General features: G+C 37.0%; 3 protein-coding genes across 7 annotated transcripts in view; 1 reads left to right on the forward strand and 2 right to left on the reverse strand.

Annotated features, from left to right (window-relative positions):
* Positions 1-6423: 6423 nt before the first annotated feature.
* Positions 6424-87783, reverse strand: APLF (aprataxin and PNKP like factor). 3 transcript variants are annotated; one of them, XM_081068412.1, is made up of 10 exons: positions 87489-87783; positions 73471-73542; positions 63889-64061; positions 59097-59244; positions 58654-58786; positions 49898-50082; positions 40293-40645; positions 33592-33717; positions 18629-18675; positions 6424-8631 (listed from the first exon to the last, which is right to left on the reverse strand). In XM_081068412.1, exons 1-10 carry the CDS (start codon positions 87582-87584, stop codon positions 8426-8428), a joined length of 1539 nt encoding a protein of 512 aa, XP_080924538.1. In that variant the 5' UTR covers positions 87585-87783; the 3' UTR covers positions 6424-8425. The 3 variants fall into 3 exon arrangements, with proteins under 3 accessions (XP_080924538.1, XP_080924539.1, XP_080924540.1); XM_081068414.1 differs by lacking the exon at positions 6424-8631 and adding an exon at positions 12260-12388 and having other exon boundaries at positions 87489-87730; XM_081068413.1 differs by lacking the exon at positions 73471-73542 and having other exon boundaries at positions 87489-87777.
* A 219-nt stretch (positions 87784-88002) lies between these two features.
* On the forward strand, positions 88003-93470 carry FBXO48 (F-box protein 48). 2 transcript variants are annotated; one of them, XM_081068030.1, is made up of 4 exons: positions 88003-88123; positions 88823-89092; positions 90727-91068; positions 91512-93470. In XM_081068030.1, the coding sequence occupies exons 3-4, from the start codon at positions 90763-90765 to the stop codon at positions 91713-91715; spliced, it is 510 nt and encodes a 169-aa protein (XP_080924156.1). In that variant the 5' UTR covers positions 88003-88123; positions 88823-89092; positions 90727-90762; the 3' UTR covers positions 91716-93470. The 2 variants fall into 2 exon arrangements, with proteins under 2 accessions (XP_080924156.1, XP_080924157.1); XM_081068031.1 differs by lacking the exon at positions 88003-88123 and having other exon boundaries at positions 88974-89096.
* Positions 93471-125986: 32516 nt separating this feature from the next.
* Positions 125987-144179, reverse strand: part of PLEK (pleckstrin) — a 25447-nt gene continuing 7254 nt past the window's right edge. For both annotated transcript variants that reach the window (XM_081068084.1, XM_081068085.1), the window contains 8 exons: positions 141362-141517; positions 140933-141114; positions 139220-139311; positions 136167-136351; positions 134726-134830; positions 130086-130169; positions 129145-129214; positions 125987-127860 (listed from right to left, as the gene is read on the reverse strand). In XM_081068084.1, coding sequence (XP_080924210.1) covers positions 127724-127860; positions 129145-129214; positions 130086-130169; positions 134726-134830; positions 136167-136351; positions 139220-139311; positions 140933-141114; positions 141362-141517 — 1011 coding nt within the window. In that variant the 3' untranslated portion in view covers positions 125987-127723. The remainder of the gene's footprint in view (positions 127861-129144; positions 129215-130085; positions 130170-134725; positions 134831-136166; positions 136352-139219; positions 139312-140932; positions 141115-141361; positions 141518-144179) is intronic.

Genomic DNA, 144179 nt, shown 5'->3' on the forward strand with positions numbered 1-144179 from the left:
TCTTGAAGGAGGTGAGGATCCATGCAAATGTGAGAAAGAACATTCCAGGCAGAATGGATGGCCAGGGCACAAGCCATAGACAAGAATGTATATGAGGAACAATAAGGCTGCCAGTATGGCTGGAGCAGAGAAAGTGAGAGGAAGAGTAACAGACGAGAGAACCTGCTCCTGGAGGGCCTGGGCAGAACTTAATGAAGACTGTGATTCCTCTGAGCAACACTGGAGGATTGGGGGCAAGGATGTGGCATAACGACTTAAAGTTTTACAGGATTACTCTGACTGCTGTGTTCTGAATAAACTGTAGGGACCAAAGACAGAAGCAGAGAGCCCAAGTTGATAGTATTCTAGATATATTTTAAAAGTAGAACCATAAAGATTTTGCTGAATGTGGGAGAAAGTGGGAAGTCAAGAATACTATCAAGTTTTTTATGCTGATTGGGAGAGGAAGGATTTGGGGGCGGGGGAGAAGAGGGTAATTAAAACTCGGTATTGAACACGTAAAATTTGAGATGTCTGTCGTACATTCATATGGAGATGTTGAGTAAGCAGTTGGGATATATAAGCTGGAACTTAGGGAAAATGTCTGGGCTTGAGATACAAATTTAGGCATTATCCGAATATAGAAAAAAGCCACAAGATGCACAAAGTCATCAAAATGCATGTAAATAAGAAAATGAAGACCAAGGACTCTACTGCAGGCATTATAACATTAAGAGCTCCTGGGCAAAAGAAATATCCAGCAATGGACAGTGGGAGTAGGTGGAGAAAACTCAAGATATTCCAATTTCCTAGAAGTAAAATGAAGGAAGTGTTTCAAGGAGGTAGGAGTGACCGATTGTTTCCAATGTTGCAGAAAGGTCAAGAAGAATGAGAGCTGAGAATTGACCATAGGATTTAGCAGAGTGATCATCGATGGTCTTGACCAAAGCAGTTTTGATGGAGAGGTGTTGAGAAAAGGTTGATCTGAAAGAGTTTAAGGAAGGGGCATCGGTGACCACAAGCATAGCTAATACTTTTCGGGAATTTTGCCATTAAGGGGAGAACAGATATGGGGTAGTAAAGTTGTAGGGGGGGAGTGAAGTTCAGAGAAGTTTTTCATTTGTTTTTAGGATGGAAGAAATACTAAGCTTACATAGTGATTTGAATGATTCAGTATATCAGAAAAAACTGATGAGATGAGGGAGCAAGGGAGAAATTACCAGTGTTCTATTTTTGAGAATGTAAGAGGTGATTAGATTTGGGGAATTGGCTTTAAATAAGAAGATAGACAATATATCTATAATACCAGGGGAGAAGATAGAGAATAGCTGGTAGGTGGGTATATGCATGTGAGAGTTTGTGGAAATTTTCATCTAACAGCTTCAATTATTTCCACGAAGTAGGAAGTGAAATCTCATCTCAGTAATTAGGCTTGAAACCATTCTGTAACAACTATGTTGGCCACCTCCTCTTTTAACACTCACTGTTAGCTTCTGCAACACAGCCAGTTCCTGACATCCCTCTCCTCCTTTTAATTCCTGATGAATGTTATCTTCGCACCCCTTAAATGGTGACACCCAAGATCTGGTCGTCAACTCTCTTTTCTCTATATATCACTCATTCCTTTATAATCATGGTAGACATTACTAGTGTTCACTCTGTCTGGTTCTCATCTTTTCTGGGCACCTAAAACTGTACTTCCCAGGCCCCTTTTAGTAGGCAAGGCCATGTGACTACGTCTGGCCAATGGGCTGTGAGCAGGAGTGATGAGTGCCACTCCCAGTCAGAACCCTCCATTTGATCTATTACCTTTGCAATCAGGATTAAGGTCTCATATTCTAGACAGTGCAGCTACAGGATGATGGAAACTCTGAAAGCCTGGAAGGCTGAGTTGCCACATGAAAGACAGTGCCCTAGAGAGTCATCTAACACAGGAAATCTTGGCATGAGAAAATTTCCCCTGTGTTAAGGCACTGAGATTTTGGGGTTATCCCACCATAACTAGCCTGAGTGGTACAGTGATCTAATTGAGTGGTTCTCAAAACTTTGAGCCTTAGGACTCCTTTCACTCTTAAAAAATATTGAGGACCCTAAAGAGCTTTTGTTTATGATGGTCATATTTATAGATTTTTACTGGTTTGGAAATTATTATTGAAAATTTTAAAGTATTTATTTGCTAATTCATTTAAAAATAACAATAAATCCATTATACATTAAAACAAATAATATATTTTATGAAAAATTATTTTAATTTAGTGAGAAGGTTGGCATTGTTTTACATTTTTGTTAATCTCTTTAATGGCTGGTTTAGTAGAAGACAGCTGGATTCTCATGTCTGCTCTCATATGCTGTTATGCTTGAAGTACATGGAGAAAATTAGGACTTACACAGATATATAGATGGAAAAAGAAGGTGTATTTTAATAGGCTTTTCAGATAATTATGGATATTATTTTTGTTATGTCACCAAAATTAGACACGCGGCAGCTTCTGAAAGGTTAGTTGCGATGCGTAATCTGAAACCATGTTAATAAACTTAGAGACTCTGTTACATTAAGTTCCATTGATTTACCTTAAGCTTTGAATGGATATTTTACCTATGCCTAATTTTGTAATATATGCTGGTCATTTGGAAATTGTTGGCTTGCTGAGTTTTGCAGATCTTCTAAATGTTGACACATTGCATTATATCACCAGCAATATCATCAGAATAGTTTTTAAAGTTTTGGGAAGCTATTCAGCCCACAGAGACTGATATATGTTTTTCAAAATTCTAATTTTTGCTTCAAAGCTCAACTTTTACAATTACTGCAAATACTGTTGATTGTCTTCCTCGAGAAAAATAGGCTCACTTAATTCATTTTTCAAAAAATGTCTGACAAACACTCAAGTTTGAATAACTATACTAGGTCTGCCAGTCATTCTTTCAAGTAAAAATTGTGTTCCATGGAAAAATCTACCAGTTCAGCTTGCAACTCAATCACACAAAGGCTTTTCCACAAGATCGAGACTGTATTTAAATATGCAGCAAGACAGGAGTAGAGATCCAAGATGGCAGAGTAAATAAACATTGCACCTGCATCCTTCCGTGAACACATTAAAATTACAACTACATTATAGAACAATAAACCTACAGAACCATCTGAAGTCTAGCTGAGCAGAAGTCCTATGACTGAAAATATAAAGAAACCATGTTGAGACTGGCAAGAGGGGTAGAGACATGGAACGGAGGTTCCCAAACCTCCATGTGGCAGTTGAGAATCAGGAGGGATATCTTGGCAGCAGATGCCCCCCCGCGACCCCCCCCCCCCCGGAGGAGCAGGACTCCTCAGCCCAGAGTACTGGCACTGGGAAGAGGAACAAGCACAACACTTAACTGTGAAAAACAGTGGGGATTCTGACTGTCCCAGATGGAAGGCTATGGGAAACCCAGACATCCTCTTAAATGGCCTGTGCACAGACTCTCTCCCAGGTACTCACCTTGGGCTCTAGCGAAGGGACAGTAACTCTGGGAGTGTCAGAGACATATGAGGAGTGCAGATTGAGTTATGTGGCTGCGGAAGGAGGGCCGGAGGACAGTCAGCATTTTCCCTGTGTGTGGTCCTTCTCCCATGCAGCTGGCAGGCAGGTGCCATCTTCCTTGTGTTGAGCCCTCCCCCACACAGCCAAATCTGAATCTGATTGGCCTAGTGAGTTCTGGGGCTCCACCCTGCTGACTCACTGGGACCATGCCCCACCCAACTACCCTAGCTGAAGGCACTTTCTCCTCAAGCAGCCAGCCCTACCCACATTGCACTCTTTCTTGGAAAACTATCAGAGTCTGGCAGGCCTCCATTGGCGGCAACTGGCCTTAGTGTGCTTTGAGACTTTTGCTGAGTAGCTCCAGGCTCAGCACTGGCACCAAACCAGAATTTACATTAACCTGGTGACCACAACTCTTCCCACTCTAATGATTCCCCAAACCTACCTCACCCAATTTGCATATCGCACGAGACTATCAGCAGCTGAACCTTAAAGGAACCAGCAGGTGGCAGCAGGCCTCAGGGTGTCCTGGCTTTTTGCAGAGTTACCACAGACCTGGTACTGGTGACAAACGTCCTTGGTTCATAATGTGTCTTCTCCCATGCACCTCTGGGTTTAGCACAGGTAGCCAACAACGACAAATCGCTTTGTAGCTCCCACCAGGTGGTCCCCAAACAGTCACAGTCAGTGGGTGACCTGGGCCTGCATCAGAGCCCCTCCCAAAAGGCCCCAAAACCAACATACTTGGAGGTTGGCTTCAGATCACAGCAAAGCCCTGCCCAATTAGCCCCACAAGTGTCACACACAAAGGGTGGTCTCAGCGGGCACCAGAGAGTGCTAGGGCAAATCCCACTCAGTGGAGTAAGCCCCCTGAATAGCAGCATGTAAGCTGTGGACTTAGCCAAACCCCACAGCCAGTCAGCTTAAGGGGTAATTCCACCCACTGATATGCCAATAGCAACCAAGGCTCAATATAACAGGAGGGCACATGAAACCCACATAAGGGACACTCCTGGAGCACCCAGAGCAGGTGACAGGGAGACTGTGCCACTGGGCCCAACAGGACACCTACTACATAAGGCCACCTGGCCAAGACTGGGAGACATAGCAGATCTACTTAATACATAGAAACAAACACAGAGAGGCAGCCAAAATGAGGAAACACAGAAATGAGTCCCAAGTGAAAGAACAGGACAAAACACCAGAAAAAGAACTAAACAAAATGGAGGCAACCTACCAGATACAGAGTTGAAAACAGTGTTTATAAGCATGCTCAGGGAACTTAGTGAGAACTTCAACAAAGAGACAGCAAGCATAAAAAAGGACATAGAGACCATAAAAAAGAACCGGTCAGAAGTGAAGAATACAGTAACTGAAATGAAGAATGCAATAGAAGGAATCACCAGCAGACTAGATAAAGCAGAGGACTGAATCAGTGATTTGGAAGACAAGGTAGCAGAAAACACCCAATCAGAACAGCAAAAAGAAAAAAGAATTTAAAAAAAAAATGAGGGTAATTTAAGAGACCCCTGGAACAACAATAAGCATAACAACATTCACATCATAGGGATCCCAGAAGGAGAAGAGAGCAAGCAGGAGATTGAGAACGTATTTGAAGAAATAATGACTGAAAACTTTCCTAACCCGGTAAAGGAAATAGACATACAAGCCCAGGAAGCACAGAGTCCCAAATAAGATGAGCCCAAACACGCCCACACCAAGACACATTATAATTAAAATGGCAAAGGTTAAAGACAAAGAGAGAATCCTAAAGGCAGCAAGGGAAAGGCAACTAGTAATTTATAAGGGAGCTCCCATGAATTTGTCAGCTGACTTCTCAACAGAAACTTTGCAGGCCAGAAGGAATTGGCAGGAAATATTCAAAGTGATGAAAAGCAAGGATCTACAACCAAGATTACTCTACCCAGCAGGCTATCATTTAGAATTGAAGGACAGATAAAGAGCTTCCCAGACCAGAAAAAGCTAAAGGAGTTCACCACCACCAAACAAGTATTACAAGGAATGTTACAGGGACTTCTTTAAGATGGGGAAAAAAATCAAAATTATGAATAATAAAATGGCAATAGCTCCATATCTATCAACAATTAGTTTCAATGGAAATGGATTAAATGTTCTAATCAAAAGACATAGAGCAGATGAATGGATAAGAAAACAAGACCCTTACGAATGCTGTCTACAAGAGATTCACTTCAGATCAAAAGACACATAGAGACTAAAAGTAAAGGGATGAAAAAACACATTTCATGGAAACGGAAACAACAAAAAGCTGAGATAGCAATATTTATACCAGACAAAATGGACTTTAAAACAAAGGCTATAACAAAAGACAAAGAAGGACTCAGTAATCCCACTTCTGGGTATTTATCTGAAAAAACCTAAAACACTATTGCATCCATATATTCATTGCAGCGTTGTTTATAATAGCCAAGATGTGGAGGCAGCCTGGGTGTCCATCAATGGATGAACGGATAAAGAAGAGTTGGTACATATATACAGTGGAATATTAGTCAGCTATACAAAAGAATGAAATCTTGCCATCTGCAACAACATGGATGGATCTAGAGGGTATTTATGCTGATTGGAATAAGTCAGAGAAAGATAAATGTGATATGATTTCACTTATATGTGGAAGCCAAAGGACAAAATAAACGAAACAAACAAACTCATAGATACAGAGAACATTTTGGAGGGAATAAGTGAAAAGGGGAAAGGGATTAAGAAGTATCAATTGGTAGTTAAAAAATAGTCACAGGGATATAAAGTATAGGATAGGAAATATAGTCAATAATATTGTAAAACTATGTATGGTGCCAGATGGGTACTAGACTTATCAGGGTGATCATTTCATAAGTTATATAAACATCTAATCACTATGTTGTACCACTGAAACTAATACAATATTGTATGTCAACTGTAATTAAAAAATTAAAAAATATTAAAATAAATATAGTCCAATTACAAGGGGCAAATTTTCATTACACTTTAGTTAATTAGGTTATATATTTATACATTACTTAAACATGTCTACAGGATGATTACAAAAGGCACATCAAGGTATCCTTACAAAAACAACTACCATGAGCTATCACATTACTACCAAGAATATATTCTGAAATGAAATACTTTTTTTCTTTCTAAAAGATTATTGTCACGTTTTACATTCTATTTTTAAAATAGCTTTATTGAGATATTTAATTCCTATACCATAAAATTTACCCTTTGAAAGTGTACAATTCAGTGGGTTTTTAGTCTAGTTTACAGAGTTGTTCAACTATTACCATTAATTTTAGAAAATTTATATCACTTCATAAAGAAACCTTATATCCATAAGCAGTCACTCCATATCTCCTCCTACTTTACCCCCCTGCAACCTGTAATCTACTTTCTGTCTCTATGGATTTGTCTAGTTTAGATATGTCATATACATGAATTTATACAATATGTGGCTTTTTTGTCTGGCTTCTTTTCTTTAGCATAATGTTTTCAAGGTTTACCCACATTGCAGCATGTTTCAATCCTTCAGTATTCGTTTCTGGCCAAAAATATTCCATCATAGAGATGTACATTTTTTTTAAATCCTTCTATCAGTTGATGGGACATTTAGATGTTTCTACTTTTTGACTGTTATAAATAATTCTTCTATGGACATTGTGTACAACTTTTTTTATGTGGCACATGTTTCCAATTCCTTTGGGATACATGTATAAGTCGTTAGGGAACACTTTATGGATTAAGTCAGTGCAAAGATGAGAGTAAATTCAAAGATTTTTTTCACAGGTTTGTCAAGCCCCCGAGACTAAAGGAACATTAGAAGAGGAAAATGAGTTCCCAAATAACAGAGGCAAAGTAAGAATAATACGCAATAATAGTCTAGAGAACTATTTCTCTTATCCTGCCTCAGGTTAAGTAAATTTGAATATGCAATTACTTGGAAAGATATTGAAAAACACTAAGGAAACAATTATAAATCTGTGTTGCCCTTTTAAGATATAAAATTTTTGGTTCTCTTATAATAGAAAATATTAATGTTTAACGGACACTTTTGGTTTCATGATTTATTATTTTAATACTATACCTACTGCACTGTGTATATACACTGAACTATTATTAAAGATTCTAAACTATATTTCAAAAATTCTAAGTCACCTAAATCAAGAGTATAACAGGATCTAAAGTAGTTTAAGAACAGAGCTACAAAGATATACTTCATAAAATTGAAGAATAAGGAGTTTCTTTTGAAATAAAAGGCCAGAATCTTGAACATTGGCCGACAACTTGCCACTTTCATCTGAAGACAAAAGAACTAAGGTCGTTTGAGAAAAATTATGGTTAAAAATCATTTTTATATTCTTAATGTAAACACAGCACGTTGAGAGTTAATATAATCAGGCAGGACTTATGTTTGAAAAAGAAACTGTCAAATTCTTTAAGGTTTCCCACCTTTAAACTCAGACATAAATTACAGATGTGGGTCACAAAATAATAGTCCCTGTGTGTTGAGCATTTCTCTTCTATAGTCTTATTGAATCTATTTTCATTATCCATTTGGTACTAAATTCCCCAAGTTTCAAAGAACAAAAGTAGTAAATGAAATTGTCAAGTTTGCATCAAGGGTACTAGAAAAATAATAGCTATTATATGATGGCTGTCATTTTTTAAATCCTGGTTCTGCTGAAGAACTATTTCAATAGCTATGAAAAGAGGCATGCTTTTTCATCCATGATGTTGTTTGCCAGGTTATACTTGCATAGTATTCTATAAATACAGAATCTTTGGAAAAAAGGAGAAAAAAAAAAAAGACCAAAGTTTTGTGCAACCTATAGCTTTTTACTTTTTTATAACTAACACAATTTTTTTCCATAAAGAACAAGTACATGTGAGTCATATATTATTGCAGAAAATAGTTACTTTTTTCTTTTCATAAACTTTTTTGCTTCTTTCAAAAGCTCTTCTATATCTTCCTTCTCTTGGTCCTCCTTGCCCGGCTCCCAGTCAGAATCTTCATCTGTTGGCTCATATCCTTCCTCCTCATCATCTAGAAAGCTGTCATTCATGTCATACTTACTGGGTTCTGCAGCATTATCACTGTCTTCATCTAAAATGCTTCTCACTGAAAAACAGAAGTTTGGTACACAGTACATCAATTGCCACTCAACCTGGGAGTAAAACTGCATAATGTCTTTCCAGGGGTGGCTGGATGGCTCAGTTGGTTCGAGTGTGAGCTCTGAACAACAGCGTTGCCAGTTCGAGTCCCACATGGGTCAGTGCGCTGCGCTCTCCACAACTAGATTAAAGGACGATCACTTGGAGCTGATGGGCCCTGGAGAAACACACTGTTCCCCAATATTCCCCAATAAAATTAAAAAAAAATACTTCTTTAAAAAAAGTCTTTCTCTATCAAGAAGAATTAATTTCACTTAATACCGTGTTTCTCCAAAAATGAGACGTAGCAGACAATCAGCTCTAATGCGTCTTTTGGAGCAAAAATTAATACAAGACTCAGTCTTAATTTACTACAAGACCAGGCCTTATAAAATATAAGACCAGGTATAATATAACATAATATAATATAATATAATACCGGATGTAATATAATATAATACAATATAATACCCAGTCTTATTTACTATAAGACTGGGTCTTATATTAATTTTTGCTCCAAAAGACTCATTAGAGCTGATTGTCTGGCAAGGTCTTATTTTCAGGGAAACATGGTACATAGTTAACCACTATAAATTTCTAGAAAGGGGACTATAATGACCATTTGTTAGTTATTATTCTAACATTTCCTATCATGAGGCTCCTAAGACTAAAATGTCCTGTGAGATTAATAATAATGGTCCCTTCATAATATCATAATCATATTCAGGCTACCTTCCGGGATGGCAGAATGTACTTTTGTCCCAGTTATTCACTGCCCCTTCTTGTGATGATTATATTTCCCCATCCCAACAGTCTTGGCCAAAAAAACTGTGGAAGTGTTGTGTGCCCCTTCCAATGAGAAGCTTTCGGAGCCTTTCTGTGGTTCTGCTATTGTTATTTCCCCTCTGCTGTGAGAACAATGTGTTCTAGATGTGGGCTGATCCTTCAGCCTGGATTCCAAGATGAGACTAACACATGGGACAGGAGCACAGCCAACACGCAGCTGTAACATGAAGGACAAATACATCTCATTTCTGTTGTAAGGCACTGAAATTTGAAGATTGTTTATTATTACAGCAAACCTAGTACAATGTAATTGACATTCTAGGATTGTGATCAAATGAGATGACACAAGTTTACATACTTTGGAAAGTTTAGTTTTTAGATCTGTTATATTCTACAGTTCATGTTTCAATAAAAGTAGGATTACTATGGTAACAGTTGTTAGAATTTATAATTTCCAATTAATATTATAATACAAAAATTCTTCAGTCTCCAAATCCATTTCTCCCCTCATTCCACTCTGTTTTATATTCTTTCCACAGTGAGCAACAGAGTTGGTTTAAAATAAGGCAGTGAGAGACGCTGAGATTATGTGGAACACTTAAGAAACAAGTAGGAAGATTCTATCTGAAAATCTTGTGAAAGGCAGAGGACAATCCCTGTGATAAAGAGCAAATGTATGGGTTAAAAATATTAATGTCCATACTTTTGTATGTGCTTTAATTAACTTCTTCCTAAAATGTACACATGTAAAAGACAGATATAACTTAAAAGAAAGTCAAGGAATTTGATGGGGAAAAAATGAAAATGATGACAAAGGAAGTAATTTATCTGTCCTCTTAACTCCCATAGTGCAGATATTTATATTTTTCTTAATATCACTGCTCATTCCAGAGAGGATTTGAGACACCTTATAGTAATAACAGAGGTAATTTTAAAAAACAATACAAATAAAAGTAGAAAAACTAAGAACATAAAAAGCAAAATATAAATATGTCAATTTCAAATTTTTAAACATAATTGTTATAAATTGAGCATCAAATTTCTCCCAAAGTTTCTTGGTAGCCAAGGCTAAAAAGGGGCTACCTAATAATTTGCATAATTCTCATTAGTGCAAGAAGCCTATCAGTTCCTTAAGAGAAATCTTGCACTATATTTATTGGTATACATTTCTTATCTCTGTCAAGTATCTTGAGGGCATGTTTTATGCATGATGTCTAGCTAATCTTAATTCCTCATATAACTTTTATGATGAAATACATTTTAAAAACATTTAGAGGGTAATTTGCAGATGGGGAGGGGAGTGAAGAGGAAAAAATATCAGTATCTCTGTTCTTGCCCATTTTGCTCTTGGAAGTATCTAACATATATAACTAATGACATCTCAAAAAATTTCCTTTCAGATTCAGAAATTATTATCAGATTTACAAGAAAAATATATATAAAACTGACACAATTTCAGGTTCTTCTCCTACTTTATTGGCTGTCCCTTCTCAGTCTTCTTTGCTGGATATCTCCATCTTCCCAACCTCTAAATTTTGAAGTGCCCAAGTTTCAGCCTGGGACGTCTTCTCTAACACATTTCTTAGGTGAGTCCATTCAGTCTTATACCCTAAATCCCCAAATTTAACCTTAAGCCCTGACCATTGCCTGAATTCCAGACTCTCATTTATCTGACGGCCTATGTATTATCTCTACTTGGATGATTAACAGGCATCTGAAACCTAACATTTCCAGAACACAACTCTTGAGGTGCTTCACCAAAATCTAATCATTCTCTTAGCGGTCTTGAGTATATGACTTCTCCAACATTTCTACCTACTAGTTGTTTTGGCAAGAAACCTTGGAGTCATCCTTGAACATCCCCCAGTGTCATGCGGGGCGTCCGGCGGGGTCTCAGCTCCCGCTCCCCACATAAGAACGCAGGACATGGTGAGGCCAAAAAGGAACACCCACGGAGCCATAGATGGGGGAGTCACATCACTATATTCTCGCTGGCGGCATCCGCCTCTCTGCAATCTGCTCTTGCTAGCTCAGCCACCATCTTCTTGCTAGCCCCCATTTGCTGCTAGCGTAGCTACAGCAGTTATATTAGTGGCCAATGGCTCACTGGTTACAGCTGACGGCCAACTAGCCACAGCTGATGGCCAGCCAATCACAGTTGATGGCCATTTACTACCTGAGCCAGCACCTTTCCACATGAGGCCAAGAGCCTGGAAACTGCCTTCTGGGGCTTTGTCCCCACACCCAGTGAAAACCCAATATCCAATATGTCACAGATCCTATTGGCTCTACCATCCAAATATGTCCACCACATCCATTCCAATATCTCGGTCCCAATACCATCGTCATCTTCCTGGCCCTTTCTCATATGCTCTTAACTAGTTTCTCTGTTTCCACTCTTGCCTATTCCCCACAAAGCAGCCAGAAAACCTTCCAATAGCTTTCCACACCACTCTGAGTAAGAACTGAAGTCCCTACTTGGAGAATGTGGCCTCCAGGAGCCTTCACAACTGGCCCACCGCTCGCTTTGCTGCCCCCATCTGCGGCTCTTTCCTTCCTCTTTGCGCTCCTTGAGTAGTCCACACGTGATCATCCCAAGGACTTGAACGTCACCACCCCCATCGCCCGGCATGCCCTTCCCTCAGACAATCACCTGGCTTGCTCCCTCCTTCAGGCCTCTGCTCTGATGGCAAGTTATTACACAGTCCTTCTTTTACTAGTGTTTCTGAAGTGACACACCACCGCCACCACACACACACACATACACACACACACACACACACACACACACACACACACCCTTGCCGTCTGTTCTCTTACACAGCTTTATGTTTCTTCTTAGCAATTATCACTACAGGACATATAATTGTTTACATGTGCACTGCCCACCTTTGTAAAATTCTGCAAGAGTAGGGCTTTGTCTCTTGTATCCGCAGCTCCTACAACAGCACCAAATGTAGAAGGCACTTTTTGATGTAGAAGACACTTTATGTATAATATATAGTTGAATATGTATGAATACATGAACAAATGAACCATTTGCAAATCAACTGATGAACACCTTTAGTTTTATAAAAACCCTTCTTATTATAATCTACACTTTTAATTGCTAGTCTGCCAATATAATGAATTACATGAAAAACTTTTATTTAAATCTTGCTAAATTGAGGGGGCTTGAAGCCTCAATGAGCCCTGGAAATCTTTACAGCAACTTACTAGACAGGCTTTGCTTTGTTGAAACAAAAAGGCTGTGTGAGTCAGAAGAATACCATTGCTTTCCCCCCAAAATTGTTTATGTCTATCAAATCATCATTTACATTTGATGTTTACATTGACACATTTTAACAGGAGATTCAGGATTTAACAAAACCATCCATAGTAAAACTTGATATAGCTTATAGTCAAATTCCATCCACTGTATTTCACATGAACAGGTAATTTAACTGTGCTTCAAGTAAAAACACTTAAAGAGTCAATGTCATAACAAGGTCAAAGTCAGCTCTAGAATTCAGCTTTACGTCCTTTGTTAGTGGTACAACATTGACGCTTCTTAACAGTGTTTTAAATGCTGATGTATGATTACCTTTGTGGAATCAATTAATTAATGGGCCCTCTTGCAACAAATTCAATTTAGTGATTTTAAGTATTCCACAATACAAATGCCATCTAGGTGGGAGTTTCCTTTTTTTTTAATTGCTGAAGGTGTTTTCAGACAAATAACAGTTTCTGCCTTTCAGTGTAACTGGGCCATAGAGATAATGAAACTTTCCTTATTTGGAAATGCTCTGAATCAGTGCACTTGTTGATCGAAATTAATTATTACATAATTTCCTGAATCATGGGGCAATCTCTGGAAGGAGGGTTCTGAAATAAATATGACTAGCACCTAACGTAGGAATAAAATGCCTATCTTTACCATAACACTCAATATTTTTTATGCAAAGGGGATACTAAGAACACAAAGCAAAAAATATCCCACGTATATATTCTCTGAGAAAGCTGAAGCACACAGCATGGTATCTGAATACCTGGATTCAAAGTGATGAAACTAGTAAAGTTCACATAAACCTTGCTATAATGACACTGTTTGCTATACAAAAATTTCACAGGAAGCTTCTCATACAAGGAAGCTTGTTGGTTAGAATGCCAGGCAACTCAGTCATAGGGAGTCCTATCACAGGAGATTCCAAGCCAAGACCCCAGTATTGTACAGAGAATGTCATGGTTGGTAAAAAGCTTATTAAAGCACAAATGTAATAAAAGGAGACATAGACGTGGCTGCTTAATTTTTCTAATCAAAAGGAAAAAATAGGGGTGGCCGGTTAGCTCAGTTGGTTAGAGCGTGGTGCTCTTAACATCAAGGTTGTCAGTTCGATCCCCACATGGGCCACTGTGACCTGCGCCCTCCACAACTGGATTGAAACAACTACTTGACTTGGAACTGATGAGTCCTGGAAAAACACACTTAAATAAATAAATAAAAGATTTTTCAAAGAAAAACAAAAAATAATTTTTTTGTAGTTTTATTTTTTGTAGTTATGGCTTCCAATAGATTTCCATAGAATTAAATAGCGTAATTAAAAAATTACCATTAAATTGCCATTAAATTGCCATTAAAAAAAGATAAGAGCCTATATGTAGCATTTTCTTATATCACCACTAGCTTGTTTGAAATATAATTCTAGAGTGTGTCCGAGAAATCAAAAATAAGCTTGCTTTTTCCAAATCAAGATGGGCTTGGAAAAAATCATTTTTTTCCTCTCTCTTCACCTGAAATGCTTATATGTTTCTTGCTGCTAGTTATTGCTGTTTTTACGTGGTTGTCCATCCCCCTCACCCAACAAAAAGTCTTTAAAGAAAACAACTGTATGGTTTAAAAGAAGAGGTTAAATTCAAGGGGAAGAAGTCCAAAGATCTGTGTCATAAACAAGCCCATGATTGTGAACAAGTCACTTAATGGAATTTTTCTTTTTATCTATGAATCAAAGGATCATGGAATGATTAAATGACCTCACAGATCCTTTCTGACTCCAAAGTTCTACTTTTAAGGCCAAAGTAGGAATTTTCATTTTCTCTGCAAATCGGTGAAGTCGTATGAAATGTGGGGAGATGTTGACAGCTTGACTACTTGAAAGTAGCACAGGAGAAATAAGCTGTGAGTGATTTTTTTAAATTGATGGATAGCAATGGACAACCACAATAATGAAAAATAACCTTTAGAAAGAAGAGCAAACTCTTTATTTAACGTGTTTAAAACAACATGTTATTAACTATTTGGTGTTAGGATGTGGTAATTTCTGACTTTTCTATTTATGCAAAGGAATTTGAAATATCAGAATGACAATTCTGAAATCTGTATCTAACACTTCCTTTACAATTCATATTCCAGGAACAAAGCCTGCAGAACTACTAATGTGTACACTGTGTTACATGCATGTGGAAAGAAATGCTGATTTTTACCTGAAGAAAAGATCATTCTAAATTGCTGGTTTTTCCAAATAGTTGTCTGATGTTAAGATCTAAGACGGCAGAGGCCTCATGGCAGATTTATAGCTTAACATCAATAATTCCTCAGGTTTTACTTTCTTTTCTAGTAAATCTTAGGTAGGACTAATTAGGGTGTTAAGTTTCATTATGCAAGAAAGAAATTTAGCCCAATATCTCTAAAGATAAAAATTTACTACATACTACAAAAATAAACATTTTTTAAATGCTTCATTTTACTACTAAATACTCATCTTTCTAATGTACCAAGCTACTAGATGGATATTCATATTTTAGCTTGGGGAAAGTAGTTTGTGTAATACTGATCTACTGTATTATACATGAAGTTTATTTCTTTATAAAAATACCATTGACTAGCCTGTTTCATGTTCTAAAATCTCTCAGTTTTCCCCACACTGAGCAGCAGTTTAACGAATTTCATTTATGTTCCACTAACCTTCCTTAATAGCTTGGTTTCTAGAGCTTTTGGTTTCTACTTCTGTAGGAAAAAAATATATATATATATATTTATATATTTGCATAAATATTTTTATATTTATATATTTATATAAAAATTATATATTATTTATATATTTATATATACATATTTTTTATGTATGCACATGTGTGCATACAATTCCAAAACTAGAGAAATATTAAAATAGCTATCAGTATAACATCCTAAATTTCCAGTCATGAATGGTACTCATCACTGAGAATAAAAGCTAGAAAGAATGACTCCAACAATCAGGTGATAAAATACTGGTGATAATTTCTTTTAACTGCTGTCAACAAGTAAAGTACAACTAAGAAAGTATAAAATAAAATTTTCCTGGCTCTCATTACTCTTGTTTTCAATATCTTGTGCCAAAACCACGGCACTCAGAAAAAGTGTAGAAAGTTAGTGAATTTTTAAACTAATTAGATATACAAAAAGCTTAACGGATGACAGCAGTGAAACCTACAAAAGCACAACACACTACATAAATTGTTACATATGTAGAAGAACCTTATAGACTGACATGTTTTAGGAATGTTACAAATTAGAAATTAAAGAGTAAGAGTTTAATGCAGTTACTTTATACTACAAAATACTATAGTATTTGGTATATGGTATATAGTACTATATTAAATTGTATTGTCTCATGTAGTTATGATACCCCACTTCAAATTCAACATTTAAATTAAAAAAACAAAAAACCCTACGTAGTCCTTCCTCTGATCTCTATTATGTGTAAATGTCATCCCCAGTCTCCTGATAATTTGTACTATAATCCTGAGTCATCCCTCCTTCCCGGACCTCATCCCAGTCCCCACATCATAACCAGTTGGTAAATCATTGATTCTTGCTTCAAAATTCACTGGTATCCAATCCTACCTTTCCACTCTCATGGTGGCCTACCTCTCTGGCCATTTATTCAACTACATAACTAATCTCTACAAGGTTCCCCCCACTCTAATTCAGCTCATCATCACCAGCTCATTTTGGTAAAATACTAGCTCACCATTATTGGCCCATGCATCCACACCTTCGGTCTAGCTTTCCAGAGCTCCTATAATCTGGCCTCAATACATCTTTTAGTATCACCCAAAGTCACTACAGAGACTCCATGTCAGTTAAACCTATCCACTTGCTAACTCCAAACCCAACTTACTATTTTCTACCTTGAGGTCCTTGATTGATCTATTATTCACTTGGTCTGGATGCCCTGGCTAGTTTGTATACCCACCCACCACAAGCTAAGAAACAAAGACGATTGAAATCCTACCACAGTAAAGACCAATTTAACTTAAAATTCCCATATTGAGCCTACCCTGCTAACCCCCAGAATAAGGTACTCCTTCTCTTTCCTCCAGGGTTTGAGAGCATCTCACCAAACCTTGGAGGGCCAGAGCTGGTTTTCATGTCTCTCTGCAACTCTGCTCACATGTTAGACATATAATAAATAAACAATGAATGTGTGTGTGAGTAAATAAACCATTAATTATATAAGTGAGATCAAGAGCTTGGGTAATGTTAAACTAAGGATTTGAAAATAAGAAAAACAAGGAGGTTAGAATTCTGTCAGCTATTGCTAAATTGAAAACAATGAGACTTCAACACTTAATATTTTAAATACTCCATATACCTTAACTTATAGGTTTTAGAATAGAAAGAGACGTTCTGATTATATTGCCACACAACAATCCCTTGAAAGTACATTAAAAATATAAAGCCAAACTGTTACTTAAAAATATCTATACTTTTTTAAAAGCTGTCTTTCCAATAAAATAAAAAAGCTAATTGTTCTAAAATATGTTCTTCATTCAGAAGATACTGCAATGATAATTCAAAGAGACTTTTCAAAGAAAATTCAGATTATTTTTAAGTATACCATAGGATGCCTATTGATAGTGTTTAGGAAAATGGCTCCCAATCTGTAAAGATATACAATGTGTCAATGCTCTTTCACGGAACAATGCTGACCTTTGTCAACAAAATATAGTTTTAATCAATATTATTACATTATTGCTGGAAAGGAAGTTAATTTAAGCACTGTGTCTAATGCTACATTTTTAGACACAGTCCCAGTAAAGAAAGTATAGCGTGTAACATAACCTCCATACCACATTAGCTCAGACAAAATGAGTACATTAGTGCCTGGAGTACTAAAGCACTAACGTGTATTTCAATCAGAACTATGACCTAGAACTCCCAGTGGTAAAATTAATTCTTTTTATCACTTGGTTACAAGTTGGTTGTGTTTATACACATGCAAATGTATGTGGGCAGAGCCAGGGTAGTGTACCTTTTATCCTCTTACTCTGTGGGCAGAATATTGTGTGTTGAATTGGCCTCTGCATTATATAAATGGTACAAAGGAGCCAGAATCTGTTAAGATGGGAAAATGGTAGAGTCTGTAAACAAGAGAAAGTAAAACAGACAAATGTAATAGAACCAATGGACATTTGCATCTCTGGTGTCTATATCGCCTCCCTCTCCTTCTCCTACAACTTCAGTTTCTATTGGGAATCCTCGTGGTTCTGAAGGAGGTGACTCCACCCTGGTTCCAGTGCTGGTACAAACTAACCAGTGGCCATAGTGACTGGCTCAAGAGAAAGACTGTGATTTAAGCCAGTAAAAGAAGTGAATGTCATGATTTTTCCTAGGAATAGTGAGAGTCAAAGTTTTTCATTCTCTCTCTCTCTCTCTCCTTCAATGTAAACATGGGTGCTTATCGTGCCAGCTGAATAAGGATACACACAGTCCCTCAGTGGGGAGGTAAGCCAGTCTCTCTGTTACAGATAGAGTGATGGAGGAAAACTGGATCACTGGTGACATTATTGACAATAGTAATGTGCCAAAGCATAAACCTGGCCTAAATCCAGCTGTACTTCTGGACTTTTTAGTTATAGAAATCAATAAATTCCCTTTACCATTTAGACCAATTTGAAATTTTGTTTTCAGGTACCTACAAAGAAAAGAACTGTAACAGATACGAGAACAAACATATATTGTTAGACAATGATTGTAGAGAACATTTGCTATACAAAATTTTACATTTTTTTAATCTAAGAAAAATCATTAACATCAGAATTCAACAAATTCACAAGAGATTTAAAAAAAATTCACAGTAACTGCAAACTGTATCAAGGTTTAACAGGAGATTCATTGGAAAGTTTCATTTTAAGTTTTCTAAAGTAAAATTACTTACCTGGAAGTGTACTATGTTTATATTCTATCTTATGCTGAGGATTCTTCCTAAAAAAAAAAAAGAATAAAATCTAGTTTTCCAATCACTAAAAAATTAATGACTTTTTAATTAAACTAGAAAATTCATTAACCTACACATAAAATTAGCCTCTTATTAGAAAACATTTGATTTTATTTGTTTGCTACTTCTAGTAACCATGCTGTACAAAGAATTCACTTTATAATTTCAACATTTACTTATTGTCTACTCCATGCCAGGCATATTTCTAGATAAAAAGAGTGGTGAACCAAAGTTCTTCCCTCATGAATTATCTCTAGTGAAAAACAGTATAAAACAAATAAAATATATTCCAAACTGAAATGTATTTTTTCTAAAATGTCAATGTTATGTATTACATATATGAAATTACAATGTAAAATAGTATATATAATATGTAACACAAAATATCAAGTATGTATGCGTGTTGCGTGTTGTGTGTAATGTTTAAAATGATACTTTAAGCCTCTTCTTGAATCCAAAGATAAAAGCATCATGCCTCTTCAAAGAACACCAATTATTATGGAAAAACAGTTTGCGTTGAAAATTTTATATAACAAATTACAAAGTCAAACAGAAACTACCCATTGAATATCTTTTGATTTTACGTACGTATGATTCCTTCTATTATTTTATTATAATAGTTACACAAATATTCGGGTACACCATACATACAAGACATTCTCTGGATAATGCAAAGCTGCGTAAGCAGCAAAAATCCAGAGCAGTGACTGGTTGATCATGGTTCTCTCTCTTAGGGGACTGACAAAGGAGAGCTGGGGTACACCGACAATACGTAGGTACTGAGGTGTATAATTCATGTAAAGCTGTTGTGAGGACGCATGAGGAACACACAATAAGTTCTTAGTCTGAGGGCATGGAAGGTGATAAGTAATTAATTTTAGCCATTGATTCATTCATCAGTTGTTCCAGAAATAGTCATGGGGAACTTCTTACATGCCAGGCCCTGTGTCAGGTATCAGTGACAATTTTTATTGCCAGTATCTCTTCTTTATTCGTAACTTTTTCTACAATATGAACATTAAACACAGTACAAGAGCGTAACTACACAGTTAATTAGGCTCATAACTCAACAGTTTTGAAAAGTGGAAAACAGATTCTACAAAAGATTATGTGTTTGGGGTAATCAACCCAAATTTGACCTTTTGATGGAAAAGAAATTTCAAAGTTGAGAGAAACAAACTGGACAACTTAAATGTGATGGAGAGAGGTGCAAATAAACAAAGCTGCAGTGATGATTTATGGAACAGCATTTCCTTAATGAATTTGCTGGTGCAGGTCAGTGGCCTGTTTAATTCATTCCGAAGGTGGCACAGAAAAGCGAGGCACATTAATACCAAAGGTATTCTTCATCAGTGACGTACAAAAAGACTGCTGGTCATTTGAGATTGTTCTGGGAACTTTTTAAAAATCTTTTTTTTTAAAATTGTGATAAAGTACACTGTTCACCTTTTATTTTGAGAACAATTCAAACCTACTGAAAAATGGTAAGGTAAGTACACTGAAATGCCATATACCTTCCCTGAGATTCTTCAAGTGTTAACATTCTACACAGATGTCTCATAATTATTATTATTATATATCTAAAGTCATTTGAGATTTAAAGGCTTTTCACCTTCTTTTTAATATATGTTTGCTTCAGGCACCAAGCAGTCCTATCTTTTCCTGCCTTGCCCTTAACAGAACAGGATTACTGAAAAGTTAAATATGGTCTTAAATTGTTTGATACTGGAATCTCCTTCAAAAACCGCTTCAGAAACTCTCAAAGTAACTAAATGCCACGCTTTAAAAACAAGTACAGAAATGGAATAATGGCACTTAACAGAGAAAAGTACAGTTTATGTGCACAATAACAGGTAAAAGACTGCTGACATCAGGTCAATTGTCAGGCTAGAGAGATTGAAAGGGCGAGTAACTTTTTAAAAAGGCCAAGTTAAGACGAGGTATCAGAAAATAGGCTGGTGGCTGTGGGCATACCGGTTGAATCCTAAGTTGCAGAAGGTTGTCTCCCCGTTCTCTCTCATCTTGAAACGCATCCACAACCGCACTCACATACCCCAGTGACACCCTCTAAACACATACTACAGAGGGAGAGGCAAACCATTTCAGAACAAAGGAATAGGACAACAGTTTTACATTTGTATATTCTGTAAAGGAAGAGCACAAAAATATTATGAAAATTTTATACTAAGGAAAAGGTTTTCACTCCATGTGCACATTTTCCTCCGCCTTAGAAGAAAAAAATTTATTTATTTGAGGCTCTGCCATTTTCATAAAAAGACAGGTGTGAGACTGCAATGTAGACCTGAAGAAACTAGTTGAATTGATGCTTTTCAACATTTAACTTAGAGACCCAACTTCCATTTTGAAATAAAAATATTAATATCAACAAGTTTTCATATTTCATTGAAAATAAAGAAAAAAATAATCTATGTGACAGATTCAGAAGTTTCCTATTAGGGATATTTTCAAATATATTTTATTCTGTGTTGTTGGTGATAAATATAACTCACAGAACAATAACTGAACTTTTAATAAGAAAATGAGCTGAAACAGAAAAGGTAACGTATCCCATGCAAAAGCACGCACTCAAAAAGAAATCGTAGACATGTTTTGCTTACACAGCGATTTAAATGTGAAAAAAAAATAAGTATTCTGAATGTTAATTTCTTAAATTATCCTCTCCTTCCAGGTCCACCATAATCGCAGTCCCAACCTTGATCTTCAGCCCAACCCTTATTTCTGCTCTCCGGGGAGTAGTGTTTGTTCTTTCCCATTGATAGGCACTTGCTCACAGCCTTCATGTTAAGAATATTATGCTCCTTCAGGAAGGCAACTCTGATAATCCTGGGGAAGTAGCTCTAGAACCTATTGTCTATATCCACATTTGGTGCTTACCCCATATTTCTTGTATCGTCACCTACATTTTCAACACAGATGTGTGTGTGTGTGTGTGTGTGTGTGTGTGTGTGCTTTATCACCTGTCAGATGAGCTGCTGGAGGGCATGGGGTTTTTCTTACACTTGTTAATATCTTTTCTATCACCTTTAAGAGTACATTTCACAAGGTGACATTCAACTATATTTTTCATAAATTTATCTATTTTGTAATCACCCTTTTCCTTCAAAAAACTTTTCTAAATTAAACTTTTATGTGAGTTTCCCAATGATGAAATATTTTACATTTTTCTATTTAATATAAAAAAGATATTTGTTTTTACTACCTATTATTTCTTAAGAAAACGATTGTTGAAAAGAACTTGGCAAGAATCCTTTGCAATACAAACAAAAGTTTAAAATTCTCATTGGTTGGAATACAGAAAACAGGTTTTTCCTAATTTCCAGACTGATAATGAGTTTTCTTGAGTTAATGTTAATACTTATTTTTTTTTTTTTTGCCTATTCTTATTAGGTTAAAAAGAATGTCACGTGCTGAGATTAATAATCAAAGTACTCACTGAATCTTTTTTACACAAACATAAGACTAAAATAAGTTAGAATTTCCTGCCATTAACAATTCATATTACTTCCCCAGGAAACAATGAAAACCTGACGATCATATTTAAGCAGACTCCACTGCAGTCAGGTTCCTGAGATACTGTCTGCCCAGCATCATAAGACACTTAGCTCTCTAGGCAAGCAATCACTCAGGTGGAAAAGGAACAGAGTCCTTCACAAATGCGAAAGAGACGATGCAACTGTGTCTTGGACCTGTTCTCATCAGGCTTTTCGAACTTTAGATCACCAGCATCATGCTGTGGAAGGGGCTCTTGTTTGGGGATCAGAAGAGCTATGTCTGAATTCAAACAATACTGTTTACTGCTTAAGTGATTCCGGGCAAGTCCTGTGAACCAAGTCTCCATTTCCTCATTAGAAAGATCCTACTTCACCCAGGGTTGTTCCAAGGGTTGAGTGAAGTAATGTATACAAACATTTGTGGGCTATTACGCATTTTACAAGTGTCAGCTATTTTTATAGAAATAGAAATCAATCTTATTTCAAGATAGCCAACAATGTCTGTAAACTGTGCCAGTAAAAGTAATTGCCAATTAATACTAAATAGCTGAATTTTTGCCTTCAATAATACATGCAATTATTATGGTTGAATATTTCCCCAATCATACTTTACACATTTATAGAATATTTTTTAACATTTGCCTATGCATATACCATTTTCAAAAATCAGTTATTTCATAACAAGGCAAATGTCTTTTTCATATAACCCTGGGTTAAGGCTAAGTGGCAATACTGTACGGTTCTTTGGGGGCATATGAACATTTGAAATAATTTTCAAGGACAATGCCAAATTCCACCCAGGCCTTTTTCCTAATAATGAATGGAAATACTTACTCAGAGTTAATTCATAAAAGATTTACATCAACCTTTGGCACAACTCACAAATGGCATTTTCTGTAACTCAGCAGGCTTCAAAATCCTTTCTGGGTTTTGGGCTGTTTTTGCATGGTTGTGAATTATTAATAGTAATCTTTGGGTTCTAGACATAGAGTTATACATCCATAACCACACCAGGCTTTTGAGAGCTGTTATATTTTAAAACATACATTTTCCAAAACATTTCTGATTTTAATAATAGAGATATATGAATAACAATACATATTTGAAGGAAGAACACTTGAGGAAATAAAAAATGTCTCTAAATTTGCTAAGGCTGAGTAGAAACAAGCTAGAGCATTTGGAAAAACACAGCAAGATTTGTATAACTTGAGGGGAATGAGTGAAAAGGAATATAGGAGGAAATCAAGTCAGAGAAGAACTTGTAAGACATGGCAAAGAGTTTGGTGGGAAGCTACAGAAAACAACATTATATGACATGTGTTTAGAGAATTACTCTGATTGCTGTGTAGAAAATAAACTACAGAAGAGCAAGAGAAAAAGACGGGATATCAGTTAAGAAGCCACTGCAGTGCTCCAGGAAAGAAATGATAGTGGTTATAACTCAGATGATAGAGGTAGAGGAAGTAAGAAGTGGTTAGGTTCCTAACATATTTTAAAGGTTGAAATGGCAAGAACTGAATGGGTGATGTGAAGAAAAGAGAAGGAAGAATCAAGGGTGCTTTGGGGTTTGGTGCCTAAACACTACGTGTAAAGTGAAGTCATTGACAAAGGCAGAGAACACTTGGGAAAAGAGTTGTTTTCCCGGTGAAAAAAAAAACAAACGGGGTTTGTTTCAGATGTGATTAATTTTGAACTACCTATTTTACAACCAAGTGGAGGCATTTGAACATGTGAATCTGGAGCCTCTAAATTGAATTAGCTCAACTAGGGAATAAGAATAGAGAAGGGAAGAAGTCTGAGAACTGAGCCCTGCAGCTCTGCAGTATTACATGTAGAGAAAAAGAAAAGGAGGCAGAACAGAAAGCTAAGGAAGAGTAGCCAGGAATGTAAACTCATCTGACTTTATGAGTATGAATAGATTACACTCTGCTCTGGATTTCTCCATTGGTGGAGCCCCCTGAGCACAAATGATTGTTTTCCATGTTTTCATGAGGAACTATAAAGCTCAGGAAAATCAAATGACATTCAAAATAATGCCACAGAATTAACATAACTAGAACTAGAACTTAAGTCTGCTAATTTAAACACTCACTATCTCTCCATCACAAAGAGCCTACTAAAGATTAAGTAAGCAACAGCAAGAACAGACTAATAATTTCTATTTTTACTTCCAAAGATTTGGTAACTTAATACCGAAACTTAACACTCAAAATACTAAATGAGCCTGAAATACTGTTTTACACTAGCTTCTAAAATAGTGACTAGCATGTTAAATATTCAATATTTACTCAGTGAATAGGTGATCATACTATAGCTTTGTTTTCATTCCAAAATAATTTACCTTGCATTTTTGAAATTCAACACTTATTTTAAAACCTAAAGCAAAAACATGAGTCCTATGTTATCAAATATCTAAGTCTCAAAATTTAGGAGAAATAAAGAATTAACAAATATGGTCTTTATTAAACAATGAAAGAGTAAACCAGCATAAAATAATAAGTAGACAAGTTGTTCATTGAAAAATCATTATTATTTACTATCTATGCCAAAAGAAATGTGAAAATTCTTATGTGTGTGAAATTAACACTAAATATAACAAAGAAAACAAATTTATTATTAAAATGAAGGCATACGCATCAAATAAAGGAGAAAAAAAAACACAGAAGGCATCCCAGTACATTGTCAAGGCTACATGAATATAACTGAGGTTGTTACTACTATTTCTAAATGAAGTTTTAAAAACTTTATAGCCAATGAATGAAAAAGGTAAAGGAATTAAGAAGTACAAATTGGTAGTTACAAAATATACATGGGGTTGTAAAATACAGCATAGGGAATATAGTCAATAATATCGTAATAACTGTATAGTGCCAGGTGTGTACTAGACTAATTGGGGGGATCAATTTGTAAATTATATAAATGTCTAACCACTAAGCTGTACACCTGAAACTAATATAAATTAGTATTGAATGTTAACTGTAATTGATAAATAAATAAAATTATAGCCAACTCTTACGTGAAACTATGTAGCAAGTGATCAACATATGCAGTTTTTGCAATTATTTGTAACCTTTTAAACCACAATTACTTTTGCACAAACCTAATACTTTCTTTTAAGACCATATTCTTACACATGATTAAATAACTGTAAGCATGGCAAATGATGACCGGTTAATTCTTCTATATCCAGATCCTATAAAATGCATTAAGATATTATCAATTTTGATTATTCTTAATTACAAATAAAATGATTGATAGCCTCATATAACTTGACCTGGGAATCTCAACTACTAGGCAACTAGAGTTTCCCTATTAAAACCTATTTATTTTGCCTCAAATAATATAATACGGATTTGCACTAAATACATGTTTCTATTTTTTTTATTAAGTGGCTTCTAAAAATCAGGATCTTGTAGTTTTAAGGGTACACCTGCATATGTTACCAACTAATAATATTGCAATAACTTGGAATGCTATACAAAAATAAAAGTGAAAACAGCAGAAACTTTTAGATTATAGCTATAAATCTGAATCAGCACATAACAAAAGATAATGAATTTACTTACTAGTAAAAATACACAGTTTAGAAAAATGAATTATGCTTGTGGCAAAACACTGATCTTTCACACTATACAGATCATGCTGCAGATACATTACGATGAAAGCACTTATAGTTGATGACTGACATACTTCCTTAACTCATCCCTCTTAGAAGGTCTTACAATTAAAAAATAAAACTAGAGCACTGGCTTCTGAAAAACATAAAGGCACTAACGTTTTCATTAGCATAATACATGCCTGCCTAAGGTTTTGTAAATCCAAGGCAATGTATGTGAATTTGACTTTACATTTTTACACTAAACTGGTGGAAAATAGATTCCATTCATTGTATTGTATATGTATTCTAAGTTTAGTGCTTAATTTAACAAGCAAGAACAGAAATAATGTACCGCATAAAATCCTATTACCCACCACAGGAAGCAAATGAGTCAGAGGCAGGCACAGTCATCACTAGATTATACTGGAAATTAAGTATCTAATGTTCTAGTTCAGACAAGTACCTTAAGCTAATGCATTAAACTGAGCTGGTCTTCTGACAAACTGCAGCATACAGGGCATAGAGAATAAATTAGTTAAATGGACAAGCTACTTAAAACGACAACATCAACTAGTGCGTTTATCATTTTTTCAAGTTGATTTAATTTTGTTAAATTTGAAAATGTATAATGTCAGAGAAAATATTAATAATGCCTGCAGCCTAGAAAAAAATAAAATTTAATAATTAAATGTCCTTTTCTAAATATCAACCTCTTATATTACATAGGCTACGGAAATCTTTAATTTTACTATAGCATGTATTTAATATGTAATTCATATCTGTTTTTTGCTTTGTTACTCATGTTTTACTCTGTTTTATTCATAGGATGGAATGGCTGAAAATGAAATATACCCAGATATATACAGTTTTGTGTTTTCATAGTTGCTCTATAGTAACAAAATTTTGATCATAGATGACAATTCTTGGAAATACAATATAATACGTATAAAGTTAGATAGATGACATAGTATAAGACGAATATTACTTAATGTGTCATACAACATTTGAGATTACCTAGACACATCAAAAAGAGAAAGTGATTTGTACACAATCACAGGATTATAAGGTAAAACTGGGTAGCAAACCAATTAAAAATGGACAAAGTATTTCACCTGAGAGAATAATTTTTTAATTGAAAATAATTCTTACCCTGTGCCTTTTGTGAAGGCACAATTTTGAGGATAAAAAGCAAACCAAGATGCTTTAGCTCATAAATTTTATCTCCCTTCTAAATGTGTCAACCACCATGGAAAACAGGCTTATCACAACCCTACTTCTGGAATGTATGTACATATATTTTTATTTTTCTGAATATAACAATTTCTGGCTGATTTTTGTGAGTTATTTTATGATCTCTGAGACTTCAATGTTTTTCTTCAGCGGCTATAGGGAAAAAATCTGGTATGAACTTACATAAAAACTTCCTTTTAAGCAAACTAAATTAGAGCACTTTATTATTCTGATACAATAGGCTCCTATTCTAGCAATGTTGAAATAAATATCTAGGCCCAAAATGGAGCCACTCTTGTGTGGGGTGCCATGTCAGCAACGACAAAAATACCTTTCACAACCCTGTAAATCCACTGCTTGACCTGAAACACAGTGTATCTAGTCAGCCAATCCCCAAATGTCAAATGTACTCTGGGCTCTACTTACTTCCTTGTTCCTTCTCACTTCAAACAAGGTTGACTATATGGCCACTGCTAGCCAGATGTCTTCTATATTTCTCTTCCCTGTTTGTTATTCCTTATTGTATAAAAGCTTCCTGTCTTCTGTCTCATTTTGCACTTCTCTGAACGGGGACTGTCTGCTTTACGAATGTTAGGTCTCTGAATGTTAGAGACCTTGACTTAATGGTAGGTCTCTGAACGTTAGGTCTCAGAGGCCTTGGCATACAGACAGAGCCGTGTCTGCAAGAAAACAACAAAATGTCAGTGGGCCTGCACCTGCAGACAGAGCCGAACTTGCGATAACAGAAAATGCCACAAAACAGCTACTGGCTTACAGGCAGTCAGCATTTTCTGTTCAAACATTGCTACCCTGCCAGCACAGCCTCTATAAAACCCTCCTCACCCCCTCCTTCGGGGCTGCAAGTCTCCTTTAGTCATGCAGCCCAGACTGTAGCGATCTTTGCTCAGTCCGATATACTTTTATTATCTCTTACAATAAATACTTTCTTAACTTGCCCAACCATGCGCGTTCCTTTACCGGCCGACCTCTCAATGAAGTGTTAAATAAAGTTTGTATCACTTAAATTGTCTTCTTTAATTAACTTTAACAGCACAAAACAATACATAACTAAAAATATGTTCTTACAAATCAAGATTGCTAGAAGTGAGTTGATCATAATATAACATCAGTTTTTGGCAATGATACCCAAAAAATCTACTACATCATGTTTTTTGCCTAACTAATAATGATAATGTGACAAGAAAGGGCATATAAATATATCGCATGCTTCTGCAACTGGAGCTCCTATTACCTTGTTGATCTGAAAAATTCACAAGTCGTTCAATCAAAGTACATTATCTAGAATTTTTTTAAATTCCAAAATATTATTTTGCCATTTGGCTAAAAAGACGACCACTATCAATACTTTAGAAAACCATAACTAACAGTGGTGGAGTAGGGCCATGCCACAGATGAATGCTGGGCTAGAGTTAGGAGAAGATTTGGTTTTGATCTTGCCAGCTTTGGAGTCCTAGGAAACTGATTTAACCTTTCTTAGTTTCCATTCCCTTATTTGTAAAACAGTAGTAAGAGTAAGCAATCATAGCTAACATTCTCCAAGAATCTCTCTGAACTATAATTAAAATTAACAATGAAAAAAATCTTAATATTTTATCGTTAAGTAGAACCAGAACACCAAGCAGCTCAAGAGATAAAAAAGAAAAATACACTATCGGTATATATAAATATATTCAGATATAGATATGAAAGTTTCTATTACTACATGTGAGTCACCTACCTTGGAGTAATTTCTCTTGACTACCCCCTACTCTGTTCTCTTTTAAAGAGATTGATGAAATGAAGGCAGCAATTTTTGACAACATTATTCTTAGCGAGGCTTTATATTTTGTTTTTATTCTTCTCAAGATTAGGTATATTTGGATTTTGCTTCTGGGAAAAATGTAGGACATCATGGCAGACCAATACCCATTTTAATAACTAGAAAAAAACTTGAACAAATATAAAAATTATTTCTATGAGAGAATTATGGGAGCATGAAAATTTTAGATTATCTAAAATTCCATGGAGGTAAAAGCCCTTCTTAGGTGAGCTGAAAATCACTGGCTCTTTTCTTCCTTGGAGGTCTTTGCCAATTCTTGGTGTGGGTCTAGGATAAGACCTGAACCAAGTAAAGAAACACTATTTAAAAAAGAGAAACTGGTAGGGCTTTTCATGGTCTCATGGGATTGTCACAACAGTTTAGAAACTAAAGGAACCCCAAAGACAACACTGATTTTTCCCTAGAAATATTTGCTGAGTTCCTGGGAGCTCAGAGAGGCTTAAGGTTCTGGGTCTGAAACTTCAAAATGGCAGAGTGAAACCTCCAACTCATGCAGTGTTTCAGCGACAAAAGTCCCATTACCGGGAAAAGATCTGTAACAAACACATAATTGGTCTCCCTCAAGAAATGTGCCAGAATTTAAGATGCATGGGTGATAGGCCATGCTCAAAATATCCAGAGCGAATATTCAGAACTAAGAACACAGAGACCTTCCTTTCTATCAGAAGTCTAGAAATGCCATGTCAAAGGAACAGAGGCAAACCAAAGGTAGACCAAGTTTTATTGAAACATCAACCTATCCATTATCTACCTAAATATCTATTTGGACAGAGATGACTCGCTCCTGTCTGCCAAACAAAGGGGGTACCCTCACTGGGAAGTTAACATCTATAATACGTACAGTTCTTTTTGTAAACAATGTTAGTATTGCAAGAAAAAAATTATTTAGACATGAAGAGACAGAAAAAATGTTATCAGTAAGCAAAACAAAAGAAACTGATTCAGAAATATTGGTTAGCAAATACAAATTTTAAAATACCTAACACAAATACATTTTTAAAAAGTAAGAAAATGGGAAATGTGAATGAAAAAATGGATAATTTCACCAAAATTAGAAACTATAAAAAAGAATTATGGATATTCTGGAATTGAAAAATGCAGTTTCTACATTTTCTACAATGTAAACTCACCTAAACTCTTTAGGTGAGTTTAACAGCAGTCTAGACTCAAGAGAAGAGAGGATTAATAAACTCTAAGACAAGTCAATAGCAAATACCCATTCTGAAGCACAGAAGAAAAAAAGAATGGAAAGAACAAAACAATGCAAAAGATATATGTAGGACATGGTAAAAATTTTAATGTGTGTTTAACTAAAGTAAAAGAAGAGAAGAGACAGAACAGGGAAGAAGCAATATCTGATGAGATAATAACCAAGCAATTTTCCCAAACCAAGATATCAACCTCCAAAAAAGCCCAGTGAACCCAAAATAGGATGAATATAAAGAAAAAAAAAAACACCTAGGCACAGGTTAAACTGCTGAAAGTAAAAGCAATTATGATAAAAATCTTAAAAGTGGCCAGAGAAAAGGCACATTAATTACAAAAGAGCAACATTAAAACAGGTAATGTATTTTCTACATAAACTATGAATGAAGGAGTCAGTTGAATGACATCTTTAAAGGGATGAAAGGAAACAAAATTTGCCAAGCTTGCCAAGAATTCTATACCAAGTAAAAACATTTTTTTAAAAAAAAATCTAACTAACGTCATTTTCAGACACACAAAAGGTGAAAGAATTCTTTTCCAGGAGATTTTTAATACATGAAATACCAAAAGAAGTTAAAACTAAAAAAAAATAATTCTAGATGAAAGGACAAAATTTCAGGAAAAAAATGAAGTATACCAAAAATGATAAATATGCCAGTAAACATTAAAAAATGCTGATGCTTAATATTTAAGAAATTAATAATAATGCCTTATAAGTTAACATGTGTAGAGGTAAAAATATATGATGACAACAGTTTTTTTAAAAAGGCAGAAGAGGAAGTCAATGGAGTTACACTGATGTAAGATTGGGAAATGGTAAAAGTAGCAACTGTAAGGTAGAATGTAATAAGTCAGTGATTAAATGTAATAAGTCATTAAATGTGATTAAATGTAATAAGTCAGTCTATTAAAATCTAATATAACTAATGAAAAAAATATATAACTAAAATGTTGATGCAGGAGGAAAAAATGGACTAAAAAACACTTGACTAATCCAAAAGAAGTTGGGAAAAGAAGAATAAAGAAACAAAGAATGTGTGGGACAAATAGAAAACAACAAAAGGCAAAATCAAACTCAAATGTATCAGTAATTCTATTGAATGTAATTAGACTAAGCATTCTACCTAAAAGGCAGAGATTATCAGAGTGGATCAAAAATAAGAGCAAGGAACAAATTATATGCTATTTGTAAGAGACATTCTTTAAATATAAGGACAAAGGTTGAAACTAAAAGGCTGAAAAATATCACACAAACACTAACCAACAAAAGCTGAAGCAGCAATATTATATCACATAAAGTAAAAGCTCCACTTCTGGTAATGACACAAGAGATCTTATCAGACCACACCTCCCACAGGAAAGAATTATACCCTGTAAAAAAATATTAAAAGCAGTAATCTTAAGGCAATGGATTACTACCAAAAGCAGAAACCAGAGGGGAGTCAAGACATGGAAAAAGGGAACATCTCTAAGTGAGTTTTCAATTTCTAAGTAAAACTGACAGAATTAAGGGAAGAAATATTATTTCATTTCTGATATCAGAAAGAAATATTTTAGTATCTCACTTCTAAGTATGATGTTTGCTATAAGCTTTTTGTAGATATTAAAGAAGTTTATGATATTAAAAAATTTCCTTCTATTCCTACTTTGAAATGAGTTTTTATCATAAATGAATGAATTTTATCAGTTTTTAAAATCATTTACTGAAATGATTATATGCTTTTCTACTTATTCTGATATGTGGTAAATCACATAATTTTTTTATATTAAACAAAACATGCATTCCTTGAACAAGCCCATTTTGGTCATGTTATATTTTCCTTTTTTTAAATTGCTTAATTCACTTAACTAACTTTTTTTGATATTTTAAAGGATATTTATATCTAAGTTCAAAAGTAGTTTTTCCTGTAATTTTTCATTCACACATTATTCCTGCTGGGTTTTACTATCAAGATTATTCTGGTCTCATAAAATGAGTTGGCAAATATATCCTCTTGTAATTTTTCTGAAATACTTTGTTTAAAAATTGAGTATTTCTTCTTTAAATGTTTGGTAGAATTAGCCATTAAAACCTAACAGGCTTAGAATTTCTTTAGTAGAAGGCTTTTAATTATGTATTCAATATCTCTAATGTTAAACAATTCTTCTGTTTTCTTTTTTTCTTGTATTTGTTTCTAAAAATTGTATTTTCTAGGAATTTGTTCATTTCTCCTAAATTTTCAAGTTTATTGACATAGCTGATGAAAACGTCTTATTATTATCTGCATGATGTTCTGCTGGAATGGAACACTTATTTTTCAAATGATATGGCGTAAGCTTTTCCATTTTTATTCTAGCCTAGAAGCTTATTCTGCCGCTTTATTAAAAACCACAATTATAGAAATAGCAACAACTTCAAATAGTCCAGGAGATTCAGTAACCTGCATTCCAAAATTATTTCAGAAAGATGGCTGTCTGGAATTAAAGCTCTCTGAGAGTAGAATCATTACTTCTTTCTTTCGTAGTTTGATTTATTTCAAATTCATTCATGCATTAAACAAAGTTGCAGATATTATACAAGAATGAAAGAGTTCTTGCAGTCAAGAAATTTACTGTCTAGAGGAGATGTTCCATTTCAGAAACAAACACAATCTCATGAGATAAATTTTACTCTCCATGGCACAAATGGGCACAAGATGCTACAGAAACAGAGAAATACTCTTACTTTTCTTTTAGGGTTCAGTTTCATGTGTTGGCAAGAAGAAAAACTGAGAGTTGTTGGATGGGCGGGGGGGTGGGGATAAGGGGGAAGGAGAAGGGATTAGGAAACAGTTGGTAACTACAAGATGGCCTCAGGGTTTTTGAAAATTAATTTGGGGAACGTAATCAATAATGTTATAAAGATTTCGTAGGGTATCCGATGGACACGTGTCCCATTTGGGAGACCACCTCAGGGATACTGCGGATGCCTGATCAGGGCATTGTACACCAGAAGCTAAACAATAATGAATGCCAACTATAATTTTGTATATATAATGTGATGTCTCCGTGCGAGGTCGGAGGGATAGTGGATGGGGGGAGGAGGGTCCACAGTGTGAGGGATATAAATGATGAACGTCTAAGTATTACCTTGTCTTGTACACCTGAAACTAATAAAAAAAAAAAAAAAAAGAATGGTGGAATGGTAGGAGTTGCAGGAGGTAGAGATAACATCCTGAATTGAAATCTGTCACTGTAAGGAGTCTGGATAGAATGCATGATGCGGTAGCATCGACAGCTTTTAAATTATATGATTTGCATTTTAGAAAGTTAGAAATGAGGAACAATTTCAGGCATTTATAAGCTTAATAACCTCAACAATTTAGAATTATCTTTAAAAAAAATTAGAATCCTACCTACTAACAAACTTAAAACCTATTAGCTATACAAGTTTAAAAACTAGACATTAAAGACAATATGAGAAACTGCATGCATAAATGAATAAATTACAAAGATTAAAGAGAAAGGGAGCACAATGAAATTTTTCTGGTTTACATACCTATAACAAGATGATCCATAAGGACATTCAGGCCTGTCATCAGCCTCATCTTGACACATGTCTTGTGAACCTCCATAATCACTATCACCAGGGTGACTGAAGTGTTGAAAATGGACAGGATTCTTCCTATGAGGGTGATAAATGTACTGTCAGAAAAAATAATTAATAGAACCTACAAGATTTCTAGATATACTAAAAAAAATTAATAAGATATGGCAGGAAATCAAGCAATACATCTGATTATTCCAGAATGTGAACTAGTGTGCTACATTGTTAAAAATAAGGCTCATGACATAGTCAGTAAAGAACTTCCATAGTAACAAAATAAATTTCTAATCACATATGGTAGGTCATGAATGTCAATAATTAATTTGCAACTAGTATTTTATATATTTGTGTGACACACACACATATCCATACACAGCTTTTAAAGACTTTGAATAACATGAACACACCTATGTGCCTCCTGCTAAGACAAAAAGCAATCCATCACCAACATTCTAGAAGCCTCCACAGGTCTCCCTCCAATCACTAAACCCAAAGGTAACCACTATACTATCGTAGGAAATAATGTTTCTGAAACATTTTGGTCTTAAAAAAAAGAATTACTAAAACTCCAGAAGGCTTTTATTTATGTGGGTTATTTAACCAGTTAGAAATAAAAAATGAGAAAAATTTTTAAATATTCAAAAATAATAAACCCTTTACATATTATCATAAGTAACATATCTTAACATAAATAATTCTATCTCTCAAAAAATTGTGATGACGCTGTTTTAAACTTTGGAAATATCTTTAATGTCTGGTTTAATGGAGGACATATGGATTCTCATATCTGTTTTTACATTCAGTCCTGAACAATAACACAGATCAGGTAGCGTCTGGGAAATTATGCTGTACACTTGTGAGAGGATGAGAGTGGAATAGGCACACACACACAAAGTCTTAATATTATATGAAAATGGTTTTGACCTAATAGATTTCCTAAAAGCTTCGTGGAGACCAGAACTTCTCAGGGGTCTCTAGACCATACTTTGAGAAGCAACTTTATAAAACAACATATTAGTTTTGCCTGGAAATATATAATATATACTTCGAATGACTTTTAATGTTTGTATGATCACTCCATGTTGTTGCATGTAGCAGTACTATATTTTTGTTATTGTGTAATATTCCATGGCATGAAGCTGCTACAATTTATTTGTCCATTCTACTATTCATAGACCGTTGGGTGCATTCAAGTTAATTGGCTTTTATAAATAATACTGCTATGAACATTCTACTTTTGGTGTACATATCTATTCATTTTCTACATATGCATAAAATGCTAAAGATTCCACAAAAAGTAGTTAGAAGTAATACACCAACTCAGCAAAGTTGCAGTACACAAAATTAAAACACAAAAATCAGTTCTGTTTCTATACTCTCATAATAAACAATCCCAGAAGAAAAATTTAAAAACAACACCATTTATAATAACATTTAAAAATAAAATATTTAGGGATAAACTTAATCAAGGAGGTGAAAGACATGTACACTGGTTTAACTTCTATTGAAAAAGATACAAACAAATGGAAAGATATCCCATGTTCATGGAACGGAAGACTTAATATTGTTAAGATGTCAATACTACCCAAAGCAATCTACAGATTTGATGAAATTCCTATCAAAATCCCAATGGCATTTTTTGCAGACACAGAAAAATACATCCTAAAATTCATATGGACTCTCAAGGGACCCAAATAGGCAAACAATCTTGAAAATGAAGAACAAAGCTGGAGGTCTCACACTTCCTTATTTCAAAACTTATAAAGCTACAGTTATCAAAACAGTGTGGTATTGCATGAAGACAGGCATATAAACACATGGAAGAGAAGAGAGAGCCCAGATATAAACCCTCGCATACATGGTCAAATGATTTTCAACAATGATGCCAAGACCATTCATTGGGAGAAAGGACAGTTTTTTTAACAAAGATGGTTGAGAAAATTAGGCGTTCACATGTCTAAGAATGAAGTTGGAGCCTTCTCTTTTACTATATAAAAAATTAACTCAAAATGGATGAAAACCTAAATGTCCGACCTCAAATATAAAACTCTAAGAAATAAATGGTTTCTGTGTGGGGGAGGAGCTTTATGACATTGCATTTGGCACAGATTTCTTGCCAAATGCAAAAGCAGCAAAAGTAAAACTAGATAAATTGGAGTACATCAGAATTAAATGGTAGCCAAGACCTGGAAACAGACAATTGGATAAAGAAGATGTGATACATATATACAATAGAATATTACTCAGTCATAAGGAAAGATGAAATACGGCCATTTGTGACAGCATGGATGGATCTTGGGAATATCATGCTAAGTGAAATAAGTCAGACAGAAAAAGTCAAGAACCATATGATTTCACTCACATGTAGAATATAAAACTGAAAGCAACAAATGAACAAACAAGACAAATAAAAAAACAAAAACTCATAGACACAGACAACAGCATGGTGGTTATCAGAAGGAGATGGAAGGGATGTAGAATAAGGTAAAGGGGATCAGATATATGGTGACAGACTTGGCTTTGGGGTGTGAACACACAATGCAATATACATTGTATACATTGTATAGAATTGTACACTTGGAACCTCTATAATCTTATTAACCAATGTCACCCCAATAAATTTAATAAAATTTGTGAAGATTAAAGAAATGAAGGTCTTTTCAATTCCATTCTTAAATTCTGTTTAAATGTCCTCATATTTAAATAAGTAGCCCAAATGTCCCATGAATTAAAAGGTAATAATTCTTTAAAACAATTATTTTTTTAAAAAAGAAATAAAAAATATCTGTGTATCTAGGACGCAATTAACAGAGTGAAAAGGCAATCTACAGAATGGGAGAACATGTTTGCAAATCATTTAATAAGGGGTTAATATTCAGAACTCCTCCAATTCAATGACCAAACAATAAATAACCAATTCTAAAATGGAAATAGAACTTTAAAAGAAAGTTCTCCAAAGAAAAGATACAAATGGCCAACAATCCTATGAAAGAAGCTCAACATAACTAATTATTAGAGAAATGCAAATAAAAAACATAATAGTATATCATACTTCACACCATTAGGATGGCTACCACTAAAAAAACAAAACAAAACAAAAAGCAGAAACTAACAAGTGTTGGTGAGGATATGGAGCAACTGGAACCTTTGTGCATGTTGGAGGGAATGTAAAATGGTACAGTCTCTATGGAAAAGAGTGGTTCCTCAAAAAATTAAAAATAGAATTATTATATTATCCAGCAATTCAACTTCTGTGTATATCCACAAGAATTGAAAGCACAGTCTCAGAGTTAGTTACACAACCACATTCACAGCAGCATCATTCACAACAGCAAAGAGATGGAAGAAACCCAAGTGTCCACTGACAGATGAATGGATGAACAAAACGTTGTATAATATACACACAATGGAATATTATTCAGCCTTAAAAAAGGAAGGAAATTCTGACACATGCTACAATATGGATGAACCTTAAAGACATTATACTAAGTGAAATAAGCCATCATAAAATGACAAATGCTGTATGATTCCACTTATATAATGTAGTCAAATTTTATTTGCTTTAATCCCCAAACACTTCTGTTATTTTCATATATTTTATTTTCACATATATTTTACACAAAACAAAAATTATTACTGCTTTATGTAGTCAATACTCATTTATACGTATGCTCATGTTTTCCATCCTGAATGTCTATGTTTCCATACAGGGGTTCTCCTGCTTGGCAAATACTGTATTCCATTTTTGTTGCCTAAGTCCCATGAGACTGCCCAAAGCTCTGTTTGGCCTCTTAGCCCTCAGCCTGAAACACTAAAATAATTGACAAATATCACAAGAAGAAAAGAAGCCTCAAAGTCCTGGCTGCCTTGGCTGTTTTCAAACAGGAGTATTCACCTTTCCTAGCTGTTTTCAGTGGGAAGTTTGGTCTTCAACAAGATACTTCACCTGTACCAGAAGTGAAAACCTTATTTTATACACTATTAACTCTTAGATAATTTATATGACCTTAGGTAGATAAAAAGCCACAAGTTTAAATTAAAGTATAAATTTCTTACATGCTAGTAAAAGACATTTCAACTTCTGCCCAATTTTTAAAACCAATTTACTAATGGGACTCTATGCTATTAAACAGAAAAATGAAATGACCCCCAAAAGAGTAGACTTTTCAAAGGCTGTATTTTGAAAGCAACAGTTCTAACAAAGTTAAATATGATTTTGCCGTTATTTCATTTCACAAAGGATTGAAATAAGATGCCATTGCTTTAGACAGGATGAATTTGAAGTGCTTGTGGATATAGTGGTGACTATCAAGGTCTGAAATTCAGTAAAGAAATCTGTGCTGGAGCCATAGATTTGGGAGTCAATAGCATGACATCAAGGGATTAAATAACACTACCCTTAAGGAATAATTTTCTATAAAGAGAGACAGAACATATAAATAAATAATTAAAAATCAATAAATAGATATTAAATATTAGATTTAATGTCAAATATTAGAAACTGGATGAGGAAAAATGTCACACAGAATAGAGAATGAGTAATTTGGGAAGAATGGGCATGTCAGAAAAGGATTTGGAAAGGAGTTGAATGTAGGCAGAGGCGAGGAAAAGGGAACAGCATGTCCAAAGGACATGAAAGAGCATGACACACCCAAAGAATTAGTGGCAGTTCAGGGTCTTCTGGGCGATGCTAAGAAACCCAGGCTTCAGCCACTAAAAGATTCTATACAGGAAAGCAAATACTGTCAGAATTTCTCTCTCGCTCCCTCTTTTTTAATCTGTGTTTTTATTTTCTTAGCCAGATCACTCAGGCCATAATGAGGAATATGAATTTCAGGGAAAGTGGAGATTTAAGAGATTATTCATTTGTCTCAGCGAAACCATGGCATGAAATAAAGCAGTGGCATTGGGGCTGGAGAAGAAATACATTTAAATGATTATGATGCACACATATAACAAGAACTCAATATATGTTATTTTCTCCCCTTTGTTACAAATATATATTTTGTTTTCCAGATTTCAGCCATAATATTTCTTAGGTGCTCATTATGCATATCAAAATTATTTAAAAATTAAAATAACCATCCATAAGCTACAACTGATTTTGAATCATTATCTAACTAACATGGATCATCATCAAATATAAATGAATTCATCAGGATCTTGCTAAAGCATTCAGTCACCTTTAACAAAGACAAATGCTCGTGTTGAATACTGTTAGGGACTGAATTGTGTCCCCCCCACGCCAAACTCATATGTTGAATCCCTAATCACTAATGTGACTGCATTTGGAGACAGGGCCTTTAAAGAGATAATTCAGATTAAATGAGGTCATAAGGGCAGGGACTTAATCCAATATGACTGGTGTCCTTATAAGACAAGGAAAGACGCCAGGGGTATGCATGTACAGAGAAAAGGCCATGTGAAGACACAATGAGGCCACCTGCAAGCCAAGGAGAGAGGGCTCAGGAGAAACTAAATCTGTCAACACCTTGATCTTGGACTTCCAGCCTCCAGTGATGTGAAACAGTACATTTCTGTTGTCTCCCACCCAGTCTGTGTGGCATTTTGTTATGACAGCCCTAGTGAACTGATACAAATACCAAACAGGATTTTTTAAAAATCCAAACTCACAGAAGGTTTATATACTTCTATTCTACAAGTTTCCCAATTATCTTCCACATGTGGAACTAAGATCATTGCAAGCAGATAAAATTCTGACTAAATGCATAAGTTATAACAGTTGAAAAATGTTATTATTCAAATGGCAAAGCATTTTAAAGAGAGATAATATGAATGTGAAGCTAACAGAATATGTGATATAAATACAATATTGCATAAGACAACAAACTCTGCTCAAATGTGTTAGTAAGATAAGTGGTTTCACAAGTTGGAATGGCAAAGAAATACTTCTGAAATAAGAATGCATAATTATAAACATTCTAGTGTAAACATTATAGATGAAACTATAGCCTAAAACTAAGGATTACGATTTGAATTCACAAAATACGAAATTCGAAAAAAGAACACAACACAATCAAATGAAGTAAGTACAAGTAACCAATCAATCCAGGAAATATATATTCAGTTGTTTAGAAGGCATCATGGTGATTCAAAAGCATCATTAGAAAACTATAAAAGAAAATGCACAAATATAAGATGCCTAAACACAACCTAAAATTCTTTTGATAGTTACGATACATACAATAACTATTCATGAAGCTAGCTTTCTAATATCTAAATGAGACACTAAATAAGCAGGTATTTAGGTCTGAGGGATTCAATTTTCAAGTCTGGAGTCCCCAGTTCCAAGCCTTGCATTAATCAGCATGTCTACATATGAAACATTTAATTCTTAACAGCCCCTAGCAGGATTTGCAGTAATGCACACTGAGAAAGTGCAAACCAGTAGATACATGATAAAGCTGCTAACCTTTAGGCCAATGTGTTTTATGAGGCTTTTAATATAGGATAGCATAGATCTACATAGTCACATGCCATTGAAATCATATAATGGGGCACCCCCATTCGGGAACCCTCCTGCTCGGGAGCTGCAACCTTTTCTCCTGCCTCTAAAAAACTATCTTCTTTAAAAAAAAAAAAAAAAAGAAAAGAAATCATGTAATTATATGCTACCTGTCATTTCATTTTACCTGTAGCAGTTTGCCCCATAAATGCACGATGTCCTCTTGACCTTGTTTTCTTCAGAACCTTGTGAAACTGAATCAGTTGCCGCGGCATGCAAAGTTTCAGGCTGGGAGGGATCAGAGCTGGGCTCAGGAAGAGCTCCTTGAGACTCAGCGTGGAAGGACTTTCCTTGGGCACTTGCACAACTCTCAGAACAGCTCACTGCCTCTTCTTTATCTAGAGTTCCTTTAGTGATGATTTTATGTTCAGAAAACTCACTAAGTCCCTCTATTGGGATTTTGTTTCTCTGTGTATTAGTCTTCATATTATTCACCTCTGTGTTACTTGTTGTGATTGCAGGAAATGACTGTGGCATTTCCTGTGAGACAAATCAGAAGAAAAAATAGAAATAAATGAAACATGTTTTAAAAGAAGTATGTAAGTTTAAGCATAAAGGCAGGAAACTACAAGATTTGTGCAATATGTATATCTTAAAAACTTTAAGGTTTACATTATTTTTATTAGTTTCAGGTGCACAAGACAAAGTAATACTTAGACGTTTATCATTTATATCCCTCACACTGTGGACCCTCCTCCCCCCATCCACTATCTCTCTGACATCCCACCGAGCCATCACATTTCCACTGTCTCCATTCCCAATGCTGTATTCCGCCTCTTGTAAGTATATACATACATATATATACATATATATATATATATATATATATAAAATTATAGTTGGCATTCATTATTGTTCAGCTTCAGGTGTACATTGCAGTGATCAGGCATCTACAGTATCCCTGAGGTGGTCTCCCAAATGGGACACGTGTCCATCGGATACCCTACAAAATCTTTACAACATTATTGATTACGTTCCCCAAATTAATTTTCAAAACCCCGTGGCCATCTTGTGGTTACCAACTGTTTTCTAATCCCCTCACCTTCCCCCATATCTCCAGCCCCACCGCCCATCTAACAACCCTCAAGGTTTACATTTTAAAGTTATTAAAATACTATTTTCTATATCTTTAGTTGAATAACTTTAAAACAATATGCAGTTATAAGAAAAGGAATTTAGAGTTGTATCAAACTTGTTACAATCATGTCAAACATTCAGTGAAAAATAACCATATGAAATAATAAGTGAAACATAAAGAGAATACACTTGCTTTCACTTTAATATAATCTTCCCCAAAAAACCTACTAAGTTCTTAAATTTCCTGTTCAAAAAAAAAAATTTCCTGTTGAACAATGTGTCACACTCTTCATATGCACTGTCTTAATAATTTCTTGTAAGTTACTGCAATACTTTATTTCTACCTGTAAATATAATCATGATTTTTCCCTATAGCTGAATGATAAAATTGCTCCTCCCTCACAGAAAAATTTACATGAAGCTATGCTATGACCAACTCAGAAAATAAACATGATTCCTTCGACATGATCTGAATAAAAGTTTCAGTTTAACCAATTAGAGCTGTTTTGAACCAAGTAAATACTCTCATTAGCACTGTAGAAACATTTTAATTTGTACTTACCACCAGCACAAAGAGTAAACATAGTCTTATCCAATGACCTTTTAATTACTTACACTTCCTGTGACATGAAAACATTGCTCAGATAAACCCCAGTCCTTGTGGAAACCATTTCCAGGAAGTGATGACCACAGAGCAGAGACATGTGATGTTCACCCCCATTGATACCTAAGGACTCATGTATGCTGGCTGCCATCTGGAAAAAGCTGGGTTTGGCTACTACTTAATATCCAACAGCTCCAATTTCTTGAGAAGATATTAACATGGCTTCTTTTGGACTAGTTACTTAAGTGTTTTTCTTTTTTAAAAGAAACTTTAAAATACTATCCAAACTGACCAAGGATCTTGCAAAAGGAACCTAGGTCTTATGTTTCTTGTGTAGTTATAAATAACCTATAGGAAAAGCGATCACGTGGCTACCTCTTAGAGCTGACCCTCAGCTGGTGGCATTTATAGCACAGTCCTCTAAAACACACACTTTTCTCCCAAGCTGCTCAACCACACCCCAATTTCATCTCCCTCTGCTATAGGACCAACTGACACATGCCAGGGACTGGAACTCTAGGATAGGAATGGGGCAATCCTGACCCACCTCCTCACGTGGCAGTGCCCCCCACCTGGGTTAACTCTCACCAGTTTTCTTTTTCCCTGTTCACATACCAATAGGGCAGGTCGGCCAATTCACTGGCTAAGCTGATGTCCAATTAAATGCCAGTCTCACAAGTAATTCTCTTAGAGCTCTTCTCTTCTCTTGATTTTAGAAAGGCAAAAAATAACTTCTCCCCCCAAACATAGCACTCTCCCACATCTTAAAACCTTCTTGTCTCTCAGTTCTCTTTGTACAAAGCCTGGGGATGGGACAGGAAACACTTCTCATACTTTCAATAAACCCCACAAGAAAAGGTCTGGCTCTTACTGCTGGGGGGCTCCTTTCAAACACAAAACTTATGCTTAGTATTTCTGTCCCCAGCTGTGGCCCCTAACAACAGTTTGGGGACAATAGAAGTACATATCTCACTCAACATCCTTCATACATATAGGGGGAAAGAAAGGACATGGCTAGGGAAGCAGTGAAGTAAATTAGAATACATTCTTACCATGAAACACTATGCAGAGGCTGAAAAGAAAGAGGTAGATATACGATGTATGTGTGTATGTATTTACATATATGTGTGTATACATATATATAAATGAAATTAAACAAGAACAATATATATATACTATAATTCCATTTAGCTTTAAAAAAATTCCCTACATATCTGTTTGTGTCCTTATTTGTGTAAATCCAAATGAAAAGGTTTAGAAGGATACAAATCAAAATATTATTAGGACAATAGGCTTGGAAGAGGAGGCAAATTAAGATTTTCACTTTTTACTCTTCATGCTTCTGAATATTTTTTAATAACAAGCATGTATTATTTTGCCACTTAATAAATGAAAAACAAACCAAAGAAAATGAAATAAAATACAAGATATGAAATGGTTGGCATCATATTTCAACTCCCACTACTTCTATGAAATGCAAATAAGGATTTGGGTTTTTTTAATATCAAGGCATACTTTTCACATATTAATTTATTCTAAGAGAGAAAAAATGATAAAGTCACAGATTCCAATATATGGTGTTCTCAAATATATTTTAAGAGACACAAAGGCTGGAATTCATATGCCCTTCATGGAATTCCATGACATATTGTTATTCAGTAGACCCTTGGCATTAAAGAATTTAACATTCATGGTTTCAGTTATTTATAAATGATCCCCCCAAATCTATTACATGCAGCAATCTTTATAAGTTTGCTCAGACGTAAATTTGTACTGTGCCAATTACAAAGTTCATAAGCCAGAACAAGTCACTGAACTGGCAAGTGAGGGAACAGGAAAGATGGAAGGTGCTCTGTACTTAGAAGAAGTAGGGGAAAGGCAGAGAGCTCCATATTTTATAAGTATCCACATTTCTTATTTCTTAGAGTAGCTGAAAATGTGAAGAATGAAGTGTGGGAGACTAGAGATTCATTATAGAGAGGCCAGATCCCTTACACTATAAAAATACAAGCTAGAGACCTCAGGGATCAAGAAGCATGGAGCTAGCGGAAGGTGACCTTGGTGCTTGGAGGCAGCTGGAATGTACTATATTAAGGCTATTGAAATCGTCTAACTTGACCAACAAGCCCTCCCTCATCCCTCAACCATATGAACTTCTTAGGAACTACAAGGGACAGGATAAAGAATTTCCCCCAATATGAGTTCAGTGAGGTAATCTGTTGTTTCCAAGCTGCCCTTGGAAGAATGTCTATGTTAATAAATTGCCTTAAAAGTCCTGGATCAATCCCATTAGCACCCACACGCTAAAGACCAAAAAATCGTAAACTCTGCCCCAAATACACTCTTGAGCTTCAAACTCATATAGCATTCAACCACTAGCTAGATATTTCTTCCCCGATATTGTATGCATCTCAAACTCAAAATGTCAAAACTGAAATCCTCCCTCTGTATTCTGAACCATAGGTTCGGCCAACACAATTTAGCCATTCATTCTAGCCACAACCTTGAAAGTCTATTTTTCCCTCACTTTCCCCAGATCCAAGGAATAAATCCTGCAGTTTTGCTTCCTAAATATTTCTCTCATCCAATGCCTTTGCATCATCCTTAATACTACTGCCCTGTGTCAGACTCTGTTTATTTCTTGACTATGTGGATGCCCTAATCTTCTCCCTCATCCCCCTATACTTTACTTTGTTTTCTTCCAATCTCTCCTCTGAAGAGCTGCCAGGATTATTTCTGTAGCTGAGAACATTTCAAGGTCCTCCCTCCAGGAACTAATCCCCACTGATGACTTCACCCTCATCTAACACTGCTGCCTGACTGTGCACCAAGCATTCTAAGAACAGTAGCTCCCAGTATACTATGTGTATCCCCTCTGCTCTTAGACCTGCTGGCCCACCTACCTGGAATGGATTCCTCCCTCTACCTCTTCTGCACCCAGTCATGCCTACTGCTCTTCTGTTAAAATTCAGCTCAGATCACTTCTTTTAGGAACCCTTCCCTAGGAATCGTCCAGCTGGCTTAGGTAGTCTTCCTCCAAGCTCCCATAAAGGCCAATGTGGTGACATTATTCTATGATTTGAATCATGTCCCTCACAAACCTGTCTTATTCATCTTTTAATCCCAGATTTTAGCACACTGCCTTGCATATAACAGAAAGACTGTTTAGTGTAATGATTATTAGAATAATCTTTGAAATACAAAATCCAGATTTTGAATATCAGCTTTGCCATCTCTTAACTTTTGACTTTGAACAAGTTGATGTAAAGCCTCAGAACCTCAGGTTTTCTGATCCATAAACCAGGGTTATAATCAACCAAATCACCAGCATTTTCTAAAAAGTAAGTGAAATAAGTATATCTTAGTGTTGGGTCTAGCCCAGGATAAGAACTCACTAAATGGTTGCTTGTTTTCTAGGTGTTGTTGCTGTTAACAGCATAATTAATGCCACTATATCGCTACTGTTTGCTTAATGAATGCTCATTGAATGAATGAATGACGAATGAAAAGATGTTTCTATGGGACTGATCAGAGCTCTGCTATAAATGGTACTAACCCAAATGGCCAATCAGGAGCAAAGGGTGTAAGATTCTTTGATGTAGTAATCCCATACTGAGGTGCTCTGGAGGATACAGCCTTCATTAAGAAAAAGCTGTATAAATAAGAGTTATAGTCTTCATCTCCCCTGCTACCTCCATGAGGGTAAATGAGAGACTCCACAGCAGGCATCTGTATGTAGAGAAATGAGATACTTAATAGCCAGCTTATTTGCTTCAGCAATTATTACCACCAGGGGAAGCTGCATATACAGGACAGAGCGAGCAGAATAACTGGAAATGGCTCTCATTGCCAAAGCATCCACTTCAGTATACCCCATATACTCTGAATGAAATGTTTGCAAGTTTGCTTCTAAATAATATGGATGTAACAGAACTCTCTATCCCTGATTTTTATCCCCGCTGTGAGACAGACTTTCATTTCTATGAGACAGCTTTCACAGATATGCCACCATTGCCTCAAACCAAACAAGTCCCCCCCGCCCCTTCCTTGCCCTTCCCTTGCCCAACTGCCACATCTCCTGCTTCGCCTCTGCTCTGTTAAGAACATTCTCAGTACCTCCTCCTCCATATTCTGTTAGTCATCAGTTCTGCTAATTCTGTCTCAGAAGTGTCTCTCCCATTCCCCTGCTTCTTTCTGGTCCCAATGCCACCATTCTAGTCCAGATCTTCATTCCCTGTGGCCTCCTGTGATAGCTTCTTGGGCAGGCTCTGCCTCCATCTTACATATCGCGGCTACACACTCCTAACCACATGGCTCTCACTCAAAACCCTTCAAAAAGTTCTAAAGACATAAAATACAGTCCTCATTTCTTATTTAAGCTGGTTTTCAAGCACCGTTCTGACTTGTTCAGTAGCTTCCTCCCCTTATCTCGCCATCCACAGCCACACACACAGCCATGCACGCACAAGACGTCCCACGGAGATGTACTTTTATGGACCACACACACTTTCCTGCCTCTGTGCCTCTGCTCACACTATGCCCTCATAGACGGTACTCTTCCTCTCCAACCCACCTTGCTAATCTGCAACCCCAGCCATCTTTCAACACCCAACTCAAAAACCTTCTTTGAAAGAGGTTAAATTAGCATCTTCCCACTCCCCCGCTTATGGTGTACCCCAATGTTCCCCACTATTCCAAGCCTCCTCATATGTTAGGTTGATCTTGACCAACCTAAGAAAACTACAGTTCTTTTCTTCCTCTCTGAATTTACCCAAATATAACTGTAGTATCCAAAAAAGTCCTGGAGTGCCTACTGTTTATTTCTTCCTAGACTTCCTTCCTCCATTCACCTCATAATGAATGGACACATGACTCAGAAAGGCGTAATAATACTACCTCATCTTTCTGACCACTGTAAAAGGTTGAAGTGGAGATTCCATAATCCAACTCCCTAGAATTTAACACTGAAGCAACCATAGAGAAACTCTTGTTTTTTTCTCTTAATTTAGAAAACTGGATGACACGAGCCTGGAGCTGTGACCATGTTGTACGCCATGTGAAAAAAGCCTGCCAATAGTAGTGAAGAATGATTCACGAGGCAAAAATGGGAAAACCAGCCTGATTGTGATCAAGTCCCTGGTACTAGCTGGTCCCTGTTATCTATAGTTCCTGCTGTTTTTCCTTCCATTCTGGAAACTGAATTATTCCTGCATCTTTATGTGGTAGATAGTCATTAAGATGGCTGCCAACAATCCCTCCCATTCCTTTATACACAAATTACTACATCAGTCAAGTGGGGTATATTCTCCATCCCTTGAATCTGCACTGACATGATAAACTTGCTCTGACCAAAAGAATGCAGCAGAAATGATAATGTATCAGTTCCAGTCACAGGTCTTAAGACACCTGGAAGCTTCTACTTGCACTCTCTTGAGATCCAGCTGTCAGGTAAAGATTCTCAATTTGGACTACTTAATGGTTAAGTGGACAGAGGGAGGCCCAGCCAGCGCCCAGCCATTCCATCAACCCTTGCTAAGGCAGCATTCAGGTGAATGAAGCCCCCTTGGATGGTCCAGCCTCAGCTAAGCTCCCAGCTGAATGCAGCCCAGCTGACAACAAAACAGCGTCATAAAAGAACTGCCTAGCTGAGCCCAGCAAACCCACAGAATCATAAGAAATAATAAATGATTGTTGTATTATGCCACGGAGTGTTGAGGTAGCTTGTTTCCCAGCAGTAGTCAGTTGATATGCTTTACAGTACCATTTTGCTTAAGTTGTTTCAGTTAGGGCTTCCTTCTGTCATTTACAACAGAGTCCTAATTAGATTGTGCACAGAGCACACCATCCTTTTCTTTAAATTTAATAGATGTAAGCACCCTCACTTTCACCCTCAAATTAGACAATTACATAACTGGTAAGTAGTTGCAAAAAGACATAAGAGAACTGATGAAAAATGGACTATTTCAGAGGAATTATCTGCATTATCAGAAGTTACTAGTCACAAAACTCTTGTAGACAGAACATATGGTGTAGACACAATACTCATGGTAGAAAAATCCATTGTGCCCCAAATGAAAAGACCTAAGTTTGAGGCCTAAGGCCTCTAGCAATGTGATCTTGGACCTCAGTTTCCTTTAAGGTGTTGAATGATGGTATGTCAGTAGCTCTCACTTTTGAGTGAACATTAAAATTGAGAGAGTTTATTTAAAATCATACTGATACACAGGCCACATAGACCAACTGAGTCAGAATCTCAGGTGTAGGACCTGAGTAAGGTAGGTAAGGTGGTTTCTGCCCTTTCTTTCCACTTCTTTCCTCACTCTTTCCCAGTGAATGTGACTGATTCTTTCTAAGTACGTTGACCCAAGCCCACTCTGCAGGCCTGGCCGAACTGTTCTTGGTCCCTTGTAATTGGCAATCTCCTACCATTAGACTAAATAGGTGGATCCAGCCTCTTGTTTTCACTCATTTTTAACTTTCTCTCCACCTGTTCTGCACTGTAGACATCCCTTTGGGACCAGCTGCAAGCCAGTGTTAAGACTGAAACTGGGTGGGGAATGGAGGGTAGGGTTTGGAAAGGTCTGTTTGGGTTTCGGTATAAGTCATTATTTCTGGCCCAGCTTTACCAGAGAGCCCTGCATAAAAGGTTATGAAAAGGTTATGAAAAAAGGTTATGAAAAAGGGTTATGAAAACTTTGAGACATTTTTCCTGTGCTATGAGAGGTGAACCTCCCTCAGAAACCCTAAGATAAGGAAAAGCAATTGGCTAAGTAGAGCTCAGGCATTCCTAGAACATGGCTGAATACTCCCTTGACGTCATCAAAATATCAAATACTTCAAATTATTTTGGATCTGTTTACTGCTCTTCTCTATACGTTACCAATTAAGGTGCTCCTGGAAGTTGTATTTGTGATTACCAAACTTTATGGGTTTAAATAAACATAGTAAAACATGAATACCATAGATTTTCTTCTGAAAAAAAAAAACCCTACTTGGGGGAAAAAAGGCAGTCGTATTAATATGTTCAGAGAGTAGAGCATGTTAGGGCTCAAAGTAAACAAGTTTTACCTTAATAAGTTATTACGGCCAATACATGAGTCAGAAAACATTTTGTTTTCCTTTATTAAACTTGACTCCATGAAGAATTGAGCCTATAGTGATTAGATCTCACTTCTCTAGCTGGAAGGAAGAACTCAGTGAGAAGCTGGATCTGCTCTAACGTGATAGGAGGCGGGAGTGAGGGGAGTACTATAAAGTGAGGGGAGTACATTTCACTTTCTGAAATGCTTCTAGCCTTTCAATCATTCCAGTGCACACTCTTCTAAAATGAATTTTACTCCTTTGGCTCTCCTTGAGACTAAAATGATGGTGACCCACAGAGGTCAGCCCTAAGTCTACAGGATCAGGAAAACTGTCATCTAAAGCACCTCTTCCTCTACCAAGAGGAAGAATACTTGACCTTTCTGCCCTGGGCCTACCTCTTATTTTCTTCTCTCTCTTTTCAAATGCATCTAATATGGGCCTCATTTTCTTTAAGTACCCAATGTTAAAGAATGCATAAATCATCCAAACCATTTTAGTGAGTTACCAAAACCTGAAAGAGAAGGTTTATAAATACTGTAAGTTAGCCCTGAAGTAATCCTGCAACAGACTATTAAGAACAGGCCCATTCTTCTCTTCACAGTTATCAAGAAAAAGGTGTTAAAGGTGTTTCCGAATGGTCAATAAAATAGAAGAAACAAAGTTTTCAGAATGGAGGTGCCAATTATTACCAGAGTCGAGTGGTCTCCACTTTTTTCCCAGTTTGAAAATATCTAAATTAAATAGCTTTGTTTTCTACAATGCAAATACTCTATTAAAGACTAGTTTCAATAAGCCAAAAAACAAACAAACAAACAAAAAAGCCCTGGGCTATTTTTTGTCTTCATAAACTTCAGAAACTTATTAATATAAAGCAATTTTGGTTTTTCCTTTCTGTATACAACATAAAATTCCTATCTAGAACACTTGATGAAGAAAGCAATCAGACAATGAGTTTTTTTAAAAATCACCTCAGATGAAGTAATAGATTCTTCCTGATAAGCATTTTTGCACTTTTTTCCTGTGTCTTGCTTTGCTGATGTCCTTTCTGGGCTTCCTGGTGAAATTAGTCGCTTTCTTCCTTGCTGCGTTATGTTTCCTTGGGTTTTATCTTTGCAGATTCCTTCTTTTTGACTTTCCTGGATTACATTATTATCTAAAACACACACAAAGAAAAAGGAGAAGAAAATTGTCTCCTGTATCATCAAATGTCAATAATCCATACCTCCAAAAAAATAAAAAGTGAAGAAAGAAAAAGACAAAAGGGTAAGTAAAATTAAAGTTTCATTTATGTTAATGCCAACTTGAAAACACTTATTTGCAGATCTCAAAGAGTATTAAGCAGAACAATAACCAAGAGCTCCAGTCCTGTGTCAGCCAGGCCAAGACGCTGCTAACAGGGTGATTTTACCCTTTTAACTGTTGCACCTCACCTCTCTGAACTTTGGTATTATCATCTGGAAAAGGGGAATTATAATAATAACTCAAGGAGTTATTAGGAGGAATAAATGAGGTAAGATATATAAACTCTCTAGGAGAGTACCTGATATATGTTAGCTATCATATTGTTTTAATTTTAGCATTGAATTTCTCTAACAGAAAAATCTGACCTATAGCTATCCAATGAATTTTATATATATTTATTGAGCTCTTAACATCCACAGTGAGGAATTCAACTTAAGTTACCTTAAATACAGATTCAGAGCCCAAAATTACCCAAAAGGGAGAGTGACCTCTATAAACTTCACCGATGAAGAAAATAGGCCTCAATCTAGGCTGACATCTTACTTCGCAAGGTTCAATATACTTAGGAAACTTAGCTCAGTCTCATATTTCATTAACAAATTCATGAACTGTCTAATCAGAAAAGAAGAAAGATCTATTGTTTTCAGATGAAAATCTTCATGGTTAGTTCTCTCCTCTACACTCAAATGATGGCTTCCTGAGGACAGAAACTTTATGTACCTCGTTCACTGTTTCCCCCCTTCTGTCTTGAGTATTTAGCACTCAAAACTGGTGCTCAACAAATATGTTTGACTAAGTGAATTGTGAACATGAATAGAATTTGTCAAAGATTCCCGAGAGCCTGGATATACGTTGGTATGACAATTAAGTTCGTGAACTCATCCTAGAAAAAGTGCTATATACCTCACTGTTGAATATCACTATGGTCACCTTTGAAGTGCTCCACTTGGGAAGTTATGCACTGATGCCAGGGCCTAGCCCACCCTTCAAAGCAATTTTGGAACTCTTTATCTGGAATGGCTATCAGAGCTGTCATCATATTACCCTTGATGTCCTGAATGTCATCAAAATGTCTTCCTTTCAATATTTCCTTTATCTTCAGGTAAAGAAAGAAATCACTGGGGGCCAGATCAGGTGAGTAGGGAGGGTGTTCCAATACAGTGATTTGTCTACTGGCTAAAAACTCTCTCACAGACAATGCCCTGTGAGCTGGTGCCTTGTCGTGAGGCAAGAGCTATGAATTGTTGGCAAAAAGTTCAGGTTGTTTTTGTCTTTTTCATGCAGCCTTTTCAGTACTTCCAAATGGTAAACTTGGTTAACTATTTGGTCAGTTGATACAAATTCATAATGAATAATGCCTTTGATATTAAAAAAAAAGGGTAGCAAAATCGTTTTGACTCTTGATTTGGACTGACAGAACTTTGTTGATCGTGGAGAATTGGCTGACTTTGTGGAGAATTGTGCATTTTGACACTTTGTTTCAGGGTCAGATTGGTACACCCACATTTCATCACCAGTGATAACACAGCCCAAAACAGCATCTTGCCTCTCCAAAAGGTCTTGGCAAACTTCCACTCTCCTTTGCTTTTGTTTATTGGTGAGCTCCTTTGGGACCGTTTTTGTACACACCTTTCTCAAGCCAAGATTTTCAGTTAGGATTTTCCTAACTGTCTCTCTATCAATGTTTACTTGGTCTGCTATGCTTCTCAGTCAGCTGATGACTTTGACGCAGAATTCGACGAAGTTTTGCAATGTTTTTGTCAGTGCTGCTCATTACTGGCCGCCTTGACCTCTCTTCATCAGTGACGTGTTTCCTCCCCTCAGAAAACATTTAATCCATTTGTACACTACCATTTTCTTCATGGTATTATCCCCATAAACTTGGACTAATATGTCCCTGATTTCACTTCCACTCTTGCCAAGTTTAATAAGAAATGTAATGTTTGTTTGTTGCTCTAATTCAAGCTCAGACATTCTAGCAGCAAACAAAATTATGCAACAACAATAATGAATGCCACTCAGTAAGACACCGACACATGTCAACACAAACACAGCTGTAAGACACTATATACCAAGGTTATAAAACCTTACCAAGCTGTTTGTACAGTGCTGCCAACGTAAGCACAGTGGCAAGTTCGCAAACTTAATTGTCAGACATCGTAGGTATATAAGGCAATTTATAGTCACAATTCTAAAGCTGTAAAGCAAGGGTTAGCAAACTTTTTCTGTAAAAGGCCGAAGAGCAAGTATTTTAAGCTCTGTGGGCTATATAGTATCTGTCACAACTACCAACTCTGCCTTCGTAGCGTGAAAGCAGCCATAGATAATACATACAGGGATGAGCATGGCTGTATTACAATAAAATTTTATTTACAGAAATAGGCCGTGAGCTCATGGGCTATAGTTTACTCAGAGTTGTTCTAAAGGATATTCAAGTGGCCTGAAAAAAACACTCCATTAAGTTCAGAAAAGAAATATTAATAGACTATGTACTGTCCATATTATTAAACAGGAAAATTAGTTAAACCAATATAAATATAATGTATTTATCAAAATAAACTTATAAACTACCTAATAACTAAACTTTACCTAAATTATGTAAATATTTGTTTTGGATCTAAATTAGAAAGCATTCCATATCATTTTATAAAATGTCAGAAATAGGACTGTACAGCTTGGTAAAACAAATGACCAAATGCTACAACAGTTATGAATTAGTCAAGCCAAGGGAAATAACCAACTATGGTAGTGCTTACTATGTTTAACTAAAAATGTAAGTTAAAGAAGACACAGCTTCTCTGTCCAAGTGGCAGTTTGCCACATTCCAAGTGTTAATATGTACATAAAGTTCTAAAATTAAAAATATATTTATTTAAAATATTCAATTCTTTAAAATTCCAAATTCTCTACTACAAATATTCCTTCTAGGGACCAGAGTTAATTTCTTTTGCATTGAAAGAGGCCATTTTGATATTGTTGTTAAAAGGTTTTGCACAAAGAGTGTATAAAATAAGTTAATTGATTCATAACAATCTTTGTATCTGGCATATCAAATATTTTTCTAAATCCAGGATAGGTACAGTTAAAGATAGAAATATAAAAGAAATTAACTATTAAAACAAATCAGTTTATTTATCTTAACATTACTAATTGCATTTACTTATATGAGTTGTTATACTAATAAGCTATATGAATGATAGCTCAACTATATGCACATACGTCATTAAAATTACATCCATCCAATTTTAACCTCCAAAGGAACCACTCCTAAGTTATGTTAATAATTTGATGTATATTCTTCTCAACTTTTTCCTAAACTTAATCAAGTATATCTACAAAGATACATATGAAATAACACATAGAGCTAAAAGTATAAATGCTATTATTTCTGTGGGTTAAATACCTAAAATTAGAATTTCTGTATCAAAGTGTGTTGTGTATTTAAAAATTTAACAGATACTGGCAAATAACTTTAAAAGGCTATACCAACTTGTACTTCTACCAACTACCATGTTTCCCCCAAAATAAGACCGGATCTTATATTAATTTTTACTCCAAAAGACATATTAGGGCTTACGTTCAGGAGATGTCATACTGAAAAATCACGCTAGGGCTTATTTTCTGGTTAGGTCTTATTTTCAGGGAAACATGGTATGTTTAACGATACCCATTTCAGTTAGCATTGGTTACTATCAACTGCTTGGATTTTGATGATCTTAAAACAAAAAAATGGTATCATTTTACATTTTCCTATGTGATATAAGTCATATATTTATGGGCTATTTGTATTTCTTCATCTGTAGTATGTTATATATAATGCTCAAAATTTCTACTGAGTTTTTACCTTCTTTTTTGTTTCTATCGTGTTTCCTCGAAAATAAGACCTAGCCAGACAATCAGCTCTAATGCATCTTTTGGAGCAAAAATTAATATAAGACCAGATATTATATATTACATTATATTAATTATATTATATCATATTAATTATATTATATTATATTGTACTACAGCCGGTATTACAGTAAAATAAGACTGGGTCTTATATTAATTTTTGCTCCAAAAGACACATTAGAGTTGATTGTCTGGCTAGGTCTTATTTTCGGGGAAACATGGTAAGTAGGCAATTATTAAAAACCTTCTGTCTATTTTGTAAGTATGGCAGACAATATCTCCCAGCATATTGTTTGCCAGTGTATTTACCTCTTAATTTGTTTACAGTGTCTCTTGCATACAAATTTTTTTTAATATTTAATATAGATAGATCTGTCAATTTTTCCCTTTTTGTTCTACGTTCACCATCATCTTAAGAAAGCCTCCCAGAAGTAATAAAAATATTTTCCCCATATTTTCTTCAAATAACCTCATAGTTTTAATTTTTTACATTAAAATATTAATTCAATAGAAATGTATTTATGAATATGGTCTGAGTTAGTGTTCTATTATTATTTTCTTCTAAATTGAAAGCTAATTTTCCCAACATCATTTATAATAATAATACATCCTTTCCACATCAATTTGAACTGATAACTTTGATATATTAAGTGTATGTTATTCTGATCTGTTTCTAGGTATTTCATTCTTTTTTACTGGTCTAACTTACTTTTCCTATGCCAGAACTATTAACTACTAAGAGCAGGCACCACACCCAAATTGTGACATGGGAAAGTTCTGTAAAGACACAGTTATTCTAACTGTCCTTGAGCACATATATGAAAACCTTCTAATTTATTTTATGTACAATGATGACCTAGCTCCACTGCCAAAATCTGACATAGATGGCACACATGGAGAAAACTAACCACACTTGTGAATACAGATATAGATACAAACATTTTAAACTAAATACAGATACAAACATTTTAAACTAAATATTAGCAAATCTAATCTAATAGAGTATAAAAATAATAAGGCATTATGATAAAACTAAACTTATGCCAGCTGTTTATTCCAGGAATATAATCATGGTACATTAGGAAATCTACCAATATAATTAATTACATTAACACATGAAAATGCAAGACTCTATATCAAAAAAATTTTCAAAGAATTCAACATTTATTAAAAGAAGTAAAAATGAAATATCCTAAATATGGTAAGAGTACCAGAATTGAATAACCATTCTATTAAATGCTGATATACTAACAGGATTCATATGAAAATCTGGAAAAGGACACTGATGCCACTTTTACCCATTTTTATTTAAAATTCATTGTCTAGCTCATGAAATAAGACAATAAATTTAAAAACCAGTATATAGATCAGAAGAGCCAAAAGTATCATAATTCTGTAGATATGACTGCACAACTAGAAAATCCAAGAAGCTGAAAAACCTACTAGAATTAACTAGATCTTTCAGCAGCATGGCTAGAAATAAAGTAAATATACAGAATAACTAGCACTTTCAGTAAATTTTGAACTATAGTCAAATTAAACAAAGTCAGTTCAATATTTATTATATACATTGACTTGTCATACAGAAAATAATCACAGTACAAAATTAAATGCAAACCAAATGGATTGGGGATTAATTCTACTTCAGTTTTTATCAGCATCTGCTACTTTTCATGACTCCATGTTGGAGAGTTAAAAGACGGGAAAAGAAAAGTACTACAGAGTAGTATGATACCAATGGAAACATAAAAGTTCCTTTTAAAATCTAGCAAGAGTGTTATAATCTAAGAGTTATGATTTGTCCTGGGGCCTAGAAGGCTGAGGGAACACAGATAAATGGGTGTCAAGAAAGGGGAGGCTCTGATAGCCTTCGACCAAATATACTGACTTTCTGATCACGAAGGGACATGAAGAAAATTTTAGTCCAGGTCTGAGAAACTCATGATAACATCCAAGAGCTAGTAGCTGGGGACCCAGAAAATAGAACAAACTGGAACTATATCCATTGTAAAACAGAAAGGATAGCCTGATCACAGCAAATGTTCATCTAAGGATTAAACCAGGAATTAAACTGAGAAAAGATCTAGGAGAGAACACAAGAGCACATTAAAACACACACACACACACACACACACACACACACACACTCACACACACGCATACATATGAGAGAGAGAGAAAGAGAGAGAGAGAGAGAATTTAGGCGGCTGTATGGTGACATGGTTCAGAGCATAGGCTCTCGAGACAGGCAGAGCTAGGTCTCAATTACAGTTCTGGCATTTATTATGTGATCTTGGCTAAGTATTTTAATATCAATTAACACTATCTGTCCTGTACTTAAATGACCCAGAAGGTTCCCAAATATCAAGTTGGTTTCAGATAATCTAAATAAATGTCAATGAACACAGTATTGTATGAAGGCTGCAAAAGACATAAGAAAGTAACTTAACATCTAAATGAGCCTAAAATGCATCCTGGAAATTGATTTTTAAAAATCACCAGCATTGGTCTATTGACCTGTATAATATATAATTTAAACAACAAAATGATAACAATAAAATAAGAACTACATAGCAGAAAAAGTTGAATTATTCCAACCTTGAATTATCTGGATTCAAGTACTAATTTACTTATAAATCTTCCTGTCTTTAAAAGAATTAAGCAAGGTAACTTTGCTCTTACGGGTACTGCCCCAAAGTCTAAATTTATAGTAAAAAATATACCTGAATCCAAAGACTTTCCTAATTTTGAAGCTTTCACATTTTAAGTACGTTGTTTTCTATATAATATTCCTATCCAAATCAATGTCAAATTACTCTCATTGTATGTTCAAGGTGAAGTACCTAAAAATGTGCTTCATATTTTATGTGGTACATTTATCAAGTGAAAGTTAATAGCTATTTATAATTTGAAGCAAAACGTATTTTGGACTATTGTAAGTAATATAATAGTGGTAACACAGAAGCAATTACAGCATGAAACTGTGAAAGAAAAGAACTTCTTTTGGCAGGGAGGAAGTTTGCATTGGTCCAATTTTGGTTAAGTAAAGTTATTCTTTCTATATTAGAGAAATTGTTCAACTGGGGGAAAGTGGTTGCCCCCTCTCCACTTCCCCCATTTGCTATCACCTATCTGCAAATTGGGAATTAGCACATCAAATGAGAAATATCACTGATAAAAATATATTATACAGTGAACGATGGGGAAGAGGATTAAAAACCACTGTAATGGAATAAAACTCTTACCAGGAAATTTCAGGTTTAGATATGAAAATTCTCCAGATTAAATCACATCTACCTCAACATATAATATACAACCTATTTTTCCCATGAGATCACTCTGATCCAAACTAGCATTAAATGAGGAATATTCTATCCATAACATACTTGACCAAAAACTTTAGAAGACTTCTGTGACCACAATGCTGAATATTAGAAACAATAACTACTTGAAGGTACTAGAGAATGACCCAAAAGGCAGAACTGGAGAAGAGTCTAAGCTAGAAAAATTAACTCCAAATTGTGAAGTTCGTGAATTTGTGGCTTCTTTCCACAGTGAGAGTATCCCCACTTTGGAGGTGGCAGAAAGCTGCAGCCTTACTGGCGTAACTGGTCAGAGGACAGAGTTCGAGGCTCATGGAGCAGGTGGACAGTTAGGGATAAAATCCTGGAAGGAAGAAAGCCTCAGAGAGCCAAGAACCAAAATTTACACATAAAATCAACCCAAACCTTCGGCTGATTACTAAACTACATGTGCATGGGGGAAAGCCCCAGAAATCAGAGAAAATCAGCAGCTAGAAGCTGAAAGAACTAATAATAGACTGCTGCTATCCACACAGGGGAAACAGAGTTTGGGGCCTGAATTAACTGCCTATTAGAAGAAAATTGCCTATTAGGCCAAATTAATTGTCTAGTAGAACAAAAATATTTATTCAGAGAAACATAAAATCAAAAGTCTCTACAATGTCATTTATGACATCCAATAGCCAATAGAAAGTCACTAGACAAAAGAATAAACAGGAAAATGTAACCTATATAAAATAAAACAAGCAGTCAATAGAAACTGAACCTAAGATGACTGAAAAGTTACAAATAAAATGCTGACTATACTATAAGACAATGCAAGAAACATTTTAACAATCTTGAATCAATAGGAATACCCACAGATAGCATAAATCATTGTGATATCTGCCATGAGAGTGAGCTATATATACTAACACAAGGGACACCTCTTCTTTAAATCCTCCAGCACATACCATTGTATGCCTGGCACTTTTTAATTTAATTTAATGAATTTATAAAGCCCTTACTAAGCTGGCCTTTTATCTTAGACATAAAACCAACATGTTTGTTTGAAAATCTATGTTAATGTAAGTCTAACTACATAGATAAATAGCATTTGTTAAATCAAAAAATTAGCAGGATTTTTGATAAATGGCATAAAATAATAGCTTATGTTTTTAATTAGACTTCATGTACATATCTAAAAAAATATTAGGCTACATTATACACTTACAGTATTATTACCCTATCTCCATTGGTTTAAAAAGGCTTTCAAATACTGCTTAATGTTTTCTTGAAAGAAAACCTACTTCCACTGATGACTGGTGCTGACAGCTTTTGATCACTTAGATTTTCTGTTAACATCCACGCTGGAAGGATTCTTTTCCTCTGGGCAGTGTGTGACTGCTGCTTACTGAAGTCTGTGCATTCACCTAGGAAAGTCTAAAAAGGCACCTATTTTATTAATTACTAAAAATAATCATGCATCCTTAATGAAATTATAAAATTATTTACTTTGCAGAAAACTACCATGAAAAAATACATGTGCAACTTTGGAGTGAGTCAAATTTCTCAAAGAAATTCATTATCTGTTAGTTGAAGGTGTGATAGTCTCTAGAGCTTAACTTAAAAATAGCAAAAGCTGGTAAATACTAAAAGTATTGTCACGATATGTCTAATTTCAGTTTTCTTATCTCTCCTTAAAATAACTTAAGGAACATGTTATAGATGTAGGACATACTAAATTTCTCACCGCACTATTCATGGTAGAAGTCTGGGTCATCGCTATTTCTGTGCTTCTTTCCCGCTGTGGGGCACCAGTTGTCTCATGAGGCAAATTCACCAAGGAAGATTCTGGTGTTTTAGTCAATAAGTCATCTTCATCAAGCATTTGACTATTTCTATAAAATAAAATCAAAATTAATTTATTAATCATTTAAATTCAGAACCTCTGTTGCCTACCATGTTATAAATGTGATTTTCTTAAGTACATCTATTAAGTTTTGCTCCTTCTCTCAGACTTAGCAGAACAAAAGCTGTCTCTAAAAGTCAGTGTTGGTGGTAGGGGAGGCTGCAGAAAAACAGAGCTCCTTCTTATCAATGGATATGACAGGATTCTAGATTGTACAAGCCAAGTGGTTAGCATTTAACCATCAGAGGCTATGTGGATGTTATTGGCGTAACAGACAGCCATGTTGGAATGGCACCGATCAGTAAGCATATGTAACAATGTCTGTCTACCTACCTGGCTGGAGACCACATTTCCCAGCCTTCCTTACAACTCAATGCAGCCACATACCTAATTTTTTTCAGGAGGGGTGTAAATGGAAGTGACATGTGCAGGATACTTGTCTCAGATCCTCCTCTTCACTGCCTTCCCACCAACTGGAAACACCAATGATGAAGCTCATTTGGAAGCTGTATGTTGAGGATGACAGAGCTACTCCACTAGCTTAGATGACATTATGAAGGAGAGCACACCTACAACTCTGGACTATTATGCCACAGAAAAATAAATTCTATCTTGTTTAAGTACTGCATTTTGGGGTCATTCTGTTATGTAACTTAGCTTTTACTGCAATACAGGTATCAACAAACTACAACACTTAGTCAAAATCCAGTCTGATACCTGTTTTCATAAAGAAAGTGTTACTGAAACACAGCCATGTGCATTTGTTTACATAGTCTGCGGTTGCTTTTGCATTAGAAGAACAGATTTGAGTTATTAGGGCATAGCTCACATGCCCTGCAAAAAGCAAAATAATTACAATCTGGTTGGTCCTTTACAGAGAAAGGTTGCCAACATATATCTTAATGCATAGCCCCTTTTAAGAAAGCATTCAGTATTCTAGGTTTCATTTTTATTCTGCCTATTCAAATGTTAAATGTTTAACAAATGAAAGCAAAAACATTCTTAAAAGGGAAGGCTATATACTTTGAATCATATATTGAATGATACAAATGTGATAAACATCTTCAATTAATAATAGCTATTATAGTTAACCTGATCTTTAGGCAAATGGTCTTTCAACTATTGTTACTAAATGAGTGATAAGGATCAAAGTAAAAAAAATGAAAATGATTACTGCACATCAGAAATCATTCTATTATCATGGAACTATCTGAAAACTCTTAAATCACAAACTGAAAAAGAACTGAGAGTGAAATCAAAACGCTGAAGGAAATTTTACACTACCAAGCTAAAAACAGAACATTTAATTTTTTAATATAAAAACAATTGATTTGGTTACTCTAAACTACAAGGTCTGACAATTAAGTTCGTGAACTTGTTGCAATGATGTTAACCTTTTTTTTTTTAATATCAGAGGGATTCTCATTATGAATTTGTACGAAATGGACAAACAGATAACCAAGTTTACTATTTGGAAGTGCTGAAAAGGCTGCGTGAAAAAGTTAGACAACCTGAACTTTTCACCAACAATTCATGGCTCTTGCATCACAACAAGGCATCAGCTCACACGGCACTGTCTGTGAGGGAGTTTTTAGTGTCAACAAATAACTGTATTGGAACACCTTCCCTACTCACCTGATCTGGCCCCCAATGAATTCTTTCTTTACCCAAAGATAAAGGAGATATTGAAAGGAAGATGTTTTGATGATATTCAGGACATCAAGGGTAATAATAGGACAACAGCTCTGATGGCCATTCCAGAAAAAGAGTTCCAAAATTGCTTCAAAGGGTGAACTAGGTGCAGGCGTTGGTGTCCAGCTTCCCAAGGGGAGGACTTTGAAGGTGACCATAGTGATATTCAGCAATGAGATATGTAGCACTTTTTCTAGGATGAGTTCACAAACTAATTGTCCGACCTCGTAGGCATACAATTACCAAAACATATGTGAAATATTTACTACCTTTTTCAAGACATTTAGCTTGATAGCAACAATACAGCAGATAATATTATTCATAACTAATAGCCTGAAAAAATACAATGCTGTTAAAGTGGGTGGCATTTTCAATTTTATCAATACTAAAAAAATTCAAAATTTACTAATCCACAATCTGATTTAAGGTACAACACTGATCTTTCACACCAAGGGGACAAGCTAATTTGGACAAATATAAATGAAATTTAAATTGACATATAATATAAATAAGTTATCAGGTAATGATCATATTTTGCTTTGTAGAAATGTGTATTTTCCTCATTTTTGAAAAAAGTACATACTTCTACTATGGAAACTTATTATAACAAAAAAATTAGTTATCTATATTTCTCATTTCAGTAGCTAGTTAAAAAACAGCATTCTTTATACATGTGTTATAAAAGGAATATTTGTACTTTAAAATGGCAAGTCATGGTTATCGAGTTCATTTAACCAAATCAAAAAACAATTTCCTAACATAATTTCTTTCCATTTACTATTTTCAAAATTTAAGATGTAATTTATATATTCTAAAATGCAGACCTGGAGTGCACGGTTTGACAAATACATACAGCCATGTAACTACCCTTCTCAATTCACAGAATATGTCCATCACCACAAAAAGTTCCTTTGTGCCCCTTCCTAGTCAATCCCCCTGCAAATAACCATTGATTGGATTTCCATCTGTACAGCTTGCTTATTAAATGCAATTTAAATGTAATCGTACAGTAGGTACTGTTTTGTGTCTTGCTTCTTTGGTAGAGTCCTCAGAATTTTCTAAATATTCAATCATGTCATCTGCAAACAAAAACAGTTTTACTTCTTCTTTTTACTATGATCCATTTTATTTATTTTACTTGCCTTAATGGACTGGTTAGGACCTTAAATAAATGATAAATAAAAGCTGTGCAAATATACATCTTTGTTTTGTTCTCAGTCTTAGGGGAAGAACTTTTAATATTTCACTACTAAGTGTAAGATTTTTATAGGAAGGAAGTTTCCTTCTTTTCCTGGTTTTCTCAAAGATATCTTTTCTTTTTTATCATGATCAGGTGTTGAATTTTGTCAAAATTATTTTTATGCATCTACTGAAATGATAGTTCTTTAATCTCTTATAGTGAATTGCATTGGTTGATTTTTATACGATAAGTAGACCTTGCATTTTTTGGACAAATTCCACATGGTCAAAGTGTATTATCTTTTTTACATACTGCTGGATTTGATATGTAAATATTTTGTTGTGCGGGTATGTATATTCTTGTCTTGTAATGTTCTTGTCTGATTTTGGTATCAGAATTATAGAAGATTCATAAAATGAGTGAGGAAGTGTAGCCTCTTCTGTTTTGGGCAAAAAGTTGTAATACTGGTATTCTTCCTTGAAAGTTGAAGAGAATTCACTAGTGAAGGTACTTGTGGAAAATTCTTAAATTATGAACTCAATTTCTTTAATGGATATAGGATTCATCAGATTTTCTGTTTCTCGGTGTATCTGTTTTTTAAATTATGTTTTCATTTAGGCTGTCAAATTTACTGGCATAAAGTTTTAAATACTTCTTCATTATTCTTTTAAGGTCTGTAGGATCAGTAGTGATATCTCCTCTTCTATTCCTGATAATAATTTGTGTTTTCTAGCTTTTTTTTTTTTCTTGGCAAGCCTTGCTAAGGTTTTCCCAATTTTATTAATCTTTTCAAAGAATCAACTTTTGGTTTTGTTAATTTTATTTGTCTGTTTAATTGATTTCTAGTCTCAATTCTTCTTATTATTTCTGTTTTTCTAGGCTACTTTGGGATTAATTTGTTCCTGTTTATCTTTTTAAAGCAGAAACATAGATCATTGGTTTTATAGCTTTATCTTCTAATATAGTCATTTATTATAAATTTTCCTCTAAGGACGACTTTAGCTGCATCTCACAAATTTTTATGTTATGTTTTCAGTATTATTCTGTTCAAAATGTTTTCTAATTGTCCTTGTCATTTCCCTTGGACCCATGAGTTATTTAGGAATGTGTTTTCAATTTCAAAATATTGGGATATTTTTCTCGATATTTCAATTTAATGTCAGTGCAATTAGTGAGCATACTCTGTATAATTTTGTCCACCTACTTCTATAGGTCCAGTTTACACATATGTGTTCTATATTTTAAAAGTCAAAACAAAAGCAAATCATCTGCTAATGACTGCCTCAAAAGAATATTCATTTTAACTTTACACCAGATGTTTATTGTAATACCTCATTTCTTCACTTTCCCTACTCTATCATTTCTGTTATTTTTCATAAAAAAGAGAAGTTATACAAATGTAGTCTAATCCAGAGGTTAATACCTTACTAAAATTTTTAAAGTTAAGAAAATATATCCAGTTTCAAGTTAACTATCCTGGTACCTGTTAGATGGAAAATACATTCTGAACACAATGGTGAAAGGCACCACATATGAGGACAATCACTATTGAGGCATGAGTTTCCAAAGTCAAATGTTTTCTAGAAACACACACACACACACACACACACACACACACACACACACACACACACACTATGTAACTCCTATATCGCCAATACAGTTTAATATTATAATGGTTTCTACTGAAGCATTTGTGAATGGCTGAGGTGTTAGATTACTAATACCACTATTTAATCTCATTTCATCAGGCACTCTTACCTTAAAGTACATTCCGATTCCATTTCAGAATATGTAGAGAAAACACGGAAAATGTATTTGTCAATTAACAGAGAAAAACTATCTCCAGGATTCAACCAGTGCCATAGATTTGTCTTCAATGGTAAGAGCTGGCTCTTCTCAGGTGACTGATAAAAACATGGATTTGTGTGTATCTAACAAATATAGAAATATAGTGATGTTGTAACTCAAAATTATGACAAAAATACAACTAAATATGAGCTGATACAAAATTTTAATATAACAACAATTTAGGTATAAATGAGACTTAAAAGTCTAATAAATTTGGCACTTACAAATACCGTAATTATTGTCTATATATATAAAAGGGGACAAAAATTGTAATATACCACCCATTTCTCTAGGAATCAAAAAGCAAAGTTATCAATTAACTGGTAAAAGATACTTCTGTTTTGCTTGAGATAACTGAAAAGGCTAACATGAAAAATAATTCTCAGTACAGAAACTGAGTCTCCCAACTTTGATATCCAAAATTCCTTGATCTCCTGGAAATGGCTACCTTCTTTTCTACTTATTTTCCCCTAATAATTTCTTACCATGATTAAAAAATGAGAAACTATGAGAAGGGAGATTTTGGTCAAATTTCTCAAGCAAACAACATAGCTTTTTTTAGCTCCTCACAAAGGAATCTTACTTTGAATGAAATCCCCACTATGAAGATCATCATCCATATTCAAATTGCAAGTAGTAAATATATCTTAATGTCAAAGCTCTTACAATATCTACTATTTTGAACTATGTTTGCCACTGATTGCTTCCATGTTAAAGATAATGAAGTTGCCTCCAAAACCTACTGAAAGATACCTTCAAAATTCTAACTAGAATAAAGCTGAAAGTGGCCATTTCCAAAGGTCAAATAGACTTTTTGCTATCAATATGATTAAATGTTTAAAATAAATAAGCTTTAGTGTATACCAAAGTAATCTACATTAATGCGGATCTTTGGTTTTTTAATAGACTCTTACATAGAGCAATTCCCCCTACCCATCCATCCATCTACTTCATCAGATTAAATGAGACTTTTTAGAGACCTCAGCAACCTCTCCAGTATAGCAAGATAATTACAACCCTGGAATTGGACATATGCTGAACACTTCCAGTTTTCCTATTTATACTTCATTAAACCATCTGAGATACAACATATTTTCATACATTCAAACCTTTTCTGATCCCAACCTTTGAAAATATCTGTAGGTATTAAAGTATGTTTTATTTACCCTGAGTTTGAAAAGATTAGAATTCAATATAAATACAGTAGGTAAAAACTTCTGTTCTTACTGTAAAAAACATTTATTATGGATAAATTAAGGAAGTTTATATAAGCCTATTTTTAGTGTATTTTGAAATTCTAGAAATGTATCAGCACTTTTTTTAACCCTCAACAAATTTCTCTTCATTAGGAAATTTGGTTAAAATTTTTATTAAATATACTCACTTTCACTTTTTAAAAATCTAAAGCCTTTATAGAATATAAACTAAGTAATAAATAAACAAGTCTAGAATATTGTTATAAAACATGAAGCAAATAATATTACTAACTTCTCATTACAGGTAGGTTACTCTGCATTACAATTTAGTTTCCAATTGTTTGTATATTTTTAAAAAGTCTATTTCTACAGAAAATGAATAGGGTTTTCAGGGGTAAATGTAGTATATTCTGATTTAATTTGTATTAAATATTAAAACTTACCAAAATATCTACAAACACTTATTGAACATCTACAATGTTCTCCCACTCCATCCAAATGTCAAGCCCCAGATCATTTACTTCTGAAGTAGCCCTTGAACCCATTTCTCTTTACCATTTGCACAGTCACTCCCTAGTTCAAGCTCATACCCACTGCTTGTATTATTTGCTTGGGCTAATATCACATCAAGGCACCCTGTCTTCACTCACCTCACTGCTTTCCAAGTTATTCATTCACATTTCTCTGTGGAAAGCCTCTGATAATGCCCCAATATAAGAAAACCACAGCAGTGAAGGTTCTTCATAAACTTAACAGTGGTTTCCAACCTCATCTCCTACCTTCATATCCCCAATCTTCACGCACACAATCTTTGCTCCAATCAAGGAGGTCTCAAAATGATTTACTTTGATTTACTGCAGCCTGAGGGGTCTTATCCCACCATACCTCTGTCTGAACATTTTGAACCAGTCCTTATCAGTTCAAAGATTACTTATAATCATCTGATAAATCACCACTAGACTGTCAGGCCCATGGGTACAGGTTACTGTACCTAACAAAGAAGTCTCTAATAGCAGGAAGAATCAATGATATTTCAGCTGTCAGATATCAGTGAATAATCTCAGGAATGGTTCCAAAGAGTTTATTATAAGAAGTGAGGCTTAAAATGTAATGTATTTACTAAAAACACTGATTGTTGAGTCACTTAAATAGGTTCACCCCGAAAATCATTTTAATTCCATTCTCTATAAGATACTGGGTTGCATGATTTTTTAAAAAGTTATGTATATGATCTATACAAGTGGGTAAACTAAATTTTTAAACAACAACCACTTTCATCTTCTAAAAATCTCCTGTAAGCACCTGGGCACATAAGCTTACTGGCTTCCAAAATACCCCCAAAAAAACATTACACAGATAACTCTGTCACTTCACCTGTCTTCATTTCATCAAACCATAGCATTATACTTTTAAACTAACTACAGAACTGGAATTTGGGGAAAGGAACCTAGAAACTATTTAGCTCAATTTGTAAAGAAAATAACTACATTTTGGAAGCTGAACTATCCAAACCAAGTTGGAGAGGGGGCTACTAATATAGAACAGGGGGTATTAAAAAAAAAAGCTGCCAGAAAAGTAAGTGTTGTTAACTTACATGCCCTTTTTTTAAAGAAAGACAACTTCAAAAGCTAGAATAAATATAATCTACCTAGTCCTGGCAATTTCATTTCATGAGGATTTGGCCATAAGGTATATCTGCAATTGAAAACATTTCTATTTCCTTTACATCAGTGTTAAAAGAAAGCAGTACAATAAAATTGGGAGGGAAAGGTAGAAGTAAGAATTAAAAACAGAGGCTATACAAATTTGGTAGGCAATTATTTTACCAGTCAGAGTCATTTTATAAACTATATATACAAGACTGTAAAAATGCCACACCATATTCCTAAAACAGAGTTTTGAATGGTTGTTTCTTTCATTCAAGTTATAATTTAAACGTAATGTTTAAAACCCTTTCATTATGCTATCAGTTCCCCCTAATTTACCTCCCAAAGTGGCTCCCTGGCTCATGGCTAGAGCTTTAGAGCGCAAGAAGGTATGATAAAGCACCTTAGAGCACAAGAAGGCATGACAAAGCACCACCAGGTTCTGAGCTTGTGCACACCGCTGGGCTAGGAAATAGGTATCTGTTAACTCCTCAGCCTTCTTTTTAATGTATCAAATAATTCTTTTTTTATTAGTTTCAGGTGTACAATACAACGTAAACCCCTCATAAAGTGATAACCCACCCCCTAAGCTACAACCCCTCTAACATCTTATATAGCTGTTATAATAGCATTGGCTATCTTCCTTATGTTGTACTCCACATCTCGTGACTATACATACCTATATGTTTAGTTATAGTTGACACTCAATATTATTCTACTTCAGCATCAGGTGTATGGCGCAGTGGGTCAGGCATCTACACAGTCTATGACGTGATCCCCCTGATAAATCCAGTGCTCATCTGGCACCTTACATGATCTTTACACCATTGTTGATTATATTCCCATACTGTATTAACTACCAATTTGTATTTCTTAATGCCTTCAGCTTTTTCACCCACCCCACCCCATTCCCATCTATTACCCTGATAGATCTAGTACCTATGCGGCACCATACCTAGTTATTACAATATTATTGACTATATTCCTTATGGTATACTCAACATTCCCATGACTACTGTATAACAACCAATCTGTACTTCTTAATCCCTTCCCCTTTCACCCATCCTTTACCCCCCTCCCATCTTAAAGAAGTCCCTCTAAGATTCTTTGTAATACTGGTTTGGTGGTGGTGAACTCCTTCAGCTTTTTCTTGTCTGGGAAACTGCTTATCTGTCCTTCAATTCTAAATAACAGCCTTGCTGGGTAGAGCAATCTTGGTTGTATGTCGTTGCTTTTCATCACTTGTGGTGAAGGAAACAGACATACAAGCCCAGGAAGTTCAGAGTCCCAAACAAGATGAACCCAAAAAGGCCAACATCAAGACACATCATAATTAAAATGCCAAAGGTTAAATACAAAGAGAGAATCTTAAAAGCAGCAAGAGAAAAGCAGTTAGTTATCCACAAGGGAGCCCCCATAAGACTGTCAGCTGATTTCTTATCAGACACTACGCAGGCAAGAAGGGAGTAGCAGGAAATACTCCTCGGCCTTTTAAGCGAAGCCTCCCCTTCCTTGAGTATTCCAGTCCCCAAAGTCAGGAATGTTGGGTAATGGGAGGGACAAGAGTCAAAACAAGAATGTACATTAGCTTCTGCCAGAACCCTAAATGTTCTTTAAATGAGGTTTGCTCTTATAGGCTAAGACCATGTTCTTATTCATGAATATTTGAGAAACTCTGATAACTGTATAAACAACATTAAATAATGGCATAGTACTAAATTTACAAAGTCTAAGTTGTTAAACGCAAGGCAAAAATTCTAAGAGTAGATCTGTTTCCTTTAAAAAGGAAACTAACTACATTTCTTTTAAAAGGCATCACTAACACAATGTGAAAGAAATGTTCCATCTGAGTATTTTTTCCTCAGGTGAAAGCACCTGACATTTAGATTTTAGGTGGTTAAATATCAAGCATTCAGCAAATCCAGCCACAGTATGTGTGGTCCATGATCATCTTTTTCTTTTCCTAAAATGATTCACACAGGGGATCTCAGAACTAAGAGCAAAAATGACATTCCAAGAAATATAATGTTTGATCCTACAACTTAGAGCTAAATATTACTTATTAAATAAGTTTTTAAAAATCTATGTCAAACTATATACATTAAACTAAAAAGCCATACACACGTGAAATCCAAAAGATAGTTTTTGAAAAAAATTATAAAGTAGACAAAAATCTGGCAATATTAATAAACAAAAAGGGAGAAGACATACACACATAAAAAAATTGGAATAGAAACAATGACATAACTACACCTAAAACAAAACTTTTGAAAAATAATACTATAAATACTTCATGCAAATAGATTTGAAAATATGGCCATAATTGACAATTATCTTAAAGAATACACACCAGACTTTTAAAAAAAACCACCGTGTATGTCTATGTGTGTGTGGCTTGTTTAAAATGTATTTGATTATGAAAAGAAAAGGAGATTGAATTTGACCTATATTTTCAGAATAGAATCAATAGTTAAAAATCTTTCTAATCTCACACAAAACCAGACCTAAATAGATTTAAAGATTTTTCTGAATATTCAAACTCTTTCAAGACAAAAAAGATGGAAGTCTCTCAAATTCCTTTAATGAGGCTAGTTTAATTTTGATTCTAAAAGCAGACAAGGGCAGGCAAAATACTAGCAAACCCAAACCCACAGTGAATAAAAAATATGAGCTGTCTATAAGAGAGGCATATCATTGATGTGAGCCTTTTAACATATACATAGGATTATAGATGAGAATCTAAATAAATTATGTTATAATTTATAATAAGAAGTGGTATAAAGGATGCATTATCTCTGAAGAAGTGGAATTAAAATAAAAATCAATTTTCTACAGCTTTCTCTTGGAGTTATTAAATATTTTTAAAAGATTGATGTGTACCCAAAAAAGAGGTTCCTCTTATTTTCGGTGTTTTTTCTTTTTAATTCAGAAAGCATTCTCTCTGTCCTTTTTTTAACAAAAGTTGTAGGAAAGCTATTGCAGTATTTTATAGCTATTTTATAAGTAAACTCATAATTTCATGGGAAGAAAAACAATCACAATTCAGGAATTTTATTGTGCAATAGAAAAAACACAGTCACCCGAAGATAGATTTTGAAAATCAATACCAAATGAACAAAAAAACATATCTTTTACAATTTATATGTAGCTATATAACTACTCCCTCAATCACCAAGAACCAAAAAGAGTTTAAGTTTTTATTAAAATAAAATAAAAGCATTACAGCTATGAATTCAGCCTGAGGACATAACAAACCACTGGTGATACAGTCATTTACAGAAAATATTATCATTTTGCCTTCACAATGAATTTTCTCCCTGCTGTTATGACTGTAGATTAAATTTAAATGACACACACAAAAAGCTAACATTTTCTCTTCATGCACTATTTCCAAGAACTACTGAGCTAGAGACTTTTGTTGAAGGGAAATTAGAGGGGGAAAAAGACAAATTCATCCATTTTAAAAGTACTAATTAGTATTTGTCCTAATCGCATTCATCTATTACAGTCAAAGCTAATTTTTAATTGATTAGCTTCCTAAACTGAAGGAAAACAGGGGAGTATACAGCATAGAGAAGTGATCATAACAAAATATTTCCTATATTCACTTATATAATTTGACAATGTTTTTAAGCTAAAATTTTTCTCAACAATTTATTACAATTGTATATATAACTTGCTTTCGCACATCAAATAAATGTTCATCTCATTCTCATTATTTTCAAGACCTTAAAACTTCTATTGAAAATTAAAGTCAGTTTTAAAATTTCTCTAAAATGTACCTTGTGGGTGGCAGCTACATTAAGTAGGTGAATAAATAAATAAATCTATTTCAAGCGAATAGGCACTTTATTAAAATGATATTAATATAAACAAGAAATCAAGTATTGCATAGAGCAAAAGACCTATACATATATCACCAACTCCAAGAAGCAGCTTTCTTTCCACTAACATAATGTGAATACAATTACTGAAATAAAATTCAAAACCCAATTAGATATTTTTCTAAAACAGTAGTCAAATTCTTGTATTAGGGTTATACATTTCCTTAAAAGTAAATATGCTTTTCCATGTCTTCCAATGTCTGCTAATTTGGCATTACAGAAGTAACTGTGGTACATTGTGCTATTCTTTGCACCTTTTTCATGTCATAAATGTCCTAATAATTTTTAAAGACATAATACATGTAAGATATTATATAAGGACCCACCACCCAGTTTAAGAGAAAAAGTGTTACCTTTGATGTCCCCTGTGAGTCTTTATCCCATTTTCTTCTCAGTTTCCTCAGAGGTAATTATTATCCTGATTGTTATGTTTATCGCTGCCTTGATTTTCTTTATGGTTTTACCACCTACGTTTATGATCCTGAATATATATAAGTGGAGACATATTGTATATATTCTTCCAACGCTAGCTTTCATCATTCAGTATTATGTTCCTAATTTTAACCCATGTTTTTTCATATTTTCACTGTAATTTATCTTCACTGTTGTAGTATATTTCATTAAATGAATATATCACAATATATTTATAAATTCCACCATTGATGAAAATTTATGTTGCTTCTAGTTTTTTGCTATTATATAAACAATTTTGCTATTCATGTTCTTGTACATATCTCTTGGTGTGTGGAGGGGAGAGTGGGGGAAGGGGGTATGGCTTGTAGGGAATGCATGCCTTCATCTTTAGGAAATAATGCCAAGCTCTTTTCCAAAGTGGCTATATCATTTAAGCTTCCACCCAAAGTTTATAATTCTTTTCTGTGATATCTGCAAACACAGTGGGATTTGAATACTAACAATACAAATCTAGGAAGGTCTATAAACCTACTGCAGGAGGTTTCTCAGCTTTGGTATCAAAAATGACTAGAAATCCAATCATCAAGGACTATTTAAATGTTATACTTGTCAAAAAATTAAGCACTCGCTGTAAGTTCCTCATTTCATTAATATGAATTATAGAGCTGTAAATCTAAATAATGTAGAGAGAGTTAAAAGAATGTAAATAATGTAAATAAAAGTAAATAATGTAGAGAGTTAAGTATTAAGTCAATGGGTCTTCCACTTGGGGAGCCAAGTGTATTACTGGCCATAACTGCTATTTTGAAAAAAAAGTAAATATAAACTAATGATTAATGATATGCTCAATCAGAAAAAGCAGGATAGGAATTTAGGATCCCTATATTCTTTACCTTAACATGCTTCACTAACAACAAAATCAAACTTCTTTATTTTAGGCCATAATGGTTCATTGAAATGGTGTTAGATATTAAGTACTGGAAAATAACATAATTTTATAAAAATCCATGATAGCCCCACTCCTAGAAATGCCACATATAGTTCTCCCTGCAGCATTTACTCATGAATTCAACAAACATTAAGTACCTACCTACTATGTGACAGGCATTATGCTAGATACTAGAGATACGAAGATTAGTCAGGGCTCTTATACTCAATGAGCTTATAGTCTAGTAAGTCTCACTATGAAGAATATGATAGTTGGATGAATAGATGAATAACTGATGGTAAATAAAGGGGGTCCCAAAGGAGTGCTGACTCAGATATTAGCACTTTTCAAGATACTAAGACAACGCAGAATGAGATACAAACTTTTTTGGAAGTATTTTTTCAAGGTTGAGATGGTGTGAATTCAGCTTTATTCAAAAATTTTCCCAATACTAGAATTAAAGGATATTTCTCAAATTTGGGAGCTGTTCAACATAGGATAATACAAGTACTCTCTATAGAAAAGAAAGAACTAATAATACAACAGGCAGTTGTACACATAAGATGAAAATACATATAGGTTTTTAAATGTTATAAATTAATGGATTTCATTCCATAATAATTGTACCACCACCACATCTAGTCCAAAATGAATGGACATATTTCATTCTCCTGCACAATATTCTTCTACACAAAATTCTCATACACATATTTCATTCTCCTACACAATAGATTCTGCAAATGAAAAGATATAATCACATAGCATGTTCTCAGAAACTGCTGTCCCTACAGCAGCATTTATACTACAACACAAGCAGTTAAAATTCTAGCCCTTAACAAGAACTTTCAAATTAAAAATTTTTTCATCCTAGAACAAGGTCTAAATTTTAGAAATATTCAACTCTACACAAATTAGTAATTTGTTAAAACTGGTGATGGAAAGAGAACTGATCCTGGGTGGTGAACACACAATGTGATATATAGATGATGTATTACAGAATTGTACACCTGAGACCTATGTAACTTTACTAACTGTTGTCATCCCAATAAACTCTAAAAAAAATACAACTCTATGACACTTAAGTCCCTTTAGTCACGACCCAAAAAAAACCAACCAATACAAAGTTATGGGCTTTTTATATGCTCTTATTTGTAATATCCAATCATGAACAAACGCATAATGTGTGCATGAACTGGTAGTCATCATTCATGAAAATTCTAACTATGTAAACATAACACTGCCCTGTGAGAAAATAGGTAGTTTAAATAGTTTGATCTTTATCTCGCAATTATCTTCTGGCAATAAGAAGGATATATTTTGAATTAATTCCCCATTTTCAGAAATTTAGAAAATAAGCCCCTCTAATCAGGAGCTGAAAAGGTGAGAGACACAAAGTTTTTAAAAATCCTTAATAACATATTTACCGGTTTGATTCGAAGTTGACCACCCACCACCTCAAGAATGGCATGTCTTCTGGACACTCTTTTGTCTGTTATCTATAGTGGAAAAAAATAAGAATTTCAAACACAGCCACCTCCCTGAAAAACAATAAGAACAATGAAACCATAACAATGTTTCTGAAATTAGTAGGCTAGGTATGAAATACATTATTCATTCACCAACTATATATTAAAATGACTGTCCTCATTGAACAAAAAGCAAAACAACTCAAAGATTAAGGGACCTGCCCAAAGTTGTAGAAAAATAAATGTCAGAGCAGAGACTCAAGCTTGGAATCTAAGAGATCCCAAAACTTTACATGATGGTTTCAAGACAGACATACAGTGGGGATTCTTAGCAATAAAATTTACAAAATGAGAAAAAAATTCTATATAATATGCACTTATTAGAAAACATTTCAAATGCAAGAAATTAATGTAGGTTATAATGACAAAAGACTTTAAAAAGCAGCAGTCTGGTAAATGTAACAGGTAGGACTACAAGCTTCAGGGTCAGGCCGACCAGGGTCAGACAAACCTCAGCTGAGCTCTGGAGCCAGCTGAGCCATCAGCACCTACTTAACACAAGAAGGTGGGAGAAGTAGTGAAAATCAAATATTTACAGTGAAGACGAGATTATCATCTACTTTATATATATTTGTTGCCTGTGTTTGAGCCCACAGTGTTCTACTTATGCTCATAATCATTTCTGCATACAAAAAAGTTTTAAAAATGTTAAAATACAAAAGTTAAAAAATTGTTTGCACTTTAAATGCTAAAATTGCCAATCAAGCCCTCGCTGCATGGCTATAAACATAATGGTTAAGATTACCTATGTTCATTGCAGTGCTGTTCACAACAGCCAAGATATGGAAACAACTGAAATGCCCATTGATAGATGAGTGGATTAAGAAACTGTGTTCCATTTATACAATGGAGTATTACTCGGCCATAAAGAAGAATGAAATCTTACCATTTGCAACAACATGGATGGAACTAGAGCATATTACGCTAAGTGAAATAAGTCAAATGAATAAAGACAAATACCATAAGGTTTCACTTATATGTGGAACCTAAAGAACAGAATAAACGAACAAACAAAACAGAAATAGACTCAGAGACATAGGGGAAAAAACCTGATGGTTGTTAGATGAGAGGGGAGGATGGGGGAGAAGGTAAAGGGATTAGAAAGCACAAATTAGTAGCCACAGTACAGCCACAGAGATATGAAACACAGTTTGAGCAATATAATCAATAATGTTGTAAAGATTATGTAGGGTGCCAGATGGGCACTGGACTTATTAGGGTGACCCTTCATAGACTGTGTAGATGCCTGACCACTGTGCTATACACCTGAAGCTGAAGATGAATAATACTGAATGTCAACTATAATTAAATATGTGGAGTACAGCATAGGGAATAGAGTCAAGGGAATTGTAACAGCTATGTACGATGTCAGAGGGGTAGTTGATTGGGTGGATTATCACTTTGCGAGGGGTGTAAATGTCTAACTATTACATTGTTTTGTGCACCTGAAACTAGTAAAAAAAAAAAAAGATTACCTTTGTAATTTGTGGCTGACACATAATGAAAATATTTTAAGCGTCAACTTAACACCATAATTATTTGATCCATCTCATGGTTACCTTAACATCTATCACTTCAACTCTAATATTATCCACATCGTGACCAAAATAATTAGTAAAGGCAGACTACAGCAATGCCTAAATTCAATTACACCCATTAGTTCTGTAAAACTTTGCAAAAATGTGAAACTGCCAAGAATCAGTACTCATGTTTTTTAATCAGAGAGCAGTTCCACACTTAAAGCTGTGACTAAATAAAAATAGTAACATCAAGCATCACAGTGAAATGAATTTCACATACATGAATTTTCTACACAGTTACAAATTACTATTTAGGACATTTTCTAAAACAAAGTAGCTTAAAGGTAGTCCATTTAAAATATATCTACTATTAGCTACAATAACTATTTCAGAAAAGTAAATGTAAACTAATAATCTATTCTATCAGAAAAGGATAGAAATTTAGAGATTCATATATATTTCCCATAATGTGCCTTAGTGGATGAAAAACAACAGGAGTTATCTGATAACCCCCTTTGCCACTTGCATAGATTTAATTATTTGCATAGAACTTTCACTTAAAATGTTGAGATTCACCATAATACTGTTATAGCTATTATTCACATTTTACATATTTGGAAATGGAAAGTCCAGAGGATTTAAGTAACTTGTGTAGATTACTGTTTGAGTAGGTAGCACTCCAAATCTATATTCTTATTAATTTTTTAAAAAATGTGAGAAAAATATTCATATGCCTCTACATCTATATGCAATCATTCAGACATAGTTTCAAGAAATACAAATGATTCTGTGGTTTGGAATAAGAAGTTTCTATTTCTAACTTGGGTACTAAGATCCCATCATTAACTTCAATAACACAAATATTTGCTAACCAATGGTGTCATCAACTGTCAAATATAATACCATGACATATAATGACGGTTCCTGTAATAGTCCGGTGTGGGTTTCTTTTTTCTTTTCTTCCAAGCTATACATTTTGCAGGAAGCAATAATGGACTTTTTCCTATCTTAGCCTCTCTTTGAAGTAGATTTCAGTGACACTTAGCAAAAAAATATTTTTGAATAATATAAAAGTATAATGTGACCTCTAGTGGTCACATGACTCCACAACAGTGTAACTCCATGCAAGCTGTGCATCCCTATAGAGAGTACCAAAAAAGTGCTTTTAAGAGTCATCTGTTTTACTTCTTCCTCCCTAATCTGCATACCTTTTATTTCCTTTTTTGTCTTAGCTCAGACATCCAGTATGATGCTGAACAGGAGTGGTGAGAATAGGGATCATCCTGACCTTGCTATTGATCTTAGCAGGAAAGCTTCAAGTTTCTAACCATTAAGTATGTATGACGTCACGGGATGTAAAGCACAGCATAGAGAATCTAGTCAATAATGTTGCCACAGCTATGTATAGTGCCAGGTGGCCACTAGACCAGTCAGGGGGATCACTGCATAAATTATATAAATGTTAACCACTATGCTGGACACCTGATACTAATACAAAATAATATTGAATGTCAACTGTAACTGAAAACAAAAATAAATAATTGTTTTTAAAGTCTTTGAAATTAACATCACTTAGCCATTAAGCTATAATTAATTGTCCCTTTTAAACCATACCTCTAAATAATAAGTAAGCTAAAAAATCATTTATGCTTTCGATGGAAACCTTAAAAGTTTAAGATTATCATTAAAGCTTATTTTAATTCCAGGATGGAGTGAGAATTGTGGGTGGTAGGTGGAGGGTGGGTCACAAACATATTATCCTAAAGGTCTCATGACCTGCTTTATTTAACAGCTGATCACTGTTCCTTGTGCAGAGTAAACATCGACACATTCTTATTAATATATTAACTGGAACAGCAATTACTTATCAAGACCAAGGCACTGTTCTATACTCATCATGAATTCTCTTTTTCAAATTTCATGAAAACAGTGAAGACACTATTATTTTCATTTTTATAGGTGAGAAATGGCAGTGCAGAGATGTTAAGCAACTACTTAAATGAGCAGAGACGTTAAGCAACTACTTAAATTACATAACCCATAAGCAGGGGAACCAGATTTGAATCCACAGAATCTGATTCTAGAGACCTTTACTCTAAGCCCTGCACTGCCTCCCTCATTATCATTACATAAAACATCATTTTTTAGATTATCTACCAGCAGCTTAACTGCCCAAACTAGAACATACTGAAGAACTGAAAATAAAACTGAATGGCTATTTAATAAGCAAGTAGACATTCTGAGAAAATTCAAACTCTAAATAAAGCTCCAAGAGGCCTTCAGGCTTTCACTTGGTCCTGTTTATTCTAATGTCATATCCATGTCTAACAAGATGTGTTATCTAAATTCCTAATTCTCTATTCACAGTAGAGAATAAAGTGGATAGGGTTTAGTAAGCAATGCATTAACAATGGGTGAGGAGGGGAATGACTGATGTTGGTCTACAAGTGGAAAGAGAAAGGCTATAGAAAAGCAAAGAAACCCAAGGATTCAAAAAGAGTATGTCAGCTAGGGACTACTGAGAGTTGGGAGGGACAAATGACATAACATCCTTCAAAAGGTAGTAATGGCTTACCCAAGTTTGCTTATCGGTTACCATGCGTCACCAGGTTTAAATGAAAACTTCATTCGAAAGTCAGACATTTTGCATCTTAGCCATAAAAATAGTTAAAATCTAGGAATTCCAGTTTCATACAGAATAACTGTAGCCACCTAGATTCTAATCATACCACACATCCTCCAAAAAAAATCAGAGATCAATAAATAAAACAAATGAAACCATCTATATCCCAGCTTGATCTAAAGTACTAGGAAACAGATTACCACAAACTTTAATTTACATGTAAGAGGGGAAAGAAACACGACATGCAGAGAGATCAAGCTTCAGAACCTATGCTGGTAAAGAAAGTCAGAGGGCAACTAGGAGGAAAAGAGGAGGGAGTGAGAACCTGGGGGCGGTGGGACACAGATTCGATCTCTCGCAGAAAAGAAATCATACCTTAATGGGAAATGCTGAAAACACATCTCATATCCAGTAGTTCAGAGGTCCAGCAAAATTGGGAACAAGTTGGGCATCAACATGAATAATGATAATGGAATATAACACATTGAATACAAAAATAATCCATGAGTTCATACTGATTTCAAGAAAGGGGCTGAGGCTAGGGCTAGGAGGAAAAGACTTTCTTTATAAAACAATGCCTGCTAATGTAGAAGAAATGATGGAACCAGAAAATTACTATTTTGTAAGTACCAAAATAATAGTGGATTCAGTAATGGCTCAATGGGTGTCAATATCCAGATGAAAGATTGAGGCAAAACAAGATTCATGAAGTCTCAAAGCATCACCCCACAGATTACTCACAAAGGGAATGATGTGTTCAGTGGGGGAAGTTTGCAGACACCACCTTCCCCAGGTAATCGCACTAACACCATCACCAGCAACAGGACAAACTGCTAGCTAGGTCTCCTGATGAGGTGCTCTGAGTTCATATCACCTATGGAATACTCTCATCCAAAATGTTTCACCTGATCTAATTAGGCAGAAATAATCAGAAAAATCAAACTTGTGGGCATTCTGTGAAACAACTGGCCTGGACTCCTAAAAGCATTACTGCCGTGAAAGACAAAACAGGTCTAGACTAGAGAAGCTATATTTGATTGGATCCTAAATATTTTTAATGCTAAAAAGGACATTATTGGAAAAGTTGCGTAAACCTGAATATGGAATATTAAAATTTATTGCAAAATTTATTGCAGTTACAAATTTCTCGAGTGTGATAATAAGTGTGTGTGTGTGGGAGGGGAGATGTATTTGTTTATTTACTATTCATAGAAATGTTCTTGCTCTTAGGTGACATGTGTTGACACATTTAGGGATAAAGCGCCATAATGCATGCAGTATACTTTCAAATGGGTTCAAGAGAAAAGAAAGAGAGAGAGAAAGTAAATATAACAAAATGTTAACCATTAGTTAACCTAAGTGAAGGATACATATGCGTTCATTGTACTATTCTTTCAATTTTTCTGCAGGTTTGAAATCTTTCAAAATGAAAAGTTCAGGGGAAAAAGTTAAAATTTCAAAAATGTTGGTACTTAAAAGAGTTACCAAGTTATCTAGAAAAAGTAGTATACCTGACTGCTAAATAACAAAAATGAAGTATAATTCTATTTATAGTCTCTTCAGTAAAATTAATGAGCCTCTACTTAGTTATAATTTTTTTTTAATTTCCTTGATTTAGACTAGGCACCACAAACTGATAGCCAACAGGCCACCAATCAGTCAGTGTTTTGGTTTTTGTTTTTCGTTTTTACTTTAAAGAATATATGTGCCCTCCCTCTCACCAGAATCCCCAACACTCCCCATAATCTTCCACTGAGACCACTTCACTCTTTATTGCACACCTGGCCTCTGCAGTTATTTGAATTTGTAACTCATCATTAAACTACACCTATACTTTCCAGATGCTAAATCTTCCCAGGTGATACTGTATGCCAAATGCTACTAGCTGCTTAATTCATTTCTTCTTCATTGCTAATAGTACTCCAGTTTGTTAGAGTAACAATGTGCCCAGTTAAAAAATATACAAATACCAAGAATTCCTTGTAGCTATGGACGGCCAGGTAACACAGTTCTAGCAAAGGACATAAGAGAGACTATATATTAAGCTAGTTTCTGTATCTTCTGCCTGATTCTCAGAGATAGTAACTGACTCACCTGCAAGTACACCTTTCGTATGTAAACTAACCAATCCCAAACCGTACCCCCAATCCCATGGCTTTACCTGGCTCTTATATTGCCCTAATCACCCAAGAGCTAGGCATCAGACAACCAGGGGAAGACCCCACAGACCAGAGTACATAAAATTATTCAAACTAGACCATGGTAAACCTGCTTACCCTGCCTTGCCCATTCATTCCTGAGAAAACCACAGTAAAGGCTTTCCCACCAGTTCCTCTAGCCCTCTCTTCCTTCTGCCTTCTCCCACCTCAGGGTTCTCTGGTGTGACCCTGTGTGATATGTCCTTCTCTCTCTTGGGAACTGTAATAAATTATCTTTTCCATGGCAATCATCTCCTATTGGTTGCCCTCACTATACCCGAACAAAACAACAACATCTACATTCAAAACAGAGTAGAGCTTCTGGAAAGATTATCATCTTCCTGATAAAAAGGACTGCGCTCAACTGGCATGCACCTTTTGCCCTCTGCCTTTCTTAACTTCCTGCGTAAATGTGGCACCTCAAGTTACATAGCCTTCTTATGACTACAGACATGAGAGCCACATGCAAAGGATAACCATGGAGGAGCACAGAAAAGCCCATTCCTTGAGTAGCTGTGCCAGCCCTGACTGACTGCCCGAGATTCTCTATTACAGAAGAAAAAAATCTATTTGATTAAGCTGCCATAAGCACATTCCTGTTACTTGCAGCCAAAAACAATTATGATTAATACCCATTACTCTAACAACTGTTATATTGATCCCGGACACCTAGTAACAAATTCATTGATGCTTGGCCAGTTACAGAAAGAGTATTAAACACAAACGCTAACTATATTGAGCACTCAACAACAAAAACTTCCTTTATTCTTAAAAGAATTTCATATCACATGGCTGGAGCTCAGAAAAGAAACCCTGAAGAATACATAAGCTGAAAGATAATGGTGAAATCACTCCTATACTTTGTCAGCAGCAGATAAGACAGCAGCGGTTTTTCTTCAGATGCTACAGAAAAATACCCTTTTACTTGAATTCTTCATATTGTTTCTTGAATGGGGACAGAGCTCTCTGTTTTATAACACTTTTGTATTGACACAGTGTGGATCCCTTATCTTGGATTTTCTGGGTTTGAATTGAATGTTCCATGCATTATGATGTATGTTCAAATCTTTCCCCCATTATTTAAGACATGAAGTTTGTGCCAGAAGATAAAGACATGAAAACATAAAAGAAGTGTTTGTGATTTCTTTGCCAAATATTTATTTTTGGCATTTATTGACATCAAACAAAATGAAGACATTCTTAGCAGAAATGTTTAAAGGTTTTGAATCAAAGTCTCTAAACGATTTATTATTTCCAAAATTCTAAAAATAAAAAACAAACCCGAATAAAGGAAAAGCAGAAAGGCTACTGGATTCCGAAACAGAATGGTGTCTTTCATTTCATTTTTGCCTATATATAATATTTACTGAAAAATGTAAAAACAGAGAAGAGGTAAGATTTGTTTGTTTATTTTTTCAGTATAAACTACATAATACACCAACGGCTAAGATAATAAAAATCTTGTTGTGTAATACAATTTATAGTGCTTTCACACAAGATTATTTAGTTTGCTTTATCGGCAACAAATAAAAAATAGACAAATTTAAACTTTCATGGTAGAGAATAACAAAGAATCATCTGGTATGGGATTTGAGGCTGTATTATTTGAAAATGCACAAACTAAAGAAGCATGGGATCTATTTTTGCCATAATTTGCATAAAATTATTTCCTCAAACTTTGTGTGAGTGTAAAAATAAAATCTAAAATTAAGAGCTAAATTGAATAGAGACTGGTTACTGCTAATCAGTCGACAAACTATAAAATGTTCTTGTCTAGCGTGCTTACCAGTATCAGGTCCAACATACACTCCAAAGCTCAAATCAGCGACACTGAGACTCTACCATAACATTAGAGAGTACTAAGTTGGTCCTATTCCTCAATAGAGCAAAAATTAGTTGATACAAGTTGTCTATTATTACACTTGGAATGTACCAAAGTCCAATTTCTGAAATTAAGAAAGAACAAGTTTGAAGAAATGAACTTGATTTTGGCCAGAGGCTCTCCAGGCAGACTCCAATTTAAAAGGAAGCTTTTTCAAAGGTTACTAATATACTAGACATGAAGTGGTTTTTGAAATTTGTGAATATACTTTCCCGTAAGAATAATGGTGTAAATTGTACTAAGATTATCAAGCTACCTCACAGACACCTATTAATCCACAATACTGATGAAATATGGATCAGATTTCTAAAAGTAAAATCCAATACTTCTGAGCTCCTAATTCAAGGTTGCTGAATTGTTAGCCAAATATGATGGATTGTGCTGACTTCATGCCACGGAAATTTCAGCTCACCCAACCTGTTTGTCTTACAATGCTGCTTGTATAACCCACGCAATACACATGTGAGAACATCGTCCTCAACATTAATATATTATGATAGAGACAACATAGTGAGTAAAAACATACGCAGAGCTTAGGAAGACAAAACTGGGTTTAAATCCCCACTTGGGACTTCGGTAAATTCTAGGGTCTGAATGGTTACTTATTTTGTCCAGTTCAGCAGACATTTCTTAAAGACCTATTCTATGCCAAGCATTCTTCATAGTGTGTCTAGAAGTAGTTTTCAACTCTGGTTATGCAACAGAATCGTCTTCAAAATACAGATATTCAAAATAGTCTTTTAAAAATAGAGATACCCAGATACTACCTACAGGATCAAATTACCAGAGAAAGGAACTAGGACAGAGGTATGGAGGCATATGAAAAAATGGCATATTCAGGTTAAGTAGTACATGGCAGATGGTAACTTGGAGACACTGATTTAGAGGGGAAAATTATATATATATGAAAATGATATATCTATGAGAATGACTCAAATCTAAAACTGTGACAATACCAAATGCTGATGAAGATTTGCAGCAGGAACTCTCATTCATTGATGGTAGAAATACAAAACGGTACACCTGCTTCAGAAGACGGGGCAGTTTTTTAGAAAACTAAACACATCTGTACTATACAGTCCAATAATTGTGCTCCATATTCACCCAAATGAACTGAAAACTTATATCCACACAAAAACCTGCACTTGGATGTTTACAGAACACCTTTATTCATAACTGCCAAACTTGGACGTAACCAAGATGCCCTACAGTAAGTAAATGGACCAACTGTGGAACATGCAGACGATGGAGTATTACTCATCACTAAACAGCCATGAAAAGCCATGGGACCTTCAGTATCCAGATTACTAAGTGAAAGAAGCCAATCTGAAAAGTCTACATATGTGTACGGCATGATTCCAACCATATGACATTCGGGAAAAGGTAAAACTATGGAGACAGTAAAAACTGGAGTAGTAGCCAGGGGTTGGAAGGAAAAAGACAGATGAATAGAAAGAGCACAGAGGATTTTTAGGGCACTGAAACTATTCTGTGTGATACTACAGTGATGGATACATGTCATTACACATTTGTCAAAATCGAGAGAATATACACCAAGAGTGAACCCTGGTGTAAACTATGGACTTCGGGCTTCGGACGATAATGACATGTCATAGAATACACCGCTGTGGAACAGAATGTTCACAGTGGGGGAAACTGCACATGTGTGGGGGCAGAAGGTATAAAGGAACACTCTGTACTTCCCACTCAATTCTGCTGTGATAAATAAAGCATCTATTTTAAAAAAATAAAAACTGGAAAATATTGTAAAAGCAATGTCTGTGAAAGTGAAACAGGATCACTGATGTTATGTGATTATCCCACAGGTCTTGTCAGCACTTATCCAGTTCTCCAATATGCCTACACTTTCAAATCTTAGAGGCTTAAATCATACATTTCATTCAGTCTGCAAGGACCGTCCCTCCATGCCTACCAAAATTCTAACTGTTCTAAGACTTCCCAGTCAGTTCAGTATGTCACTGGCATATTGAGGCAGTAGTCATTTGTGACACTGTCATTTATTATTGTCCCTGGGTTTATTCCCTCCCACTTCACTCAAGCTGCCTGCCAGACTCCAGTCCCACTTGAGGTTGTAATACATTTAGTTACTTGCTTCTCTACGTTTCTCATACTTACTAAACTGTAAGTTTCTTAGGAGCAAGGAGTTGTGTATTTCTTTCATCCCTCCTATCGGACTATAGTATATAATCATCAACTATTTTCTGAATTAACTAAAACATTGGTCAACAAAACAGGAAAAATGTTAACATTTAATCCATCATGAATGTTTCTCCTTAAGCTTTAACATGTTAAAGAATGTTTCTCCTGCTTCTTTATTAAAATTTACTTCCAAACTCTGTATCCTTTTCACACCTAAATTACAAGTAGACTCTTTTTTGAGGATTGGAAGAGTGAGTGTTTGAGACACAGAAAAGGAAGAAAGAGATCACGTGTTGAAGACTCACTAGTGCCAGGCATTGTATTCAATAATTAAGTGAGGGAGGAGTGCTTGGCACCTCCCTAGGGACAAACCTGTTGGACCAGATAGGAGGAGCATTCCAGGACAGCCAGTGAGATTCTGCAACAAGCAGAAACAGTACAGAGTTGCCAGAATGGGGAGCAGTTACTTTGTGCAAACTTTGAAAGTTACAGCAAGGACTCTTCACTTACAACTGAAGAGTCCACATGAAAGCTCGCCACTAACCCACCCCTAACAAGGCCTCTTCTCTTTTTAATTAACGCAGTAGATTCAACAGCACCTGCCTTTAGGAAGATATTAGATACCTGGCACTGTCCTAGTTCCTTCGAGGAAAATAGCTCATAAAGGAATGTCATATAATCCCTGCTACCAAAACAGAATGAGGAAAATTTGAAATCAGAAACAGTAGTTTTCACTTAAGAGTATAATAACTTTTCAGCTTTCATTAAAGAAAAACTATAAAGCAATAGTTTGGCCTAAAGGTACTCTGTTGCTTGAGATGCTATATTTTAAAAATCTTCTTTTTAATTAAATTTATTTAAGATAGTTGTAGATTCACATCTAGTTGAAATAGATAATAAAGATCTCTCACACCATTTACCCAGTTTCCCCCTGCAGTAACATCTTACAAAACTATCACAATCAAATATTAATATTGATAAGGTTGAGATATAAACATTTCTATCACCACAAAAATCCCCTAGGTTGCTATTTTATAACCATACCCAATTCCCTCCTGCTGTCCTCCCCCCTTCCTTCACCCCTGCAACCACTAGCCTGTTCTCCATTTTTATAATTTTATCATTTCAATAATGTCATGTAAATGAAATCATACAATATATAACCTTTGGGATTGGCTGTTTTCACCCAGGATAATAATTCCTTGGAGATTCACCCTGCTGTAAACCCTTTTAATTTGTACAGATCATGACAGAATTACAACCTAGTAAGTAAACAACGACCTTGGGTTTGCTGATGACTCACACTAAAGCAAAGGGCACAATAAAATTAAATTCACTCTGCTCTGTTATCTATAATTGTTTTCCTGCCACTGTAAAGACATAGACATTCTCGTTGTCAAAATGTTTTACCACTAAGACTGTTTTACATGTCGAAATTATAAACCTGTATGCTTGTGGGGCTATAGTTTTGTGAAACTTGTCTCCAAAAAACATGGCTAGTTAAGTAAGAGCTCAAAAATCATCCTTATTATAATTAATCATTTCATATGGATACTAACTTACAATGAACTTACTGAGTTTTCCCACTTAGAACTAAGTCCTTGCTCTTTCTCACACTACCAAAAAAAGAAAAAAGAAAAAAAAAGAAAAAGAATCCTGACTGAAATTGCTGTTGTTTGAAAAAAATGCCCTCATGTTGGGTTTAACCACACTGCAGAGAAGAAACACATACCTCTGTCAGCTCCAAATTCTTAAAAACCTCAAGATGATTTGTTTGCACTTCAAATTTTTCCTTCAATGCGTGGAGGGTATCGTTCATAACCACTTCTAATATCTGCCAAACTTGGCAATAGAATCTCATCACTGAATGATTATTTGAAAAGGAAACGCAAAATCCAGACCACATAATTGACTTTCTACTCCTTACCATTTTCAAAACCAGAAACCAAACAGGCTCATCTCACAATAACAAACCTCATCTCACATCTCACAAACACAAAAGATCAAGCTATAAATAATAAAAAGGTCTATAACCTGTTGGCATGTTGGTAAAACATAAGCCTACAACTCATCGATCTTTTAACCAGATCTGTAGTTCTCTGTGTTGGTGATACAATTTGTTAAGCAAATCAAAACTTTTTAGTTACCAGACAAAAGATTTCTAGATGAAGCACACGCTTAAGTTTCTAACTTAGATAAAGAGAGAGAAAGGGAAGGGAGGAGAGAGCAAACCGCTCCCCCGGCCCCGCCCCAGGCAGTTCCTTCAAATGTTTAGGAGAAAAATAATAATGTTATTTAAACATTTAAGTAATTACTTGCCCAGCAAAACAAAAATAAATAGCAGGTATACTTCAACTTTCTTAATTAACCGTACTACACATACATATATGTACCCAGACACACACACACACACACACACACACACACACACGCCTCTTTAGGACTTACTTCCTAATTACAACTTTGAATGCCCACTCCTTTTCCTGCTTGGAGAAGGATCCCAAGGTTAACACCAATGGTTCCATTTAGCCACTGCTGTTAACCAGGATAATAAATTGTCCACACTCCTTACTCCCTAGCATTAGCTCACTGACACAGATTTGTCTCCACAGTCCAAGAGAAAACTCCTAGAGGGCTGGGACCCACGTCTCATTCACATTTGCATGCCCCACAGTGCTAGGATCTACAGATGTGTTGCACAAACTGGGCACTGAAAAAGAAATGCTGAATGTTAAGAAAACAATATACATATACATATATAGACAGATCTATAAAACTCCAAACTGCAACAGGCCAATTTCCTAACTCCCACTAAACATGCCAAAGAAGGTAGAGAACAAATACATAGCTCCGTGGCACAGTGTGTCCAAAAGCTTATGTGTGCCCTTTAAATAACCCATCTGTAGCTCAATTTTCTCATCTGAACAGTGACCTAACTCATATGGTTTGTACTACACACTACATAAGGGTTAGCTACTGATACGACTCAAAAAGACTATTACAGTAAAAGTAAGGCCACGCAGTCCCACAAAAGAGGCCAAAAGCTTAAAAGGAATTATTCTAGAAAAGATAAAACCGGAGGTTGGCAAACTTTTTCTGTGAAGGGCCAGATACTACTGTAAATATTGTGGCTTGTCAGGCCGACGGACAATCCCCACAATTGTGGAGCAATTATTCTCCCTGAAACCGGCAAAAGGGTTGTTGTTGTTGCCTTTACATTTTAAAACTTAAAAATCATCCTTCGTACTCGGGCCCATACCAAAACAGGCTGGTGTGGGCCATAGTTTGCCCACCTCTGGGTAAGATTATAATGATGATAACACTGATCAGTTGCTTTTTAAAAGCAACATAAGGAAAACGTTTGTGAGTTGATTCAAGTTGAGTGAAAAACGTGCTGCCCCCAAACTTCTAAAACCCAGACAGGCAGGGCTGGCGCGGTGGGGCATCGGGCCGGGCCGGGGCGTCGGGCGCGAGGAGCCAGCCAGGACCAGGCACGGCTCTCCGGGTCTTGCCCAGCCCCCGGCCCCACTTACTCCCAGCAGCGGCCCGCGGCCAATCACCGTCTCCCCGGGCGCCAGGGCCAGCCGGGGGCCGCCGTCCTGCGGCTGCAGCTCAAAGCCCCCGGACATGGCGGCGAGGCTTCGGCCCCTTCGCCAGGAGACGATCCCCGCAACCGTTTCCGCCTTCCCTGGCCACGCGCGGGGCCTGCAAAGGCGGCGGGAAAAAACACAGGGGGAGGAGAGCAAAGACTCGGCTCCCGCGCGTCGAGTCCCGGCGCAGTAGGGAACCCCAGCGACAGGTCCCCAGCCCCGCCCCTCCGCTCGGACCTGTGACGCACTCGGGGATTCCCCTATCACACTTCCTCAAACTAAGGTTTAAAAGCCCCGGTTAAGACCACCCCCCCCACCATTCTCCCCGCCCTCCAGGCTTGGAGGACGCCGGACCTTGTAGTCCATAACGCCTTCCTTCTCCTTCTTTGCCGAGCGGAGGCCCCCTGGGAAAACTACCAATCCCAAAAGGAAATGCGCGCTCCTCTCTACGCCTGCGCGAAATCCCAGTCAACAAGAGGTGGGGTTAGGATGGGTGGAATCAGAGGGACTGGTCTGGGGAGTGACTCAAAGGCCAGAGGATGTAAATCACCGGAGGAGAGGCTGCCAGAGCCCAGCAGGTAGGAGGATCTTCCCTACTCGCTGACATCGGGCTGGCAAGCTCGGGGGCCCGGACCCAAGCCATCGCAACCTCCGCTCAGAGGCGCGGACCTGAAATGACAGTCGGTGTTCAGAGTTGTTATTGTTCACTTGTCAGTGCCCCGTGTTCTTTGAACTCCGGCAGCTGCAGCCTGGGCGAGGCACGCAAGAAGGGTGGCTCAGATGAGACTCGGGGTCATTCCTGCCGACCTGAGGGGTCTGGACAGGTTAGGGGCTCCCTGAGAGCCGGGAGGTCCGAGCTGCCCCGGATCCCTCCCTCCGTGTGACACCTGGGGCGAGCTCTTCCCTAACTAGAGGCAATTTGGCAGCGCGGCTTGGTTCCTGAAAAAGAGGCAGAAGAGGGATACTTTTGCAGGCATCCAGGCAAACTTGGATTTAGAAGAAGAAAGATGCCCACTGGGGTTTCAGGGACCTCACCAAGGCACCCCCTATTGTTAGACTCAAAAGCCTTCATCTGACTGCTGTGGAGAAACTGTGACGGACAGGACGCATTTTATTCCCCCACTGAGATCATGGGAGTAGTAACAAACAAACAATAACGTTCTGCTAAAAGGAGTCTTTTCAAGAATATGGTAGTTTGGCTTTGGTTGGTATTGATGGTGAGAGAGGGGAGGTGCCTGGCAAAAACTTGTGGTTGACTCATGAACTTGTTTTTACAGTTTGCTTTCTTCCCCAAAACCTCAAGAGGAAGTCCTCTGATGAACACAGACCGACGTTGAAGTTCTAACCACCATCGTTAATTTGGATCATACACAACCAAATGAATGGGAGCAATTGGTCTTGGCAAATCCAGAAATACAGGCTGAGGAGCTAAACTAGAAAGCGGAATTGTTGTGAGCCAAGTTAAAAGAAGATTTCAGCTGTATCTCAAACTCCTCCTCCGAAACCACCACTCCCTATTAGGAAGTGCAAAATGGAATAAACTGATTGTAAGTAAGTATAAGCTATCTTTATGTGCAAAAATAGCTCCATGTTTTCCATTGATTTCAGAAGCCTACACCATGTACCTTAGGTAAATTAGCTGACACTGGACTTTAAATCTTTAGTCACATGCTATACCTTGCTGAATTATAAACATTGTTTATAGCTCTTAGTTCCTGTTGCTTGATGGCCTCAGTGACTATTATCCTTGGTTTATAATTAACTATGTATGTAGGTAGCTTCAAGAGGCTATTTCTAAAACGCTAATCTTATAACTGAATAGAATATTTGAGTTATAGTGTCATTATGTGTCATTATGACACTGACCTCAACCTTTTGTCCATTTCAGATAGTGTTTATGTCAAAGGTTTGCATCTACGCATTAGGTACAAATAAACAATTCTTATATAAACTACTAAATGTCCATCAGGTTTATGATTAAGTCAAAAATTGTAGATAAAGGAACTCAATAACAAGGCATCAGCTCCCACAGACACCAAGTGTTCAAGAGTTTAATAGAATTGAATTATATACATTTTCAAAGGTATTTTCTTTTTAAATGATTTTTATTTATGTATTGGGGTGACAATTGTTAGTGAAATTACATAGATTTCAGGTGTACAATTCTGTATTACATCATCTATAAATCCCATTGTGTGTTCACCACCCAGAGTCAGTTCTCCTTCCATCACCATATATTTGATCCCCCTTACCCTCATCTCCCACCGCCACCCCCTTACCCTCTGGTAACCACTGAACTATTGTTTGTGTCTATGAGTTTTTGTTTCTCATTTGTTTGTCTTGTTCTTTTGTTGTTTTTGGTTTATATACCACATATCAGTGAAATCATGTGTTTCTCTGCTTTTTCTGTCTGACTTATATCGCTTAGCATTATACTCTCAAGATCCATCCATGTTGTCACAAATGGTCCTATTTCATCTTTTCTTACCACCAAATAGTATTCCATTGTGTATATATACCACAACTTCTTTATCCGTTCATCTATCGAAGGATGTTTTGGTTGTTTCCATGTCTTGGCCACCATAAATAAAGCTGCAATGAACATCGGAGCACACGTGTCTTTATGTATAAACACTTTCAGATTTTTTTGGTAGATACCCAGGAGAGGGAGTGCTGGGTTATATGGTAATTCTATTCATAATTTTTTGAGGAACTTCCACAGTGCCTTCCATAGTGGCTGCACCAGTCTGCATTCCAAAGGTATTTTCAATAAATATTTGGAGTCAAATGTGTTTTCACAATAGTCATTTCTACTAAACTCAATAAATTATAGTCTGTGAAGAATCACTTCTCTTTTTTAGAAAATGTTCTTTGGGAGCGGAAATTCCAATGTTTAGAGACAACCCCTTTTACTAAAAATATTTTTAAAAAGAAGAGAAGTAACATGCATTGATTGCCTCCAATGTGTAATTCGGATGTGAGGCTAGATGGTTTACATGTTACCCCTGTTAATCCTTGCAAGAGCACACAAGAGGAGTATCATTGGACCCATTTTACAGATTGAGAATCTCAAGTAGAGAAAGTTAAAGTTCTTTAAATCATTCCCAGAAAGTATCTGGCTCAGAGTGGGTTCTGTAGTCTTACCTGAAGAGACTAAGTATGTTTAAACTCTGCATTTTAGGTTACATATGATGATAATTTACTAAAACATCAAACTATGCCGAAGAACTTGAAGAGGAACAATAATTCAAGAGTTTCTGACATAGGATTGAACTCTTTGGATGCTGAGAAGGAAAACAAAGAGTATCAAAATAAGTTTTTTGAACAGCTACCTAACGAACTTTACGTACAGATTTTCAGTCAGCTGGACATGCAGAGTTTGTGCAGGGCTTCAATGACATGCAAGAGGTGGAATGCCGCAGTAAACCACAATGACTCCTTATGGGAGCCTCATTGCTTGGCTGTGAGAGTTGTGTGCAAAAGAGAAATAGATGACGATCGAAAAAGTGGTTTTTCCTGGAGGGTAAGTTTCCTTTTGGTGGTCTGCAGTGTTCGTAACAATATGGTAGGTTTGAACCAACTCTACCTTCTATTTGGAAGAGTTAGGATTTCATAAACAAAATGACATACAGAGTGTGTTGGCTTTTTGACTTGGTGAATTATTCTATTCCTGCAAAACACACTATCTCCCATCCATCCTTCTACATTTTTTAAATCCTAAATTTGGGCATTTTTGTCTGTTAATTAGAAGGATAGTGGCTACTTCTTTTCACTCCACGTTATCCAAAACCCCCAGCAAACTCTGGTGCTACACACACACACACTCACACACACATTTATTAGTATATGTGCATATCAAAATACTTAATCTTTTTAGCCCTGTCAATCAGCTTCTCTGGTTTCAAACAAACTCACTAACCAACCACCTACGACATTCTTTGATGATTATGGTTTTACCTCTTTCAGGACACACTACTGAGGAATTACCAGAAGAGTAGAGTGAAACTTGAATGGCTAAGCGGAAGATACAGCAACATATGTTCTCCTGTTAGCCTACCAGAAAAAATCATGTACCCAATGGATGCAGAAACATGGGGGGAAATTTTAGAAGCAGAACTGAAAAGATATGCAGAAAAATCACAAGCAGATCTCATAACTTTGAGAGTTTAAAACTAAAATGACTCTGAGATTGCAAAAGATATAGCTTTATTCTTTTTTGTTTGTTTATCTTTTTAAATATTTAACATTTAAAAGAAAACTAAGTAGAAAATGTTATAAAAGTAAAGTCTGTTTTTACTTGACACTTTAGAAAAAAATATTTTTCTGGTTTTACTGTAATGTGAAAAAATCATGAAATAGTATTTATATGAGAAATACAATGCTAATAGAGTAATTCCAAAATGTATTGTTTCATGTATATGTCTTAATATATTGTGGTGCTTTAATAATAAGAGAGTTTGATTGGTATTTTTTGCTTAATGATAATTCAAAAATTCTGGAACCCATTTGAAGAAATTGACTTAGAGATTCTTTAAGTGGTAGGTATAACTAGGCTTCTGGGGAGACTTATTTAAATGAAATTAATAACAATATGCTTAAATGTATAATAAATTTGTGTTTCAAAAAACTAAAATTTCCATTTCAGTGGAATTAGATGGAATTGTCAAACATTGAAACCATTTTAAAATGTGCTAAATTTGTGATTTATTTTCAAATTAATCTGACCGTAGGGCTAAAACTTGTGAGATTAAAGTTCGCATTATTTGCCTGTAGACCTGGAATTGCTCTCAGGGACTGAAAATATATGGAAAGTTTTCAGAACACTTAACTACATCAGAACTGCACTTTTTTTAGTAAACCTCACTTTCTTTCTGACAGCCTCGTAGCACCATCTAGTGTCCTACTGAAGAATAACCAAAAGGACCGTTCCTTTTTCGTTTTCTCTATATTCAAAAGAAAAATATTGTTTTAGGGAACCCTAAAAACCTGACTGTATTAAAGTTTATAGCTTTCCAGGAACCTTTATTTCAGCTTTTGTTCTCTTTTTCTTAAAAGTAGATGATATAGTAGTATTCACTATACCAGATTGTTCATTCTGAATCTGTGGTCAGCACTATAATAGAAAGTGTCAACAAAACATTTTAGTTAGTATGGAATTTTCTTCTTAAATTATGCTGTATAGCATGAAAAATAAGAATCCAGGAAACAAGTATTTAACAAATAAGCAACTATCAAAAAGATGCCCCGCTCTCTACAAATTTCCTTTGTAGTCTCAAGCAAGTGATTGATTGTCTCTTACTGTTTTCTTAGAGTTGGCAGAGGCCTTAAAGATCAGGCAGTCCAGTCTCCAGGACTCTTTGGCACTCCCCTCTACAGGAATGTTCTTCCTCTCACCAACTTTAATTCTTTTCTTGGCAATCTTTTTTGTAAAACTCATCATCTTGACCTGGAAACCATCCCTAACTTTTACTGTTCTGGGTTAAGTGGCCCCCTTAAGGTTCCTGCAGTTCTTTGTACATACCACTCTCAAAGCTGTCCTACTACATTAAATTGTCTGCTTTACTTGTCTGTGTCCCTTTTAAGACTGTGAGCTTCTTAATGTCAAGGACTATGTATTTATTTTTGTGTTTCCAAAGCCTGGAACATAGTAGGTATTCTATAAAGATTTATTAAATTATTTGTGTATTATTTATTTTAATTTTACCCAGAATATATAATAAAAAATAATTTACTATATTATTAATGGTTAAGATAAGATTGTATTGAAATGCAATGTACAATCTATAAGCTACATGGGATACTTAACATTAATGCTAATATATGAATAATTGTTCTAGTCTTCTCAAAAGCTGTAAGAGAAAAATAGGAAAGTAGGAATGTTTTGTTTTATTTTTTTTAATAAACATTTGAAAATGCACTTAACCCAAAAGTATCACTTATTACCTGCAATTATTGGGTCACCTCAATAATTACTTTTACAAGTTATATAAATAATCTTTAGTTTGGTTTATGTAGTAGTACTGCATTAAAATAATTCTTTGTATTATAAGTTATGGACTAAGAGCATAGTCTACACTGAAAGGAAAGTTTTGGAACTCAGTGATAAATTTTATGGTATAGGCTTAGAATTAAATGTATATTTATCAGACCAAGCCATTAGCATCTGAGCACGTGAGTGGGTGGAGTAGCATGAAAGGAGTGCTCTTACTCATAGATAAAATAATATGCTGAGTATACACAGTTTGTAAAAGAGGCAAGATTATTGGAATAGAGTATCATGCAATTTCCAGTGTTTTTTTAATATTGAATCAATTCAAGTTCTATTATTTTAAAAAATAAATTTAGAAACTTCTTTTTTAATTGTTTCTGGTTTATAACCTAATCTTAGACCAGGACATAATAATCAATAAAATATATATGAATATAAACTTTACACCTTAGAATATTCACATATATATAAGCCTAATTTGAAAAATACAACATACCCTAACCACTTTGATTTCATCATTGCTTGGACATTATATAATATCGCTCTCCAAAATTTTAAATGCCCTAATAATATTAACAAAAATAAGATGAGTAGTAACATTAGGATATGGATTAGAAAAAATAATGCATAAGATGGAAGATGACACATTTTTATTTAAAGTAGAGTTGAAAGACCAAAAACATCAAATGGATGAAAGTACATCAACAATAGACAAAGTTGATTTATAGTTTATTTTTTTCCAAGTCAGGATCCAAACAAAATTTACATGTGTATATTTTTTTTATGTACCTTTAATCTCTTTTAACCAAAAGTGTCCCTGCCTTTGGTTTTGTTTTTCAGGATATGGCCTTTTTTGTTGTTGTTGTTAGAATTCAAGTTCGTTATCTTATGGCATGTTCTGTAATTGATTTGTCCGATTGTCTCTTCATGATTTGATTCAGTTAAAACATAGTTAGCAATTATTCTACATAGGTGATGTAATAATATACTTCTTATTGCATTACATTAAGAAGCACATAATGTCTGATTGTTCTACTGTGTTAGAGGGTAAGTCTGAATATTTGACTGAGGTAGTAATCACCAAATCTCTCCACTGAGAAGGATAATTTTCCATAAAGCCAAGATTTCTTTTTTCAACAACCTTTTCTAGAGTGTTTCCCTATGCCAAATGTTTTATAGACATTACTTTCTTTCATCTTCACAATTAATTAGACTTTCAAAGAACACAGGGAAATCATCTCCAAATTCTTTTCCAGGCAATCTAAAATTAAATAAATTTCATAAAGACGTTAAACCACAATTTAAAGGCAAATCTCTTTGACTTCAGAAACCAGTCAAGCTTGTAACAAGTATAATGCCTTTTATAATTTTGACAGTTAGTTCTTACATTGAAGCAACATGAAGGACTAAGACTAACAAGGAACGTCTCCCATAACAAATGTCTGGAAACTCTGGGGGAAATTTATATTAAATCCATAGAACTTACATTTCTGCTAATGGCAGAAACAGATAATTCTGACAAGCCTTCCTACTTAGGACAAATTAAAAAACTTCAGAAAAATAATCTACTTGAAGGCATCGGAGAGCTAACAAGATAGTAAAGAAATATTGGATCGGCATCTGGGGAAAAAAAGAGAACTTAAAAGGTAAACTCATGATTGAGGTGAATCTTGCATGGGTGCACTTGCCAATTTCTGTGAGAGCATCTAAGAGATTAAATAGATCTTGAAATCTATTTAAGGCTAGTGTTCCTAAGACATTTGCCGAATTCTGAAGCTCTGAGGGATTGGAGGCTAGGAAACTAAGCAGAGAGCCTCTGAGAAGCAGAGAGGAGTTTGTACATAGTCTTACTCTCAGTGATTAGAACTGAACACCTGCCAGAAGCAGGGGCCCAGGTGAAAAAACTAGTGTCTCAGTTGGAACCTTTGGAGGGCACCAGCCTCAATTCAGCTAAATCCCTAATTTGACTACGGTGAACAAATCCCTCTGCCTCGTAAATATACATATATAACTACTATATGTATATAGTAGTTGACATTCATTATTGTTCAGCTTCAGCTTCAGGTGTACAGTGCAGTGATCAGGCATCTACATCATCCCTGAGGTGGTCTCTCTAATGAGACAAGTGTCCATCGGATACCCTACAAAATCTTCACATTATTGATTACATTCACAGCATTAGTGGAAATGTAATGGCTGTGTGCGATGTCAGAGGGGTAGTGGATGGGGGAAGCGAGGTTTCACTGTGTGAGGGATATAAATGATAAATGTCTAACTATTACATTGTTTTGTGCACCTTAAACTAATAAAAAATGTTTAAAAATAAATAAAATGCTGATGTAGAAAATTTATTTGAAAATTAACTATAAAAAAATAAAATCCCTCTGCCTTGCATAGAGCAGGGCTTTTATCACCTCTAGAGGAAGATAACGTCACCGGGAGCCTCTGCAGTTTTTCCTATACAATGTCTGCATCCAATAAAAATCCACCAGGCATGCTAAAAGACAGAACTAAATGACTGAAAGAAAAACAAAGTCACCAGGATTTAGTCAGTGTAGTTTGCTGACAAGGACTTCAAAATAACTATGATTAATGTGTCCAAGTCAATGTAGGAAAGATGAAGGAAACAGATAAAGATGGAGAATTTTACCGAAAATTAGAGGATAAAAATGAACTAAGTGGAAATTTTACAACTGAAAAGTACAGTAACAGAAAAGAAAACTCAATACATAGGTTTAAGCAGATTAGAACACTGCAGAAAAGAACATTTGTGAGCTGGGAAAGAGAACAATAGAAAAATGCTGGAGCTGAAGCACAGAGAGAAAAAAGAATTTTAAAACAAGGATTTAGAGACTACAGTTCAGAATACAGGCATACCTTGGAGATACTGTGGGTTCAATTTCAGACTACCGTAATACAGCGAGTGTCACAATAAAGTTAGTCGTGATCTTTTTGCCGGTGGAAGGTCTTGCCTTCAATTTGTAAAAAAGCACAACATTTGTGAAGTGCAATAAAATCAAAGCACCATAAAACGAGGCATGCCTTGCAAAGGTTTAATATATTTATAATTGGACTACTAAAAGGGATGGAGAGAAAGGTAACCCCAAGTTTCTTTCAGCTCAGTGGGACATGAAGGAGGTCTGAGAAAGTTTCCATGCCCTTTGAGAGAGCTATAGAAGTAGTTGAGGAGTAAGGTAACAGACCCCAAAGCAGAAGCCGTGGGATTGACAGTCAAAACCAGGTGAAAAACAAGATGCTGCAGAGTTAGAGCACTCCAGTATAGTGCGACTTGAGATGGGCCAGAGTCAGCAATGGGAGGGCCACATGCCCTGATCTTGCCAAGAGAATAGACTGCAAATTACAGGGACAAAGGCAGTTGAGAGGAGTGGCTACTGCCCAAACTGGAAAGAGACTGCTCAGGAAAGGCTGTTAGGAATAGAGGGCTGCAGCTTCACTTCTGACACTATGCTGTTACTTAGGTTTCCTGATCTGCCTGGATGCCAGGAAAGGGGAAGAAAAGAGGAAAAAGAAGGGAGGAACTCCAATTAGGATGGCCAGACTTAGCAAATAAAAATACAGGATTCCCAGTTAAATTTGAATTTTAGGTAACAAATCATATTTTTTGTATAAGTATGCCCCAGATAAAAAAAAAAAGAAAAGTTCATTGTTTTATCTGAAATTCAAATTTACGTGGCAACCCTAATCCCAAAAGACTGAGTGAGCAATGTGCTGAGCCTGAGTTAACAACTGGAGTACTTTTTAAATTATATTCATGGGGGTGACATTGGTTAATAAAATTATATAGGTTTCAAGTGTACAATTCTATAATTCATCATCTGTATCTTGTATTGTGTGTTCACCCAGAGTCAAATCTCCTTTTGCCCCACATTTGACATCCTTTACCCTCTTCTATCTCCCCTCCCCTTACTCTCTGGTAACCACTTAAAATGTTGTCTGTGTCTATGAGTTTTTGTTTGTTTGTCATGTTCATTTGTTGCTTTCAGTTTTACATCTCACATAGAAGTGAAATCATATGGTTCTTGACTTTTTCTGTTTGACTTATTTTGCTTAGCATGATAATCTCAAGATCCATCCATGTTATGAATGTCAGTATTTCATCTTTTTTATGGCAGAGTAGTATTCCATTGTATGTATATGTACCACATCTTCTTTATCCAATCACCTAATAAGCAAGATTAAGTCTTACAGTGTGTCCCATCCCCCTCCCAACCCCACACTCCTCATGGACCAGAAAAGGGCTGCTGACAAGTGGTGACTTTGTAAGTTAAGTCTCCGCTCAGGCTCACTCTGCCTAAACACCCAACAGCACGCCCATTTCTACTCTGCAGCAGTTGCCACATGCTATTACAGGACTTTCTTCTCACATGTTCCAGGAGGAATGAAGAATGTTCTGCTGTGAAATCCTCAAACATGTCTGGGGGGCAGGACCCACTCAGAGGCACCCCATGTAACCCTTCTTTTGTCTTCTCTAGTTCTCTTCTTTTCATCAACTAGCAAACATCTCATTCTCTTTTTGGGTGGAAATGCTGTACTTTAATCATGTCTTGTATCCTTCCTACTTTATGGTGGTTCATTTAATAATCACTGTTCTAGATTATTTAAAGTGAATCTTTTGGAATTCAGAAGACCTTTTTCTTTCTCAGGTGCCTGGATCTTTGCATTGAAAGCCTGATGGTGAAAACTTGTTTCTTCCATGCCTTTTTTTTAGCCTTTTGCAATTCCAAGCTGAGCTCTGACTCCTTTATTCTTAGCTGTATCCACCATCTCCACAAAGCTCTGGATACCTGCCCTCACAGATGGAGAGCTGCAGAGAAACAAGAATTACTGGGATGGCAAGTACAGTGGAAAGTATTACAAAAATATTAACCCATTCAATTACTACTCTGCACAATAAAACAGTGCTAGAGAAGGAAGAAAGAGTAAGGACTAGAAAGAAGCAGAAATTGAACAAGACCAAAGAAGGTCTTATAGTACAAAGCAAGGGATGTGAGTCAGGTCTGGTAAAAGTTCAGCATTCTTATAATTCAGCCCTACCTGAAATAAAACCCACTTTCTTAGTAAACCTATTTTGCCTTTTCCAACACCTCCCAGTTCCCACCCAGTCAGGGCATAATGGATGATAAAACTGGAGTTTGCAACCATATCAGTTATGCTATGTTACTATAAACATTAATTTATCAAGGAAATTTTTTCAATAATGATTTTCTGCGGCCTATTTTTCAGCTATGGGTCTTCTGAGCCCTATGGGGAAGAAAACAACTGCTGGTTTCCCAGTTTGCTCATTTTGCTTCAGTTTTAATATGAAAAAATTATTTGTCTGATCATCAGTAAAAGCCTGGTAGAAAATACATAAGATCATAAACAAAACTTTCTAAAAATGACATTTGAAAATGTCTCGACTTAATGGGGTGGCTGTGTTTTTTGTTGCTGATAAACAGACTAAGCAGAATTTTCTGTTTTTATTCTTACAGGTCAATAATAATAAAAAAAAGACATTTTACCATTTTTTTCCCTGTGTATGGCCTATTGTTTTATCAGTTCAGCTTCTTTTTTTTCTCCTTTGATTCCTTTTATTATCTTTTTAAATTTACTTTTTCCCTAAATGTTTTGTCTTAAAATTTTTCAAATTTACAGAGAACTTGAAAGAATAGTATAGTTATATAATCGCCTACATTACCCAGTTGTTAACTTTAGCCACATTTGCTTTATCTCGATCTGTCTAAATCAGGTCTCTAAACCTTGTCGCTATTGATATTTTGGGTTGTTTAAGGACTGTCCTATACTTTGTAGGGTATTTAACAGCACCCTTGGCCTCTACTAATTAGGTGTCGATAACACCCTCTCCCAAGTTGTGAGAACCAAAATGTCTCCACACATTGCCAATATCCCTGGTTAACCTTTTCAACGCATTAATTGATTTCAAGTTTGTTCTCCAAAATGTGTCAGAAATCCACAGAAAATAATTACAGTATTTATATTTTAAGTAAATATAGTTAAGGTGCTACATTTTATTAAAATAAATGATTATTTTAAAGTACAAAAATTTCCTATTGTTTTTCATTCTTGTAAAAACACAAAAATATAGAAAAATGGACATCTGCTTTCCTAAACTTTCTTTCTGAAACACTGAGCTCTTGGTTACGATAAAGTCGAACGCCGCAGAGGCATGGAAATACCATTCGACTATAGACAAATGTCACAGCAAAAAGGTTTTAAGAACCACTGGTCTATAACAAAACCACTTTTATTGAGCTGAAGTATTTGAAAGTAGGTTTTCAGGCCTCACGATATTTTATCCACAAATATCATAACCCTGACTAAAGCACAATATATTTGTGATACAAAAGTCACCACTCAGAAAACTGACTGGGTGGTGAACACACGATGTGAAATTCAGATAATGCATTACAGGATTGTACACCTGAAATCTGTGTAACTTTACTAACAATTGTCACCCCAATAAACTTAAAAAAAAAAAACATTACCACTCAAGATCAATGTCTATAGATAATAATAACTACAATAAGGTGAGTGGTTACTAAGTAGAAGATAGCCTCCCACCAGTCCTTGGAGATAATCCATTCCTGCAACTTCCCCTTATTAACTATGTTGGTAAGTTATCTGTGCCTCAGATTTTCATCTGTAAAATGAAGATTACAAAAGAATCTACCTCGTGGAACTGTTTTGAAGATTAGCAGTTATGTCCCATCTCCCTATCACCCCACCACTACCTCAGCTATTTACTAATCCACTTTCTATCTCCAGAGATTTACCTATTCTAGACATTTCATTTCAAGTTAATTTTTACATGTGATGGGAGGTAGGGAACTTCATTATTTTGCATGTGGCTCTCTAGTTGTGCTGGCACCATTTATTGAAAAACTTGTCACAATGAAGTTCACACATTTAAATGTGCTTATATTTTTTAGTGTGTATAAATCTTTGCTTTTCTCAATTTTTGAATGATTTCTAAACAGGGGATATGTTGCATTTATATTTTTCCCAGTTTACCACTTGTCTTTTGATTTTACTTACAGTGTTTTTATCACAAATCTTCTTTTTATTAATGTAGTCAAATTGATCTTTTCTGCTATTGTATCTGGATGATGTGTATATTTTTAAAGTTTTCACACAGCAAGATTATAAACAAATGTACTTAAGTTTTCTTCTAGAACTTGTATGGCTCATTTTTTCCATTTGGAGTTTTTTTCTGGAGTATCATGTATGTTATGGATCCAAAATTATCGTTTCAAATAGTTGTGTAGGTGTGCTGACACTGTTTTTCAACATGTCTTTCCCCAATGATTTGAGATGCCACTTTATTCATTAATAAATTTTCTTTTTACATGGTTCTATTTCTGAATTTTCTATTATGTTTCGGATCTGTCTATCTATTCATGCCACACTGTTTTAATTATAGAGGATTTAAAGTTTATTGGTACTTAATAGGGTTGTCTATCCTCATTGATCCTCTTTCACCCCAGGTTTTCCTAAATATGTATGTGTGTTTATTTTCCCATGTGCACTTTGGAACAATTTGTCTAGTTTCAGGAAAAAATACTTGTTGAAATTGTATTTGAGTACTGTTAAATTAGGGATAATTTACATCTTTCTGAAGTCAAGTTATTGTATCGAAGACCAAGGAATATTTTCATTTGTCTTTGAGTAGTGTTTTAAATTATACTCCATGACAATAACTTCTTAGGTTGACAACATATATGTAACTTTTGTCACATCTAGAAAACCAACAATATTAAAGATCATATTTTGCAACCTTGAATAACTTGAACAGGCTAGCTTTCTTCCCCCAAACTGTCAGATAATAATTACATCTTCCATTGATTAAGTACCTTTTATGTAGCCACTTACCTCATCAAGCAGTCTCAAAAGGTAGATTTTTAACATTAATATTTTAAAGATGCAAAAATTGAGGCTGGCAGATGTAAAGTAACTTGAGCAAGGTCAAACAGCTTGTGCTTGGAGAAGAGAGACTCCAACGCTGGGCAGCAGTTTCTGCCACACCATCCTTGAGACCGGGTACATGCTAACCAGCTGCCAGCAGACGGAGCAACGTCTCTATTGAAACCCAGATCTGTCCAAGAGCTTGAGGGTGCGAGTTCCTCATTCCAGCCCCGTTTGCTGATTGGAAAATCTCAGAAGTCAGAATTTGTCTGAACCCTTTTAGTTGCAAATGACAGAACTGAAACGAATGAGTTTCACCTCCAGGTGGGAGGGTTGGACTGAGAGTGGACTGAGTTCCTACACAGAACGTAGAGCATAACCCAAAAATGAAAAACAGCCTCTACAGCTACAAGTTCAAGATGCCAGGGAATATAACACTCCAATGAAGAAAATTCCTAATCCACACTGCCCTTCAATCCTGATCTGACTGCCCAATAGATTTTTTCCTTAATTTCCAAAGGCATAATTAAGAACATATGAATTCAATTTTCCACTTTTGTCCAAATAGAATGTCCAATTATTCTGTGCCGAAGTTTTTTCCGTAGGGGTATGATTTCATTTTCCACCGATTTGTTCTTTAAATCTTCATCCCAGTGTCTCCTCTGATTCTGTAATTTTACTACATTGGGCTGTAAGTGTGCATATATTCTCCTGAAGTAATAGATGTGAGCTCTGAGTTTGTTGGATCCAAAAGCTTAGAATTAGACATTTATGGTTTAACAGTCTTCAGATGTAAAGAAATTTCTCAACCTTTTATGAACCTTGTGAATACTTCTAATCCTTTATATGAAAAGACAATAAAAGGAATTCAACTAGGGGTGAAAATACTTCTAGAATTACGTTTTTATTATTTCCTTTTGAAACTTGTGTACGCAGAAAGAGTGAGCCGGGAGTCTTGGGGAGTTGAGCAAGACGATCAAAATTCACATGCAAGATTCCATTTCATTTAAAAATAAACCTATCACATAAAAATTTTGAAATTCACCTCCAGGATTACAAACTTTATTATGTATACAATATCTACATCTCAAAATGAAAAGCAAAATGTACCCGAGTATGATATACAGTTTTAGCTCAACATGACTTACTTTTTCACTCTACTATCATAACCCTGACTAAAGCACAATATATTTGTGATACAAAAGTCACCACTCAGAAAACTGACTGGGTGGTGAACACACGATGTGAAATACAGATAATGCATTACAGGATTGTACACCTGAAATCTGTGCAACTTTACTAACAATTGTCACCCCAATAAACTTTAAAAAAACCATTACCACTCAAGATCAATGTCTATAGATAATAACTACAATAAGGTGAGTGGTTACTATGTAGAAGATAGCCTCCCACCAACCCTTGGAGATAATCCATTCCTGCAACTTCCCCTTATTAACTATGTTGGCAAGTTATCTGTGCCTCAGATTTTCATCTGTAAAATGAAGATTACAAAAGAATCTACCTCGCGGAACTGTTTTGAAGATTAGCAGTTATGTCCCATCTCCCTATCACCCCACCACTACCTCAGCTATTTATTAATCCACTTTCTATCTCCAGAGATTTACCTATTCTAGACATTTCATTTCAAGTTAAGTTTTGCATGTCATGGGAGGTAGGGAACTTCATTATTTTGCACGTGGCTCTCTAGTTGTCCTGGAACCATTTATTGAAAAACTTTTCTTTCCCCATTGAATGATCTTGACACACTTGTTGAAAATCACTTAACCGTAGATGTATGGGTTCATTTCTGGACTTTCAATTCTAATCCATTGATCTAACTGTTCTTATGCCACTACTCCCGTGTCTTGATTACACTAGCTTTGTATTAAGTGTTGAAATCGGGAAGAGTGCATTCTTCAACTTTGTTCTTTTTTAAAATTGTTTTGACTATTCTGAGTTTCAGAAGGATCGTTTTTTAACCTTACCATAGCTGGGGAAGTGTTTCATAAAAGAGAGAAAACTGTCTCAGAGGAAGCCTTCTGAATGATTAGGCTGTCTTCCCTCCCAATCTCAGCCTCAAGTATGTCTCTTTTGTAGCTAAAGTTGCAGAAGGCATGAACAATACATTCATATGCAAGAAATATAATCCCTCTGGTATTTTCTGTATTACACAGTTTTGTGCAGTAACAAATGGGAACCGAGATAGGCCAGTAGAAACATTAATACTAGTTAGTGGTGATGCTCCAAGCTGATTTCTTGTTGTTGACCTATAGGCCTGCCACTAGGCCTGCATTAAAGAGGCACTTCAGAAATCCTACACCCTGGCAGTTCAGGCCATCTCTGCCCTCGAGAAGTTCTCTGGAGCCCCCAACCCATGGGAGTTACTTTAGCCCGGAGGTCGCTCTTAGTAATTCATGTGACTTGTCAGTTTTGTTTCTTTATAAATAATGAGAGCTTATCAGAGCTTCATTCCACAAATACTTGAGGATTTGGAGTTTAATTTTAACAGGTTTTAACATTTTGATTTTGTGTACTTCCTCCTTTAGTCTTTGTCACCTCTCTATTTTGTTCTCTATATTTATCCTTCAGCTTATTTTAGCTTTGACAGATTTTACCCTTCTAAATCTTGGGGTTTAGAGTTTTCACTTTTACCTTTATCTATTCTTTACTTTACAATGTAAATTTTATTCTTTTCACATCTTTTTTTTAGTTAGCCCTGATTTTTCCCCTTCAGCAGTGTTTCTTTAACTTTTTAATTAGGTTTCTTTTAAACTTTTTTTTTTTAACCAAATCTATTACTTTTATGATCTGAATCATTCTTGGCTCAGTCCTTTTAGTTGTAGTTCCTTTTCAAATTTTTTAACCTAAATTTCTGTTCATGGTTTTCTTTTTAAATGAATATTTTTGTCCATCATAATTTTTAAAAACGTTTTTTTCTTTTCTTCATGCCCAAGCAATAATGGCGGGCAGGATTCATGGGTCTAGAAGTAACACAGTTGTGGTGCAGTCCACACCACAAACGAATGAACGCTGGATCCTTTTTGCCTTGTAGCCATCTCTGTGCTTTTACCCCTCTGGCTCTGCTTGGCAGATCATCTGTCTCTATCAGTGTTTTACTCTAAAAATAGATATTAACTGGGTTATACCAGAGACTAGGGGATAACAACTCCTTTGCATGGCGCTAAGCTTCCTACTTATGTAGACTGCATATTTGAAATCCTGGAATGAGTGCCCTTTGTAAGAAATTACATGTTCTAAAATCTATGGTCTCTGACATATATCGCTAGTCTATATAAGAAGTGGCGATTTAGGCAGAAAGTATGACTTCTTCTTCCAGTTTCCTGCATTATAGAAAACCATGTATCCCTCTGCTCAAGCCAGAACCCCATGAAACACCGATCAGCAAGTTCTGTCATTCCATGTGTCCCATATTTGACAGCTTCATTGCTCACCTGAGCTAATTCCATATAATCCTAACTTTACTGCTAATCTTGACCCCCTCTATCCTTTTTCCATATAGCAGCTAAAGTGATTTTTTAAAATATCAAATCATATCACTCCCTACATAAAACCTGTCAATATCTTTCCATTGTACCTCAAATCAATCAGAACTCTACCAGAGCTTCCGCTTCACGACCTGCTTCCTGTCTACCTCTTCCTCCTCACATGTTCCCAGAACTTCCTCCCTGCACTGACCCTTCTCTAACCATACCAAGCTCCTTCCCACTTCCACTTTTCCACATGCAATTCCCTCTTCCAGGAGTGCCTGTTCCTTTATGATGTGCAAAGCCGATTCTTTCTCATCATTCAAGTAGGGTGACCAACGATTCGGCTTACCCGAGACTGAGGGATTCCAGGGTGATGGGGCTTTTAGTTTTAAAACCAGGAAACTCCTGAGCAACCTGGGTCAAATTGATCACCTACTTTCAAGTCTTGGCTTTCGAGTATCATTCCTCAGTAACACTTCCCTTGCCTGTGATATCCATAGCAGGTTCCCCACCCAAATGCCCATTTGTCCTCATTTCAACATCCTGTTTCCTTTGATAGGGAGGACGTACTGCATTTTGCAATTATTTTACCTTGTCTATATCTTGACTTGTTTTTTCCTTTGTCTCCTTTCCTAATGTCTAAGCAACGTAAGTGCTATCATGCTTGTCTTATTCCCTGTTATATCCTCAGTGCCTAGCACTGAGCCTGACACACATTTGTTGAACAAAGGAAGGAAAAAAGGGAGAATGAAAGGAAAGAAAAGAAAGGAAGGGAAAGGGAGTACCCTTAACTTTAACTCAGGCTTACTTTTATAAGGAATCATATAGAGTTTAATCTTCCCCCAAAACTACTATAGAATGAGCTAAACCCATTCTTTACAAACTTACTTCCATGTTTTTTAAATTGGATTTGTGTCCATTTTTCATGGAATTATTAAAAGATCCTTTTAGTGTGTGAGGTTAGTGCGTAAGTTTTCTTTATTCTCTTTCCTTTGTATTCCCTTTTGAGTTCCTGAAGAGTAATTTGATTTCAGCTGATATAACTAACTGATCAAATGTTTCTTGCAACCCCCATCCTCTGGGTTTTAGCAGGGGAAAGATTTAATATTCAATCTATTTCAAACCTTAGACCAATCCAATAATATAACATATTAAATCCCAGATTTCTAAGAAAAATGTTCATTACCTTGTATTTCTGTTGCTTTCTACCTATTCTCGTTCAAAATGGTGAAGAGCTCCTGGGGGCAAAGGGATTCACATGACTTTGTACTAGGAGAAGTCATGTGACATCTATTCTTCTGTCATCTGGGGTTCTGGCTGCTGACGCATAGTTAGCTGGTTTTTTCCTGGGACTTTCTACTGGCATCTACGGCTGACTTACATCTGATGCATACATGGCCTTTTCTATAGGCTCATGCTAATCAGGCTGACCCTTAACCATTGCCTGGCGGAAGACCTGAATCTCTTCCAGGTCCTCCTTGCAGACGCACAGCTAGTCAGTCTCCCTCCAACATCTGCTATGGGCAACTTGCTCCTACAATGACAGGCATGATGACAAACCCCCGGGCTCTCAGTATGAAACCGAGAGGCTTGGTGCCTCAGTTGAAGCTACTGTCTTCCTGGCCATGCCCCCAACAGTTCCCTTGGCTGTGCTGGTTCACCCCATATTGGCATGAAGCCTCAATAAATGAGTCTCCTCCAGAATCTCAAACTGTGAGCAGGAAAAGCTCCCTCCTTTCAGTGTATCTGACTCTGCCCACTCTCCACATTAAGGCCCAAAGATGGAAAATTACAACACACTTGTCTCCCTCCTGGTTCTTTTTCTCTGCCTTTCCCCACAACCCCGTAATGGGGATGGGCATGTTTCCACCACCACCGCTGTTTTCTGTGCTCTTGCCTCTTCTCCTAGCCATTCCGGTGGGAGTCTCTTCTTTACATTAATTCTATGATCTGTTTTCAGGTCTGAAAAAAAACTTTTTTCTTTCACCATTAATTGGATTTTAAGCTTATTGCCTTCTTAAAGACTGTCGAAAAGCAGTATCACCTTATTCTCATCTCACATTGTTTCTGTAATAGATCCAAATCTCCCCCAGGGTGAACCAGAGAGATGGTCCCGTACTTGGAAAGGTACAATAATACTTTTCTCTAAATATCACCTCGGTAGGCCATAAGAAAAGATAAAATATTGCCATTTGTGACAACATGGATGGATCTTGAGGTTATCATGCTAATGAAATAAGTCAGACAGAAAATGTCAAGAACCATGATTTCTCTCCTATGTGGGATATAAAATTGAAAGCAATAAGCAAACAAGACAAACAAACAAACAAAAATTTATAGACACAGACAACAGTTTAGTGGTTACCAGAGGGGAGGTTGGGGGGGTGGGGGCTTAAAAGGGGCCAAATATATAGTGAGGGAAGGAGAACTGACTCTGGGTGGTACACACACAATGCAATAAATAGATAGGTGATGTATTATAAAATTGTACACTTGAAACCGATATAATTTTACTAACCAATGTCACCCCAATAAATTTAATAAAAATTTTCAAAAATAAAATAAATGTATTACTTTTGCTATCAAAAAACTAAAATAAAATAAATGAGATAAAAGTCACCTCTGTTAAATTTTCCTTTTTTAATTGGTTACTCCTTTAATTTGGAACTAAAATCTCATGCATTTTCTTCCTTACTAAGATGTCACTGTCTGGTTTATATTTCTTGTTACAGTTTGAGTGCAGAATTAAGCCATAAATCCTCTAAGAGAAGTATTTATTTTTATTCATAATGAAATCAGCTAATGACAAATATAGGTACTTCCAAATATGGATACAATCTTTGCACCATGGTTTTTATATCTAGACTAACCACTGAAGATATTTATAAAATTCTGCTCTTCTGAAATCATTTTCTTTTTGCTATCTTGTTTAACTGCAGTTTAGTAACTTCCCCTTGTAATAATTTCCCACCCTATCAATATTCAGTTAGATGGTAAAAAGGATAGTTGTAGTCGACTTTCATAAAGTTTGGAATCAGGGAACTTTGTGAAATTTAGTTCTTAGCTTCACAGTTATACTTGCTATGATTTCTAGTTTTGGAAACTGACTTCGGTTTAGTAAAGTGGGTCAGATTATTATTTACCAGTTGAGTTTCCGGAAGACACAATTTCACTAGGAAGGAGTAGGTTATCTAATATGTTTATGTCATCTATGAGTGTCCATGTAGGGTTATATTCAGTGTGGTGAGTTCAATTGTCAACCAAATGACCCACGCAGTCTTTGATCCAATGTTGCAGGGATTTTTTTTTTTAGTGTTATAACACAAGTTGGGTTTTTTTGTTTTCACATTTCAAGCAATCTCTTAAACATTTTGTGGAATTAGGTCATTGAATTGCTGCTACTACATTGTGGCCAACATCAAGCGAAGCATAGAACTGTCTGGGCATTAAGCAATGGGGCCATATTTAGTTCATCGTGATACAGCCTTCGTGTTTTTCATATTTTATTTTAAGGACCGAGTATTCGTGGGGACTCTATAAGGAACTCTTGTATGTATTATAGCCTTACAAAATATTTTATCTTTGGACTTAAGTTTTGTAGCAAGTCCAGCATTAACACCAATCACCGTAGGAGCATGATCATTTTGCTCACTGTATATTAAAATGTTCAAGACTTTTCACAACACAGGATTAAGTAGATAAAGAAGAGGTCCCAGGATTGAGACCTGAGACACTCCATCACTCAGAGATGAAGAGGACAAAGAAGAGCCAGCCAAACAGAGTGAGAAATGAAGTAGAGGGAAAACTAGGAAGTAAGTGAAATGCTTTAAGGATGCAGAAGGAATCAATGACAGCAGGTGCCACTGATGGATCAAATAATAGGACTTCTGGGACCACTGGTTTTGACAATGTGGAGGTTATTTATGTGTCTAATAAACTGACAGATACAATTTATTGCATATAGAAATCTAATTGGAAATATTGTTGCTTAGGGGTTGAGAAAATGCCTAAGAACTTATAGGACACATTGCATGGACAGTTCTGCTTATTTGTGGCATTTCTTTAAAGGATCCTGTATGACCTGAATTCCACTGCCGCTTTGGTCTTGCCTACACCCGTTTTCTCTCTTCACCCCACCTCCCACTCATACTCTGCTTTTGCCAAACTGGCATCGTTGATGTTCCTCAAGCCCACTCCGACCTCAAGACCTTTGCCCTGTTTTCTCTGTCTGGAATGCTTTTCCTCAGATACCAACACGGCTCACTCTCTCCCTTTAGGTGTCTGCTCCAATGTCGTCTTGTTAGAAAAGACTTCCTTGACTACTCTTGCTAAAGAGCACCACTAGCTTCAACTTTTTATTCCTATTATGTGACTTTTTAATGCAATAATTATCATATTATAATTTATTCATTTAACAAGAATATAAACTCAACAAGATCAGCAGCTAAAACAGTGCCTGGCATATGGTGATTAAGCAATACATATTTTGAATAAATAGTAAATAAAGAAATGAAATGAATAAAAAACAACTGGCCCCGGATATTTTCACAGTGAGTAGATACAACACAATTATTACTCTCCCGAGAAGAGTGAAACCCCAACTTTGATGAAGGGACATAGTTTTAGTCTACAAGGCAAATGTTTTGCAAGCACCCCCCCACACACACATACACATACTTTATCTGACGAGACATAAAAGGCTACGTGAGTACATTCTCTTCAAAGCTCTAGTGTAGATTCTTTCCTATTCTCTACACACCCTCCAGCAACAACTGTTTCTGAAGTTTCTGGCTTTATTTGAATGAATTAAAAAATATAGGCTGTATAAGCTTTTGTTTGCACACTAATTAATAATAGACTCAAGATAATAACAATGCCTATATATTACTTTAAATTTTCTTCCATTTCAAAAGATAATTTATCCAAATTAGCTCTTTAATAAACTATATATACCATATCTTAAGGCTTCACTTTTTAACTAATCCTTTTATTGATTTCCGTAATTTCAGCTTTAAAAAATCCCTCAGGCTTTGTAACATAAAGTATACGTAAAACACGTTGAAACACGTTGTGGAAGTCCAGAATGGTCAGGAATTCAAGGAGCAATGCCTAAGGAAGACAAATAGAGAATTCTAGGTAAAAAATAAATTTCTCTCAGTTTTGAAGGCATTGACCTGTTGTCTTCTAGTTTCAATGTTGCTAATGAAGAGTCCAATAACATTCTCATTTCCGGTTCCCTGTGTGTGCCCTATTTTGTTTCTCATTTTTCTCCCATGTTCTTAAATTTCACAATGATAATGCCTGGAAAAATCAATATCACATTCTCTGCTTAAAAACGTCCATCTTTATATCATAAGCTCTTTTGCTTTAAAAAAAAGAACCTAAACTTTGTATTTTTTTCAGCCTTCATTCCACTGCTCTCTTTGTGATAAACATTCATGTTGGTTTTCTACCTATAAAGTGCACAGGATTACAAAATTATCAGTAGTTTAGAGCTCCATCAACTCCAGTGTCATAATTGCAGTGCTTTACCAAGGAAACATAAGAGAACTTACGTAGCAGTTAAGAAAATGAGGACTGGGGGATGGCCGGTTAGGTCAGTTGTTTAGAGCGCAGTGTTCTTAACAAGGTTCTGGTTCGATTCCCGCATGGGCCACTGTGAGCTGCGCCCTCCACAACTAGACTGAAACAACTACTTGACTTGGAGCTGATGAGTCCTGGAAAAACACACTTGAAAAAAAAAGAGGGGGACTTACTAGTTGACCTTATTTAAAATTAAAAGCAGTACAAACCACCTTAATTGTGTACCTTGTCCTACCCAGAAAGTGTTTTGTACAAATATTGTCTAAAAGTTTGGAATACATCCCACATACACTGGCTCATTAACACTGCATAATATTTGCTAGACTATCTCACCAGGAGAGTAGCATAACAGGCAAAGTGCAGAACTTCCAGAAAACAAAGGCCCCAGTGGATCCTAACAACAGAGACAGCCTCCTGGGTTGCTTCAGTAGACGGAGGCAGAGGTGGCATATTATTGCTTCTGAAAAGGTACTTGTCCATCAAAAGAAAAATGAAACTATTGGAGAGGTGAGATGACTTGGTGTTTCTTTTAATGAAAGTCACAACTGATCTTTTACTTCCCTCTCTCTTGATAGGCATTTTGCCATATTTTTTCCACAGAAACTTGTTTCATAGTCTTTTTTTTTCCTCAGAGATTCCATTCACCATTTGCATTTAATAATCATGAAACAAAAATCAATAAAGTTTTCATTATCAACACCATTAAGCATTTATTTCCATTTAAAGATAAAACTGACAGCAGATAAACCACATTTGGCATTTAGTGACTAAAATAAATACCACAATAATGTAACCCTTCTCACACAGCACAACCATAACAGGTATTGTCTGCATAAAATGTGGACAATATTATAAAAACCAGAGCACTCGGGAATGAGAAGCTTAGTATGTGGTCTGCTGTTTTTCAGTCTCCAAACTTCAGGTCTGATTAAGGGAGGACCTGAGATGTCTACTAATTTTTAAGATCCAGTCTAGAAGTTGTCAGGTTCAGACCCGACATCAGAAACATATAACTGCAGTGTTGTCCTCTGAACAGCACAGGTTGATCCAGGCTTTCAGGACATAAGCAAAAAACACCTGGAAACTAAACATCTAATATATACAGCAGAAATTATTAGCAACTTGAGAGCAGGTATACGCTCATATTCATGCTTTTATTTCCAAACATAGCTTTGAGCAATATCTTTCACTTAGTAAGTACTCAATAAATGCTTCCCAATGAGAATTGAAAACTAATGATTGCAAATTCTGAGGCCACTGGTAACTTTTGAAGACATCTCTTCTGGAATAGATAGAATCGTGAAAGCCAGTTTGAAGTATGAACAGTTTACAGTGAAAGGTGAGAACATGGAAGTAAAGTTCTAGACAGCTTATTCAAAATCTGAGGAGAATACGATAGATAATTGGAAGGGAAAACATAAATTCAATTAATGTTGTTTTATGTTTGCTTCTTAAATTATAGGGGAATGTACATCTTTGAGTATTTGAGACATAACTAAAAATATTAATTAAATATAGGGCAGGTGTTTTATATTCTTTATAGCTGAATTTTCTATTATATTTCAGAGAATGGCCAGGACAGGAAGTTGGATCATCATGGAGCACTAGAGGAAGAGGACCCTCTTATCCAGGAATAATTGCTAATAGGAAAAGCCCATTTGGGGAGATGTCACTTGAAAATGGGATCAAAATATTATTTGTTAATAGTTTTTAAATTCTTTTGGTTGGGACTTTATCTTGAAAACTTTAATTATAAATTAAGAAACTACATAACAGAATAATTGTGGTAGGCAGGATAATCACCATCCCACCCCTTCAACCCCCCCCCCCCAAAAAAAAAAAGATGTTCAAATCCTAATCCCTGGATGTCGCGTCCCTCGCAACAAGGGCAGTGAGGAGGCGAGAAGGGGCGGTTTGGGTTAAGTTTTTAAGAAAGAAACAAACAGACTTAATGCTGTTAAATCTCTCAGAAGGCCAGGGGTCTCTCAGTCTCAGAGGACTGGAGCCCTGAATAAAGCCGACTGGAGGCCTTTATTGATAAGTATACAAGGGAGTAGCAGTGTTTTTGGCACGGTTTGTGAGACTCACTTATCACGTTATAGAAACATCCCAAGCCAATTATTTTAACCTTCAAATAGCCGAAGCACAAGTTCCCATGATGTCTTACCTAAGGTCTGTACCTTCTCAGGGTCAAGTCTCTCATATTGTAACAACTCCGTAGAGATAAGTGGAGAGAACTGATCTTTGTTGTTCTCATGACTTCTCTCACAAACAGCTGCAAGGGAAAAGCCAGGGCCGGCAACAGACTTTCCCAGGCAGGGGGAAGGGGAGGCAAGGCCCCTTCCCTTATTCTTTTAAGGTAGCTCATTAGGGGTCCCCACTCGGTTCCGCCTGGCTTAGGTTGTATCTCCCGTGAGATAGCTTACCCATCTTTAGCTGCAAACCATCTTTTGGGGACCAGACAGAGAGACATAATGTGTAAACACAAGGATGGAACAGAGTCCCAGAAAGGCACAATCTCACAGACTCTTCTTTCCTTAAGGAAAGACATGGAGGGACAGTTGGCTAGGCTGTTGTGCGACTACACCTGGAGCCTGTAAATGTGTTAGGTTATGTGGTAAGAGGGAATGAAGGTTGCTAATCACTGACCTTGAACTAGGGAGATTATACTGGATTATTCAGGTGAGTATAATATAATCACCAGGGTATGTAATGGGGGAGAAGGAGGCAGAAGACTCGGAACCAGAGAGATGGCATCAACAGGCTGGCCACTGTTAAGACTGAAAATGAAAGGGGATCTGAGCCAAAGAACGTGAAAAGCCTCTAGAAGCTCAAACAAGCAAAACAAAACAAAACACAGGGTTTCCCCCTAGAGACTCCAGCAAGGAATACCATCCTGCCAACACCTTAATTTTAGCCCAGTGAGACCCATTTTGGACTTCTAACCTCTAGAATTATAAAATAATAAAATTGTGCTGTTTTAACACTAAATTTGTGGTTATTTATTACAAGGGCAATAGGAAGCTAACGCAATAAATTTTTGTTAAAAGACAATATACAATTAAATTCAAAAGGCACACTAATCTTAAGTGTAGACATCAAAAATTTGTCTTCCACATAATATACAACTCCCAGATCAAGTTATAGAACAATCCAATATCCTGTAAGATTCCCTCCTGCAATTTCCCAGATTATATAACATGCCCCCAAAAGTAATCAATATTTTGACTTTTTTAAACATTAATTTTATCTGATCTTAAGCCACACATAAATGGAATCAAACAGTTTATTCTTTGGGGGCTGGTTTTTTCCATGCAGTATAATATCTATGAAATTAATCTATAAAGGGTAATAATTTGAAATATTATCAGAAGTACATTTTATTCCTGGCAATTTTTATTACTCACTCAGCCTCTTCAGACGGCTGAGCAGAACCCAACAACAACAAAAAATGTTCAGTTTTTGGTTCCAAATGAAGCTTTTGATACCCATTTTAGAGATAATAGTTATGAAAGGTGATGTTTTCATTAGTAAGTGTTAAGTTTTATTGGGAGAAGAAAGGATGTTTATGTTCAATTGAGCCAAAACTGCAGGACTAGATAGAGTTCACATAAAAGTTAAGTAGACACTAGGGAAGTGTAAAGGTAGAATATGTAAGGACATTTTCTGAAATACAGGAAAGGCTTTTATAAAAATCCATACAGATCAAATACGTCTCCCAACTGCTATGATGTTACATAAACACCACACTCCCCTCATACAAGCACATATCACCTTAGGGAGGAGGCAGAAGAACAGCCCTGAGTTTGAATCTTGAATACTGACCAACAATCCACTCATGTGATGTGAGGCCACGAACATTGGTATTTAGTGGGAGGAATGTTTGAGAGGGGCATAATTTCATAATTTCAACAAGCTTCGCTTTAGTAAAATGTTTGTGTTATACCGGTTTTATTTCCTGTACAACCAGAGTGAAATAACCAGTGTCTGACTAACGAGGACATCCTGTAGCTCAGTAGTTAGTGATCATCACAATATTTAAGCAAAGGAATGGTTAGAGATGAGGCTGAGATTTGGGAGGTAGGCAGGATTAAAGCTTCAAGAATCCTTCACCCCAGGTGGTGTTTACAGTGAAAATAACTCTGGAGAGTTATTTTGACTCTGGAGAGATCCAAAATGGCAGAGTAGATAAACACTATGCCTGCATCCTTCCGTAAACACAATAAAATCACAACTAAACTATAGAACAATCAAATTGGAGAACCATCTGAATTCTAACCAAACAGAAGTCCTACAACTAAAAATATAAAGAAGAAGGCACGTTGAGACTGGTAGGAGGGGCAGAGACGTGGAATGGGCCCCCAACCTTCCTGTGGTGGTTGAGAATCAGGAGGGATATCTCAGCTGCAGAGGTTCCCCCCAGGGGAGCGAGGGACCCCAGCCCCACACCAGCCTCCCCAGCCTGGAGTACTGGTGATGGGAAGAGGAGCCCCCACAACATCTGGCTGTGAAAAACAGTGGGGATTCCAACCGTTTGGGTGAGATGGAAGGCTGCAAGAACCCAGACGGCCCTGCACACAGACTCACTTGCTCATAGGCACTCACCTTGGGCTCCAGTAGAAAGACAGTAACTCTGGGGGACTCAGAGACATGCAAAGGGGCAGGCTGAGGTGTGTAGCTTAAGGGGGAGAAGTGGAGGACAATCGGCAATTTGCACCTTTTGTGCAGCCAGCAGTCGGGCGCCATCTTTCCTTTTCTAAGTCCACCCCCCCAGGCCAAATCTGAATCTGATTGGCCTGGTGAGCTCTGCAGCTCCCCACTGCTGACTCAGCTGAATCCTGCCCCACTCAACTTTCTCCACCAGCAGCCAGCCCCTCCTGCATTGCACTACTTCTTGTAGAACTATCAGAGTCCACAGGCGCCAGGCAGGCAGCGACTGGCCTTTTTGTGCTCTGAGACTTTTGATGAGTCACTCCAGGCTCAGCACTGGCACCACATCACAATCTACATTAACCTCGTGACCACAACTCTTCCCACTCTAGTGACTCCCTGAGACCCTACTTCACCCAACTCACATACCACATAAGGCTTTATCAGGGGCTGAACCTTAAGGGATTTGGCAGGTGGTAGCAGGCCTCCAGGTGTCCTGACTTTTTGTGGAATTACCCCAGGCCTGGTACTGTTGGCAGTCGTCCTCCATTCTCAGTGTGGCCTCTCCCATGCGCCTCTAGGTTTAGCACAGTCAATGAATGACTGTGGATTGCTTTGTAGCTTCTACCAGATATCCCCCAAACAGTGACAGGCATTGACTGACCTGGGTCTGCATCAGAGCCCCTCCCAAGAGGCCCCAGAACCAACATACCTGGAGGTTGGCTTCAGACCATAGCAGAGCACTGCCCAATTAGCCCCAGAAGTGGTATATATACAAAAAGGGTGGTCTCAGCAGGCACCAGAGCCCATTAGAGCAAATCCCACCCAGTGGGTTAAGCCCCCGCATAGCAGCCCATAAGCTGTGGACGTGGCCAAACCCCACAGCCAGTCAGCCTGAGGGTTAATCCCACCCACTGATATACCAATAGCAATACAGGCTCATCTATAACAGGACGGCACACACAATCCTCACAAGGGACACTCCTGGAGCACCCGGCTCAGGTGACCAGGGAGCCTATGCCATTGGGCCCCATAAAACCTGTACCACCCAGCCAAGACTGGGAGACAGAGAAGATCTACCTAATACAAAGAAACAAACACAGAGAGATAGCCAAAATGAGGAAACAAAAGAAATGCATCCCAAATAAAAGAACAGGAAAAAAAATCCAGAAAAAAAAACCACACACACAAAAAAACACACTAAACATTGCCAACAACCTTACACATCATTAAGCTGAACACTTATCATATTTCATCAGGGTTCATTTAAATTTGCGGGCAAGCCACCATCAGAAAGTGGGGGATTTCCACATTTCTTAACCTCTAGTCAGGGACACTTGAGGGCAGCTCAGATATTTATTTCCTGGTTTTTATGGATTTCATTTGCAGCTGTGATACTGCAAAAGCAATTGCATTTCCTCTGTGGACTTATGTAACAAAGAGAAAAGATGTAACACCAAAAGTGGAATTGGAGAAACTTGTACACCACCCCAGGACCTGGGCTTTTGCTCTGTGGTTTCTAATTCCCATGTCTTGTTCCCTTTGCCTAGGTCTTGGCTTCCATTCCCTGACCAGCCCCTTCAGATCAGGGATGTATCGTGCCTCCTCAGTTCTCCAGGGTTCTTCCCCTGAACTATCTGTCATGCCTGATGAGTACCTTCAAGACAGTAGTCTATACAGAAGAGGCCCAAAGCCCTCCAAACTGGAGCAGCTTTGACATTGTGTTAAAAGTTTTCTTTGCTATGATATAGGAGCATTTGTGACAACATGGATGGATCTTGAGAGAATAATGCTAAGTGAAATAAGTCAGACAGAAAAAGCAGAGAACCCTATGATTTCACTGATATGTGGTATATAAACCAAAAAGAACAAGACAAACAAATGAGAAACAAAAACTCATAGACACAGACAATAATTTAGTGGTTACCAGAGGGTAAGGGGGTGGGGGGTGGGTGATGAGGGTAAAGGGGATCAAATATATGGTGATGGAAGGAGAACTGACTCTGGGTGGTGAACACACAATGGGATTTATAGACGATATAATACAGAATTGTACACCTGAAATCTATGTAAATTTACTAACAATTGTCACCCCAATAAAATTAATAAAAAAATAATAATAATAAAAAAATTAAAAAATAAAAAAAAATAAAAAAAGTTTTCTTTGCTGAGTAATTTCTCACCCAGATACAGTCCTAATAATAATAATAATAATAATAATAATAATAATAATAATATTTTTGAGCTTTTATTATATGCCAGGAACTGCCCTAAGTTATCTATGTGAATTTTTAATGTAATACTAACATTAACCCTATTCTTTGCACACCCATTTTGCTGATAAAGAAACAGAGCCTAGGTGAAGTAACTGGTTGAAGGTCATCTAACCAACCTAGCTACACTGCTACTAAACTACTTCAGTGGTAACTCTCTGGGAGAAACTAAACTTCTGGGAGACCCCCACAGTCATTATTGTGTTCCTTATAATATTGTAAAGGGCGCTATGAATGTGGCTAGATAGTAGTCTCTTCTTTATACATGTGCGTATTTTCCACTTTTGAAACCAGTGTACCTTCTTTTTTTTAAAATCAGGAAAACATAAAGATAAATTAAAAAATAAAATATATTAAACCAATGTATAAGTAAGATCCTCTGATCTTTAGCAGAAACACACAGCTTTTATTTTTTTAAGTTTGACTTTTGAAAGCCTCATTCCCTACAGCAACTTACAAATTTTCATATGCGTAGAACACCACCCAGGGATCTAGTTAAAATGCACACCCTGACTCAGAGATTTGAGTTGGAACCCCAGCGTCTGTATTTCTAACAGACTCTCAGGGGATGCTGCTGCTGCTGGGGTGTGGACCCCACTTTTAGCAGCAGCACCTTCCCATCTCTGTGCCGCAGCAAACACACCTGGCATTTTACCTGAGCCAGGAATCTAACCCCTTAGCCCCACTCAGTACACTAAGGCCCTTCTGTATCCCACACCTGCCCTTAACCTAGTCTAACAACACATCCTTAATCTATTGCTAGAATTGCCGCCCAACCTGTGTGCCCAGGTCACTGCCACTGGATTTCTCGTTCTTGCCTTTGGATCGCTAAGGACTGCTGAAAAGTGTCAGGGACTGTTCTCACTCCTTGCATCACCGAGATTGATGCTCTCTGCTCTCAACAGAGTCTCCAAAACATCTATTCCTAACCTCTCTCCTCAAGCCCCCAACTATTCCTCTCTCCCAAATCCCCCTCAGAAAGGTGACCTCACCTCTTACTTTAGAGAGATGGCAGAGGGCGTTTAGCGTAAGCCTTACCATCTTTCTTCCTGTCAACCGCAAAAGAATTCTATTTCTACATCTGTATTTCCGTTTTCACATCAGTGATGTCCCGCTAGGTTTCCATGGCAACTCTCTGTCTGGGCCAGTCATCCAGTCCTTTTTCATCTCCTTCAAAACCCTCCTTCCTCATTTTCCTCTTTTCTTCTCCTCTCCAGCGTATTCCTATGCTCAATCTTCAGCTCTACACTAAGAAAACAGTATTCAGTTCTACACTAAGAAAACAATCTTTCACTTGGTTCTGACCACTCCTCTGAACCCTGCCTCTACTTGGATGAGTCAAAATATGTCACATATAGCAAAACAAATCCCCTGATTGCTACCACCCTCCTACACCCCAAATCTGCATCTCACTCCGGCTTCCCATAGCAGCAATTGGCTCCAGTGTTTATCCAGTCACTCAGGTCAAAAACCTAAGAGTCATCCTTCACTTGCCTTTCCCTCTTATCCCAAAGTCATGCAGGTCTTAATTGATGATTCTACCAGCAAAACAAATCCTACATCTGACCCCTTCTCTCCATTTCCAGTGCTACCAGACTGGCCTAAGCCACTCTCATCCCTTGCATGAATTATTCAGCAGCTTCCCATCACATATCCAAGCTTCAACTCTTGCCCTCTATGATCCATTCTTCACAAAGAAGCCAAAGAAGATTCAAAAGTTGTAAATCTGAGGACCCAAACTCCTTCTCTGTCTCTCTGACGTCTTCTATCACTTTCACTTTAGTCTGTCAAATACCAGACACAATGGCCTTCTTTTTGTTCCTTGAGGCACTCAATCCACCCTCAGGACCTATGTGCTTTCTCTTTCGATCCATAGATTGCAATGTGTTTATTTTGTGCCTTATTTTCATCAATAGCACTTTCAATGTCTGACGTTGTCTTTGTTGTTCACAGACTGTCCTTCCACACTAGAATACAAGTGCCTTAATAGTGGGGATCTGACCTGCCTTATTCACCTAACAGTGAACAAGCACCTAGTGGGCTCCAATACATATAAAGCTATTGAGCAAATAAATGAATGAATTACCCCATTACTCCTAGAAGCTATAAACCAATTCTCTATAATTCACTCTTACAAACTTCTAGAATGAATAACAGCCTATAACCACTGCTTCCCCTTTTCACTACACCCACCATTTTCTCTGTGCTATGACTTTTACCTTCACCATCTTTCTGAAAGGGCTCCCTTGAAAGTCACATTAGTCCTTTACCGACGAAACTCAGCTGTCTTTTTGAGGTCTCAGCTTCCTTATCCTCTTATGCATTTGACGCTGTTGACCACTTCCCTTTTCTGGCAAAATAACTTCTCCTCAGGCTTCTGAGCGTCTTCTCTTATAGACCACATCTTTACCAACCCATTTGCTGGAGCATCTTCCTGCTCTTGATCTCCATGTTGGAGAAGGATCTTGGATCTTGCCTGTTCACCAACAGAAAGCTGTGTCAATTTCTTAATTCTACACATTCTTCTTTGGTGAACACATCTCCTAGGACTTCAGCTTTAACTTCTTTGCTCATGAGTTTAAAAAGCCACCTGATCCCTACTCTCTTTCTTTACCTTCAAGTTCATGTTCCAAACCCACCCTCACTCTGTGACTTTCCTTTTCTGTTAAGGAAATGTTCTCAGAGGATCAAGATACTAGAGTCCTCTCTGAGTATGCCTTAACTCTCACCATCTTATTCAATCAGTATCATCTGTGGTTTCCTCCTCTGAAATCATTGTGTTCGTCCTTGTTTTCACTACCTACACTCTATTACCTCCTATACAGATAAGTTACAATTTAATTTCCCTGTCCCTTGAGTCACCTTCCTCCAAGCTACCAGGCTCTAGGCCCCCATTAACAAATAGCCATTGCCTACAAGGAAAAAGGGAAAACTCAAATTCTTCAGTTATTTATTCAACACAAGCAGAGCCTCAAGCCAGTTTTCTAAATTTTCCTCACCATTTTCACTTTCTTACTCTCTAAGGTATTTTCTAGAAATGGAAGTATAATCTCATCACAGTGATCATCTATACAGTTCACTGGCATTAATCTTTATAAACAGAGCCTAAGCCCCAGAGAACATAATTGGGTCTTGACTTCTCTGCACCTGCAAAACACCTAGCTCAGGAGATGGCCAATTAAAGTTTGTCCAATCAATTTCTTTTGAAGCATACGTCTCCTAAGTCTATTATTTGCAGAGCAGAACAATCAGCTAATAGATAGAAGTGAATGATTACATTAATACATGCAATTGAAATTTCTGCAAATTTTAACATGAACAGCTATGTGTACTGTCAACTGAAATTTTTAAGTTATAATTCTCTCATTAGCAAAAAGATTTTTTTTCAAGTGTAGGTGAAGTTCAACTAAATTTTCAACTCCAGAAAGTCTCTCTCATCCTTAGAGAGCATTTTGGTTTCCTATGTCATCTAGTTATCAGCTATTTATCTCTTTTCTCACACAATCAAGTTTCTTGAAAGAAGAGTCTACACTTCTGTTTGTCTTTAAAGCATGCACTTACCCAGGTTGATCTCACTTTTCTTCAACTACCACATACAAGTAAAGAGCTCCCAGTAAATACTGAATGAGTGAATGAATGAATGCATGGGCTCTTCTTCACCCTGGGCATTCTGATCCATTCGTATGACTTCAAATATCCACAGACAAGCTCCTGACTTCCAAATCTAAAACTCCACTTTGACCTTTCTTCTTTGCTCCAGTCCTGGATCCCTACCCACTCCTGGGCAGTCCCTGCTAAATTCCTATCTAGAACTTTAAATTTAGTATTTGCCTATCTAAATGCATCATCATTTCCACGAATTAGGCTGTTCTTTTTGTATTTCTTATACTCATCAATGAAACGACCATTTTCCAAGTCACTAAGTCCTAAAATGGAAATCATCTTAGATTCGCTTCTCTCGTGTTATTTTTGCTAAGTATTTTTCACACCGGCCCTCAAACCTCTCTGCCCTGGTAAATCCTATCCATCCTTCAAGGCTTCACTCAGTTATAACTACCTCTAAGGAAGCTTTCACTGAACGGCCCAATTCCCCTTCTTTATCTGTCCATTATAGCACTCAGTTATCACAGGGTACTGAAGCATCAGTTTAGGGGTTCTTTGAGGGCAGAGAGTAACGCTTAACTACTTCTCATCCTAGCACAGTTCCTGACATATGATGGACCTTCTATAAATATTTGTTCAGCTGTTGACTGAAATGGACTCTGACCTGCTCACATTCACTGCTGTGATCCTGTCGTCTACCACGTGGATTACAACAGGCTTGACTGCCACTGTTTGCCCAGGGATGCCCAGCTCCAAGTACTCTCCACACTGTGGTCAGAATTTTCTTGTAAAACACTAATGCAGATATTTTGTAGAGATGCCCAGAGAGCAAGAGAAACAGGAAGGGAGGCATAACAGAAAGAGTGCACTGCTTATCCAACTAGGTCACTCACTGTGACAGAAAAAAAATGACCAAACTGGGGCAGTGAGTCATCTGGCTTTATTTTGACATCATTTGCTAACCCAAAGACAAGACAACCAAAAAGTTATCTTCCTTGTGTGTCAAGATACTGACAAAAAAAAGAAAAAGCCACACAGTGATATTGGATTTGCCATTCTCCTTGTCAATTACTACTAGACCAGAGTCCATTTAGAAGGACAAGGAAAATCATAAAAGATTCTGACATGTCTGGTTGTGGATCATAGAGATGAGGAACCTAAAGAAGAAAAATAGACATTGATGGAGATTTCAGAGGTTAGGATAGCCAGGAAGTTCCATTTCGATCCCCATCAGGATAGCTAGCGTATCAATACTGCATTAACAAACAACCTCAAACCCCAATGGCTGAAAACAACAAACATTGATTTCTTGCTCACAGTACAAATCCGTTGTAGATTGGGTGTAGGATCTGCCTCATATGTTTGATATCCTCACTTTAGAAACCGCTAAGACTGATAGAGGAACTACTATCTGGAACCACGTTATCCAATAAAAATACAATGCAAGCCACAAATGCAAGTCACATGCATAATTTTAAGTTTTCTAATAGTCATATTTTAAACAGTAAGAAGATACAGATGAAATTATTTTAATAGTATCTTGTATTCAACCCCCTATATTCAAAACAGTATCTTTTTAACACGTAATAAATATGTCCCTAATGACTAATAATGTTGAGCATCTTTTCATGTGCTTTTTTTATCAACCACACATCCTCTTCAATACCCCCCCTTTTAAGATGTTGTTTGTTTTCTTATTGACAAAACATGACCTTTCATCACACAGCAGATTTTTCTCCTGTGCATATACCCAATAATATCAGTAAAGTTAGATTAAAATGTTTTAAGTACATATACTAGTGCACACACACATAGAGATATAGACATGCTAATCAGATCAGGAAAATTCTCAGAATCCTCAAACCAGTATCCGCAGGTTGGAGCTATTTGCATAGGCTGTATCTGCCCATAGAAGTTTCCCTTTAACAAAGAAACGCCCAGTGTTGTAGCTGGCTGTGGCCTAGCAGGAAATGCTGCTGCAGCTGATAGGGCATAAGCAGTGGGTGCAGAAAGCAGGGCGTTCCCTTGGCAACAAGATAGATAGCCAAAAAATGGTAAGAACCAAATATGTTCAAGACAGAGGAGAGCACTTAAGCACGTGGAATTCAGAAGCCAGGCAGAACTGGGTTTGAATTTCCTTGGGCGACCAGCTCAGGGCTCTTGGGTAATATAATTAACCTCTTTTTCTTCATTAGCAAAATGGGGAGTGAATGGTTGTCATAGAAATTAAATGAACAGTCTGTGTGGTATGTAGCAAAGTTCCTGCACTCACAGCCAGCACATTAAACTCACCTCTTATTGTGAAAGGGAAGTTTAAAGTGGGGATGAAGAGCATGAACTCTTCAAACTGGCCTCGAGCCCCGACTCGGACAATTTTTAGCTGTGTGACCTTAGACAAGTCACAATTTCCTCATTCATAAAATAGGAACAATATGGTGTAAATCTCGTCGGGTTGTTAGGAACATTAATTGAGTCCCTACCTGCAGAGTCCTTAGAAGGGTGGTAGCAGACAGGAAGTGTTTGTTATTACAGCTGCAGTGCTCTCCCTAAGCTCAGGTCAGTGTATAAGAAGCCTCCTTGCCTGTGACTGGTCATTCCTTCCTTCACGTTGCTCAACTAACAGCTATTTACAGAACACCTGCTATGCGCAAGCACTGAACTAGGTGTTAGGAAGGATTGAAAAAAATTGTAAAACACAGACATTTTTCTGACCCCAAAGAACACAACCCCTAACACAGGAAGCATGGTTAATAACTGCATCCAATATAGTGTGTGACTGTTGTTAAATTCCTAGTGTAAAGGGATGATAGAGAAATTCAGAGGCATGAGGTCTGCCATCGGAACTAGATGGAATTACAGAGAGGCAGGGGAGCTAAGGCATTAAGCTGGGACTTGAAGGAGGAATAAGAATGAGTGAGCAGTAGGCAGTGGGGATTTAAGGAATTTACTGGTAGTTTTTACCTTTAATGTTGATAAAAATCACCCATCTATTTTTTAAAAAAAGTAGATGTGCAAACATAATGGCCCCACTCACTCTTAAGAAATCAGAATCCCTGAAGCAGAGGTTCAGGCATATATTCAGTGAAAGAATTCCGCAGGCTGTTCTGACAGGAACCAGAAAGTTGAACCCCACTGCCAGAGCCTGTAAAACCTGGATCACCACAAATGGCTTCCATGGCAGAGGGGTCAGAAGAAAAGAAACTAGGATTGGTTGAGGGTCCACACATGCCAGGTGACGTACAGGTAGTATTTCACTTAGTCCTCACGAGAGGCCCCGTGAGAGGGACATTATTCTTCTCATTTTAGGGATAAAGAAGCCGATACTCCTACGTGTCACAAATGCAGTAAGTCGCAGGCTGGGCATTCAGGACCACTGCATTTCCCATTGTGTCACATGGCCTCCCCTAAACACCTGTGTGCACTTTTCCCTTGAAACTTCCTTCCGCTCAAAGTCAAATGGCAAATATGATATCATAAATACATTCCTCCCATCCTCATTTCTGTCCTCCAGTGGCGTCTATTTTACCTTCCCTCTGCCCTGAAACTGAGCCAAAATCACATCACTGAGGACTATCATTTTATTTTTTTTAAGCAGGCTTCTCCTAACTTTCTCTTTCCTTTGCCTTTTCCTCTCCAACATCTCCTAATCCACCCAAGTCAGTTTTGAAACTCCTTATTCAGAGAACACAAAATGGAACCCAGACGCTTAAGTAATGTCTTTTGTGGTTTTCTTTTTACCCAGAAGGCTGACATGAGGTGACAGCAGCTAGGCTTTTATTTATAGTAGGCTTACACAAAATCCAAAGGAAATGATATCGATGCTCTCTTCAGCTTTCTCAAATGTCTACCAACAGGCACTGGGAAACAGTTCATTATTTGAACCTAAGCAAGTTCCTCATTCTGCTTTTGCACGTCACCCACTGTCGGTAGAATTTTAGCCAGTGTATGTGTCTCTGTGTGTCTACAAGAGACACTTAACATCTGTCCTCAAATCAGTATTGTATTCTCCACTTGTGTGTAAGAGTCTCACCTTACAATGCCTCCTTCTATTTTTTTCCTAAATAGGTGTTAAGATTTTTCAGATTGAATGCTTTCTTTTTCTGATTTGCTGTCAGTCACATGATGCAAGAAGACATTTTTCTCCTTTATATGTACTTTCTTAATTATTCCACAGTTGGTTATTTTACAATTTATTTTCCTCCAGTAGAAATTGGAATCCTGGGTAGATACTGATCAACCTTTCTTTTGGGCTTCAAATGTTTTCAGAATGGAATTGACAGTTTGTACATTCCTTCATCACATTTTATCATTGAGAGAAATGTCTGTCAGTCCGGGGCTCAGACCTATGTGGATTTAACTATTAATTTGCCTGAAAGGTCCTGAGCATGAATTCTAAGCTAATGAAGTGCAGACATAACATCTATACCTACACTCTAAATATCTACTTTGAAAAGTGACACGTTCATTCCATCAGGAATAATTGATTGCCCATGTTAGGAAGCCATAATGACACTTCTAATTCTTTGCAGACCACCGTGTATAAATATGCAGATTGCATAATGAAAATTCCCAGGAGTGACAGTCGCTTAGACTACAATGTGAATACTGGCCCCTGAAGGTGAGCAATGCACATCCTGCTCAACTGTAATAGCAGCCCTTCAGTAAGAAATTTATTTCCCCCTAATGTAAATAGTTTTCTGTATCCTTAATAGTTAATGGCCATTTATGGACTCTTTGGCTTGCCTGAACATTATAATCAAGGCCTTGTAAATTAAAACTGAGTGATATAGGTTTAAGGAATAGGAAGATATATGCTGTCTATATATGGACAGCCTTACCTTTATTCCCTAAGCCTTATCTTTATTTTCCTCATATATTTATTATTCCCTAGAAGAGTGACTTTGTTAAAAAAAAAAATCATAGTCATTGGGATGACTTGAGAGATTGAAAATTGTATTATCCTCCATAAATGAAAGTGGGTTGTATAAAAGGAGAATCAATGGGAGACAAAACATCAGAGTTATCACACCAATAAGAAAATACACATGGTCATGTTTATTTCAAAACATAAAGTGTACTCCATATTAATAAATACTTTTAACACTGAATTGTAGAAAAACGACGGTGCATGTTCTAAGAAGACAGTTTACTAAAGAATCAGAGAAAAGGTAATCTTTTACCTGTAGACAATTGATAAAACAATCTAGGAGTAAGAACAGCCTCATGGATATCATGTGGAAACGAGGGAGGGAAAGAGGAGAGCTGATAAAATCAGGAAGAATTTTCTACTCTCCTTTCCTCACTTGGGCCTTCAAATTAAAAATCTAAAATTTGAAAATATACCTTCATACACACAGCTGGTTTCTTTCTCTAATCTTTTGGATTGGAATCACTAGTTAGTGGACACAGTCAAAAGCTATAAACAGGTACCCAGTCTGAATATTACTCATATTATTCTGGTTGGTAATGGTTTCATGAGGCTCCTTGGAGGTCAAGCAGGAGCTGCCACAGTTTATGCTTAAAGCTCAGGCACAAGCGCTGTATCATTATGTGGAGAATTGGAGGTACTGAACAATGCTGATGGCCTCCTCCTCTAGCTCTGTCTAAACTTAAGTCCTCTCAGGGCTCTTTGTATAAACCTATCATCCAATCTGCCTGCCTTGGATGCAGGCCCTGCACCTTCTGGAGCTGGGACGGAGGAGACACGTTAGCCAGGCAGGCTCCCAGGCCTCTCACTCACGGAGACAATCTATTAAGGAAACCCATATGGCCACTTTTTTCTGCAAACACTCAAATGAAACGATCTCAAAGATTTGGAGTTCTTTGTCCTAATTATAATAAATGATAGCGAGAACTGCTTCAGAAAAGGACAAAGATAAACCCTTCTCAGATCAGCCTCAAGTGGGAGCGGAAAATGCCTGCCTTAGGTGCCTTCAAGGCATGGAAAAGATCCTTCTTTGGCTACTCCTTGCTTCCTCAAGTCTTTTCTCAGAAGACATTACTTTCCAGGCTATAGTAAGTAAAAGAAGGCTTCCACCCAAAAGTCACCACTGCAGCTCTGGCTCTCAGGAAGTTTCTGGATAGAGTGAGGAAGGAAGAAGAGAGGTCTCCTTTCTGATCATTTTGATACATGATCTCGTAGCCAAGGGAAAGACAAGGCAGTGAAAGAGAACGAAAGAGGTTTACGCCTAGTCCTCTTAGGACAGAATGGGACAATTTTACGGGAAGTGCTGCCTCCGTTTCTGAAGGCCAAGATTTAGCCAAGAAAAGACACCAGTTGGATGACTGTAGACACTTTCATTTCCATGGGCGTTAGAAACACAGGGCTTTGGGTTTAAGCTAGAGAGGACCTCAGGGATCTCACTTCTTCATTTTCCAGAAGAGGAAGGAATCTGAGGCCTGGAGAGATTAAGCAGTGTACCCAGGCCACACAGCTTGTTATACCTGCTTTGGGGACACGGAGAGTGGCAGAGGCTTTAGTGAGCCGTGTGGTTGGTGCAGGCGAACACCATGTGGCATGTGGTTAGTCATATTCAGAATCCCCGCAGACAAAAATTTCCCACCCCTGGGCCCTTTCTTGTTGCTCTGTAATCAGAAGTGAACAGATCCTGGACCGAGCTTATCCGTGGGGTTCCCTCAGGAGGGTGATGAGGGGCTTTAGGTGTGTCCTCACTTCCCAGTCCGGGAGGCCACCTGGATGGCTTTGATCCACTCGGTGCGCTCCTTGGGGGTGGCCGCTTGCAAGAAATAATGCACTTCATCAGCCGTGATGATCTCAAAGAGGTTCTCTTCTTCACTCTTCCTGCCTGGTGAGAAAGAGAGTGACAGTGCACGTGGGCACCAGAAAGGCCACCTAGTTCACCCTCCTTCAGCAAGGAATGAAATCCCTAGTTTTTGAATGTCTAAGAAAATTATGTGGTTTTCAAACTTACCATCACTGTGTGTGTGTGTTTAAGAAATAAGTGAAACCCTCAAGGAGAAACATTTTATTTCATAATTTACATGCAAACTAAACTTCTCACTTTTGCGTACCAATAATGTTTAATGAGTAACCTCTAATCGTGTCTACGAAGTATCTTTCCTCTGCTCATAATATAAACCAAGGGCTGACCTTAATATATTTTTTAAATGGATAGATAGATAGATAGATAGATACAGATGATAGATAACCAGACCCACCGCCAGTACCATCATTACAGCCTTGTTTTTATCAAGGGCTAAGTTAGAGTCTCTGCTGAAAGATTGAAATACAATAGAGTGGCCAATACTATGACAAGCATTAAAACATTCATCTCAAATCAAAAATCAACATGTTCCCTACCCCAAGACTAAAGCATAATTCTGTGGGGCGAGGGGAGTGAGAAGGCCTGGGGGAGTGAATATCTAGACTTCTGCAGCTGTAATGTTTGCCTGTCAGTCTCGATAACATCATAAACCCAAAAGGACAAGGCGAAACCAGGCCATGGGTGTCTGAACTACATCTCCACAGTGATACCACTCTTCCCCACACCTACGAAGTCAGTCTACACCAGTGTGGTTATTCCATGTGCCAAATCATAGACCTGTGATCTGGGACCCAGGGAAAATCTGGTGCAACCTCCTCATTCTCAGTGGAGGAGCTAAGACCCAGACTAGTTAGGTGATTCCCCCAAGGCCACGCTGCTAACCAACTAACACAGACCTAAGTATAACCCAGGTGCATCACACCACCTCAGTGCACAAATGTTCCTTTTGTTGTAGATTTCCTGGTCTGCAAAAGCCTCCTGTTAAGGAATGTTATGGCTCAATTACAGTCGTGAGGAGGTCACAAGTGTCTCCAATTAATCCAGTTCTGATATGAATGGCTTTTCTCAGCATTTCTCAAAGATTTACGCAAGGCATCCATAAAACCACTCCAACTCCCCAAGGCCCAGAGAGCCAGGACAGCAGTGGGAAGAGATCAGCAATTGGTCTCTCAGGTTTTGAGACAGAAATTCCTTTGTGCTTATGCCTGGTTAATTGAGCGAGTGATTGCTGTGGACTTGGGATGCTCAAGTATGGGAAGGGAGCCTGAGCAGACACACCTCTCTCAAACAATAATTCATTCTTACCGTCTGAGTTGCTCTCCACTGAAGTCACCACACAGCCTCGCAAGCGAACCGCTCCCAGAGGATCTTCCCCCTAGAGAAGAGAGGAGTTCTTAGTTATGATTCCAAAACACAATGTATGCCTATATCTGATCCTGTTGGTGCAAAAGCAACACAGACTCACTCTGGTATAGATCAGGGCCCCCAAATAGGTAAGAGCAGAAGGGGAGTAAAGGAAGCCCCTTTCAGATCCTCCCCCACCCCACCTTACCCGGGGAGGCAGAATGAAGAGACACAAGTCAATCCAAACCTCAGATCTGGAGGAAAGTGGCAGGAGACATGGAGAATCTGAATCACCATGTCCCGCAAGAGAAGAGCTGCATGTTTCCAGAGCTCTTTGGCCCAATGCCACTGACAGAGTAGTATAACCCTCATGGGAGAGAATCAAACAGCTCTGCACTGGAAGCAGAGGCTGAGGACCCAACCCAGATGGAGCTGTCTTTACACTTTAGAGTTGGCTCATTTTATTGCGGAGAAAGCCCTCCTGTGAATACTCAAAAGCCCATGTGGCTAGACTTAAACAAGTGTTTTCATCCAAGTTGTCTTAGAAGAGAAATGATCACTTTTTTGCCTATTAAACCAAGAGCAATGTGTTGAACTGGCTGAGTTCCTCTGAAAATATCGGACTGGGCAAACAAACAAAAATGATGTTGAGTTGACTAAATAAATGACAATATAGTGATATTTTCTTCCATCTCTGAGGTTATGCTGGCCTCACAGCCTAAGATCTCAAATCTCTGTCATAAGAAGATGTAGGAAAAGGTAGAGGCAGGTGGGATAAAAAGAAATGGGAGGATGAACAGGAAAAGAGGACATCAACAGAGCAGAAAGGAGAACAGGAAGCCCCACAAACAGATGCAGTCGAGGCGTTTGGTGGAATGGATTTATCAACCACAGGATCTTACCCCAGCAGGGTCATAGTAGTGCAGATATGCAGGGTCTTCTCTCAGAATGAACTTCCTCACTTTCCAGTTTTTCCTCCTATGCCCCTATATCCAGGATCAACATAAGAAAAGGAATGATGAGTGCTTAGCATCTCGCAGTACACATAGTACCTACATAATAAGTTTTTACTGAATTGAAAAAAGAAAGAAAAAAAGATGAACTACTAACTTCAGGAGAACCAGGCCCTAACCTAGCTCTTTGTCAGGGAGATAGCACTAGGGCCAATGAACAATTTGGATGTTATTAAATTATACATTAAATTATTTCTATGATTGACTTCCAGCTTGATATAGAAGACAGTACTGTGTACAATGTATTATGTTAGGTAATGTGGAGGCTACACAGAGATTTAAGTCATGGCCCTACTCTTCTAGGAGTTTATAACCTGTGTGGAAATACACAACAGCAAATGTCCATATTAAATAATTGGTATAAATAATGGGTTTCAAAGGAATGAAACAATTGTGGATTTAGGTGTTTTCAGATGTTATAAAGAAAGCTTTATAAAGACCTACCCTTATCCACGTGGGACACACAGGAGTTAGATGACTGAGGAAGAGGTCAGTGAGAAGACCACTGACAACAAAAAAGCCACAGTGAGAATGCACAAGGCATATTCAGACACTGATGAATGAAACCAGTTCATGAGGAACAGCAGAGGCAACGTCAGAAAAGTAGAAGAGACTTTAGTAGAAATAAAAGGTGGGGTTGTCACTGATGGTTTTTGAGTTGGAAGTGGAAAGAATACAATCACATTTTAGGGAAGATGAATGTGGTGACAACATACCAGCAGAAACCAGCTGGCTAGGTTACTCAGGGCGAAGATGGTAAGGCAAAAAAGGAGGTCATTAGGAAATGATTTCAACAATCCAGACATAAAATTATCAGGGACTACCACCAGATAGCAGCAAAGGAAATGGGAAGGAATCGTTACTGTGCCAGGCGCAATGAAAAAGAATAGGACTTGGCCTTTTCCAAGACAATTAAATACTGACACTGTCTAGACTGTGGGTTTTGAGGGCAGGATTGGTGTCTCGATTGTCTTTGGTCCTCCAATGCCCAGAACTGTGCCTGGCACATGGAAGCTGCTTCGTATCTGCTCATAATTGCCCTGAATTGCCCAGTTATTTCAATTACCTTATAGCACTTTTTTTTATTGTCATGGTAAACTTGATTTGATGATTTCCCACAGAAAATTCAAATGAATTAAGTAACTCCAGAAGCCAAAAAATATTAGATTAAAAGATGTATGCTTTCTATCTTGCCAAAATGAAGAATACTGTTATTTCTAAAGCACCACATATTGACAAGCATGTATATGACTTTTCCAATATTTGTCATTGTACTTGTATAGAAAAGCAATGAAACACTCATCATTTCAGCAAACAGTGCTTCCTTCATAATGCCAGGTCAGAGGAGTTTAAGGAGAGCTTTCAAGAATAGGTCTAAGTTATTTGGCTGAGCATTTGATCAAGTTCATCACCAAAGAGCCTTTTACTTGCCTGAGGGATGGAGCCAGGATCCATGGATAATCATATGTAAGAACAGAGAATATTTCTACCTGCAATATCACATCCAGAATGGCTTTTGCAAAGCATCAACTTCTAAAATTCTTTTTATGAATTTCTGCTATTTGCCTCTTAATGCTGCCCATAAAATGTAGATACTAAAGTTTCTGCCCCACACCCATTTCCTCCTGACCTGCAAACACACATGGCATGGCATGCAATCACTGGGTGAATACCAAGTTCTCATGAATCAATGGAAGAGGAAGGTAACAGGAGGATGTGAAATCAGCCAACACTGGCCAACCACCACATTCCCTTTAAGCCCTAATTGGCATCACAATGTGATGCACTGAAGAGTTTGATGTTAGTAAGGGGTATCTGGCCATCCTACGTTTAATGAGTATTTCCTGAGGGATCTTAAGGAATGAATGCATGCCTGGGGTTTCCAAGAATTGTTGCTGGTCTGTCAAAGTCATCTACTTATATTTGATTTAATTCACTACACATATGTTTATTGCCTATTATAGACCAAGAAGAATGCTAAACTCTGCAGCAGATATGAGAAATACACATATAACACATTGTCCATCAAAGACTCTATATGTAGTTGAAAAACCAAATACTTCATTCATTGTCATAATAGAATGAATTATATTTAAAAAAAGATTATATAAAAAAGGATTATATTGAATATAATCAAGTACCATTTATCTTCAAACTTGCTATGTCCCCCAAGTAGAATTATTTCCTCTGGGATGAGAGAAGTGCGGAGAAGAAAGGGGGAGGGGTGGGGACCAATCTCCAGTTGGACACAGCTACTTCCCACCTGTAGGGTGTGGAACACAGGTGTCTTTTTCCACGATAAGCTTCCTACACAGGTTAACTGTGGCTCAATCTCAGCAGTAGACACAGGGTGGTTTAGTTTTGTGGCATTTAAAGAGGGCATTTTAAAAAATTCCCTCAGATGACTCTGATATGAACCAGGGTTATAAAGCACTAAGATAAAAGATTGGTTTAATTAAAGGGGGCTGAATAAAAGAGGTTTTTGTTTTCTCCCTCATCTTTTCCCTAAAAAAGTGAAAGGAAAGAATATTCTAAAAGAACAAAATTTCTGAATGCACATACATTTCCATTTCCTTTGAATTCTGTGACTGTTTAAACAGTGGTATCTTGATCATAGGACTAATCAGCTTTCAAGAAAGCTGATTCTCAACCTTGGTTCTCAACCTTGGTCTCACATCAAAATTGCTTGGGGAGCTATAACATTCAATGACTCTGCTATCATTGTCCTGGAGTGCAATTTTAACAGATCCCTGGAGAATTACAATGTACACCAACTGGGCTAGCTCAGACTAAATTGTAACTATCAAAGGTCAAGTAAAGGAAGGCATAGGAAAACACAGAAGCAAGCCTACTTCCAGTCCCCGTTATCTTCAACACATCCAGGTACCAATTACCCTCAGCTAATTTTTGAACAGCCAGGGTCTCCAATGGAGTGCTTTGCCCAGACATGACTCCATGCCAGTCCAGATTTTCTCCCCGTTTCAAACTTCATGTTCAATTTTCTCAGGGCTCTACTCTAGACTAGGGCTTGTCAGATCAACTAATGTAAGAAAAGTTATAAATGGCTGATAACAGTATATAATTATAGAAGGAATCAACAACATAAGAAAACGAAATTCCTTCCCAAGCTACTCTTAACAGCTACCTTCCAGCATCTGCAATCAAAGAGGCAGGAACATAGGAAGGCTTGGCAGAACTAACGAGGAAGCCAGCAATGTGCAAACTCTGCCCGTGGGCAACTGCCAGAGCCTGGCCTATATAAGGCTGGCCCTGCTCCTATGCTTTTCCTTTAATCGAATCAGTGGTCACCCTGCCATAAAAGTTATTAGAATAGTCTGTGAATTCTTTCTAAATCCTTACTATATTAATTCTTAGGACCTTATTCTCTCAAAACCTGATGTTAAGGTAAATTTTCCACACTAATGCCCACTTCTCCTAGTGAAACTCAAAATCCATACCTATACCTAATCTCAAGTAGCCCAAATTCGTTTTTTAAATGTAAATATATGCTTAATGTTGGTTCTCTCTTTTTCACCTTGAAAGTTCGTGAAGTAAGTTAAATCTCTCAGTCCCAAGTGGCCTATAGACAGAGCATGAAAATCTCCTTACAGTGACCAGGCTCTCTCTGTTACATACTGAGCAGTTCCTTTAAGACAGCTCACAGCACAAACAAAAAGGCAAATCCTTGGCCTCATAAAGCAGCTTTGGTTTCTGTGACACCATGTGCTGGTATCAGTTTGCTTCACCCTGAATATTCCCATATCTTCCTGCTGCTTCCTCCTCTACCAGGTGCTGACTCTAGTTTCCTCACTCAGTTCCAGCCCCCGTATTTTCTTACCTGTTGGCATCTCATGCCTTGGCACCTGGTAACTAACTACAACTTTTCAGCTCACTCTAGCCCTTGCCTCCCAGACTGACAGTTGCTTGTACCTATGGATACCTGGTAATTGCACATGACTTCCTCCCAGGACTGAGTCCATACCCTCCAACTAGATTTGACCTTTGTTTGCTTCTGCTTCTGCAGAGTTGGCCTCAGGCATGCCGTGGATTTGGTCTCATCATGTACTATCCACAATCTGGAATGGCACTTCCTTGTTCTCAACGGTATATAATGTTCCTTTTTTGGATGTGGGCTATTCCTGTTTTCCAGTTACTTTGTAGGGAGGAGGGATAGGCAAATGGAAGGATTTTTATTATGAAACATCTCTGCCTTTTGCATAGTATTTCTTACCAGTTGATTTCCTCCAGCTAATTTAAAGGTCAATACTGTTCTTGAAACATCTATTTTTCTCATGATATTGATAAAAGAGAAGTTTACTTTTTTCAAAGTCTATCTTCTACCCTGCCTGCCTCAGTCCTCCTGACATAATGCCACTTTGATCATCTATTAGCTATTTGTCCATCTTTCACTCTGTGGGTTACATTTGCTAGTTGATTATTAGCCAAATGAAATCACCATTTGGTGATTTAGAAATAAAAAGGACCTGGTGAGGGAAAAAGGTTAAACGGGAATAGTGGTGTCCACTCACCTGCTTCAGTAAACATCCCTGCTTGATAATGACCCCTCTGAATTCTTCTTTCAGAATGACATCATCATCACTGGAATTCTCTTCACAGAAGAACCCACTGTCTGGCTATAACCAAAGAAACAGCACGTTTACTTTACCAGTCTTAGGTGTATTGCTTCTTATACTATCTCCATCTTGCTCAGCCCTCTGCCTACTTCTCCTCTCCTCGTGGTTCATATCCTAACCTGAACTTTAAAGGCTATCCTTGGTAAGCTCATTTCTCCTCCCCCTTTATTTTGTTTCTAGACACTCTTCTTCTCTTGTTTCCTCTCATGTGATCTTGTCAATGTCCTTTCATTTTCTTGGGTGCCCCAAAATATATTCCAAGTCGAGCTAAGCATATTTCTTCCTTTAAAGCCTTCCTTCTCTTGGGACCTGATAACCACGTCCTTGAAAGTAGAGTTGGCTAATATATAAGACACGTCACAACATGATCTCCATTGTGATATCTGCCATTCATCGCCCTCCACCTTGAGAAGACCAAGAGGGAACGGGGACTTGTTCAACTATAAGCAAGTAATGAATCCTGCAGAGGAAGAGGAGCCACTGTGATGGGTATTTTTGGAATCCCACAGTTAAATGGTTATAAGCAACCAAATTAGAAATCTAAAAAAAAAAAATACTGACAGCAGAACTTCCCCCAAAGTGATATGAAACTCAGGGACAGTCATATCATTTGTGTAAAAAGGCTGGTTCTCTTAAGTAGCTTCCTAACTTTTGTGCTGTGACCCCAAACAGAAATAAAACTGTCAAAATCCCCCTAGAAATCCACAGTTGCAGGATTTCTCACATGGCCCAAGATTAGGTCCATATTATGTAATATAGTGTTTTCCAATCTGTGGCAAACATAAGGGGATAGGTATACAAGATGACTCAGGCAGGGGATGTGGATGAAAACATTTTGTATTAAACATTTTTAATGTATATTTGAAAAAATACAACGTGCTTATTGTGATTTTTATGGATCTCCCTCTAGAAAGAAAGCTCTATGAAGGCTGCAATTTCTGCATATGGTGGGGGTTTTTTTGTTTGTTTTTTAACTGCTGTATCTTTTTTGTGTAGGAGAGTGCCCAGCATGTACTAGAACCTACTAGTTTGTTATAAATGAATTATTGCTTAGAATAAGAATAGACATAGTAAAATTTTAAGAGTCCACTTAAAGAAAACTATAGCTTTATAGTTTACTTTGTACTAAAGTAAACAATAGTTTCCTTTAAACTGATTTGCTTGAATGTGGTAGACACTGAGGAGGGGGAGAGCTGTCAAGGCAGGAATAGCTAAGAACTCTGTAAGGCTGGGTCTTTGTTTACCATTTGTGCACATGAACTGAAATCAACCCCTAGAAGCTGCCCAGGGCAGTCCTTATTACGGGCAGAGTAGACAGGTAGCTTTTCTCACTTACAAAGTAGTAGAAGGCATCAGGGTTGTCCAGGAAAGGATTGTCCGCAGTTCCATCCACTGCGCTCTTGGACAGATCTCCGGCAGGCTGCAGGTACCCTTCATTGAGCAGTGACGAGGCAATCACGAGACCCTCCTGGCGATTCCGAACAGACTGATTGGAAATCAGCCAGTCGATGACACAGTTTCCTGGATGGGACCACCAGAGGAAAGGTTAATTCTCCTAATGAAAGAACAAACCACGGACAGTCCCGTCTGGAGAGCTCCAGAGCACCCATGGGTCTGACTTGTCACATCTTCCCTGTTATTCCAAGAAAAAAAAATAAAATCAATGAGATAGGCACCTGGAAACAAAAGAACAAAATAAAGGTTTAGGGGGGAAAAATTTCCATATTCTTTAAGGAGCAATGAATGCATGCGTCAAAGAAAACAGTTTTTACTAACCCACTCATTTATTCTATTAACAAACATTGGTAAGTGCTAAGTACTGCAGTGGGTATTGGAGAGACTCACTCGGGGAATCTAAAAAGGAGAGATGGGTGATAAGTAATGGTTGTAAGAACTGCTGTGCTGTGGGCCAATACAGTGGAGCTACTGGGTCAAATTGGCAGGAATATGTGGAAACAGGGGAGGGAGCTGTGAGAGCACTGTCAGGAAAAGCTTTATGGAGGAAGTGACACTGGGCCCAGGCTCTGAAAATGAGTAGATGTTTGCCAAGCACATGAGGCAGAGGCTGAGAGGAACCAGTACAAGCTGAGGGGGCAGCAGTGTGAGAAGACACACACATGCCTGAAGCAGCCCACTTGGAGGGCAGGGGGAGGATTTGGTGGCAAGAAGGCAAAAGGAGACAAGAGTGAGGCAAAAGGAGGGCACAGAATTAGCAGGGAAATTAGCACAGAATTAGAGCTTTGGTAGCACATCAGGAAATTTGGCAGTGAGGGAACTTTGCAAGTTTTTAATCAGGAAATAACATGGTTTGTTGTGTATGTCCTAAATTAAAATGTGATGATAACACTTGCAATGAATGTCACACGTTTTTTGCAGTGTCTAGCAGGGACCTTGAGAAGTCATTTAATCAACTTTCTGCCTCAAGAGAGGATTGCAAAGAGAATAAAATAAAACTGACCCATCAATTGGATTGTTAGCAGGCTACAACAAAGCTTTGTATTAAAAACAATATATTCTTTACAAATATAACCAACCAGGGAGCCAACATAACAGGCAGCAAGTTCCAGGTCATCCAAGAGAGTGGTAGGATATGCCATCCTTGAAACAGGAGTGAGAACAGATGTTTAGTGAGCCGCCCATGAATTTCACAGATGAAAAGTTTTTGCCCATTTCCCTTTCTCTAGAAGGATAAACTAATTAATACTGCACTTCTGCTTTTAATCTTCACAGAGATCCCATAAAAGAGATAAGGCAGTAACTGCAGATCGCATTTTAAGAATGAGAAAATTAAGGCTCAGAGAGTTTAGGTGACCTTAGGCCTGAATTACACCTGCAATGGGCTTTCAGTTAAGGGTTGTAACCCCATATTCCATCCTTATTCAGCTAAGCATGCTGAAGTCTAGTCTCCCGATATTCAAGGTCCTCCACCACATGTCAGCAGTACCTGGGTTCCAGGCTCTGCTCTAGACCACCTGACTCTTACATGAAGGCTTGACCCCACCTGAATTTCTAGAATCCACCCTGACCTTCAATGGGAAGGACTTCAGAAGTTCCAGCCCAGTACTCTGGGACTCAGTAACACCTTACACAGGAAGTAAGTCTGGCTTGGTCCTTGTGCCCAGATCTCCATCAAGCATCCCATCCCCACCCCCTGCCTTGTTCCTTTTGTCCAAGGCTCTGTCTTGGTGACCTCATCCTGCTAGAGTTAGGGCCCTGCCTTGCTCTTGCCAGTTTTCCTTACCACTGCCCAGGGCTAGTATCTTGATCCCAAATCTTAGCCCCGTCTTTTCTGATGTTCATGGGCTAGTGCCTTAATGCCCTGATGCTGAATTCCCAGGGGATTCTACCCTGTTACCCCAGGTCACTACCTCTCCCACTATTTTCATGCATTATCTATTGACTGGATTCGACATCTGTTGTCCCTTCTCAGAGTTTTCCTCCCTTGACCACTCCTGTCACCGCAAGTAAGCTATGCGTGGCATTAGACAAACCTAGTCCCAAACTATACATCCCATTTTGCCCCCTAATGAACCACCAGCCCTACTAGGCTGGTCCTTTTCTTTTCCTGCATGAATGTCCCACAACCTTGTCCTCCCCATCCTCTGTTCAGCCTACTCGTCAGAATTCCTTTCCACAAATACTTAATGAGACTCTCACTATCTTTCACGGTCAAACTCAGGCACCACCTTCTGTTCATCCCAATGACCCCCTAAGCTCTTCTGAACTCACAGAACTGACTGTGCAAATTTGTGACCTCTTAACTGTACACCACATTGAGAGCTGGCATCATATACGTAGTACGTAGTTTTCATGTGTTCCAGGCACTATTCTAAGCACATTACAGCAAGCCTATAAAGTACATGTGCTATGACTATCCCCATTTTATAAGCAAGGAAAGTGAAGCACAGAGAGGCTAAGTTATTGGTCTGAGGTTTTACAGCTAACATGCTGCAGAACCAGGATTTGAACCAAGGCAGTCTGGCTCTGAAACATATGTTTATAACAATTACATCATCTCCCTAAACTCAGAACACTTAATGTCTGACATTGTGCAGCCTCAGACATCACTATTGTCACTTAAATTTTACGTTGTATATTGTGATTCCTGTTTATCATTTTATTCAACCCTGTGTCTATTTTAACATAAGGCTATTTATTGGGGGGGGGGAGAATGACCCTTTGATTAGAATTTCCAAAACTATATCTTGGACAACAAAGTTCTATTCTTTCTGTTTCCATGCTGGGGACGTTCAATTCTCATGCTCAGTAGCCTGCAATTCTATGACTCCGCCCACCCGCCAACACCCCCCCACCCCACACATAAGGCTGAGCCAGAACTCTGGATCGCCTTCCCCAGCTGCCCCCTTTCAGACTTGCAGGATCTTTTACCTGTGAAGCAGTGGTTAAAAATCTTCTTGTCCTTCTCTAGGTTTAGTTCTTTTATTCCTTTTTCGGTGTCTTTCATGGACAGATACAAAGCACTGCACAGAGATGGAAAAAGACAGATGAGTCATTTCAGAATGGAAAGTCCTCTCGGCGAGTCTACCTTGGGAAGGCAGGCCATGAGCACAATGTTCCCTCTCCCCAGGTGGCCCCTGCACCTAATCTCCACTAGATCTTAAGTAGTTAAAGGGCACAGTTATTTGCGTGACTCGGTGGCCTGCATAGCATGCAAAAAGACATACTAGGAAGGTCATTATTATTTCTTAAATTCATTAAGTTCTTTGTTGATTTAACTCCTAGTACCTGAGTTGCCCCCAGTTAGGTGGCAAATATTAAAGGTTCTCAGGGCCAACTTTCCATACGCATTCTAGATCTTTAATTTTCCTCAATCCTCATGTCCCAGTTATTTAAGTGTCCTTCAAGAGACCATCTGGTGTAGGCATTTGCCTCCAAGAAAGTGAACATTGTGGGTAAACTTATCTCTTATTCTAAGAAGTATAAGAGACAAGACGAAATAGTGAGGGAGTCTCATTTTTTTGTCCTTGAAGTAATACACTGAAGCTAACCTGATCTGAGAAATTGTAAACAACCAAACAGAAAGCCATTTTTGTGTATCCTGTGGCTCCAAGCAGCACAAGCATCATTGCCACTCAGCTCTCATGACCAGAAATGTGGTCACTTAACAACCCCAGCCAGCATCTGTAGCTAGACCAGGTGCTTCCTCTGGGGTCTTTACCAAAAAGCTTCCCTGGTGAGAAAAGCTTTTACCAAACTCAATGCACAAACTTTCTCAAACTCCTGTGACATGCCAAGTCCTATGTTAGGCTTATGGAAGGGGTTTTTTCAGTCCCCCTTAGAAGCCCCCTGCCCACTATTATATAAACAGAATCTTTGTTGGGCATTTTAAAGCAGCCAACGTGGACTTCTTCCTGGCAGGGTTCCTGTTTCAGGGTATGCTCAACATAAAAACAAAACCATCAGGAAGCAGAGACTCCCAGAGAAAAGGGCTCATGTGATAGGAGGTGTGAAAAGTGCAGGAAAGAAGGAACCCTATTCTCAACCCCTCTCAGGGGCAGAATTTAGCTGTGACCCTTTAACAACCTTTAGACAACAACCATCACCTGCAATTCCAAACCAGCCAATGTCAGAGGACGGTAAACCAGGTCAGGGCATAAATGGCTTCCACCCAGGATGGGTATTCACCTTGGCTGGTCCATGCTGATTGCGTGATTGTGTGCTTTGAACTTGAAACTTCACATACTTGGTTGCATAGCCCCTGCCTTTTCCTCCCTCCCTAGGGATCCTGAAGCTTTCTTTCAAGACTAGCTTATTATGGCTGCTTCCTAAGTACAATAAGTTTTCTCTATCTCTCTCATTATCTCTCTGGCTCTCTTTCTCTCTCTGCCAAGGATTCCCAAAATGAGAGAATGTATACTCTATTAGATCTCTCTCCTCAGCTGCTAGGCTTTGGGGAAACCAGGATCACTCCTTCAGATTCAGGTAAACGTCTTAGCACTCCAAGTGCCGGCATCAACCTGGAAGAGCGATTATCGCCTTCAGGTGACCAAAGCAAATCTTGGAGTAGGGTCTGATGTGACATTTCATCAAAGGGTGAAGGAAAGAGAAAGGGGTGGAAGGAAGCAAACACAGAAAAATCACCCTAAGTCAACGGTTTCTGGCAGTCGAATGGACCTCCTGGTGGATTTTCTAGCAAACTTCTGGCCTCCTTCAATGCATTTAATAGCCTTCTTGATGTCCCGAATCCAGCAGTCTCTCTCTTCTAGGAAGGCTGCCTGGAAGAAGTGGTCCTGCTGTTTGGTCGTAGTGATCTTAAACACAAACTAAAAATCGAAACACATCCCGTTAGGAATAATTCCTTTCAAGGGGCTCAGGCCCTTTACAAAGCACAGCAGTTGATCCCACCCTGTTCTGGAAGTGCTTGGCCAAGAGAGACCCAAATGCCCATGGTGGAGTGTGGGTGCTGGTGAGAGGGACGGCCCAGGGGGACCATTTACCCTGTGGGCCTTGCACAGGCTCACAGGTCAGTGCCTGACAAGGCATTCGTTGCGGCTCGTCATATCAACTCACCATCCTTTTGCCGAAGTCCTGACAAGGGCTAGTCAGAGCACTTCCTTTCAGGGGAATCATTCCTTTGGGGCTGTTGTCACTTTTCTTCTTATAGAACTCAATTCCATCTTCTAACAATACAACCCACATGGGTTTCCAGGTGTTGAACACACTTCCCTGTAATGACAACAAAAAGAGCCGTGTAACAATATTTTCTAAAACTGTTCTATAGATGGAGTAGGACTTGGTAAAAAGGCTAGTGCTGACCATTGTGGATGCAGGTGACCCATGTTTGTGTGACTAGGGTGCTAGCAAAGCAGCTTTCAGGGGAGAAGGGGACAGCTATTCTTCTGGAACGTAAATGACTTATAAGATAAACTGTACACACATCTAGAATCAGCCCATAAGCCTCTCACGGGCCACTACCAAGGGAATATAGTATGAATCTCAACTCTCCTTGTGTATTTCAGGCTGGCTTTTTGGGGCTTATTTTCTGCTCCCGAACCTGTTGATTATATTCAGTTCAACTCAGGGATGGCAAATAGATTCCATCTCAGGTGCCCCCTCAGACTGAATGGTAGCTGATACCTGAGGCTGGACTCATCAGCAAAGTCTCATGATCCAGTAGCTACCATGTTTCCCCAAAAATAAGACGGGGTCTTATATTAATTTTTCCTCCATTAGGGCTTATTTTCAGGGGATGTCTTATTTATTCAAATACAGTCATGTCATCTTGTTCTGGAATATCATCATAATGTACTAAATGCATCCGTCTGGCTGACCATCTTAAATGGGGCTTATTTGGGGGGCTTAAATGGGGCTTATTTTCGGAGAAACACAGTAAGTATGTTTACCATAGGCGTGGAGGCTATACATAGATGGTGGCGTGCTAGCTGTAGTAACTTTCGTTCTGTGGTCTAATCATATTTTTATCTGAAAGTAAATGTCAAGAAGAAACTCAACAGCCTTGTGTGCCAGACTGAGTTGTACAAAAATCCTTTGCAAAGTGGTCTATTATGTCAGGGTTGCTCTCCATGTCAATATAGCTTTTAGGAAAACATTTACTGAAAACGTTTTCAGTTGGGGTTAATGTCAACTGCCCCTATAGCAATAAATTAACCATTCTGGCTACATCAAGGAAGTCTCTCTTTCTTGTCTAGATTTTGGCAGGGCTTTGGAAAAAGGAAGAAAACAGGGTTCTTTGCCTCTTATCATTGGACCATGAGATTACCCTGTCATGACTACTGCAAAATAGAATTATCATCCGGTTCCCAGCAAATTCTGCTGCTTATCTTAAAATACGAAACAGCCTATATATAGAAGTCCAGTTACCCAAAAGGAAGTCTATTTATGCAAAGATAAATGCTTGTGGGACTATCATCTTGCTTGTCCAAGTGTTTCCTTTAATTTAGTTACTAAAAACGAATATTTTTTTTTTAAATTAAAACACACTATCTCTTTTCTGCACAGGCAGAATAACTATCCATACTACCACTAAGTTATTTCCCCGTTTTTTAAAAATGGGCAAGGTCAGACATTATGCCAACACATGAAATAGTTTCAATTAAATACCTTTCTGTTCTACATCTATCTGAGAGGAACTTATGTCCAGAACAGAAAGAGCCCCTGCAAATAAATAAAAAAATACAAACAATCTATTTTTTAAATGGGCAAAAGACTAGAAGAGACGTTTCATTAAAAAGGTTATCTAGAAAGCCAAGGAGAAAGGGATCAACATCATTATTTATCATAAAAATGCAGATTAAAACCAGTGAGATACCTCTGCACACCCATTAGAATATCTATAATTTAAAAAGATTGAGAAGCGCAAGACTGGGCAAGGATGGTAGCAGGAACACCCACACCGGCAAGAGTGCAAAATGGTACGTGAAATGGGAAAACTGGAGAATGTCCTAATTCTTAGAAGATATACGTTGAAGTATTTAGGAGTGAGGTAGCATGATGTCTGAAAGTTATTCTCAAATATCTCAGCATAAAAATATATGTTTATTTATATAGAAATATAGAGATAGGGCGCGATAAAGCAAGTATGGCCAGTCGTTCACAGTTGGTTAGTCTAAATAAAGAGTTTACAGATAGTCATACTGTTTTCCCATTTCTCTGTGGGTTTGAAATTTTTCAAAATAATTGGGAAAAATCAATAAATAAACGAACAACACATGACACTACTACGTATTATAGTTTGGAATATACTTTTAGGGAAATATAGAGACAAGTCTATTTAATAAAAAATTAAAATAACTGAAAATTACAAATGATGGCTAAAATGCCTTTCGAATCTAAAATTTTATATTCTACCTCAGGCCTATCAAAGATTAATAACTGCCACAATCACTCGGGGTTTTTGACCTTGGAATTGGGATAAACTGGGAGAGGTCAGCCAGCACTGCTTTCCTTCCTTAGACAATTAAAGTAAAGCTACTCCAGAACCCACTGTTCAAAAGGCATTTGTGCTTTCCTAATTCAAATGTAGCCTTAGGGAGCTGTCACCTCACTTAGAGGAGTATATGTCATTTGGGATTCAGGGTCTTTATGTGCATTGAGGAGACTGATACTCTGTAAAACAAAAGAAATCAGACTACTTATAAAATGGAAAACTCTTCCAGATTTGGTAGTAGTTAGTTAAGGCAAGATGATGGAATTATGGGTGATCTCTCTCTCCCCAGCCATTGCTGCAGCGGCCAGTTTCTAACTGCAGTAATCTGACAGCACCTCCTCTCAGCGATCCCCACATTTGTCGCTTTCTCTCCCCAACCCTCCTTGTACTTACCCAAGAGCAAACCTGGAAGTGTGATCATGGAATGTCCAGGGCTAAGTA

The sequence above is a fragment of the Rhinolophus hipposideros genome (genome assembly GCF_964194185.1).
Source record: "Rhinolophus hipposideros genome assembly, chromosome: 12".
NCBI lineage: Eukaryota > Metazoa > Chordata > Mammalia > Chiroptera > Rhinolophidae > Rhinolophus > Rhinolophus hipposideros.

Bases quoted from the DNA above. Each gene is read 5' to 3' on its own strand.
- APLF (XM_081068412.1), bottom strand. From the start codon at position 87,584: ATGTCCGGGGGCTTTGAGCTGCAGCCGCAGGACGGCGGCCCCCGGCTG. The intron at 58,787-59,096 runs GTGAGAAATTTA...GTGCCTTTTTAG, and splicing joins CTTCTACCATGAATAGTGCG to ACTTTCCTAGGTGAATGCAC. The intron at 8,632-18,628 runs GTAAGTAATTTT...TCTGTTTTTCAG, and splicing joins TAAACATAGTACACTTCCAG to TGAGAAGCATTTTAGATGAA.
- FBXO48 (XM_081068030.1), top strand. From the start codon at position 90,763: ATGCCGAAGAACTTGAAGAGGAACAATAATTCAAGAGTTTCTGACATA. The intron at 91,069-91,511 runs GTAAGTTTCCTT...TACCTCTTTCAG, and splicing joins AAAGTGGTTTTTCCTGGAGG to GACACACTACTGAGGAATTA.